At 48.7% G+C, this 144,179-nt stretch overlaps 1 protein-coding gene, 1 long non-coding RNA gene and 2 pseudogenes across 2 annotated transcripts; 3 read left to right on the top strand and 1 right to left on the bottom strand.

Annotated features, from left to right (window-relative positions):
* The first annotated feature begins 24,159 nt into the window (after positions 1–24,159).
* On the top strand, positions 24,160–28,722 carry LOC135908022 (uncharacterized). The gene is made up of 5 exons (XM_070527467.1): positions 24,160–24,358; positions 26,541–26,749; positions 27,234–27,597; positions 27,671–27,738; positions 28,194–28,722. The coding sequence occupies exons 1-5, from the start codon at positions 24,276–24,278 to the stop codon at positions 28,286–28,288; spliced, it is 819 nt and encodes a 272-aa protein (XP_070383568.1). The 5' UTR covers positions 24,160–24,275; the 3' UTR covers positions 28,289–28,722.
* A 1,765-nt stretch (positions 28,723–30,487) lies between these two features.
* Positions 30,488–65,185, bottom strand: LOC135908015 (putative nuclease HARBI1; annotated as a pseudogene).
* Positions 44,257–56,841, top strand: LOC135908040 (putative nuclease HARBI1; annotated as a pseudogene).
* Positions 65,186–80,157: 14,972 nt separating the features above from the next.
* On the top strand, positions 80,158–92,414 carry LOC135908021 (uncharacterized). The gene is made up of 3 exons (XR_010566169.1): positions 80,158–80,292; positions 87,324–88,912; positions 89,519–92,414. It is a non-coding gene; the product is annotated as an uncharacterized lncRNA (long non-coding RNA).
* The last annotated feature ends 51,765 nt before the right edge of the window (positions 92,415–144,179 follow it).

Raw genomic sequence — 144,179 nt, 5'->3', positions numbered from 1 at the left:
TGTTTCAATGTAATAGTTGACATGTTACCCAGGCAGAGCTGCTAAAAAGCAATTTAGGCTCGTTTGCATAAAGCACAGTGAAGTTACAGGCAACGGAAGTTGAAAGCATTCATCAACATCTCGTACTCCATGAAAGACCAACTGCAACAAAATTTAACTTCGCTACAGTAATCGTGTATTAGCGGTAATCGGTACATAGCGTTAAAGCAATCTTGGCAAACCTGCGGTCCTAGTAATGGTCCAGCTTACTCATAAGCAGCTTTGAAATAGTACCCGTGCAGACAATGTGTACACCTCGTGGTTAGCAGACATGACCGAAATATAAGCATATTGGATTCAAGACTTTTCGCCCTGCAGCAGGCAAACCTATTCTAGGCAGATATGCAAACGACCTGTGCAGTTTTTCAACATTCTGAGGTATGCTCAACTGCCTGCGCTATCATAGTCACATCTGTTTATGCAAGACCTCCATCTTCTTCCATCTTGCTTCAAATTTGTAATTTTCCAAGAAGGTTGCTCTGCATATGCACTATCTCAAAGTAGGTGTTTCAGCAATAAAAAAATTTCACTGCAGTTGGCGTTTTAGGAAGCTTTAGTTCAGGGGCACCTATCAAAATACATAGGAACACAGAAATTTTTCTCAACAACCACTGCATATTTTTGTTGCCAATAAAAAAGCATAAATATCGACTGACAGTAAGACGCTGGTTTTTATGTAGGACATGAACTTGATGCAATATGGTAGGAAACTGAAAAAGCTCGAGTATCAAGTTTACAACTCTCACTCGGCAATACAACCTGATATCGCATTTGTCTTTAAAAATCCATCTGATAAGACATCTAGTGATGAGAAAATTGGCTTATTATACACTGCTGTCAGATAAACCTGTAACTAGTGAGTAGGAATTTCACGAAAACCTCATAAACATTGTAACACTTCCACTTAAGCAGCAGGAGCAGCATTTTCAAATTTGTGCTAGGAGCTCTGACAGATGTGATCAGACATCACAGAACTGTGATGTCTGTTATTTGTACAGAAATACATGCTTGTTAACCTTGTGTTTCAATTGTTTTCAAGCTAACCAGTTTTTGGAAATTCCTGCAAAAATTTGAGCGGAATAAACATTTTGCCTGCTCGAGCCACTACAATTTACCTACATTTTAAGAACCCAACAAACAAGCTCTTTCATTACAATTTACGCATGTTTCTCACATGCAAGAAATGTCATTCAAATTCATCCAATGGTTATCTCAACAAAGCATTTCTGTGTTTTACATGTATTTGAATAGTGAAACTGGAGGTTGCTCCTAGCTAAAGGTTCCTCTCAAGCTTTGCACTCCTAAGTAGTTTAGAACTTGTTGTTGGGCGAGTTGGTACATAATAGCGAACATTGTTTAACTGCGCGAACACACGCACCACAGAGACAGCATGGCACAAGGACGGGCGCAGACTCGCAACTAAGTTGCAAGTCTGAGTCCGACCTTGTCCCATGCTGTCTTTGTGGTCCATTTGTTCGCACAGTTAAGCAATGTTCGCTTTGCACTTTAAGGCTGTGCATTTTGCAAGAAAGTTTCACACTGAGGGCTGACATGGCCTTTGGCCTGGCAGGCTGTGCAGTACAGAATTTTCCAATTCTGAGTGGCAGTCTTCCTGCCACATGGCTGCCATTCTGCTCTTAAAGCAGCCCTGACGGCAAGGCTCAGTGCCCTGGCCAGGGCCTTTATGCCAGCTCCCCGGGACACGTGGTATCCGTCAGCGCCGTAGAAAGCTGGCTTCATGGCCCTGGCTTTTCCAGGGAACCTGTCCTGTAATTGTAAACAGTTTTTATTAGCACTTCTGTTAGCACATGAACATTTTCAAGTTAATCCTACTCAACAAAATGAATCAAGCATGCTGACTTGAGCTGGTCAACACCAAACAAGGAATGTTTGTCAGTGGTGGCAGCTTTACACTAATGGTAACAGGCTTCTTCAAGACAGCATTAAGTTCCTTCGTGAAAACCTTGGCACCATGCTGAGGCTTTCCTTGTTAGCCCACTTTAAGGTTACCTAGAATTCTCGACGCAAGGAATGTGAATAGATTAGCATTTGGAGACGTTGTTCGTAAGGATAGTTTCATAGTCAATATGCATGGAACTGTGCGCCTATCATTTTGAAAAACTTAGTTTGCGCAATTCACAGAAATGATAAACTTCCCAAAATGTAATTCTGTGTCATGTGTAGTAACATTGTTGTTATGCGCCTTCTATTTCCTTTTAAACATCTGAGTATGCAAAAACCGTGCTAGTATAATACAAAAGCAACATTTCACTTTGGTAAAGAGTATGCCGTAGAAGAAAAAGAACAATTAGTACATTAAAGCATCAAGAAGAAAATATATGCAGGGGTTTCTTGGTGTTCACAAATGGGTCATTAACACTGGTTCATGATTATAAACAAAAAAGCTTTAAAGAATGTCTACAAGGCTTCAGCACCACTGCACATTTGGGTAATTATGCACCTCACTGAGATAAATGCATTAAGTAAAAGTGGTGGCAGCAACCACTGAAATTGTGTTTCCACTGTAAGCAGTACAATGATTATGTTCACTGAAGTAAAGGCACTGTCATACATCTATAGAGTTTGTCACATAATTATTACTATTACAATTGATTTTGTTAAAACCACACTGTTTAACGGAGGTAGACGAAGTGATGTTTTCCAAATGCACTAGCAAATTAGTTCACTCTTCCGTGAGTGGGACCACGCTAATGTGAGAGATCTCACCAATACCTCTGTTAGATGTGCAAATTTTGAGTGAGTGCACTTCGGCATTAGTGTCACTCGCAGGCTGCCAGATGGAAAGATGTATTGATGCTGTGGAATGCACTTGCCAGCAAGTGTGTTTTAGGAACTCGCTTCGCTTGGGTTCTAGTTGTAGCCTGAATAGCAATTTGTGAAGAAGAAATAAATAAATACTCACAGAAGTATTGGCACTAATAGTAAGATCAATGTTTCCTGATTCTTAATGTTATGAGCGTCTTTCAGACATCACCGAAGCCAAAAATGCTTCGAATGTTTGTTTTCAGCACATTTTGACTCAGAATTTTGAACATGTTCATGTTCCTTGATTGCATTTGTTCAAAACAAATCAACTGTGTTAATGGGATTAGAGCATTTCTTTCTCTCATGGCAGAATTTCTTGTACGTGAGCATCTTTTTGTGATAAAACAGTAACCATTCTTAAAACTCAAAATGCTGAGAATTATATCAACCCTTATGGCTTCATAGACCACCACTGTGATAAATCCCAAATGACACTTTGTTTTGTCGTCTAGCACTACACCGCCGAAGTGACTCAGTGAAGAGAAGTGTCACTAAATTTGCTCATCTGACTGGGGTATACGAATGCATGACACGTGATCAAAGCGATAATAAGTCATCCACACCAGTTCATATTCAAGGCTGTCTCGATGCCAGAAGCTGATATGCAAATGACACAAATGTGTCATTATCTCTATAATTTGACTATATATAACACAAATTACTAGCCAGGTTTGCTCAATCTGAATTTGCAATTTCGAATTTTTGCACACCCATAGTAATGCCATCATATATATAACAGACATATACATGACTTACTTCCAAATTTATGCAGATGACGTTTGTCATTGCTGCCACATGCTGCCTTGTGATTGCGTTCACACGCACCCTCTTCTTCCCGTTTTCGCCTTCATTGAGGCGAGGGGGTAAGGCGAACCAGAAAACCTTCCTGGCTATGGCGGCCGCACATTCCAGGACATGCTGCATAATAATAAAAAAAAATGTCGCAGAACATGATGGCAACAGCATTGCACATTGTTCTTGGCATGCTTGTGATCAAAGGGTACGTGCGGTAAAAAGTACTGCACTGAAAACACCGTGGTTTAAAACGGTGCTGTATGTGGAATATGGCACATGCCTCCCACTGCACAATGAAATATGAACGCAGGCAACACGTGCATTGGCTCGAACAATGCTTTCAATTTGCATTTCCCTCATACATTTGCATTTCCCCCATAAAAAAATACGCGAGTGCACGCACACGTTCGTGGAGCCATGATGCGTACCGAACAATGCGCGCACGCAGAAAGCGGCATGGCCGATGTCGCACGTCGCAATGAAGTCTAGCTGCAGCTAATCTAAATTACAACGCGGATTTACTTCACACGCTGATGGAAGTATTTCAATAGTCAATGCATCGTTAACCAGACAGTTAATAAAGGCGCGCACATGTTCGTGGAGCCATGATGCGTACCGAACAATGCGCGCACGCAGAAAGCGGCATGGCCGATGTCGCACGTCGCAATGAAGTCTAGCTGCAGCTAATCTAAATTACAACGCGGATTTACATCACACGCTGATGGAAGTATTTCAATAGTCAATGCATCATTAACCAGACAGTTAATAAAGGCGCGCACACGTGCACTCTACACACCATAACATACACGCCATTGAAACAAGAGATTTCATTGGCGCGACATACGACGTACAGTTAGTGCAACAAATGATATGCAACGAATTAACTTACCTTGATGTTGTCAGCTATATCGTCTGCCGCTTGATGTGTCGCTACATCATTGCCGCCGACGTAGACGGCGATGAAATCTTGGCCGGGTTTCAGCCGCTCCAGCGCCGGCATTAAACGTGGCGCGCGAGCACCCCCAAAACTAAATGTGCACGTGGCACAATTTACTCCGAGGTATAACCTCGAGTCATTTAGGAATTTAAGTTGGCTATCGCCAATGAGGCAGCCGCGGAGCAAGTGTCCATTCAAGTCCGAAGAACAGGCGACGGCCATCATGCGCTTGCTGCAGTGTGCAGTGGACTGCCACAGCACTCTCCGGATACCTTTTCGGATCTCTCTCTCTCTCTCCCCGTCGCAAGATGGCGGATGATACCTTTTCGGATCTCTCTCTCTCTCTCTGTCGCAAACTGGCGGAGGCCACGTGAAACATTACTCATGTCGATGGCAATGATTTAAGTTCGCAAAAATCAGCAACTTGGCTTTTTTGCAAACCTTTTCCCAACGAAAACTCGCGTTCACAGACTGCTTTTCTCATTGTAGATACTTTCAAACGTGCACATTTCAGCGACGGTCACCACAAAGGCTTTTCAAAAACGTTCTGTGGGAACGTCCCACCCCATTGTAAGGTCCACATTGCGCAAAGAGAAAGGGAGAAACGAAATAAACGGAAGGCAGGAAAGAGAGCTGAATGGAAATAATAGTTAATTTTGCGAACATATGGTAGAGGTTATTTGGTTGGAAAAATACTTGCTCGCGAATGTGCATTAACATTTCTGCACAGTGTTCATTACCCAGCTATTGTGCTAATGCAGCTTTTGCAGCAGTGGTGCCCCTTGCACCACACAGTTTGTTTGAAAAGGCGCTGGAAAGGTGCAAAATGTCCGACCATCTCGTGCACCACCGTGAACTGGTTCGGAGTGGTGCAGACGATTCAAACAGTCCTACACGCTAAGGTAAAAACAAAAGAACTAGGCACACTGCCACTGCATGATATAAACCACAAATTATTGGAAACCCAGGGGATATATCCCTCCCACAGTGAAACAGCTTTCGAACCGCTCCGATGCCACTCCCGTCAACCCTACATTATTCACAAGCATTCATGTTAGGTACACGCTGCAAAAACTTTCAGAAGCAAAGTGCTAAGCAAGAATGTGGTAGTTGCTCCTGGACATGGCAGAGCACAGCCAAGTATATTTTCCAAACTAAATGTTTGACTGTCAGTGGCAGAGCTGAAATATAAAGGACATTCTTCACTTACATTGTATTAGCAAGTTGCAGAAAATTGCCCCGAGCGCAATAAAATGTACTTTTGGCATAGCAGTGGCTCGTACCAGTATGTCCGTTTCAGAGCAACTGCGATGTGTTCTTAGACGTGTCTCATGTGGTTAGCAGTTTCAGATACCCCTAGTAAACATTCGGGCCATGCAGCTATTTATCACAGTAAAAAAAAAACAGAAAAAAAAGAACACAGGTGGGCTCATACAGCACATGTGTCGTCACAATTATTATGCAGATAAGTACTGTCGTGAAATAAAGATATGTATTGGAGAGATCAAAGGAGTGCAGGCAAGACGTCATTAGCGGAAGTGCACAGACAATTTTATTGGTTTTCGCAAGGTGTGCTGTAGCCGCATGGCAATGTCGCAAGAAACAGAACACAAGTTCAGGGAACACGACTGCAGCAGGTTCATTCAGCTCCTCAATTTACGCTGGTTCTGCAACCCAAAGTTCAGCTGGGCTACCTAAAGGAATCTGGGAAGAAAAGAAAGGCCTGTTGGTCCGCGAGGTGCAAGCACCACTGCCATTGCTGTAATGCGCAATAGCAGGTCCCCCATCCGCCACCTGGGGACCGTGCTCTCTAAAAGGCAGGTGCTGCCGAGAGTGCCGCTGCAATGGTCTGGTTTTCCAGTCGTTTCACCGAAGGAAGTACATGCGAGTAAGACAGCACCAACACAACAGTTGTAAAGCCGACAAAAACCAAAGGATATGCAAAAGATTCGGTCAATTGAGCAGCAACTCCAGGATTCCGTCTACTTCAGCCTGCAACATAAGGAAAGCAAAACACAAACAAGAAAGCAAGCAAAGAACAAACACACAACAAAGAATAACCAATACACATGAAACATTCATGCAAGGGTCAGACAATGGAGGAAATTCTCTTTTGCAGCATGGAATGATTCTGCAGCCTGATCCTAAAACAAAATATTTGCGACTGGGCTGTACCAGCACCTGTGCAACCGCATGAAATGAGCCTGTGGATACACGGATGCTGGCGCAGGCAGTGGCCCGGTGAGAGGCTGCAGAACACAGATACTGTTGGGAATTCGAGAAGCGAGGAACCCAAGTTACGGGTGCCAGCAGCTATCGCTTCCTAGTGCCGTGCTGCCACTATAACGAGGGAGGCCTCTCGGGTTCCCAACCAGAACACACACCCGAGAGAGACACATTGTTCACACAGCAGTGGTGTGGCTCAGCAGCATTGCCAGGGAATGAAATGTTTGGGACTGAGGTGTACCAACACCTATGCATCCACATGCTATGAGCCTGTGGATACATGGATGTTGGCACAGGCAGTGACCCGGTGAGACGCTGCAGAACACAGACAACAATGAGAATTGGAGGAGTAATCAGCCCGTGCGATGGCTGGTGGCAGTTATTGAATCCTAACGCTTAGCTGCTACCATAACGAGGGACGACACTGAAGTTTTTAACATACAGCATTTCTGAGGTAACATTTTAGCTGCGGGCTGCTGCAAGTCATTCTGTTTCTGCTGCCTCAGCCAAAAAATTAGTTATTTTAGCTACTGTGGAATTGCGCCTCTATCTTGGTACGTTATCAAGCAGGTGACCTAAATTTAGAAGTAGAGACTGGCTCTGGGAAAGCTCATCAACATGTCTGCGAGGGCATGGTGATGTCCCGCTCTGGCTCGTCAGTTGTGTTGCACACACTGCCAGCAGGGCGTCAGCCTTGTCGGCAGGCAGTTCTCAGTGCCGCCGTCTTCTGCTGGACCCTTCTGGGGCACCATAGCCCCCACTGAGCTGCCTTTTTCTGCCACTTGGGACATACGAGCGTTGTGGGCTGACCTGTAGACGAATTGTTTACAGATAATTATTTGAATAAGTACATATTCATATGGGATGAAACCATAAGTAAATTACGTATATTTGTAAAGACGGGCTTACCATTTGAGAAGAGGGAGATGAATCCTCCCGCCCCTCACTAGTAAGCTCTAACAATGAATCACGGTCATTGCAGAGACTGTACACTACATCGCCTGGACTGTAGGGCCGCTCTACAGAACGCTGGTCACCTTCCACGTAACTTTGCTGCTCAGTGCAGCCCTCAGTGATGTTGTTGAGGATGCCTGCACAGCAAGATTGAGCGGCAGAGAATTTGTTTTCCCAAGTCGCAAATATTCAGACGGGTAACAGGAAATGCATCATGCAACAGCTACTTACCTGCTGCAGTCTCTCTGGCATACGCGGTTGCCTCTGCAACAGCTTCGACATTGGAAGCAGCAGTCCTGCTGTCATATTGAGCCCTTCTGCAGGAGATGCCAAATTATGTACCAAGTGAGCAAAATATTTAAGACAATGTGAATGGGCCATGAGAACTGGCAATTTTGTTTCTACATGCATAGTGGCTCACAATTAACATTACATGAACCCCAAAGTACACTCTTGAAGCAACGCTATAAAGAGAAACACCAGATCAGCTACGAGTGACAAAGTATTTTGAAAAAAAAAGAAAATGTGTTGTCGTTAACCTCGCAATAATAGATTTACTCAATACCACGTTTCCAATGAGCCCAACAAGCCACTCCTAAAATATGTTGGTTATTCTAAAAGAAAATGGAGGTCGCCTAATCTTTTTTACATTTCGCGCCGAAAACCTAATGCCGTTGCTGTGACGTCACGCCTTCCAAAGTGTTAGGGTGGCGCTGGCTCAGTAAAATTTCACGAAACTTGCCATATTTATTGTTTGGCCCCTTAGAAACACAGTGTGGTCTATCTTTAACGATAAAGCACTAACGATGGGTCCTAGCACACGTCCTCAACACCAGTGACGTCATGGCAACTGGAAGGTCGCTTTGACACCCGTATTTCATGTGCAAACAAATAATTGTACACGAAGTTGCGATGACTGCTATGTCCTGTGTTTTCTCTGTAATCGTTTCATTTGGCGTAATGAATTTCGTGCTCTTATGTTCTTATTTTCAGAAGGCGCAGGAAAGAAAATGCATATATGCACATGGCGATTAACTTACCTGCGACCCGACCCATAGGCTCGCAGAAATGACAATACATCATAAAAAACCCACAGCCTTGTCTTCGTAGCTTCGGAGCCACTCTTCGTCTTTTCCACTTTGTTCAGTTCCTTGTGGAATTTATCTCTTAAATACTGCCATTTCTTTTTGCATTCCGCACCTTCAAGGAGAGAAATAAGATGGTAAATTATCAGGGGATAAGAGCATATCACAGCCTATGCAACAAGTGTTTCAGATCATGTAGAAGTGACGTGTCGTGCAATGTCTGCCGAAGAAAAAATTACCCAAAAATAAACGTGCCACTGCACGGTCACATGCAAAGGGCACAGTTTCCTCGATCACTGTATCACATGGCAATAATCACGCGTGTACACGAGCGCATGAACGTTCTGCGTGTCAACGACGGTTCGAGTTGGCTACATGGCAACAGCATACAATGCTGCGATATTTCACTCGGGCTGCCCATTAATACAGAAGCCCCAGTGGTAATAAAACCATGTATGGAAGTGTGCCACTGCATGGCCGCATTGACAGGACGCACTTTTAGACGGGATTTCACCCTTCTAAACAGTTTCGCTCATGATCCCCGGTTATTCTGTTCTTATATGTGCAAATGTTATTTTGTGGTGTAGCCTTGGCCGCGGTGCTGCGGCACGGATGTGATGCTACGATCGTACACAGCAGCGAGTGACTAGCGTAAAACGGAACCGCATGGCGCGATTTCAGGCGCATTTTGACGCTTGCCCAGCATGACTTATCACGAAATCGCGCCGCAGCGTGGTGCTGCTCGAAAAAAAAAAAAAAAAACGCGTCGCACGGCGCGTTCGCCAATAATTGTTCAGGTAAGTCACGTGGCATTTCGGTTTTCCCACCAAATGACCCTGCCCTCTGCGAATTTTTTTTTTTTCGGCAGAACTGGCGGGCACGTCGCAAGAAACACGTGCGACCGCGATGCGGTAGGTACATACTCGCAGTTTCGCACACACTTGTAAATCTTGCTGTTTGAAATGAAGCTTGATAAATACACTCTGGAAAAAATGTCCCTGTCTAATTACCAGAGGACTGTTTTTATTGTAATGTTCTATAAGTTTAAGGGCACATAACATATGCAGTAAAAAACAAAAATTCATGTCGTTGGGAGTTAGGTCGTCTGGCTACCCGGAAAATGCGGCGCGGAAGCTCCGCTCCTTCGTTTCGAACGCCGCAGTTTGGCGCGCGTCGCGTTTTTCGCTCGCGGAAAACGGGCCATGCGGTTTAGGAAAGAGCGCGAACTTCAAAGTATCAGATTTGTGTCGGGCGCGGACATGCGAGTAACGTTTAAAAGCTGCCTCTTTGTTACTATCGCCTGCTGTCAGAGAAACTTATTACGACAACCGAATCCACGCCGAATCCACGCCGCACCGAATCCACCAGCAGCAGCCGAATCCACGCCGCACACAATTACGTCGCCCGCTGCGAAAACAAATTCTGCGCGACATACCACTTTTCAAGCAAACGCATTCGAAGTGCCAGTACATTAATATTCGTTCATGTAAATATTCCTATGTTATATATTTATCTGAATTTCGTTTTTCGTAATGTCAGACCTAAACATCAGGCCTTCGCACACGTGTACCATGCCTGCACGTACATCACAATTACACGTGCACATGGCCTCGCTCCGCGCAATGCTCTCAAGAATGCGCGCTTAAGATAATTAAATCGCAGTAATAAATGAGCTCGATAAAAGGCATGCACATGTCTTCGTTATCACACTGAACTTAATAAGTGGTCAGATTTTGATGCTTACCTTTGAAGCCAAGGCGTTTCCCACTCGCGTCCCACGTGACTGTGCGCTTAAGCTGGTCTTTATAATCGACATGCATCATGTCGTACAAGTGAGGCTGCGACCGAACAAGCGAAATTAATTCCTCTATGACATCGTTAGTCCAAAGTTGCGAGGTTTGAGAAGCCGAGATTTGTGAAGCCGACATGTCGCTCTCTGATAAGTTGCTAAAAGCATCCATGTTCAGGGAAAGACAGGAAGATGTCCTTGTGCGACACCTCCATATATACCATCAGTGAAAGGAGGAACCGTGACGTCGAGCAGTCAACCTTCGCCGTACAACCCCCTCTCATGGCAGACACGCACGTCGCATATAGAATATTTGTTTTATTAATAGTCTAAATTTATTATGCATATATGTGCCAATTTTTACGCATCTTTCTGAAATTTTGCAGGTTTGGCAGCGTGGCTAAGCCACAGTGTCGTTCCTTTGTTTCCCTATTAGCGGCGGGAACTTGGAGTGCCGCCCTGTCGTGAGGGACGGCTCCGCTCGCTGTTGCTCCGGCTCGCGCGGCTGCCGCGCGCGCTCGTTCCCTTCGTGTACGCTTGTGGTACCGGTGGCTTGAGCCGTACTTATTAATGCATATCTCGGCTTCTTTCTGCTGCCATGCTTGAAACGCAGTTCCATCTTCACAAGTGCCTGAGTCGAGAAAATTAGCGACTTGGATATCGTCTGGTTGGAATGTTTTGTCATCGATTGCTCGAAGCAGACGAAACGAGTTCTTGAAGAATTGTTTTTATAATGCTCTAGACCGTTTTAATCGCAAGGTGCTACTTAAATGCGTAGCCTTTCTTTTTTTAACTGTCATTGTATAATTACACTCTCTATCCGTCCGTTTATGTATTTAGAGAACGAAATGAGAAGAGCCGTGGCCGAGACATCAATGCGTGTCGTCTGCTACGAACCCGAACATACACTGCCTAGCTGCACCGTGCATTTGCGCTACAATCCAATGGGACGTGCAACTATGAGGCATAACAGAATCCTGAATTAATCGTGCATAATTAACATCGACCACAAAGCTTTTCCAAGCATGTGTATCTAGGAACGAAATAGCTTTTTTCGAAACAGTAACAAAACTTCTCCGCAGTCAGGGAACGCCACAGCCTCAAATGCAAAGGTGCTGTGACTATTTCTCCAATACGGCTGCTGCATTAATTGCTTGCATAGTGCTGCTTGGTTCTTCGCATATTGCGGGCTCCGAAAAATTTATCGGTCTGCTGTCGGCAGGCTTTGTGCCTGCCCAGCAAATTACGAATTATGCGCACTTGTGCAAGTATAGCGAAGTTTCTGAAACGCACCGATTACGAATAGCAAATATTTTTCTCATTTTGAAACACATGTATAAATACAAAGTTAAAATCAAGTCTTCTGGTGTTAAGAAGCCAGTAATTATTTGCAGATATTAAATACTCGCGCTTGCAGTGTCAATCACAACTGAGCAGCATTAGAAGAAAGCAAAGCGTTTTTGCATTTAGTCATTTCTATTTATTTATTTATTTATTTCTTCAAAGGTCCCTTGTTGACGCATTACATGGGGTAGTGGGTGTTTACTGGCAAACAAAGATAACATAAGTTACGATGGGATATTTTCGAGGAGCCGCTCGAACTCATCTTATGCGCCGTGTCAATGACAGTGCAATGAAACAAGGTACAGGACGTCACCACATACAGTTAGGAGGAGCCAATAAGTCTAGTGCTGCACCACTAAAACATTCCTTTCATTGTGATGCAGACATAGTGATCACTCATAAAAATAAGTTCCTTTACTAATTGTGACAACACACTTGCAGAACAACACAACCAAACCCAGGATATTGAGAACCACCACAGCTCTGTGCATGACTTGCGTTTACGTGGCCCCTATAGTAAATTAAAACTTTAGGGTGTGCAAGAATTCATGCCAAGCCTCCTAACCACCAGGGGCATGCATCATCCGTGTGTATGCATGCTATTCAAAGGCTGTTCAGAAAATTAGACAATAACTAGCACTGATGATTGATTCAGTAGCTCGTAATATCATAACTAATTTCACCAAAGTGAAATTTTGTTACAGTTGCCTTCAACATTTTCAACTGTGTGATTCATAAACATAACTGTTAAACAACATTGTACATTGCATAACATGAAAAGAAACACAACTGTATGGATCACATTTAGTTGTACACCACTTCAGAAGAAGAGGTGGCCGAAGAAGTCAGATGCACTTCACGTCGGCTCCGTCTTCGTTCAATGATTTCGCAGGGAAGTCACCGAAAATCACCGAGTTTTTGCTACCATCTCACGCAGCAAGTTACCAAGATTCTGCCGATACCAACTTCAAGGTGGATATATATTCTCTTTAACTTTCAGTGTAATAATATTCTTTTCTTTTTTCCACGTCGGACATGATCGGGAATATGTGGCGTGATCACCGTCGCAGTTCACACAGTGGAGGGCGCCAGTGCAGTTGTCGGAAGCGTGCTCTTGACCACATTTTGCACAAGTGAGACGGCCTCGGCAGCTTTGTGAGCCATGGCCAAATCTTTGACATTTGAAACATCTACTTGGATTTGGAATGTATGGTCTTACTCGTGTTTTTGTGTATCCTGTATCGAGAGATTCTGGCAGAACACTTGTAGCAAACGTGAGAACGAGATGTTTTGTAGGAATTTCTTTGTTGTCGCGCTTGATCGTTATTCTTTGTACTTTGACAACTTCTTGTTCCTTCCATCCTTCGAGTGGTTCTTCTTCACTAAGGTTCAAAAGATCGCTGTCTGATACCACACCTCTGGATGTGTTCATAGATCGATGTGGCGTCACTGTGACTTCGACATCACCAAAAGCCAGAATATTTGAAATCTTTTCACGTTGGAGCTGGTCACGTACTTCAAGCAGTATGTCGCCGCTAGCCATTTTAGTAATCTTGTATCCAGGACCAAGAACATCGGTGAGAACTTTCGCAACGGTGAATGGTGAAAGGGTTCTTACTGTCTTATCAGGGCACTGACTATGTATGACGTGGTAGCGTGGGAAGGATTCCTTGCGTTGGACAGAGAATTGAAAAGCTTCTTCGGTGCGCCCTCTTTTCGAAAGAGGGCGATCAGGAAGTCGGGGAAAGGTGCTTAAAGCCATTAATAACTTATTACATTTCGGCAGCTATGCCAGCCACCCACCACCGAGCCCAACAAGGGGACGCTGCGAGACCCGAAGGAAACGCAGATGCCAGCTGTACATAGCTACTATAACCCAATTTAATAGATACAAGGTTGGATGAACTACACCAGGTTAACCCTCTCTGCCTGGCGAATCGGAAGTAAACGAAGTGAGAAGAAGACAGGAAAGGTGGAAAGTGAGAGAGAAAGACGAAGGTTTAAGAGAGAAAGATAGGAAAAGGCAACTACCGATTTCCCCCGGGTGGGTCAGTCCGGGGGTGCCGTGTATGTGAAGCAGAGGCCAAAGGGGTGTCTTGCCTCCGCCGAGGGGCCTTAAAGTTCCAAACACCCAGCATCAGCTCAACCCCCAGGATCCCCCTTTCCCCAGACACGGCTAAGCTGCGCACGGCTACACGCGGGAGGGTCCAACCCTCGTGTGCTCGGGTACGTGGTGTCGCAACACACCAAACGCCTGCTGACGCAGACGCCCCTGCGGGGCGAACGTTTGGGTGAATATTTAAGTGTGTTAATTTGATTAGAAACCTGTGATGAGGAACGCGATCAAAAGCTTTCGAGCAGTCAAGAAACACTGCGTAAACTTGGAATGCTTCGTTAAATGCGGAAAATATACCGTTAGTTAATCCGGCGAGCTGAGTGTCGCATGAATAACCCCTGCGAAAACCGTGCTGGTACTTGAAGATAATATCATGGTCTTCTAGGTAGTTGATGACTTGTGTATGTATGAGGTGCTGGAGAAGTTTACATATGTTGCTAGTTAATGAGATAGGACCATAGTTAAGTGGGACAGAGCGATCACCCAATTTAAATATTGGTATTACTTTAGCTATTCACCAGTCATGAGGAATAATGCCAGCTGATAATGATTGTGAAAACAGGGCTGATAACACTTGAAAAATGTTTAAAGAAGCATTTTAAATACCTTATTATTGAAACCAAGGTGATCAGAGCTAGTAGTAGTTCTGAGGTTATTCAACAGGGCAAGAATACCAGATTAACTGATGACAATTTCTGGCATAGAAATGTTAGGCAATGACTCTAATATAGGCGAAGAAGATATATCTGCTTTGGTGAACACTGATGAAAATGCATAGTTCAGAACCTGCGAACACTCAGTTTCAGTGACTGGTTGTCCGGCTGCATTAATTAGTCCTATATCAGTATAGGAACTCGAATTGATAATGCGCCAGAATCTATGAGAACTATTGGTTAACATAGTAGACAGGTCGTGACTGAAGAAATTACGATGAGTTGTTCTAAGCAGGGACTGATACTCTTTATCGCAATTTTTGTACTTGTTCCATGATGACAGGAGACGTGTGGTCATTGCTTGGCGGTACAAACGTTTTTTTTCTTATTATTAAGACGATGAAGAAGATGTGTGAATCAAGATGAATTTTTATGATGTCGGATGGTGATGATTGGCACATACTTATCAACAAGGTGAGACAAGGTGGTTTTGAATGACAGCCAGTTTAGTTCAACTGAGCGTGATGAATACTGAGCCAGGAAGTACTCAGAGAAGGTGTGCAGTTCCGAGTTAATCAATTAAGCAATTGTAGATTCTTGTGGGCATGTGTCATTATGTTGTGAGGTATGTCAAAAAAGAAGCAGTGCCTTGTTTTCCTTTCATACAGCACCAATGCTGTACATAAGCGGCGAATGACCAGGCAAGCCTGCTCGCTCGATGTAACCGCTTTCACTGTAGTGTACAGCATGCCGCGGGGCACTGTGACATTCCATGAGAAAAATCTATTCACGTCCCCCCTGTCGGTTGTGCCATCTAGGTGGGGTCCAGCAAAATGCTGATGTAGCATGCATGTTACTATTAGTAAACATAGCTCTGAGTATATTGTGGTCGCCCGATAAAGATAAGTACACGTGTCAATATACATGAGCTGTGGTACAGTAACATGGCAACATATGCTGCCACTCGGTTACAAAGGGTTGAACTTGAAATCATGTAATGACGTAAGAGCCTTCCCTAATCACCAGAAAAGAACTGTGGTGCCATATTTGCATAACATTTAGAATGTCAAGCTACTCTTTTCCGCACCATGCAATTTGTCTATGTTTCTTAAGATTAGTAATCCGTGTGCTCATGATAGGCAGGACTACATGTCTTGCAATATGCATAACAGCTGATGCCTATGAAGTTCTTCTTTCATGTGGCAAAGTATTACACAGGGACTATGAGCACTGACAAAATAACATTCGGGGAGCATTATAAATATGTGAAAACAGGATATTTTGGTTGGCTGGCTTTGCATTGATGCATGTTTCAGACATGCCCTGTTGTGTCCAGGCACAATTACATGGATGATCATTGTGGCAGAAAGAAACAGCAAGCTTGGGGCCACATTATGCAAGAAAGTGTGCCACCTGTATAAGAAAACTGGTTACCATTCATCTAGTCAAGCTTGCACATGGTGTCCTTGGACTGAGCATCAACATATTGTGTTCATGTATCATAGGTTACTGGGGGCTAGGATTCACCTCAGTTTGAACAGAGAAAGAGTAAAATTGGTCTCGAAGGAACAGGTCAACCTAGAGGCAAACAAATTCTGGCCGGTACTTGCAAACAAATATGCAGCCTTAGAACAGAGAGGTGATGATGACACAGAGGTAATGAATGAAATCGGCTGGCTTTAGAGGCAGCAATTGAAGTGGGAGGCAAGGCACCAAGGCAACCAGTAGGCAAGCTGTCCCAAGTAACAAAGGACCTAATAAAGAAACAACAAAGAATGAAAATGCCTAACTCAAGAGATAAGATAGACTTCACGGAACTGTCAAAACTGATCACAAGGTGAAAATCGGGGATATTCGAAATTATAACGTGAGAAAGACTGAAGCTGTAATAAATGGACGCAGCCTGAAATCAGTGACAAGGAAACTTGGCACAGGACAAACCAAGATCTATGCGCTGAAGGATAAGCAGGGTAATATCATCTGCAATCTTGAAGGTATAGTAAAAGCAGCGGAATAATTCTATACTGACCTGTACAGTGCCCAGAGGAGTCGGGATACCTCCATTAGAAACAGTAATGAACAGGATAGAGAAACTCCTCCTGTAACTAGTGATGAGGTCAGAAAGGCCTTGCAAGACATGAAACGAGGAAGAGCGGCAGAAGATGGAATAACAGTCGATTTAATCAAAGATGGAGGAGACATAGTGCTTGGAAAACTGGCGGCTCTTTATACGAAGTGTCTATCGACTGCAAGAGTGCAAACATTTTGCTAATCCACAAAATGCGAAACGTTAAAGAATTGAAAACTTATAGGCCCATTAGCTTACTCCCGGTATTATAAGAAATATTTGCCAAATAATCTCCAAGGGAGTAAGGGCGACACTTTAGTCAACTAAGGGAACAGGCTGGCTTCAGGAAGGGATACTCTACAATGGATCCCATCCATGTCATTAATCAGGTTATTGAGAAATCTGCAAAGTACAATGAGCCTGTCTATATGACTTTCATAGGCATTTTAATCAGTAGAGATACCAGTAGTCATAGAGGCATTACGTAAGCAAGGAGTACAGACGTACCCACTATAAGACGTTCGTGTATAATTTGACATATGCAAATGACATGTTCGACATCGTGATGACCGAACCTCTTGCAGTATACTGCAGCGAGCACAAGGCTACTCTGCTCGCTTGCCAAAAATTTACTCGTGAAGTTTCCGTTGTTAAATATGTGCTTCACTGCCAGCAAAGCGAGGACAGTGGCTGACTACATTCACATTTGAATGCTTCTCACTGCGGTGTTGCACACAGGTGAACGTACCTGCTATGGATGGATGTGTATAAATTGACAAATGCAAATGACATGTATTACATCAAGATGACCGAACCTCTGGCAGTATACCGCAGCGATCACAAGGTTACTCGGCTCACTTGCCAAAAATTGACTGGTGAAGTTTCCGATGTTCAATAAACATGTGCGTCACTGTCAACAAAGCAAAGACAGTGGCTGATTACATTCACGTTTGAGTGCTTTTCGCTGCGGTGTTGCACTCACGTGAACGTAGCCACTACTATAAGATGGATGTGTGTAATTTTACATATGCAAATGACATGTGTGACCGAACCTCTTGCAGTATACCACAGCGATCACGAGGCTACTCTGCTCACTTGTAAAATATTGAGCACTGAAGTTTCTGATGATCAATAAACGTGTTTCACTGACAACTTGACTTCATTGATGTCACCAGTATCCACACAATGCACATCTTGTTAATCACAGAGGCACATTCAAGAAAACATAAAAAAACATAAAGTTAATAGCAAAGGAGACGGTTAGTTATACAAATGGACAAGCTTCACTTATCATCCATCTTAACGGAGTGTAAGGGCCAACGATATTTTAGCAAGGATGATCGTACATTTAGCTGGGGACTTTAAGTATTTCTTCTGAGACCCATACCGACATGAAAATAATATGGCCAAGCTTTACTGGTCAGTGTCGTTCGTTTTTACATGTATATGACCTTCTATCAGTAAAGGCACACTGGTAAGACCCAAAATCAAGCATGCGGTTTTCATCCACAATAAGGCCTGCTGCCATGTCACTGGTGTCTGCACAAACAGATTGTATGCTCGGGCACCAGCAAAAACCAGACAGTTTAGGTTATAGCTTATGCAATACGCTTGCATCCCCCAAATGTGAGGCTATTTGTTTGACGTAATCTTAAAATCCATATCACAGCTGTTGCTCTTCACACTAATGTCCACATTATGAAGATCAAGGCTGCCAGAAATTTACATTCATGACATTAGTGCTCTCAGGCGCGTCCACATTTCACGACAGCGCTGAACGTCTTGACGTATGCTATTATTATGATGTTCCCTAGTTCCCCCCCCCCCACACCGATAGAAGCTTCTTGAACCGTGCAGTAACAACTTTTGACACAAACGATAGATGTACGAAGCAGAAAAGGCCGGTGTGATAGGGCTTCTCTATAGGGGTACTACATAAGAAAACGCAATCGGCAACACTTATGCTCAGTTTACTTCTCAGCCCACGAACATCGCGTAGTACGTCCACTTCTACACCCAGTAACACTGCGACACATCGCACATATATATCACGATTTGTAGCTTGCAAACGCACTTCATAACAGCAAGAGCACAGCTCGAACGTCGCGGTCACCACGACGCATCGCAGCCGGAAAAACGACTCACACGTTGAATGGCAGCGATAACGAGGCAATAAGAACTTATCGCTAATGATCGTATTATTACGTCTGAAAGCTGCGAGGGCTGGCGTTCACCACTTCGCGGCAACGATCCGTATACGCAGAACAGAAAACAATCGTGTTCGCTGGGTGCGCTAATCGGACGCTACTTATTTCGCTACGCTTTGAACATGTGTGCTGCTCAGAATACATGTGTATGTGATGGAGTTCTCGTCTGCGACGCACACGCGAAGCATGGCACAAGAAATCACGAAGTCGACGGCTTGAAATATTTCTTCCGACGCTCTCGTAAACACAACACACACTTCCTGCGCTCCGTCTGTTTCTGTTGGCGATCGCACGCACTGATGAGGTCTGGAAGGGTACACCGGCTTGCTTCTTCCGATGGCTATCTCCGTGGGTGCCACATATCTCGAGTAAAAATCACAAAAAGGAGAAAAAAATAGACTGTTTCTGACGCGGCTGTAGCCTACGCCTTGCGTCCCCGCTTCGCTTCGCTTCGAGCACGCGCCATGTTTGCTGTGACGACAGCCGAACTATCCGCCTCGGACTAGCCAATGAGAGACGAGCAGGCGGCCGGACGGGAAACTTGCGTCCGCTCCTCGCTCACCAGTAGAGAGCTATCCTCACGCGGCCGGACGGGGGCGGAACGGACGTGCGGAGCGACCATGTACGGGCCACAAAGCCCTTGAAGGAGCTCAAAGCGGACGGAAGGGGAAGCACATCAATTTGCACCATCAGCAGAAATCACAGTGACAATGTGGCTGGACAACTCCCTTGTTCATGTTGTTTCCAGCTATGCAGGACGGCAGCCCCAACGCACTACCAGAAGGTACAATAGAAAAGCGAGCAAAGTAATGGATGTCACCAGGCCGTACTCAGTTGAAGTGTACAAAAAACACATCGGTTGTGTCGACCTCATGTATTCCTTGATTGCAAGGTACAGAAATGACGTCCGGAACAAAAGGGGCTACTTGAGAATGTTCTTCCACCTGCTAAATGCAGCAGTTGTGAACGCCTGGATTGTGTGGCGGTGGGACAAAGGTTCGGAGCATTATATGGACCAACTTGAGTTCCGAAGTCGCGTTGCCAAGGCACTCATATTTCGCGGCGAAGCAGCACAGAGCTCGAAGCGAGACGATGCCGGCCATCCAACGATTCTTGGTCAGCGCCTATAAGAAAGAGAGTGCTCCACCATGTGTCCCTGGAAAGAGGTTGGACGGCGGGCGCCATTTCCCAAAGAAGAGCGACCAAAAAAAAGTACGCCAGCCGCTGTCGAAGTCTCACCTGCCGCAGCAAGACAAGGTACCTCTGCGGTCGCTGCAACGTCCCTCTTTGTCCTGAGTGCTTCGAGTCCTTCCAATGTGCATAAGTGGAATGTGCAAGACCGATCGTGAGCATTTCAATTTGAATTGAAATTGTTTCAGTGTTCTAGTATGAACGCTCAATAAGCTTTAGTTACATATATTTATTGTGTACTTAAACCAGAGTATAATGTCGGCTGACAGCATGTTGCCCTCATTTGCGGACAGATCGGAATTGTGATACAGAAACTCCTGATTATTTGCAATAAAATTTTATTATAATATTTGTGGCCCCTCGTAACACTTTTAAGCAAAAAAATAATTTTTTTATCCTCAGGACTTAATTCATGCATGAGAGGGTTAAGGGAATGTATTTGTTTATGAGATGCATTGCTTTACCTTTAAATGATGCCCACAATTCTTCGACTGATGCGGCAGTGTAAGAAATATAAAAGCTGTCGAGGACGGAAGAAAGATCGGTGTTGATAGCGTCAAAGTTAGCTTTATTATAATCTCTGATAAGTTTAAAGCGCTTGTTCCTTTTAGCAGTTGGTACAGAGATAGTACAATGTATCACGTCGTGATCGCTGAGCCCTGGCAGGTGAGTTATTGTTGATACAATTTCAGGTGATGACGTTAGTATCAAATCTAGTAAGGATGATGTCGTAAAAGTAAGACTTGTAGGAAAGCGGACTAGTTGCGATAAGCTGAAATCCAAGCATGTGGCTAGGAATTTACTACTTTCGGCGGAAGCAGGTTCTGCAAGCGGACATAAATGAGGCAATTGGATTGATGGAAAATTAAAATCACCTAGAAGAAAAACTGGTATACCGGAAAATCTGGCTGAAATCTGGCTTAGACAATCATGAATTGCCTTGCAAAAAAGAGCTGTTGCAGTTAAGCGGGCGGTAACAAATTCCAAAAACCATTTTTCTAAAAGCAATGGTTATACAACATCACACTATTTCTAAATTACATGGAATGTTCAAAAGAGTGCATTCAAAGCATTCATTCACGGCAATGAGGACACCGCCACCCGCTCTCTCAGCGCGGTCACGACGATATACGGTGAATCTTTTCTCGCACTGAAAACGTTCACGGGTTGAAATTTTGTCACATAGCCAAGTTTCAGTCAGCAATATTATATCAGCATCTGTATCAATAATTAAGGCGCTTAGATTGCCTCTTTTCGGGATAAGATTGCGAATATCTGTAGAAAGCACGGAAAGCACTGACGGGGTGCCACAACACTAAAGAACTTCCCTCATTATACGGAGAGCTGCAGGTAAAAATACGGAAAATATGTCATATTTCAAAAATACAGAAAAATCTGCCGTTAATATACGGAAAGTGCTTTCCGTTTCAAGCTTTACGGACATTTTCACTGTAATCATATAACGGCTATACACTGTTTTGGACGAAACAGACCGAGTTCCGTATTTTTGTTGATCGAACATCCGTATTAGTGTGAGAAAATCTAAGCTGTCTGAATGAGCGGTGGTACTCGCAAAGTTTCAGCTAACAATATTTTATTGAACACGCAAACTGTACGGATTATGAAGATGCGTACAAAATGTCAGAGCTAGCCTTCTACCAAAAGCCGCAATAACAGATTGTATAAATATATATACGCATCTTCTATTCCGGTCGCAGTTTGCCGCGCATATGGGCCTTGTAACGCTGATCATATGCGCAAATATATGCGCGTTCTCGCAATGTTCTCAAATTGAGCGCTTTGCAGTTAATACTACAGCATATACGTTTAAGTGAACGAAGAGCCGTGGGCATACGTGCATACGTAAACAAGCTTGCGGCACTCAGGTGCTGGTGCACTGGGAATGACATTGGTGCTCTACGCCAAAAATTGTACGCACTATAAATCAGTACCGAAACGCAGGGAGTGGTATAATGATCGTAACTGCGTTTACATTTAGCAAGAAATAGTCTCGAAGGAGACTGGCGACCTATAGATCGAAGTACAACGGTCGGATGAAATTTTCGTATGCGGCAAGCAATTAACCCAAGTGTGAAAGGGCATTGCTGAACTGCAATGTAGTTGGTTTAACTCATTCCCATAATATTTGCAAAATATCTCGTCTCTGACAATAACCGCCCATTCATTGAGACAAATCGACTACGCACAATCTTCACTGTTCATGTGTTAATTCTTGCGGTACGATGTAATCGTAAACATTTGACGCATCATCTTGAAACAAGACCGGTAAGCGTGCTCATTGTTGTACGGCAGAATAAAGAACACGAACATGCACCGACATGTGTGCAAACTACTGGAAGGTGAGTGAATATGAAGGAACTATTATTGTGCTAGTACTGTGTGTACTGTCCAAAAGAAGAATAAAAAAAGACGGAAAAGAATGCCCAGTGCAGAGATGTAACGATTCAAGCTTTATTACTTTTCGACCTAGAATGCAACACCATTAGTTCTATGTGCTTTGTACATGGGTAAACGTTATGACACAACTCGTTACATGCACCAACCAGCCCAAATTATCACTATACTAGAGCTTATGGACGCATCGCAGTGCACTGCTTTGCACTTCATTGCCGCACAGGAGTTTGCTATACCCAGTATTGAACGGTTTGGTTGACCTCCCTGCCTTTCCGCTTCTTGCATTCTATCTCCGTTTGTATAAAACGCACTAACTTGCGGGAGAGAAAGCGTTTTCCTGTTTTAGAATTCAATTAATTGTCAAGCAATTATTTCGCAGTTCCAGTAACTAAAGCACAAATGCAAAAACGAAACCGATTCTGATCCGTTCTCCATGCTCACAGAGTACGGCACCAAGGGGCAGCGGGCGCTGCGCGTCCGTTAGGAGTGGCAGACGGAGCTGCATATGTGTAGTCAGCCAGCATTTTTTGTGTCGTGTAGTAAAGGTTGTTCATTCGCCGTAAATATCTCTTGTTGATTTGTACTCAAGAGTGGAGCAAGACCGCAAGGAAGAGAGATTGACGCATCGGGAGCGAAGAACAGAAACGATGGATGGTTACGCTGCTTGTGTCTCGGCACGTTCGAATTGGCAAAGTTCCGTATTTGTCGCTGTGTGGTGTACGCTTGTGCGCTCGTCTTTTGCCGTCATCGCGCGGAGATATTTGCGCTGGATGTCTTTCACTTCGTGTACAAGACTCTGCACGCTTCGGCATCGAAGAAGTTGTCCTGTGTTTGGGTGCACGTATTCGCTTGGACACGGATAGCCTGCTTGCTCTCAACGGGTGTTCAACAGTCTACGCGCGCTCGTAACTTGCTCATGAGGTAAGCCCATTTTAATCTTATTTGCTTTGCGTAACGTTGGTGTTAAAATGCTGTGTGGTAAGTCGGTGTCGCGAACAGAAATAGTGTTTCAAAAGACCACTATGCAACGTCTTAGGGCAAAAATGACGCATGAATGGGGAAAGGGATCACCCTATCTTTTCAGATCGATTCCAGTGGTAGCGCGATCGGCTCGATCGCAATTTCCGTGAGGTACTTCTAACCTTTTGCTCACTCGCGTTAAAAGTGTAGAATAAAACTGCGTTGAGTTGCGCACTTCTATTGACGCTTGTATTGGCTTGAGAGCATACTGTACCCGATACAAGAACTTCTGTTAAGGCGCGCTCACACTTGCGGGAGACTTCCCGCAGCGGCACAGCGTCAACATCGCCGCTTCGTCGCAGCTGCTCGGAATGACGATCACACTGCGCGCGTTTTCTCGCTGCGGTTCTTGGAATGTAGAGAGAGGAGGCGTTGAGGGAGGACCCTAACGAGCAGAGAGGGAAGGGGATAGTCATGTGACACCAGATTTCCCACGTGGTCGTCTTGACCGTCTGCTAGCTCTCCTCGCGTCGCCCTTTTCGTCACGAGGATGGCTGGTTCGAACCATGAGCTGTTGGCTACGGTAAACGTACTCATACTTGCTTGTTCGCTGCTTCTGCACCGTCGCCGTGCACGGAATGCACGGAAGCGCCGATTTTGCGTGCGACCCATGTTTCGCCGTCGAGAGCAAGAAGGGCAGGCGCGCCTATTGCTGCCACGGCTGCGGGCGGAAGACGAGGCCTACTTCCGCGAGTAAGTGCTGTTTCTTATGATGCATTCGTAAAGTCTGTGCTCGTCGTACGCGATATAACTGACATATTACCGGTCGCCTTTTAGCTACCTTCGGATGCCTCCCAGCACCTTCGACACTTTGCTGGGCTTCGTCGAACACAGCCTCAGCCGTCAGATGACTCCATTCAGAGATCCGATTTCGGCCCACGATCGTCTGGCAATAACAGTACGGGGAGTGTCCATGGCTAATCATGTTCAATTAATTAAAATGGTTAACAGCTTACCGCAAATTTATTTCCTGAAGCTGCTCCATGTAGTCTGGTGCGCTGTTACGGATAGTTTTCATTAGCATGTGAAGATTAATTACACTGCGCACAGCATAAGGAAATTAATATTTTTGGCTACGTCTCGCGTGACTGGAATTTCAACCCATGATCCGAAGTTGATGGAGCAGAACGCTTCCGGTATTGAGGCGCCGCCGTGAGCGAGTATTTTTTTAATCATTATTTACAACCCATCGTGTGGTCCACGTTTTTATCGGATGCAACCATTTTGTTGGAGCCAGTTTCAGAAATGTGAAGTAAAACAAGTATAAGGTGCTAAAACTGCAAGTTGCTGCTTATTAGGTGCATGTTGTGTTGTGACTAGAAGAATGCATAAAGCACGATAATAGTGGTTTTAATGTTCAGCACAAAAAAGATAATAGTGGTTTTAATGTTCAGCACAAAAAATCTGCTCTTCCGCCGTTGGCAGAGCATGCAACAACAAGACGAAGCAGTCTTTTCTTTCGTCAAAGGGGAAGAGGAAATGTTGTACTTGGCCCACCGCAGTTTTCATATTTGTAGAGCAAAATACAAAATTTTTGATCTTTCGATGCAGTACCACTAGACACCTTGTTGTTTGAATTTGTATTTAGTTTTGCTTTCTTAAAAAATGTGCCGGTCAGATATATTGCTGCTCAATCTCTATTACATATGTGATTGTTTTCCGGGTTTCATGCAAATGGGGACACATTCCGCAGCTTGTCATACAACTTTTTAATTGGCCGATCGACAGCTTCAGTTCTCATAAGAGAAACCACAGCTGCAATATGGAAGAATCTGTGGCATACATACGTTCCTTTTCCTCAGACTGAGATAGAATGGAAAAAGGTGAGAGAAATTAGTTTTCTGAAAGAACAGCACCTGCATAGAGTGCGAGAACATGAAATGGAGGCCACAGATCATGTGTTGCGACATCCATATGAACCTTGCCACCCCATTCCTAGGAATGTAAAGCTGTTCAGTGCTAGCTCACTGCATGGGCGACTATAATTTTCACGTTACTCTTTATTCCACAATGTGGTGACAGCTCAACATAACCCTTATTCTGGAATTAAGAGGGAACACATTTTGAGAAGCAAATATCTCTTTTCTCCAACGAACCGCACAACTTATTAAAACATTATACATGTTGCCGTGACATGTAGGGCAAGTTTAATGGAATGGTTAGTGCTACACTGAGTGCCTCCTCTGCGTCAGGCTTACTGTGCGTTTTGTACTGTGATTACGCAGTGAAATCCCGCTTCTTCAGAGCTCGTTCAACTAGTTTTTCTTATAATTTCTTTGCTTTGCAAGACCTATATGTAAATGTTTGATACTCGTTAAATTATAATGCTTCTGAAAGAAACTTATTTCAGCTGAACAAAGAGGAAGAAGAAATCAGGATTTTTATGTCAGCATAATTTTCGTTGCTCATTACATGCACTGTTCCCGCTCCTACTTTCATGAAATTGTTTACTAAGCCAGTTATTGGCTGCCAAATTTGTGTCTATTTGAGATTGCATTTGACATGAAACACTATTAGAATTTTCCAAACTGCATTGGGACCCTTGACGGCAAACATGTAAACATTGAATGCCCAAATAACTCTGGGTCAAGGAATCTTAACTACAAAAAAACTTTCAGTGTCGTTCTTTTGGCCTGCTGTGATGCACATTACAGGTAACTATATTCTGTGCACTTGGTTTCAACTTAGTTCTAGCCATGTACACCTCAGTGCTTTGCTCTTTTGGTTGCACCAATGCTAAACATTATTGGCAAATCAGACTGAATGCTGTAAGAAATGCAGCAATAGACCATGAGCATCTGTAGAGAAAGAGTAATAATGAGAAGCACTCATTATTAGCCTACTAATTTCCTTCTCTTGTGCCACTTTGTTTCAGATTCACATATGTTGATCTTTGCCACTATGGTGCTGAAGGGGATTCTGGTATATTTTTGCGGTCAGATTTGCTCAAAGCCCTCAGCGAAGACTTTTGTGGTGTTCCATCCCCCACCACTCTCGGGTCGGCAGGTGTCATTCCCTATGTGATAGTAGGGGATGAAGCCTTCCCTTTGAAAACATTCCTCATGCGTCCCTATGCCCGTCGTGGTGAGCCTGTTTATGAATAGCATTATGCATTTTACCGCCAGTAATTGCACGATGCTCATTGAAGTTGCTGCCCAGGAAGTTTTTCTGTTGTTTTCCATTTTAGAGCACATATCTGGGTGAAGTACCCGAGTCAAATAGGACTAAACAGCATTATGCACATTTAAAGAGGCGGTTTTGCTTGTGATCCTTGAAATTGACATTAAAATCTCTTTTCTGTTACAGCAACCGGCAACATATTTTTACTCAAAAGCAGTAGTACTTATTGTAACCAAGCTCACTTTACTGTGAAATCAAGTATACAATAGGAGCCATTCTGGGTGACACAATTCATTTTGTAAAGCGCCATTCTGAACAGAAAGCTGTTGTCAAACACAGCCATGATTTACTTTATTTTTCATTGTTCCTTTACCTTTTTGTTAAAATTTAAAATAATTTGGAGTGGCACAAATCTTTCAAATAATATGGCTCATGTTGTCCTTTCCAGAACTGCAGAAGCACAGGTTAAGCCCATCTGGACCTGAGGACTACCAGCAGAGAGCAACTTTCAACAACCGTTTAAGCCGGGCTCGCCGGGTCATTGAAAATTTGTTTCGCATAATGGCTGCAAGATGGCGAATATTAAGGAGGCCCTTTAGGGCATCAGAGGAAACAACAGAAAATATTTGCAAGGCATGTGTTGTGCTACATAACTTCATGATGTCGGAGAGCGCATTAGCACGATCTGCCTACAGCCCACCTGGCTATGCCGACAGTGAGGACTGGCAAGAAAACGAAACTCCAGGCTTATGGAGGACAGACGGCAATGACCTTCCAGCAATGAGAGGGATAAGTAGACAAGGTTCTGCTAGGTAAATATGGAAAGCCTGCGTCAACCAACATTTTTATGCAGTGTATGTTGAGCTGCTACGATGTTGTTTGCAGGTCTGCTATGGATGTGCGCGACAGACTGGCACAATATTTTGTCACGGAAGGCAAAGTTCCATGGCAAGGTAGGATTGTCAACCGTGCAGGACGGAAGGTAAAACAAGCAGGATAATGCTGCATCGGCTCTAAAATATGTTCTTTAAAATGAATTCAGGCATCATACTCTTGAGTTCAAACAATCGTAGGCTTTATTTCACCTCAAATGAAGGCCAATTACTTTACTGTAGACTATCTTGCTCAGCTTCATACAAAATTTTGGATATATTAAATATAGCTTGCGATCGCTGCCTTGGTGGCAGAGCACGCAGCTTCACAGTGACTAAGCGGCCCGTGGCCTCACTGTCGTCTTCGCATTCAACTTCATTTCTTTGTTTTCTTGTGATGCTTGCAAGACTGCCAGCACATTTGTCAAGGGTCGCCTTGACGCAATCTTCAAAATTATCGTCGTCCTCTTCCTCCTTCTGCAAAATGATGAAAACTGCATTGTTTCGCACCATTTTTTGAATCTCTCTTTTGTTAGGAAGAATGAAACTTGCAAGTACGTACCGTGAAGGTGGCCCTCCGGCAGGTGCTTCTTTGGACAGCCTTGAGAAGAAAAAGCACAAAAACAAGTAAAGAAATGACTACACGGCAAAGTTTGCTTGCTTTTGTACCTGGCCGGCGGCGTGTTATTGCCCACCAGTCTCAGCTGGAGGATGTGGCCCCCGGTTTTGAGCTGGTGAAGGGCTACAGGACCTTGAAAACCCAGCTTGAGCAGGTGCTGGGCTGCGTGACAAACAATGCACTTCTGAGTTTTCTGACGTATATCACTTACCGCAAAATACCTGCAAATGTCAGTAAAAAGGATGGTAGATGCTTACCTGCTGTCGTCGTCCTCCGAGTCAACTGTGTCGTCGTACCTTGATTGTACAAAATGCGAGTTCACTGAACTTGCAGCATGATATAGACTTACGCATGGATGTGTCTACTTACAATCTGAGAAGCTGCGCTTCTGCAGGGCTCTGGCTGTTTATATCAGCACTGCATCAAATAAATGTATTGAAACATGACATTCTTTGTACTCTCCTTGTACCAACACTGAGAAGCACAAATGTATGGTTCATCATTTCAAAGGTACAAAAATTTCCGAATCTGTAGTGTGTACTGTATAACAGTTCATACGTGCTTATTGAGTGTGTACTTACAGTTCCAGAAGCTCCATGTCTGGAGAGTTCTGGCTTGTGTCAGTACTGCATGAAACAATGAAATATCCTCTCACCTTGCCTCAACGCTGCTCAAAATACAATCAGAAGCTTGACATAAGTGCATACGTTTGCCAGCCAAACAGACAATAATGCTTACCTTTCTGGGGTAGCAAGACTGCTGCAATTTGGCTGACTCGGCCCTGGTGATTGTCTGCATAACAAGACGCCAGGCTAGAACATTTTGGTGCTCAAGCATGCGTGCAAATCTCAGCTGCAGTTCATAACCATACATACCCGGTTTTATTTGCAATGTTTGTCGTGGTCCTGAGGTGAAAAAAAAGATAAGTGTTTACAGCACTGTTAGTGAGGCAACATGGCTTCTAACTATCCCAGACAAACTTTCAGATTACGCGAACTGAGAACATGGAATTTGCAATATTCCGCGGCAGATATCAAAGAAGCTTAAAAAATCGCAGCTGGCATTATGTTGTGAAACATCGTATATGCATATAAACCGCCGTACGCGGACGCGTATCGAAGCAAAGTGCCGCAAGCACAAAGGGACCCGGAGGCGGTGCTCAATGGCGCCCAATTCTAGCTAGCTTTCAATGATATATTGGGGTTAAGCACGCTTTGCGAAAGTTCAGACGAAAATGTGCGCATGGAAATAAGCGGTACGGGACGTTGAGAAAGAACTATGGCACTGAAAAAGTTCGCGTATGGCAAGCAAAGAAGGAAACATGCACCACTGCTTCTGCTTCCCACTGCGAAAAGGGTAGCGGAGGCACTTTTGGAGCACTGTGGCTAGGCACCAAGTCAGGAAAAGAGTCACACTGAAACGGTAAAACATGCCGGCAAATGTGTGAGTATACTAACCTGCGGGCGTAATGCGGCGTGCTTCGCAGCATGCCGTCGATTAGGGGGAAGAGCGCCCATTTTTTCGCGGCGTTGCCGCCGTTGCCGGGTGCCCCACTCCGACACGTGGCGTCAGTGCCGCTGACGATCTTAAGCCAGTGGTCCCTAGCATTTCTAAATTTTGATGATGCTTCGGAAGCTGCAGAAAAAATTTTCCTCATGCTGACCGACACCGGGGTCAACACCGTATACTATACACTCCACAACGCAATAAACTTACCAGCCAGGCCGAACTCCAGTCCTATTAACTCCCATCGGTTCATCTTGGCATCGGTGTCTTTATAGTCGCAATGCATCTTGTCACAAAGAAAAGGATATGACCGAATACACTCCAGGAACCGCTCAAAATCCTCAAGTCACATGTTCATACTGGCAAAGCAACCGCCGAGTGTCCCGCAGCACGCGCGCAGCCTCCTGCCTCCGCCGACGGGGTCACTGAACTGGGACCGACGTCAGGGTTCACGGTCGGCCCCTATTGGCTGTTCTCGTCAGCGGCACGGCAAAAATAGGTACCTGACCCATCGCTCTGCGGGACGGCAGAGCAGCCGGTCTGCGGGAGAAAAACCGGTTTGTGCGGGAAGCGGCGCGCGGGAAACGTTCTGCGTTGCGCGCTTTCCCGCCACTGTGAACGCGCCTTTAGAATACGGAAATAAACGTTCGAGGCAATGGCAGTGGCTCACTACCAGTGATCGTTACTTTCTTGCTTGGGTGCGCGTTTTAATTGTGACCAGAAAAAAAAACGTTCTTTGCTCTGGCTGCTCTGCTGTGTTCCCTTGGTGCAACTTTTTGCAGTGCAGCAAGACGTGTTGCTTCGAATGATGTCTGGGCAGTCAAGGCATTCGTGTCTGTAAGCAAGCAGTAAACGGGGTATCAGTGCGAAACAATTTGGACATCAAGAGAAGCGAATCGTATCATCATAGACTCTTCTATTTTACGAATTATTCAGTTCTATTATTAAAGCGGAGAGTAGATATGCATGAAAGTCAGATTGTATTGATACTCAGCAAACACAAGGTAACTTATCGTTACTAAACAATCCTTTTCTTTTACTGAAAGGCAAGTTGCTGTTGTTCTGCTCGAGCTGAGAAGAGGTCTGCTGCCTGCAATGGGTCCATCTCTCTCAAGTTATCGCACTATGGTAGCTCTCAAAGTGAGTGGATTTTTTTTCCTCTTGGCCATTTGCTACCTGAATCATGAACATCTACTTAGACGTGTAGGTGATCACTGTTAGTGACATTGGAGTGCTGGTGGACAAGCACTCCTTTATGATTGCAACGCATATGACAGAGTGCAGCTGTGGCAGTATGTGAAGGTGTTAATCTATAAGCCAAACTAGGTTCTTGGAGGTAATATATTTGAGGCACAGACCATGTTCATAAAGAAACACCTATATTTGCCAGGACTAACGCTTATCAAAATTCGCCTCTAGTTTTATCTATTGCCGAATGGAACTCGCTACCTGCAAACATTGTCTCGCTTACGGAATCATCATTTCATGCAGCACTGCTAACCTTTTTATAGTGTGTCAACCTGTCCGAACCCACATTTCCTTCAATATTTACTTAAACAGTGTGTTCAAGTGCTCGGCATTGTATAAAATCAATTCCGTTTCATTTGATATGTATCTGTATAGGCTGTTTACCTTAATCATTATTCGATTGTATCCTTAAACTCGTGTTCTGATGGGTACTGATTGTTTGCATCACATTTTAGCTTCTTATGCGTGCTTCACGCTACTAAACATTGTATAAACTTCATTACCCTTTCCTTTCTTTCTTTTGTTTGCTTCTGCTTGATGTTTTTTGTGGTTCCTAATGCCTTCATACATTTACATTGTACAGATTTCACTCATGCTTGAACTTTACCGTCCCCCCCCCCCATGTAATGCCCTAACGGGCCCTTAGGGTACTCAAATAAATAAATGAATAAATAAATAAATAAATACCTATATTGATGACATTGGATTGTGGTCTAGCAGGCAAAATGCTAAACAAGGCGAAGTAATCTTAATTTGCAATTGGTAAGATGTGCAAGCAACTCAGGCTGTTATACATGAAATGGGACATTTGTAGATGTCTTCTACAAGGCTGCAGTCCTGAATAGCTTCAGAGTTAAGTGATACCACTATAACTTCTCTATAAAACATGCAGCGCAGTTTAGCATTGGGGGAGGCTGGCATGAACAGGCGTCTACTTACTGTGAAGTTCAAATGAGGTATTACTGTTAGGGTGACAATATATAATTTATGGTTTAATTCTAATCTTGTATGAGGCAGACATAGTTTACCCACTTGGTTAAACAGTAGTGATGTAATATCTATGTATACAAGTATTACCCATTCATTTATGCCATTCGGACAATGGCAGAAATGCATGGGTAATACTTGTATACATAGACATCACATAACTACTGTTTAACCAAGTGGTGCCCCTGCATGCTAAATTTTACAGGGCTATTATTAAGTAATGTGAACTTTTGTTGCAACATTAAGGCACCTTTTATATTATTACAGATTACCACTATTGTGTACCATCATAGTGTGATATTTACACTAAATGTATTAGACTTTGCTATAAGACCCTGCGCAGTGGTGAATCATGAAATTTTTTTTTATAGTTTCTGGCCTCGGAATGCACTTCACGGTATATTCTTGTTTGCAACAAGACTATAATGCAGTTTTCTCTCCTTACATTTTGTGGCACTTGAAACTGCGGCGAGCTAAACCACTGGGAAGCAATACTGGAATCGCTACTGTGTGTGGAGCTGTCTTCAAACACACACAAGGAATACATAATTGCTTTTTTTAGCGCGAAAAAACGGACACAAGAAAGATGACCAGAACAAGGCGCTACTCTCAACTGACATCACTTTATTGCGTCCCTCCTTTGTAGACAGCAGAATCTAGAAGAACATGCGCTGTGAGCACCGTATGCAGGAACCACCACATCTGATCACAAGAGCACACTCATGCGACAGAATAAAAAAAAAACATATTGAGCACTGTACAAGGTTAAAGAAAGCACACTAATGCACTGTGACCGCAATGACTGCATGAAGAAAGCTTCCGATAACTCTCTGGCGGTGGTATCACGGCTCTTTTTCAAAATCGTAGTATCACGAAACATTGCGAACATAAGCGATCCATACCAACAGGCACAGGTTCCCATTTGGCTCAACATTGTAAAATATGGAAGTGCAAAGCCAAGTTTCGTGATACTACGATTTTGAAAAAATGCTGTGATACCACCGCCCGAGAGTTATCGGAAGCTTTCTTCATACAGTCATTCCGGTCACAGTGCATTAGTGTGCCTTCCTTAACCTTGTGCATGGCTCAATATGGATATTTGGATGCCATCACATGAGAGCGCTCTTCTGATCGGTTGTTGGTGGTTCCTGCACATGGTGCTCACTGCGCATGTTCTTCTAGATTGTGGTTTCTATAAAGGAGTGACGCAATAAAGTCATGTCAGTTGAGAATAGCGCCTTGTGCTGGGGGGGGGGTCGTTTTTCTTGCGTCCATTGTTTTGCACTTAACAAAATATTTATAGATTCGCACCAACTAGCCTGCCAACACATTGCGTTGAACGCAAGGAAATGCGGCTTTGCCTTTTTTTACTCTGTTGCGGGCACTTCTGAAGTACTGTCTGTCCAATAAACTTGGTGGCATGGAAGTGCCGTACACTTCTGTGCGTTGCTTTCTTTTTCATTGTGGCATCACATCACATTATAATCATCATGTGTATGTACTTTTTCTCAGAGACCCATATTCCTATCCTTGTGTTATATTTGCTGTCACATTCTTTATGTGCAAATGACCAGTGCTCCAAGTTCCTATTTATTGCAAAGTAAACTACTGGTGCCGAAACAGTTCTGTATATCAGAAAACCAAAGCCGAACTGCTGAACAGTACCAAGCAGCAGCCTTAGTGGAGTGTCAAGTAGTCAGATTTTATTGGTCATGCAGAGGCGCACAGCGTACCTCTTTATTACTTGCTGAACAATTAAGCTGTGTGAAAACTGAGTATTTATGTTGCTTCAACCACATGGTATTGGCCATTGCTCCTGCCCTCAGCAAATGTGGAAGATTATCATAGCCTTTCTTTTTCTAACTCTTTTTCCTTACTACAGTGGGATTACTGCATGCGTAAGTAGGAAACGGATCACATAGGCAATCAAAAGCCAACAATGTGTAAACTTGTAACATTGGTTGTACATTTTGATGACCCAGAATAAGTAGATATACACCATAAATGATTGACAATGAACTTTTACTTGACAGAGGGCTAGAGCACACAGTAAGCATACTGTATGCTCATACGGTGTCGCATCAATTTAAATTTTAGTGTAGCTTTACAGTGTACGCTTCTATTGCATTCTCTCAGAGGAATCGTAATGTTTCGCGTGTATAGCAACTAGACTGTCTATATGCAGTAGTACAAATGCGCGAACCTAATTTTTAATGATTTGATAGAATGTGTACACCAGTAAAGCCATACAATCAACGCACAGTGATGTGACTTTCTCTGCACCTGTTGCAGGTTCAAAAAAGTATGGCGGAAGCTGTTGCCAAGGTTCCAACTGGAAAAGAAAGCCAGTATGAAAGGGTCCACACCACTGATCTCTACTACAGGGGATTGACATCACATCGAGCGCCCTCGCCTGAAGCCAACCTTGTCCCGGAAGTTGGTGCTTCACAACTTTGCAGCAGCACTTTGTTTGCACGGGTGGGTGGCATTTCTTCCCCTAACATGCCTGCCTGATGTGCCATAAGCTACCCAAGCAGTGTTTCAAGGTGTCCAGAATTTTTTCATTGCAGTGTCTACAGTGTCGCTAACATAAGTGGCGTCCAATGGAAACACTGGTAAATGAGAAAAAACTTGATGTAATAGAACACCATTGTATACGGGTTCAGATTCTCATAAAAACGCATACCAAACATGTAGAGTTCTTCTGAAATGTGAAAAACCACAAGGAATAGTTTTTCGGCAGCAATATTATCTGATCGCATGCACTAGTTAGTCCACCATATGCCCTGCTCCCAGGACAAGCGACTGCATGACACCGCATTTGCACTGGCTTCACCTGCATCAGGTGCAGTTTGCTGCATCCAGCAAAATATATTAGAAATCAGTGGTGCACAACTGATACGGGTCCCCTTTCTCGACGCCTACTGAACACATGGTAAACTGTTTCCAAAGCAGAAAAAGGGAGAGGGCTCTGAACACATTGTATTTTAAAGTAGCTTCTACTGGATAACGCAAGTACTGTGGCATAGTAGATTTTCACCAGGCAACCTGGGAGCCCAAAAAGGCTGCTGTTTACTAGCAAATGACCAACATGTTATGAGCATGTTGAAGTTCTTTTTTTATTCTCATCGCTTATTTAGCTAGTGGAGACAGCTTTCACAATTGGAGAAGAATCCTTGAAAGCATGAAACACTTCACAAAACCAGCTTCAATATATCATGTCTCTGCATCACAATTCCATGGCTGCATGAGTGAACCCTCTGGTTAACGTGTAAGAGTGTTCATGCATTATCCACTTTATTTGCAGGTCAACCCTATCTTGAGACTTAATCTGAAGTTAAGTTTAGAGAAATTATGGCCGAGAGCCAGCTTTTTAGAATGCAGATTGAGCTCGACAGATTAAACGCCAGCACAAGTCGTGGAGGATTTCAGATCAAGAATCTTCAAAGGCCAGTTCATTTAGTGGTGTTAATATTCTGCTCAAAGTTGTCGATTGTTACGTTCATATGGTGCCCAAGCATTGCGGTAACAACTTCATTTGAAGTACTTAGGAAGGGTGTATTCGACGTAAGCTGGTGACTTTTTTCTGCGTTTTCAAAAACTGGTTTCTTGTTCAGTTTAAATTTTCAAATTTGGCATTATTTATTAGGTGTTGTGTCCTGTTTCCTTTTCCTGCAGCTTTTTAGTTAAACATCTGAATAGTGAACACAACTTGACCTTTTGCTTGATTTTCTAGATTACACGCCCTCTATACAAAACAATTTCCCTTCAAAACTGCGTGTACCGTACTGAAAGAATAACTTGAAGCAGCCATAGCCACTAATAACACAGAGATGATTATGAAAATTGTAATATTGTTTAATGATCGACAGGGTGTCTTAACTATCGTGCACCAAGATTTAGAAATATGTAAATGCAATGTAACTAGACAGAATGAAGGTAATGTTGTTTGCCATCGCTTGGAGATGCTCAGATTATTTTTTTGCATTCTGCCTAATTACATAATTCTTAATTAGTTAATAAATATCTCAAATAATTAGATGAAAAGTGTCAATGAAATGTTGTAGAGTAATATGAAAGCCTCCCGATACACTTTTCTGTTACTGTTACTCATTGTGCGCTACATAAAAGTGTGTTTCCAAGGAATAAGCCTGCGAATACATGTAAAGTGTCTTGAGTGGCCAGTCATGTGTCAATTCTGTGGTGGAAAGCCGCGAATACAACGTAAATGGATTCTTTTAAGGAAATGAGTTAGTTCAAAAAATTATCCTTCTTTTTGCGGCCGGTGGAGACAAGGTTTCTTAGACATGGCCATGGCCCTCACGGAAGATGCCGAGGCCACAGGCCTCCAGTGACCGTGAAAAGGTCCCCTGGGGCACAAGTCTAATTTCGCACCCCTACCTTTCTCCTGCAGCTTTTCTGCCTACTTAGCTAACCAGGTGGGTCAACGATGGCAAAGGGAAAAAAGAATCAACAGCTTCAAACGTAGAACTTGCTCACGCTCAATGCATTTTTGGTGTGAAGTTTTTCCCTTATCATTTATCAAAAAACGGGTAATAAGTATATGATATGGTCTTCATACGGACACCTCTTTCCCACAGTGAATTATCAGTAAAAAACAGCTTATGAAGGCTTGTATATTAGTTAGGATGATGTGGCATAGATAGGATGATAATTATGAATGTTTCTGGTGAAGGTAGTGGTATTAGAGGGAATAATCAGAGTTTATATATAGATAAAAGACATCTCGTTCTCATGCCAGAATTTTAAATCATCCCAAATATTTCTTGCGTTCGATAGTCTATGCACATTGAGCGGCAGTGCTTCTTGAAGCTTGCTTCTTGCTGACATCATTCTTATGCTGCATAATTCACCTGTTTAAATTCCCTATTTCTCCCGTTCAAGCAACTTTACATTCATCATAACAAACATTGTAGATGGGTTCCAGAAACTTGCTGATGAAATTAGAGGGTGGCGTGCACCCAGGCTTAGATATGCATTCAAGAGCCTCATACCTTGCAAATGTTAGAAATACTCTTGCTAAGCAAGTTCTTGGTGTCATACAAGGTTATTTGCGAATACGAATTTGCCTAAATTGGGAAAACAGTCAACCTAAAACATGTCAAGCGATATCGCGGACAATACACACACATTCCAACTGAAGTAAATACAAATAAATATAGCACCAAATGCAGAATCATTGGCATGATGCCATTCTTTCAGTGGAATAAAATTGTCCTGCGTTGTAAATCTGGAATCCTTTATAATCCAAGCTATTAAATACCTCATGAGGGTTGTGACGTGAAATACGCATGTATTTATTCCTCGTTTTTTTTTACTTTAAGACCGGATACTGCATAAACAGCAGTAAAAAAACTGAGATCGCAGTACTTAATACTCTATATTGCTCCAAAAATCCGTTTCTCTGCCGATTGCAGCATTTGACACTAACAATATTGTGACAGAAAATGTGAGACAGAAGGCACATAACACTTAGGGTGGTGCTATTCACTTTGATTGTTTGGGAACGGAACCCATACTGTACATGTTATGGTCCTACGTGTCGTTACCTTTGAACAACAAAAAGGTAGGGGTTTTGCGCTTTGCAAAAATGCATGCAGGGTTTTGCTGTGTGCAACTAAAATGAGAAACCTTCACAGCTGATACTAAATGCATTCTCCACAGCTTTAGGTTGTACAGGTGCACTACTTTACACAGAACACACACTTCTACCTCGTCACTGCCCACACTCTTAGGCAAAGTTACACCCTTTGGATTGCCCCTTCTGCCACACAGCGATAATCGTCATCTGCCTTGATGCGTTTCCTTTCTTTAACGCTGCGAGCCCTGTACTTTCCAGTAACGAACGGCATGCGAGTTATCAGCATGATAGCATTCCCGACAGGAATGTAGCGGGCGTGGCGTTTTCAAGAAAGGAAACGCATCAAGGCAGATAACGATTATAGTTGTGTGGCAGAAGGGGCACTCCAAAGGGTGTAACTTTGCCTAAGAGCGCAGGTGGTGATTCAGATTCTTCAAAGGTGTTTCATTGTATGGGATGGCACATCGCGCTTCACCTATTTGCAGAATATTGCATTCCAATTGTGTCATAAGAGATAAATCTATTAGAGAGCTTTAAGTTGCCCTAAATTGATTACAACTGTGTACTGGTAAACTGGCAGTAGCTTCCAGTGCTTGTGGAAAAAATATTCTAACTGCCATATTATACGTAACTGCTAGTGCACAGGTATCGGCAGCAGCAATGGTTAGGGTACTCTTGTTTCTTCTATGCTGGGGTATGCATCCTCCACCAGAAAATAGTTTTTTTCATCTTACTCTTCTACCACATTGGAATGTGAAATGGGGTGTAATTTGTAGAGAATACTCTTGCATAAACTTCATGAGCATTTCTTCTTGTCTGTGCCACAGATCATTGTTGCTACGGCTGTAAAAGCAGGGTGCCTGTTTACAGCACCCGTAGGGGACAATTTGTGAATCTTGAGTAATCGAATAAATTTTAGTAATCTTCAACAAATTTAGCACTCTGCTTTCCACTGTGGTGTTTTTCAAACTCTAATGTTTGCACAAGTTTTGACTGCAGGATCTCATTTTGTGTGAGAGTGCACTTGTGCGCATGACACCTCATCGGCCACATTCTGCTGCACAGAATGTCATTAGCTTTCGTATGCATTGGTCACTATCTCATAAACCGGCTGCTTCTTTGTTAGTTAGAATGTAGCATTATTGTAATGCACATTTGATGTCTTAACAAAAAAGAATTCTGCCCTCTTATCCCCTAATTCTCCTCACTTGTTGCCTAGTGTTAATATAGCATGGTTGACACTATGAGAGTCAGTGTGGTGTATAATTATGTCTATGGTGGGTTGGGGCGTGTACAATAACTTAAGCAACTTTTCTAGACGACTTGAATCAGTATTGTGGAATGCTGTTTTTTTCACTCACTGTTGCCAAGTTTCACCTTTGTTGTGGCAACAACTATAATGTAGATCGCTAGCGCTCCTGCCAACACACATAATGTGCAGGCATCTGTGTTGAAAAAAAGACCAGCTAATGGTTTGCCAGGAGCTAAGGTCCATTTAGATCATTAAATTTTGAGCTTACACCAGTGGAAATAACTGGTGATGAAAGCACACCCAGGGAAACTGCCCAAATTTTCTTTCATTGTAATAATGCTGAAGCTTTCAGCCGCATTTGAACTGACTTGTTTAAAATATGACCCATTTCCTTGTTCAAGTAATACAGAGGTTCCACGGGAAGACGGAAACTTGAAGCCGTCAACAGCAGCATGATAATAAACAGCGCTCGCCATTTTGCAATCTTGCACCTGGTTATCATATTGTCCATCCCATTTTTTTCTACAGGCTGTTCTTTACTGTTTTATGGTCATGCCAAGTTTAATTTTTATGTCCCTATTTTTTATTATTTGGTTAATATATCTTTTCTTTATCGGCTTTCAACAAAATATATATTCATGATGTGCCTTCATTTACCATTTACAGTGATCGTAACCAGATGCATCTTGATACAAAATTTATTTTCCTTAATTCTTCGTTTTCCTTTTCCAAAAGTGCAAGCTATTTATCTTGATACCTATTTTCTCTTCTGGGAAGATTAGGTCTACTGGATTAATGACTGCTTACATGCGTACATCGTTTTCCGTTTTGGTCACCCCTACTCGTAGCAAGTACTGACAGCAGTGCTCATACCCACTTCATCACAATCGCCACTGCTAAGCACACCCTTCCTTCCTTTATTTTAACACTTTGGCTCCTCTTGACCTATTATATACACCAATTTCTTCTCCCCCAACGAGGCTAGGGGCCAGTTAGCTATGCGCAATCCAAACAACACAAGCAAGGAAAACATTTGCTACCCTAATGACAAGCACCTATGTCGAAATGCTGGCTACAGCAGCATCTCTTGTTCCAACAATGTTGGTCTACTTACATGTTTTTCTAACGCAGAAGTTACTGCTTTGTCGTGTTCTGTGATTACACTTTTTTGCCGCTTTCTTTAGGATGGATATTCACGAATACTATGTGTTTCTTCTAACAGCAGCACGTTTATCCTTGCAAGCATCTGGGGTCAAGAACAACTTTCACCAGGAAGAAATGCAAAACGAGTGATTGAAGAAAATAAAGTTGCTTCTGTGATCTAAGAACTTGAGGACTGAAATGTTGCACATTTTTGTATGTATGCTATGCAGTGCATTCATATCACAAAGTACAAAGTATCTTATCTCTGCAGCCATGTCAGTGTGTTGACAAGACAATTTTCTCAATGGTGACCTGCTGCTTTGGCTATGAGCTGCCTTCATTACATTGGCGTTTAAGGAGATGTACTATCGTGCACAAAAGTACCCTGGAAGTCCGAGCGTTGATCAAATTGCATTTCTCTTCAAGACCACTGAAAACAGTGGCTCACGTATACACATTCTGAACGCAGATGGTAGCACGGCTGATCCCAGCAAATAGTGCACCATAAAATTCGGTCGACTCACGCACGTCCTAGGCAATTTTGTCCTCGATGGCACATTCTCCGAACAATAGGTATGCTCTGCAAGAGGAAATACGGGAAGCACCTGTACTTTAACGAATATAGTTCAGATTTAGTATACGGAGTCTTTCGTTTTCTGAATACGGCAAGCACCTGTATTTTAACGGTTATAATACAAATTCAGCATACAGTGTGTTCCGTTTTCTGAATACTAGAAGCACCGTACTTTAATGGTTATAGTACATATTCAGAATACAGTCTTCCGTTTTCTACATACAGAAGCACTCGTATCTTGCATTGCGGTCTCTCTTTTACAGTTGTCCGTTCTACGGAAATGACCGTTCTTAATTTACGTAAGAGTGTTCGGTCACAAATTGCCAGGAAATTTTCTGTAAAGTAAGGCAAATTTTTTACAGTGCACCCCTCGCACTGTCCTAGCTTCCTGCGGAGTAGGGACGGCCTGGGATGGTCGTCATCGGGGAAAGGGCATCGGTACTTGGCGAAGTGGTGTCGGAGTGAAAGGAAGGCGTCTCGTAGACGGAATTCTCGGAAGCAGCATACATGTAACACTATTTGTTCGCATGTAGCCATTTTCGCATATAGACATTTTGCGCGCGAGTTGCAAGAATGGCATTTGGAAGTTCCTAAATCCTTGAAGAGTAAAGTTGATCTTTTTTTGCTGGCCGATATCCCCTTGGATAATGCTGGCCGATATCCCCCCCGATTTATTAGTTTTTGCTACACTTTTGTTCACAATTTCACCTCATGCACACAGATTCCTAGGAAGTTGGATGAAGCTTAAGATGCCGCATCCTGATACGATCAGAAGACTGTGCTCATCGTACGATGTACGCCCTGAAACGGAGCAGCAAGAATGTAGCTTTCTTTCCTATGCAAAGCGTATTGTAAGCACATATAAAGAGCATGAAAAGACTGTAACGGTAATGATTGATGAGGTTCACCTTCAATCATTTTTTATTACAAGGCTGGCTTTGTTGCTGGCGCTGCGGTAAATTCATCGACTGCAGCAAAAACTGCCCACGTATATATGATACAGAGCCTGTTCTTTTCCAACAAGGATGTTGTACACATTCTTCCTGTGGCACAAATCGATGCTAAGGCGCTGCACGACTTCCTTCGGAAGATTTTTCTTGATCTAGAGGCATCTGGTTTTACAATAATCGCAGTGATCTCAGACAACAATTCTATAAACAGAAAAGCCATGTCTTGCTTAGCTAAGACGGCAAGTGTCAGCATTGTTTACGAGCATCCTGCTGACCCATCACGACCCCTGTTTTTCGTGGTGGACCCAGTTCACATACTAAAGTGTATAAGAAATAACTGGCTGAATCAAAGAAACATTGGCAAATACATGTACTTTACTGAACCGAAGAGTGATGAGGCTGAACCAAATATACTTACAGCATCTTTCAAGGTATTAGGCCAGTTGCACGAACCCGAAAAGCATGAGGTCTTGAAGCTAGTGCCAACGCTCACTTTAAAGGCACTGAACCCCTCGAACATGGAACGGCAGAACGTTAAACTGGCCTTAAAGATTTTTAACTCATCTAGTGTTGCTGGTCTCAGTGTCGCAACGTTGCAGCATGCAAAGGAAACATCTCAATGTGTCGACACCATTTTGACTTGGTGGTCAAAAAGGACAGCCAAAAAAGGACAGCGGTTGCGAGATCAGTTGCAAGGTCCAATAGTTTCATCGTCATGTCCTCAACTAGAATTCTTAGAGAGAATAGTTCAATGGCTTGATCACTAGGGAAGTTTCAAACATGACAATGGCCGCCTGACACGTGAAGCACACACAGCTTTCAGCCGCACTACCCACGCCTTGCGCGAACTTGCTATATGCTGTCTCGGAGAGCTTCATTTCGAGTATGTTCTTTTGGGCAAATTTCAAACTGATAGCTTGGAGGATCGCTTTGGAAAGTATCAGCAATTGTCTGGTGCCAATTACCACGTGTCTATAAGGCAGATATATGAATCTGAAAACAAATTGCCTTTGCAGAAGGTCCTGTACCTGCCAGATTTGGACATGCTACTACACCGAGCGCGAGCACGTTGAAGGCCTGAGCGCGAGCACCTTGAAGGCCTGAGATATGTTTTTCATTATTTATTTTTTACTCATGAAGCTCTGTTTTGTTGAACACCTACGTATGTTTGTGTTGACATCTACGTTGTTTGGTTAAAAAGAAACCTGTGGCGTTGCTAGGATTTATTTGCCTACATTATCAAAATATAAACCCTGCATTTTGGCGAATTCAAATGTTAGCGTTTGAGTGTATTGTGCTACCTGTTTATGATTGGAGCTCCCCATGCTACCGCAATCCATTCATTGCATGTTTTCCTTCAGGACTGAGATCAGGCCTCTCGTTTTTGACTTACTTTTCACCATTATCTCAGCATTTTATGAAGACCAAAAAGGCCTCCAAACAAGGCGGGTGGAAATAAAAGAACCACAAGAAATGATACAACAAAGACGGAAGCTTGTTCTATTTGACATTTAGTTGTGCGTGACCCTATAATAATAAAATTTTCACAATAAATTGAACCTCGATATTCGTGTGTCCAGCGAGGACTGTTTTACGCAATGCAAGAGTGAGAATGATAATTGTATATGGAAGATTTAAAATGTTTGTTTCTGCATGCAGTTCTTATCATTTGTGAATAAAGTATATTCTGTGTCTTCAATATGCAGTTTTCCTCTTTCTTTCTTTCCGTCTAAGGTTAAAGTGACTAAGCAGCATGCATTTCGCTTGTCTTAGTCCCGACTAAATATAACAAGCACAATAAGGCAGGTCTTGTTCCGATACACGCAAAAAAAAATGTTGCCAGTCACGTAATCTAAGGAAGGTATGAAATAATGTTGCCTTCTATGGTGGTGTTGACTGCGGTGGACCAGCGGCTCCCCCTTATTTTTTGCGTCAGCTATACGAGTCTTGCTTTGGAACCGAAGCATATGCATTTGTAGGTTGCTGTCACTTTCAGGACAGCAATAATTTTCCCATGCCACAGTGGCCGCGACGCGCAATGAGACACCCTGCAAGCACACCGAATCTAAGTGCGGAGACGCCGACGGCGTCGACTGTCCGGCCCATCCGACCAGCGTGACGTCATACCGGCGTGCGGAGGCCTTATATTTTTTTCTAGGCGGCTTTGGCTTGACTCGGTGAAGTCGACGAAAATATCGTTTGGTTGAAAGCAGTCTTGAATCTGTCTTCGAAGACGTAAGCATGGCAGCGTTCCGCTGAGACGCAGCGTACATCCGGAGACGCGGCCTTATGGAGAGACTATCAGCCTTTCAGTTTGCGTGCAGAACTTGTGATGCTGTATTCGGGGCTGCGTACGTTTCGCCGTGTGTACCAAGGCCATCGTTGCGCGACAGAGGAAACCCAATGGGATTCTATGAAGACATGTTTTTCGCACGATATCATTTCACGAAGGTAACCGTCGGAGAACTACTGGCGTTTCTACCGATTGGAGCGAACGACTGCTACGACTATAGGGGACTACCGCTATCCTCAATGCTACAATTGTTGGTCACCCTGCGGTTTTACGGTGCTGGTACTTTGCAAATCGTCGCTGGAGACTTGGTAAACGTGTCGCAGCCTACAGTTTGTCGCATTGTGACAAAAATGACTCGGCTTATCGCCTGACATCTGTTCAGAGCGGTTGTTCGTTTTCCAGGAGCCTCCCAAATGTCCAGCGTGATGCGGGACCTTTACGAGATAGCTCACTTCCCCGGGGTGAGCGGGTGTATTTATTTCACACATGTGAGAATCAAAAGCCGCGGTGGTGACGATGCTGAAGTGTACCGCAACTGCAAGGGTGTGTTTTCTGTGAATGTTCAGGTAAGTGTGCTTTTTGGCCCAAGTGATTCATTGCAAGGATATTATAGTTTTCTGTCAACTAAACGTGCTTCACAACAACGATTGTATTATCGAAGCTTCGCGAGCATGACGAATGTGCACTACGCAGAAATATAAATGTGGAGCAAGAAGTACAGGAACCGCGTTATATAAGATTTTTTTTTCCGCGATACATTCCGTCAGCGTTTTCTCGTTTCCTCCGGCCCTATGGGCAACCAGCGCTGAAGCTTCGCGTGCCGACAGCAGCGCCGTAACACACAGCCTAGCGAGCGGTAGACACCGTTTCCAGTAGCACACGCAGTGATTTCGTGTCAGCAAATTCACCGACTGTCTTGAGTCACACTTTTCAAGGCTCCTCAAATGGCAGGGAACCGACGTGCTAGGACGTAGCAGCGCATGCGCTCTACGGAGCGCGCATGGCCATGGACAGAACTTGGCTGGCCTCATCGGACTAGGCAAACATTGATACAGGCGCACGTTTCTTATCGCTAAATATGTCGTGCCATCTTCGTAGCCTCCCTATTGGACGGTTTCAGCATATTTTAGTAACGCATGAAAAATGTCGTAGCGCCTCCTGGCCAGCATGGTTCCCCATACTCGGACGCCGTACGTCGAGTGGCCGATAACAGCGATCTCCGCGTTCCAGACGCGTCTTAGCCTGAGCGTGATACATATGGTCTTTCGGCGGGTACAATTCTCAGCTTGCTTTCGAGGCGCGATCGAGCAGATAAATTAGCAACGGTGCACGTCCCTCGATCCGGTGACGGCAGCACGACGCAATTTCGAGACAGAAAGGGTTTTTATCTCCCCTTCGTACATCAGCCGACGCACCGCGGAAAATACGAAATAATTGACTGACATGTACGTCACGGTGGTGAGGGTAGAGCGTGGGGAAGAGGCTATCGGCTTCGGCGGAGCAGATATGGCGACGCGACGCCGCGTGCAGATGCTGTTCTGTGGTTGCTTGTGTTTACCGCGCGTTCGTTGTATGCGCAAGCTCTCGCCTGTATTTTGAAGTTGCGTCGTCCCGCCGATAGATATCCACTACCGTCACCGGACAGATGGATGCGCACCGTTGCTAATTTATCTGGTCGGCCGCAGCTGGCGGGTATCTTTACCCAAATAGTACAGATATCTTACGGTAGCCATGAGTAAACGTGAAAGGTAGCGATTACGTGAATAAAGATTGTTTGCCTAATACGGCCTCTGCTTTCGAAGAGAACATTTTACGTCAAAACTTATTGTGACTACAAGCTTTTTAAAAACATTTGATGCCTTTGTCACGATGCTGTAAAAAAACAAAGTCATTCGCAAAGCTTACCTTTAGACGAAATGTAGGACATCGTAGGGGTGATGCGCGGAAAACATTGTAAGCGTGTGAGTTTAGTAGGGGCCGGACACTAATTGCTAAACACTCGTTAGGTGCCTGTTTGGAGACATGGAGCACTTGCTCATTTTTCCAGCTTCGCTACAACAACCAAAGTGGTAAAGGCATTTATATGCGAAGGTTACAGAGGTCCAATGGCGTAGCCAGAAATATTGTTCGGGGGGGGGGGCTACGCCACTGGCCCAATATATATATATATATATATATATATATATATATATATATATATAGCTGCACGTCGCAGCTCAGCCTCCTCCTTAAGAGGAAGCTTTAGCTCGGGTGCTCCTATTTATGTAGAAGGGGAATTCGTTTTTCCCGGCAACCACTTCACCAAATTTGAGGAGGTTTGTTACATTTAAAAGAAAACGTTTAATTCTAGTGACTGCTAGCTTCGAATTTTTTATCTAGGTGGTCAGTGATTTATTAAAAATTGGCCAAAATTGAACATTTTCAGAAAACGAAACTATCAAGTTTAAAACTCCGTGACTCAACAATGAAAAATGATATCACAATTCTGTGAATTGCACCTAATAGTAAATCTACAGCGGACAAAATAGGTATGTTACACATGAATCTCAAAAAAAATTTGGTATTGGGGAAATACGGCTTTTGCAGAACCCTTGAACACAACGTAACCAATTCACGTAAGATACAAATTGACACAGCAAACTTGTCCGCTTTGACTGTTATAATAAATGCCATTTACAGAAACACAATATCTGTTCTTCATGCATATAGGTATTAGTTTGTAAACGTCGTGCTTCTATTTTTTCAAACTTACGAATTTTCCAAAATATTTTAAACAAAATTCAGACCCTAAATCGAAGTTATGTTTCCAACAGACACTAGGATTTAACTTCCTCTCTCAAACGCAACCAATTTCAATAAAAGCGATTAGCAGGATTATCTCACAAAAGATTTTCTGCGTTTTACAAGTATTTGAATAGGCCGCGTCGGATTGAGCCCGAGCCAAAGCTTCCTCTTGAACAATTTATCGAAGGATCAAATACATGAATAATAACTGCATTGTCATTGCCAAAGATGCTGCAAACGAATTCTTGAAAGCTTCGCACTGTAAATACAAGTAAAATATGTATTTTTTCATAAAATATTGTACTCGTATGTGCCAAAAATTGTGCCCAACATAACTGACTTCAATGCTTCCATGTTTTTTGTCTATTTATTAAGTAAATAAAATATCACACGAACTTTAGAATTATATCAGTTCGAAACCAGGAAAGCAGTGCATGCCGCTGATATGAAAAATTAAAAGGCAATGAACTGAACAAGTTAAGGACAAATATGTTAATGAAATTTTGTCATTCAGGAACCGTGCTTACATTCTTGTATATATGCAATGGCCAGTGAAAAATCTGAATGACGCTGTCGTTTGTTCCAATGTATTACGCAGGAGTAGCTGTCCCTTGTCGTGTATCGTGAGTAATTGCACCGAAATTATAGTCGCGACAGAGAGCACGTATAAAAAGCAGGAGTTCTGCAAGATATATGAGGGCAAGTCAAATGAATGAGCCAACAACGGGGTACTTTATTTAAAAGTAGTCTTCATGAGAATTTAGACATTTGTCCTATTGACTAACGAGTTGCGTGATTCCCGTCTTATAAAACTCCTTGGGTTGCTGCTTCAAAAAGTCTGTATCTGGTTCCCTTGAGCTGTTTTTTCGGTTGCCCCAAAATGTAGAAGTCACAAGGTGACAGGCCTGAGCTGTATGGCGGATGTTTCAGCGTTTCGCACTTGAACTTTGCCAGTTTTGTATTAACCACATAAGCGACATGGGGACAGGCATTGTCGTGGAACAACATGACCCCATTCGTCAATTTTCCACGTTGTTCGTTCTTGATTGCGACACGCTGCCCTTCTGGCGTTTCACAATATCGGAAACAATTGATAGCATCTCAAGATTTAGCAAATTCTCTCAGTAATGGACCCTGTCGATCGAAAAAAAAATCAACAACACCTTTCCAGGGGAAATGATGGCCTTTACGTTCTTTGGGCGTGGGAAATTCGAATGTTTCCACTGTAAGCTTTGCCGTCGTGTTTCAGGCTCGTAGTAGTAGCACCAAGGTTCGTCCCCGATCACAGTTGCAAGCAAGAAGTCGTCATGCTTATTGTGATACCCGATCAGATGAGTCAAGGGAGCGCGAAACTTCTCCGTCTTCTCGTGATGGATAAAAATCTTGGGGATTCATTGCACACCAAAGAGCCGATAACCAAGAAGCTCATGAATTATGGCGTGAACCGAACCGTGACTGATGTTCAGACGGTCTGCCGGTTCATCGATGCTTATCCTCCGTTCTTGTTTCAGCAGCTCATGAGAGAGAGAGAGAGAGAGAGCAAATGATAAATGAAAGGTATGGAGGTTAACCAGGACTGAGCCCGGTTGGCTACCCTACACTGGGGAAAGGGAAAACGGGGACGGAAATATTAAAGAAGAGAAAGTCCACCGGGGATATCGTTCAGTCACTCAGTCCGGATTACAGACGCCGACTCAATCCTGTATCTTTCAAATATCGCAGCAGCGCTTTTGTGGTCTTATGTAGCTGCGATATGCGAGGCCATGGTCCCAAGATCTTGTTCAAGGTGAATGGTTTGCTATCTAACTGGTTGAGAGCTGTGCAGAGATCTTGTCTTTCATTTTCAAATGATGGGCAGTAGCACAGTAGATGGTCTATAGTTTCTTCGACACCGCAGGCATTGCACTCGGCGCTGTCAGCCATTCCAATCAAAAATGTATATGCATTCGTGAATGCGACGCCCAAGCGTAAGCGGCACAGCATTGTTTCCTCATTACGCGGAAGCCCTGGTAACAGCCGCAGTTGCATAGATGGATCGAGGGAATGCAATCGATGTTCACTGAAATCAGGTGTGTGCCACTTCTCCAATGTCATACGGTGCGCTAGCTTGCCTAAGTGTTGGGCTGCGTCAGTACGCGATAAAGGTATAGAAACAAGGGCTGCTCCTTCGTGTGCTTTCTTAGCAGCGTCGTCAGCGAGGTCGTTGCCGGAGGTACCGCAATGGCCAGGCAGCCACTGAAACACGACGTCGTGCCCTTTCGCAATCATGTGATGGTGAATTTCTCGTATCTCCGATACGAGTTGTTCACAGGACCCGCGACGAAGAGATGACAGAAGACATTGTAAGGCCGCCTTTGAATCACAGAATATTGCCCACCGATTAGCCGGTTGGTTGTTAATATAATCAACGGCACCTCGGAGGGCAACAAGCTCCGAACCGGTCGATGTTGTCAAGTGAGAAATCTTGTATCGGATGCTTAGTGATCGTGATGGTATAACCACTGCCCCGGTGGAGCTGGTCTGGGTGGAAGAGCCATCCGTATATATGTGGACTCGGTCAAAGTAGAAAGTGCGCAAACAATCCAGAGCTGCTTGCTTCAAGGCCAAGGTAGGCAGGTCGGTCTTCTTTCTTATTCCTGGAACCGTAAGACGCACTTGAGGTTGTTTTAAGCACCACAAAGCTGAGGTTGAACGTGCTGATAGTGTGAACCCCGATGGTAGGGAGGTACGATACTTGCTGACCTCGTTGGAGAAGGATGCCTGTGGTCGTCGTTCTGGCAGACAGGCAAGAAAGCTTGATTGAATCCGTGAAATATGACGAACGTGGGCCCTAAGCGAGTCGGTGCTGATGTAAGTCGTGATCGGATGGTCTTGAGCCATTATAATGGTTCCTGCTGTTGAGGCGCTCCGCGGAAGGCCTAGGCAAACACGTAGTGCCTGTGCTTGCACGCTCTGAAGTTCTCGAAGATTTGACTTGCATGTTTTAGCAAGTACGGGAGAACTATAGCGTATAAATCCGATGAAAAGTGCTCGATATAACTGTATCATGGAGCCTATTGACGATCCCCATGTTTTGCCGGCGATGAACTTGAAGATGTGAACAATAGATGTGAGCCTCTTCTTCAAGTGGGCAACCTGAGGGCTCCAAGAGAGGTCCCGGTCAACAATGACACCCAAAATCCGATGATTTTTCTTGTAGCAGATAGGCTGGCCATTGATGTGTACTGGATAACCAGACATCGCTTTTCGCGTAAAAGCGACTAGCACACATTTCTCTGTTGAGATGGTAAGGCCTTGTGTCTGAAGATATTCAGATGCCTGTGTTGCTGCTTGCTGGAGCCTTGCGTGAACCTGCAGGCGAGTGACCGCTGATGTCCAGATGCAGATGTCGTCGGCGTATATTGAAACACTCACTGTTTCCGTAGGGATTCAGCCAGCCCAAGAAGCGCGAGGTTGAAAAGAACAGGGCTGAGAACACCGCCTTGGGGAACGCCTCGGCATGTGTAGTGGTCGGTAGTCGGACCATCTTCCGTACGCACGAACAAGGACCTTTGTGTCAAGTAGTTTTTTATCCATCGATATACTCGCCCTCCTAGTTCAACTGTCAGAAGTGCGTCTACAATGGTTTGATGGGAAACATTGTCGTAAGCACCTTTCACGTCAAGAAAGAGTGTGACTGATAATCGCTTCCGAGATTTTTGTTGTTCTACAGAAGATGCCAGATCGATGACACTATCAATCGATGAACGGCCTCGTCGAAATCCCGCCATTGAGTCAGGGTAAATTTTGTAGTGTTCAAGGTACCATTCGAGACGCATGAGGATCATACGTTCCATGAGTTTCCCGACGCAGCTGGCAAGTGCCATCGGCCGATACGATGCCAGTTCGAGCGGTGACTTTCCTGTTTTTAGTAGTGGTACCAGGCGGCTTCGTTTCCATTCCTGTGGGACGACACCATCTCGCCATGAGCTGTTATAAAGGCTGAGGAGTTGTCTTCTTGCTTCTTGACCTAGGTAGCGCAAAGCACTATATGTTATCCCATCGGACCCTGGTGAAGATGAACTCCTACAGAGCGCCATAGCAGCTTCTAACTCTTCCATAGAGAATGGAGCGTCCATACTTGTATCTCGTGGACCGGGGATGTCACCTGAAGTCATGTCAAAGGCGGAAACTGTGCCGCCGGCGACTTTCGCAAAAAATTCCTCCGCAATTTCTACCTCACGGCGGTTTTCATAGAGAGCAAGGGCGTTGAAAGGGCGTCGTTGCTGCGGGCTTGAGCTAAGGCCCCGTAGGGTACGCCACACACGGGATAATGGCTTGCGGGGGTCCAGTGACTCGCAAAAGCATTTCCATCTTTGATCCGCTAGCTTGTCCATACGCCGCTTTATCTTCTTTTGCATGCGCCGAGCTTCTCTCAGGTCAAGAATCGACTTCGTGCGCCTGTACCTGCTTTCAGCTCGGCGACGCAGTGCACGAAGCCTTTCCAACTCAATGTCATTCTCTGTACGCTTTGATGAATGTGTGAAGCAACGCGTGCAGTCTTGCATTGCGTCAGCAATTATTTCTTCTAATTTGCGTGCGATACGTTTCTTGCATGTGTCTTCTACACGAGCCTGAAAGACTGACCAGTCGATTTGGCGAGATACAACCGGTAATGCGGCGTTTAGTCCATCGATTCTCACATAGGTCGGAATGTGATCACTTCCATGGGTTTCAATATCGGTGAACCACTGCACGCTCGAAGTGAGGCAACGTGACACAAAAGTCAAGTCAAGGCAGCTGCTGTATGTTGTTCCTCGTAGAAATGTCGGGCTTACGTCGTTTAGAAGACATAGGTTGTGGCCTGATGCAAATGATATTAGTGACCTCCCCCTCGAGTTTATCCTGGAGCTTCCCCATATATGGTGGTGAGCGTAGAAATCCCCTGTCATTATCCAAGGACCGGGAGTAGCAGTCATAATATCTTCTAGTCTTTTGCTATTAAACTGACTGGTTGGGGATAGGTAGACGCCAATAAGAGTAAAAGACAGCCTCTTATTTTTCACAGCAACACAGACGTATTGGTTACCGTCGTGTGGCGCTACGGGTTGGGAAAAATACGTAAGGTCTTTGCGGATGTAAGCCAAAACCTTTCTACCACGGACACACGTGGTTGAAACAAAAGGTTCATATCCTGATAGTCTTAAGGAGGCTGATAAGTTCGGTTCGAAGATAACCAGTATAGGAAAGTGGTTGTCAAACACGAACTGCCGCAACTCCGAAATACGTGACCTCAGGCCTCTCGCATTCCATTGGAATATGGAGGTACTTCTGACGTCATCCCGGAACGATCGCTGTTGTTGTCGATGAGCCATGGTTCTGCTGTAGAAGCTCTCAAGCAGTGGACTTCGGAAGGCTCTCAAGAACCGGGTTGATGGCATCCAGCACTTGCAACGCACTTCGAGCTGTTGGTGTCTATAGCTTGTCCAGAAGAACACGAATAGCACTCATCAGAGAGCTTATCATGACAACAACTTGTTGATCCTGGTCTGACAATTTATCAGGAACACATGAGGTATCACTTGCTGTGGAGCTCTGATTTAGCTCAGTAGGGGCATGTAGCTGCGGGAGTGCAGGCCAAGCGTCAGCAGCCGTGTTGTTCGATGCACCTGTGTCCTTTGAGCTGACTGCGTTTGGCCGGGGCGGAAGAGCGGGTGGTAATGTACGCGGCTGGCGTTCTGCAGAGGCTTTGGAGGTTCTTGATCGACGTCGGCGACGTGATCGTCGTCGCTTAATAGATGCTGCTGCTTCTCGGTGAGACGAGTGGTCTCTAACCATTTTTCTCAATATTGCCATTTCCTTTCGTATCAAAGGGCATTCCTTCGAGGATGCATCATGAGGGCCGCTACAGTTTGTGCACTTCAGCACATTGGCCTCGCACGTGTTAGTGGTGTGGGGCCCAGTGCAGCGAGAACAGACGGTAGTGTTCTTGCACACACTACTCACATGTCCAAACTTCATGCATTTCCAACACTGCAGCGGTTTTGGTATAAACGGGCGAACTGCGTGTCGAAAGTGGCCCACTTTTGCATGCGATGGGAGGGATTGGCCCTTAAATACGATCTTAACACACCGTGACGTGCCGAGGCGAAACGCGTTTGTGTAGATGGTGTTTTCGGTAGCCGGCTTGATTAAGATCGACAGATCGGAGTCGACAATGGTCTCGTCAACATCGTAAATTACGCCAGTACTGACTTGTTTGCCCAGTGGAATCTGAGGGCGGACTTTCATCCCGTCAAGTTCCGTGACATTGCGCAAAGAATCCAACGCCACTGCGTGTTCTTCGTCAATCGCTAGGACGTTCTTACGGGTGTTCACTCTGGTGTCCTTGATTTCATTCGGAACTAGCGCCTCTAGATGTGAAGACACGGCTTGCCTGTTGAGGCGTCTCAGGTTGTCAGTGGCAAGAACTGGCGCGAACAGGATGGTGAGCTCCTCGGTATTGCGCGAAGATCTCACGGTGGACTCACTCGAATTTGGTGATGCGCTGAGAAATCTTCGCTTCGCTTTACGACTCCGCACCAGCTCGAAGGTGTCACAAGAATCTTCACTGCTGACATAGTACTGCATCGTGTCGTCGCTGTCAGTGTCGCTCTCGGTGCCGTTGCGCTTCCTGGAGGCAGCCATCGCGGGCACTGCCGACTCCGGCGGACGCGCGTGAGACTCCATCTCCGTTAAGGTTAAGGTTAAGTCGCAGTTCAAGGCAGAGTCCAAGAAATGCACAAAATGAGTAGAGCTGGAAGACTCGGCGTTCTGCCTGAAAGGCACTTCGTCTTCTTCCCTCAACAGCTCATGAACCTTTGAAATTGTGTGGGGGGTGATTGCACGATGGTTTTGGCCCGGTCTTGCAATGTCTTTGCAACGTCCTTTGAACCGTTTGCTCCAACGCTTCACAGTGGTCAATGAAATGCAGTGTTCAACGTACACGGCGGTCATATGGTGATTAATTTCTGTTTTGGAAACACCTTCAGCTGTCAAAAAATTCGCGACACCGAGCTGTTCAACTTTTGAAGTGTCCATTATGTGACGCAACCATATTCAACCCAGTCTATGAGAGCATTAAAGAACATTTATCTTCACACCTGCGTGTCACTTTTGTAAATGAGACATGCCGTTCTCCTGCGCGCATGCCTCGCAGATAATGAACCGAACCATTATTGCGCGGTTAGGGTAGGTTCACTTTCATTTGACTCGCCCTCGTACATTAGAAATGCAAAGATACAATGGAATATGCAAATGCGAAAATACGGCTTGATAAACGACAAAAAAGTGTCACTGGAAACAAAGTTCACTGCATGTATACACAAAACCTCGCAACAAGATATTTAAGTATACGTATAAGTCTCCAATGAGTCTATGCATGTAAGAAGAAGTAACTGTATATAATGCGTCAAACAAGGCAAATAAACATATTGCACAATCACAGATTAACAGAATCCTAGATTCCGCCCCCATTCCATCCACTCCCCCCGATGTATTGCGCGCGACAGAAGGCGGCGCACTTGCTCCCCGCTTTTCTCCTTTGCGCACACAAGACAGAGCCACCATCGTCGGCTCACCCATTCCACCTTCCCTCCTACGCTTCACTCGCACATACAGCATGCAGCGCGTGGTCACGATGTTATCACCCTTGGACTTTATACGAAACATGAGGGCGATGGCAGGAATGCGCGTGGAGTGTCCATATAATTGCTTTCGCAATAATATAATAAACGTATCCGGCAACTGAAGCGTCTCGTCGCCCATTCCTTTCCGCAAAAGGAGTATCCAAATCAAACTTTCACCATGCGACTGTTCGCTGCGCCGCAACATTGTTTTTTTTTTCTGTGAGGCGGAGGCACCGAAATGAAAAAAAAAACGCATAGGAAAGTATGTTGGCCCGAATCTAATGCCTACTTCGGGCACCTAATGGGGCTACGGAAGGAATACCGAAGAAAACATGAGACGCTTGGTCCACTGAGAACCATACGCATACTGCTCAGTATCCTATAGCGGCGAAACAACACTTTCCGGAAAGGTTCCGCTCAAGGAATGCGGTGCAATCCTTCGAGTCCCCACAGTGATGGCGGCGACCGACCATTGTTTTTTTCTCGTCTGCTAGCCAGAAAGCGTCCAAAAACCTGTCCGGTGAAAATACACTCGGCCAGAGCAAACCGAACGCGCACCGAAGTGCACCGCACGGTGGTCGAGGCCATACGAGAAAAACGTATGCGCTCTGGCTGGCTCTGGCAGCCTGTGGGTAGGGTATCGAGAACACAAAAAAAAATAAAATTGAAGAGGCTCAATGTGTCCTCGCGAATAGAAGTCATAGTAGAAAAAATAAATAAGAACGTATTTACTTTGGCTGGCTTTAGTGTCTTGGCATGGATGTTCTGGCGTAGGTTAAAAAAAAATTTGATATTTTTTTATGCGACATGACGGCACAAATAAACCACCCCAACGCTTCGTCTCATTGGACCTCGCTGCCTGCTTTGTCAACTCGTCTGCTAGTGTGTTGATTTGACTTGTCTCGTTGTATGTTCCGATGTAAGACTTTAGAAAAGTCAATAGCCCTTTGGCGCCAAATGTTTAAAACTACATTAAACCCACAAAGTTCCGCAATTGAAAATCTAAAGCACAACTTAGGAAATGTGAATGCACCTTTCACATCAAGAGCTTATGAGATTTATACCCATAAAGTTTCGCAATTGATATCCATGCGCTCCATAGATTCCGTGGCCTCAGTGAGATGCCACGGCGAGCCCGCTCACCATCGAAGCGCCCTTGAAACTTTGTGCTCCGATGGGACTGCTTGGCGTTATGTGACTCCCGGTGTATGGGCGTTGCCACGAAATCCAGCCCGAGTTTGCAATCTTCGCGGTTAAATGTCTTTTCGAGCGTCAAAAAGACATCCTAGACAAAATCCAGAGTGATTTCCGGCGCCGGGGGTCACTTTGGTAGGCGGTTCATGGAGAGCACGAAAAAATTTCGGGGGGGGGGGGGGGCTGAAGCCCCATAAGCCCCCTCTCCCCTGGCTACGCCCCTGCAGAGGTCATATACAGGCAAACGGAACTCACAAAAAGCTCTAAAGGAACAGCTTCACTATAAATAGGGCTGTGATTATTCAATGTCACGCAAAGCTATTGCCTTTATTTATGAAGCTCCGTATATGCAAGCTACCACACAGCGCCTGAGTGTTACCTTTGCCTTCTGTCCTCATTTGTTTTGTTAGTGCTACAGTATTATATTAAATTGCTACCAATTTCATATGTGAGTTACCGATTATTATTGCTCGCTGTAGTAAGTGTGGGAACTGTGAACGAATTTGTAGAGATAGGCTAACTTCAGATATGTTACAATTTGCAACTGTCTAAGGTTTTATACGTGATCTTGTGTTCATTGGTGCATCTTATGTGATGCCGGTACTTCCAACCGTTGGTGTGTCTCATAGTAGCGCAATATTCCTGCAGGTTGTGGGGGGCCCAGAGCTACAGTTCTTCAACGTTGTGGCAAGCTGGCCAATGTCTGTACATGACAGCCGGATATTTGACAACTCCAGGGTGCGAGTTCTTTATGAACATCGGGTGCCAGGAATTCTTGGAGATATGGGCTATTCGTGTTTTCCATTCCTAATGACCCCCCTTGCAAACCCAGGAATACTCCAGAAGGAAGGCAACTAAATCCAAATTAGCCCTAATGCAGAAGCTGTTTTTAAAATTAGAGCACGTTTGTTAACTGAATGAGAAAATTAATCTACACTTCTATTCTGTCAACATTGACGCAGCAAATACAAACAGAGGTATACGAATTAGATTGCTGATCGTGTTAAGCATGCACACTGTGCAAATAGGCAATTGCATTATTTTTGTTATTATAGGTACAACAAGGCCCACATCAAGACGCGCAACTCCGTGAAGAGGGCTTTTGGTGTTTGGAAAAGACGCTTCCCCTGCTTGGACATGAAAGTGCAACACAGGCCCTGCAGTGCTACAAGCATCACTACCGCTTGTGCTGCTCTACATAATTTGGCACTGTCTCGAAGAGAAACCGAGCCAGTCGAACCGCCGGAGCATCATCCGTCAACCAGTCGATGCAGACGCAAGGGACGAAACAGCTGTGAAGAACATTGCCCAACTATTGATCGCATGGCAGTCGATCAGTCCGGCATGTGGTCGCGGCAACTTCTTATAGACAGTTGTTTTTCTTGAAGTATGGTGCACGCTGTGGCGATTTACAGAAACATGTGTTTAGGGCTAGTATTTTTTGAAAAATTTAGTAAACCTCATATAGTGCTGGCTAGGTGTACCGCACATATTCACGGCATCAAGTAGTCCAGCTCTCCACTCTCGTGCAGCAGGAAGATTCTAAGTGCACCTTGGGGATGCAGGGAAGGGCATACGCTTCACTGCACCTATTTCCGAACCTCCAGAAGCAAGCCAAGTAACATTGCGTGGGACTAAATGAGAGAGGAAGGAAAAACAAAGCACTTCGTTGGTCCTTCTTTCATTCCGCCCCACGCAACATGTAACAACTGGCACAAGTCAGTGTACTTTTGCTCAATAAATCGTCGTATATCACATTTTATCTTTATTGTAGTAAAAGTAAATCGCGAGTATAGGTAGTACACCGTATCATCCGCTAAGGTACCTCTGGTACAGAAATGTAAGAACACAATGATCTCCAATAAAGAAATAGCATAAACACCTTCATTGGCTTCAACGGCCCAAGCAACTCGGCAACAGCATAACAACAGGAACCACTGTTCCGACAAGTGGACTTATATTTTTTCAAGGCTACATATGCTCTCTTGGCACAGTGCATATAGGTATGGCTCTTCTAAAATGGACAGTGGGTAAGGTGTGTGCGCGACGCAACGATCGAGGGTCTGTTAGCGGCCAGTTTCCAGAACTGAAAAAAAAAAATAGGTGTGTTACTCAACGTCGGCGAAGGAATGTAAGGTAGCGCCGTGTGTTAGCAGGTTGACATGTCGCTGTAGGTTTCCCTTTTCGTGACAGACGTGGGAACAACGCGGGGAGCGCGGGATTCTCTGCAGTAGAACCCCCCCCCCCTCTCCTTTGTTTAGCTTATTTTCGTTTTGCTCATCGTCTTAAGTTTCCACCTACCACGTTCCCCGTGTTTTCGCTGGATTCACTGAAATTCGGCACACGGCGTCGAATGGAAGAACTGCGGCGCAGGAGCGTAGCTAGGTCAGAGTAATTTCTGTGCGCTTCGCAATTTGCATGAAAGCGCACGCTAGCACCCGCCTGCTCCCCTCCCCTCCCGAGGTAGCGTGAGTGCACCGCACCCCCCCCCCCGCATTCCTGGCACGCCACTCGCTACACTCCACATCTATTGCTCGCGTAATACCATCACTTTACGCAATTTGCTTCTTTTTGCGCTTGCAACATGTCTATTTTTACTTTATGCTTTCCATTTCTTTTTTTTTTAATATGTCATCGTGGCCCTCCTGCAAAAGCCTCATTCGGAGTTCATGCTCCTCGCGCATTAAACTGACGCGAATGTCGTTTTCCTCCGAAAGTGTCTTTTCCAATAGCGCCATTGTGCTACTAGATGGTCTTGTAGTAGCAATCGGAACCTGCGCAGCGTCGAGTGGCGCACTGTCTTTTCTGGTGGAGTCTGCACCAGCACTAAAAGGAGCCTGGGGTGGCTGGCTCGACGCATCGTTGGCTGTGCACGCACCAAGCAATTTATTTGCATCAGGAGGCTGCGGGGTGGTTGTGCCGTCACTTTCTGTTTCCATTACTGCATCTTGCAGCCGACTGTCAGGATTGCTCAGCTCTTCTGTAAAGAAGTGGTAGCTAGGCGTAAGGATAAGGCAATAAAAATGAAATGTTCACCAAGCTGCACGTGTTTGAAAGCTCGTAATTCTCTCTCTGGAAAGTACCGCACATAATGATATGACATGTACTTGCATTCCATATCACTAATCAAGAGATTTGCAGTTGATGTAATACTTCTGAAACATTCGGATGTGTACGTAAATACGGTACGAGTACTGGCTCTTTGGTACACATTTCTTTTTAATTGCACAGCAATTAGAACTCCCATACACTGGTCAGATAACAGAAGCAGCGCATTCGAAGTATGCCAGGCAAAATTGAGTGAATTTCTTTACCCGTTTTGCTCACCGCAACCACTTCATATTGGGCTCAGGAATGTTATGACTCAATATACGTACTGGCGCAACGTAGGTATTACTGTACCGTAGTAATGCAAAACAGGCACGCCGTAGCCTGTATTCATCGGCTGTAGCAGCCGGATGACTGGTTCGCTTTGAACATGCGGCAGGTACACTGCTCCGTCCGAGTCGTCGTCATTTCGTATTCTGGTGGCCATATGACTTGCAACAGTTCCCACCAAAACCGACGTTGTCTTGCTGGGAGGGGCTGGTCCTCCTCCTAAATAAAAACGTGTTCTTTTGTACAAAACACGTGCAATATGGGATATATCTTTACATGTTTGTGCGACTCATACACCAACGACATTGAGGTGCTACGAGGGGATTCTCACACCCTTCCGAAGTCCCAGAGGCCTGCTATGCACCGTTTTGAATAGACGCAAGACTTCTCAAAAGCTTCAATATATCTTCTACGAGGTTTTCATAACACCTAGGCCCGGTTGCACAAACGCGAGCCTCTAAGTCCAGACTTAAATCCGAATCTTGTCTCAGTGTAACCTAAAATAAGACTGGACTTTCCGGCCCTCATGAAACGCTTGCGCGAACCAACGAGACTAAATTATAGTACAGACTTATTGAAGACGTTAGGTGTGTGTGTGAAAACATTTATTGTAATGAGGTCCGGAGGCTCAACTTTACAATCCAGGGCGGGAAACTCCCACGTTGGCACTGTCAGACCAAGCCTTTGAGCGACATCATGAACCCTCTGGATGGCCCTTAGATGGTCCTGACACAATGGGTTTTGAATCCTTTTCTCCCACTGTGTCCATTCTTCAACGAGGCTGGGGAGAGTCGCGGGACACGCCGCCAGCATATGTCCGATTCCAATGATGCCATTACAGACGTTAGGTACTCTTAGTACCTCGGTGGGAAATTCCGCCGTCGACAGGGAATGAGATGGAGAATGGGCCGGAAGTTGGTTGGGGCGGCGACAGGCGTTCGCGCTGTCCAAGGGTTGAACGCGATTCGATGTCAACATCCGGCCACATTCCCGCCCTTGTCACCGCTGCAGAAGCAGCCGAGCCAGCTACAAACGTTGATGGCACGCACGTGTTTTCAAGCATGCCCTCGCAACCGCCCGCCAAGCGACTCAAGAGCCATCACTGGAGCGAAGACGAAAAAATAGATTTAGTGCATATCATAGGCGAGAAAACCACGGCCTTATTTCGTAAGTTCAATTCGGCTGTGACAAGGAAAAAGCGTGAGCAAGCTTGGGCAGACGTTAACCAAAAACTAAATTCGCATCACTCAACGAAGTAGCAAGTAAAATAGCTGAAAAATCAGGGGCAGAACCTAAAGCAGCAGCTGAATGTGGCAGTTCAGCGCGTACGTCAGCACGAGAGACAAACCGGTAAGTGATCCCTTTTATTTGCAGTAAAACTTGTGTTGCGGTACAGACCGTTACGGTCCATTATGTGCAGGTGCGGACATAAGTAAACGTAGCACGATATTCCGTTCTAAGTGCAATCACGCCTTCCCTATCAAAAGTGAAGAAACATCATTTGTATATGCAAAAGCGCACTGTCGGGCATTAATAGTTGCCCGAAGGGCAACTCCCTTCGGGCATACACCATATCCGGCAGTTTCAATTAGGCAACGCGTCATAACTGTTTGAATTGAGCGACGTGCCTAATTTTGTCCACGCCTAAACAACTCGAAAGCCTTACGCGTCTGCGGCGGTAGATCAATTAGGCGACACGTCATAACTGTTTGAAGTCAGCGACGTGCTTACTTTGCCCGCGCCTGAACAACTCGAACGCCTTACGCGTCTGCGGCGGTAGTTGTACCTACATTCCGAACAAGGCTAGCGCTCGGGTACGCGGCTTTCAAACTATCTAGTCAGCAGAATATGGTTTTGCGCTATGCTGTAATTTTCGCAATGCTTGTAACGCCTGGCTTCGTCATCGCTCATGGAGTGAACTTGAGCAGGTATGCTCAATACGACCGCAACCAAGTGAAATATGGCCCGCTTCCATCAGCCTAGCGTGATGCATACCAAAACCGCCTGGCACAGGAACGCGAGAAAGCGACGCTGTCTAAGTACACATTTCTCTCATGCAGCTGTTTATGTACAACAGCGCGACGAGGGCGGCGAAAGCCACATTCTTCCCGCTTAAATTTAGAGTCGTGGATTTCGATACCTCCAACACATTGGCCTGTAGGCAGCATTCTGTAGGATAATATTCTTCATGACTTGTTGACCAGAATTATACTGTGGTCCACATTGAGATCTGAGAATTTATAAGCCGCTTCAATTTACAATTTATTGAAACTAGTTCCGAGTATGCGAAGCGTTCATCCTTACCACTCCTTCGGAAAAGAAAGAAAAACACACTTAAGCATGCCTTATTACAGATTACGTTTACTGGAAGGGCTGTACTGTGATGAAAACCTAACCTTGAAGATAGAACCGATGCAAGAAAGGAATGATGGACAACAAATAGCACTGCACGGGATGAAGAGCTTTAACAAATATAAAAGCAAAAATGGTTGTATACATTTATAGTATACCAAAGAAAATATGTTTGCTTTTCGGCGAATGTTTTTTTCTCTGTGCTGTTCTTTTACTTTCAAGCCTGCTCACTAAGGCTTAATGATGTCTGTCTTGTTGACCTTCATATTCGTGATACAATTGAAGTTCATCAGCAACTGGCATTCCTGGCACACACTATAATTGGCAAGAACACATGTAGCAGAATACAAGCCAGCATCACTGGTTGCAACATATAAAAAAGTTTGTTTTATACTGAGGCAAGAAAAACAAAAGGTTAATATTCATACACAAAGGGTTGAAACAAAGAAGGAAAGTGGCACGCACAAAAACTCTTGACTGAATAGTGTTTGCCAGCCACAACAAAGTCGAAGAACAGAAAAGTCATTACCATGATCTCTTGGATTAAAGGAATAAAACAATCAACATAATGTCACGTCCAACATAGAAATGCAGTGTATGTTACACAATCTCTGCTGGTGGGCATGGCTACTGAGTGTGGCATGGTAATGTTGCGTTTTCCTTGTGATAAACATTCTAAGGCAATGCAATGCTTATATTAGTTCCTAATGCAACATTTCTTAATGTGCGCAGGTGAATGTGCGCACCTTTTGAATTTTTGGTTTTCCGTTGTTTAACAAACAAAATAAAATCTGTTCCTGTTCACTGTCGAACTTTGTCAGCAGTTATGACAAAAGCACCTCACATTCAGCAAGCGCTTTCGTGAAGTCCAGGGCACAATATGTTTGAACAGTAACACAGGGAATAACATATTTCCCCTTTTCTTATTTCGGAATTGCATAAAAACCTTGATACTTACACAGAGAAAAGTGTTGCTGCACCAGACATTTCGCACTGTGTTGCCATAATCAGCCATGTCACTGGGAGGAGTTCGCACCTCTGGTGGAAGCAGGCATTCATGATCACTAGTGCAAGCGTACACCTTGGTAATGTTGTGCAGCACACAGCAGGCGATGGTGGCAGCTGAGCACCGGTGAGGTGCCATTCGCAGTTCCCCATGCAAATGGTGGAAGTGCCGCTTCAGCTGCTCGGTCGACCTACAAAGGCAAGGGGACACTCTTAATTGGCACAGTCACACCCAAACATATTAGTAGCATGCACATATTGATCCATGTGTCTACATAACGCTACGTGTCTCTCCGGCTGTTATCTGTGAACTGCCTACCGTACATTCACATTCTGAAAGTTACGTTTTCTATTGAGCAGTGCATACTTTCACTTCGCAGAATATCACAACAAAATGTGAAGAGTACAGGGCACTTAAGCGCAATAAGAGATGAGCACCTGCCTTCGTGAAATAATTGCTACACAATATAAGTATGCTGCTGATAACCATAGTGCCTGGATTAATTAAGAAATATGTTCACTCAGGCTGTTTTAATGCCTCAATGTCTGAACCGCGCAATCAGAATGCAACCGATACAAATGGACTAATAATGCACACCTGTGGTATGTTGTTACGTGGTGGCATAAGAACTCCATCGCGTACTGCATAGAGCTGTGTTAACTTTTCATGTGTTGCTCACTTCCCGATACGGTGTACACGAAACTAACTATAGGCAACTGTCTTTGTTTTCGACCGAAACGTCAAGATTTACCTCTACACAATTGCCCTCGTTGTGCCGTATGTAGCGTTGTAGCGCCTTTTCCGGGGCGTGTTTGTAGTGCGAAACGGCGTCATCAGCCAAGGCTTGCACGGGTAACCACTGTCTCCGAGTTGCACGCCGGTGAACACACCGCTGTCAAAGCGTTCGGCCACACTGCTGTTCGTCAGCATCCGCGCGTCGTGAGTGCCGCCCGGTCAGCGTGCGACGACATCGATGATGCGGCAGTGGTTGTCAACCACCAGCTGCACTTTCATGGAGAGATAAAAGTGGTAGTTGACGTAGGCTTCTTCATGCTCTCCAGGAGCCTGTATCCGCACATGCGTGCCGTCAATTTCACCCACGACACGCGGAAAGCCAGCGACAGCATAGAAGCATCCTTGGGCTTCCCGCAGATGCCTAGGGGATGGCCAACTGGGAAGAAGACTAGGGTGGTCACCTTTAGGTTCACGCCGATGTCATCCGCGGGCTTGCACACAATCACACGCGCACATATTCAGTGAGGCACACGTATATAGTGTTAATCTCGCGCTGACCATCACACCGCTGCGCACGACGTCGACTTGAAAGAACAAAATAACGAACTGCTCGCTTGAGCCTTGAAACGTTATTCACGGAGAGCGACACCTTCGCGGTACGTGCAATCAGTTAGCTTCGTTGCTGTCTAGTAGGTGCAAACATTTGAGGCGTTGTACACTCGCCCAGAAAACATTGCGGGGTGCCCGAGCGCGTGGCTAAGCGACCCTCCTCCCCTTCTTGCGGTGAACTCCTGGTGCCGAGACCGACGCCTGCGCGCATGCGCTTCCCTCCGTGACTGCAAGGCTGCCTGTTTCCGCGCTTCCTCCTTGCGCGCCGGCGATATCCGAGTGCATTCGCAAGGTGCCCCTCTTGCGATATGCGTCGTGGCGGCTTCGACGGGCAAAACTTCGTTTATACAGCGAAAATCAATTGTTCATGATTCCGAGCAATAAAAACAGCGCTAAACGACAGGACGAGTGAAAGGACACAGACAACTCGTCACTCGTCCTGTCGTTTAGCGCTGTTTTTATTGCTCGGAATCATGAACCAACCAGCCCAAATGCGTACTCTTCTGCAATTGTTCATGTTCGTCTTCCCTGTCTCCTTCTATAGAGCGCGTTTTCTGCCACGCTCTTCTGCGGGAGAACGCCCGGGTGGTAAAAAGAAAGAAACAACGAAGATTGGCCACTAAAAGGTGCAGCGCAGAAAAAAAAATGACTTGCGCTCGCCACCGGGCCGGCCCTATGCGTCAGAGCTCGTGACTTGACAAAAAGCGGCCGCAGTGGCGTGCGCATTCTAAACACGCTTCACATAGTTTCGCCCGTCGTAGCCACCACAGCGCTTATCACAAGAGGGGCACCTCGCGGCTACATTTGGATATCACCGGCGCGCAAGGAGGAAGCGCGGAAACAGGCACCCTTGCAGTCTCGGAGGGACGCGCATGCGTGCAGGCGTCGGTCTGGACACCAGGGGTTCCCCGCTAGTATGGGAGGAGGGTGGTTTCGCCACGCGCTCGCGCGCCCCGCAATATTTTGTGAGCGTGTACGTACGGCAGCTGATGTTCTGGCAGCGCAGCTTGTTAAAATTTAATGTTAGACGAAGCGGGAACGCGCCCACACGTTGCATCACGTTAGCGAGATCAACAGAGCCTAGTTCGACCGACGGTTCGACGTACTGGCGAACTGCACTCCGACGCGCCCGGCGTCTAACGCTCGCCCTTTACGCACGTAGGCACTTCGCAGCACTAAAAGTACTAACGCGACACGCGCTCCCACGTTCCGCAAAGCACTTGCGTGCTGCGTACTTATCGTCATGCCGCAGTGCTAAAACTGTCTACTAAAACCGTGGTAGTGTAAAATAGATGGTTGGAGATACGCTTACCAGATCCAATCTCTGCTGCGACGGACGAGGGCGAGAGCAATTCGGCGTACCGTGCGGCTTGCTGTCGATTCGTGGGCGCCGATCATATATGTGGCAGTAATCAAGAAGCAACCGGAGGCAAACTATTTCAGCGCCAGCATCACCTGCAGCTCGTTGCTCAAAGCACCGCTCCTCCACGTCGGGTGCTCGATCTCGGAGCGACGGAACTCGACAAGAAATGCTATGTCGCCCCGCCCGAAGCCTACGCGCCGCTGCAGCTCTTCCTCGCTGAAGGCGTCACGCAGAGTTGTCCTGTAGCGAAACACACGTTCGCGGCGCAGCAGGTGCTCGGAGAGCATCTCGAGGCGGGCCAACCGCAGGGCAGCCTTGTTGGAAAAAACTGAATAACATTTTTTTGATAAGCCAGCTCGAAGCAGCCTAGATTCCGGGCTCATTTCAATCTTCATTTTGTGTCTTGTTCCCGTCTAGTCTCTTTCGTGCATGCGACTTATCTGCTAGGGAAGATTAAGCCTGCAATGATATTCAATTGTGCCCTAATATCAGAATAAGACCAGACTAAAGACTTTTGTGCAAGCGGGCCCTGGAGTTTATACGAAAGTTACAGTAATATACAAAGCATGTTCCTACACTGAGTTGGCTCTACGATGCCCTGCGTCCAACTGCGCGTTGCATACGAACGCCATCATGCTGCCGCTTCGGGGCGCCGACGCTGAACGCGTTGCTTGCCAGCGTTTGATAAGCACAACGAAGTCGCCGTACAAAAGCTGTTGTGAATCTCCACTTAAAAAAAAAAATACGCAAGAACTGTGTAGTATATTGCTTTGATAACGCTTACCGGTCTTCGAAATCTTCCGCTTCTCTTGTGACTTTTCTTCCGTCCACTTCTGTTTTAGGTTTCCCCAGCACTTCTTGAATTGTTTGAAGTCGCGAGCAGTTACGCCGTGCTGGGCGTTATACTCCGTGCACAGCGGTTTCCATGCTTACGTCTATCTGTTTCCTTGTATTCTATGACTTTCTTATACTTATAAACATCGATTTTTCTACTGCCGTGAATCGCGGCACCGGTTTTCGAGAGGCATGCAACGCAACGTTGAGTTTCTGACTCCATGCTTGCTTTTCTGCTTGCGGGAGCTGCTCTGGATTCCTAGGATGCTAGTGTCTATTTGCGCACGTTGGTTTATACTTTCTCTGCGGTTATTTCTTTCTTTTCGATGTTCTGGGTGGTCAAAACGCGCACTTCAAACGCTTTTTGTTTAGCGTAATTTTCTGTGACTACAGAAAAGATAATTATTCAAAAGACTAGCGCGAAATAGCAGGGACAAAGACAGACAAGACGACAGGACGTGCGCTAAACATCAACTGGTTTTTAGTGCGAGCGAAGGTACATATATATATTTCGTTGGTGCATGCGCACACAGTGGTAAAACAGTACAATCACATTCTAATCAAAATGTGGCAGACTGTACTGTAAGTGCATTTTTTTTTTTTGGACAAGGCAAGTGAAGCCGTGCTGACACAGTTATCACCTTCCCTGTCAATGTGATATGCCTCACAAATCTCGCGCCCCCATCTTGTACCTCCGCTACCAAGCACACACGTTCTGTCAAACGCAGGCACGCACCCGCATCGCTTCCAGTGCATGGCCAAATGGCCGCCCCCCCGCTAATGAATCTACCAGCGTTCGGTGCTCTCGTAGCCGTTCATTTACTCAGCGGCCAGTCTGCCCCGCGTAGCATCTACCGCATGAGAGAGGTATGCGGTATACGACCCCAACAATGCAGGGTACAAACTAGCATGCATGTTTTATGACGCAGACCGGTTTTTTCTTCTCATTTACAGCTTTGCACATGCGCACCAGCTTTCCGGGGGCAGTGAACATCACGTCCACGCCGCACTTCGATCCTACTTTTCTCAGCCGGTGCGATAGCTGGTGCACGTACGGTATAGCTGTACGTTTCAGATTCTTGCAGCTTTTTTCGGCTGCTACGCCAGGGCGTCCACCTGCTCTGATTTCTTTTAGGAGGCATTCCGCCACAGCCGTCACGATATCTTTCGGATAACCGGCGTTCTTCAACCGGAGCACTTGTATCTGCAAGCTCACCTCAATTTTATGGTGGCCGGACTTTTCGAGAGCACTACGCAGGCAATTTTTTGCAATGCCCCTCTTAACCAATTTTGAGCGAGCCGAATTATATGCTAGAATTTCCTTTTTTGTGCGAGGCTGGTACGACCAGCAGATGTGCCGTGTACCAAAGTACAAACACAGCTCGAGGAATTGGAGACATCAGTTCATCGGCACTTCATGCGTGAACCTTATTTGCCTGAAGAATCACCGAAAATTTCTAAAACACTTTTTACAACCTGTGGTTTGTCGCTCTCGTTTTCAACATTCACAAACACAATAAAATCATCGACATATCTAAAGCACCTCACAACACGCTTTTCCTGTTTTATGCACGCTGCCACGCGCTTGTAAAATCGGCCTAAAAACATTTCACTAAATATAGGAGCTATGCAGGAGCCTATTCAAATACCATCTTTTTGCACGAACAACTTGTCGTTAAAACAAATGTAGGTGGAAGAGAGGTAGCACTCAACTAATGGTACAAAGTCGTTTACGGAAACCTCGCTATTATTTCGGAACTGGACAGCTCCCCAGTTTTCTATCCGCTCTTTTACTGCGTCTAACAACTCTGTTTGGGGAATGGAATAAAAGAGCACCTCAATATCAACTGAAAAGGCGAAATTGGCTCGTGAAGCACCATCTTTCTCACCCAAAAATTAAATCACATCCTTTGAGTTGCCCACACCAAAAGGATCTTCTACGTCTATTTGGCTAAGATGCTTTTGTAGGTACTTAATACCAGACCTTGCCAGGCTTCTTTCTCGGATACAATTGCTCTGAGAGGCATGCCTTCTTTGTGGGTTTTTGCAGAAAACAATACGTTCAGCCCCGGCATATTAGCAGCTTTTACAGACTTGTGTAGTCCTGTCGAATTGATCTGTTCACAAAGTTTTAGTGCCTCTGCCTTTACTTTCCTGCCAGATCTTTCCAAGAGAACAAAATTCTTTTCAATAGCCTGCTTAGCCTTTTCATGATACATCGTTTTAAGCAACACGACGAAACCACCCTCCTTATCAGCAGTCAGCAAAGAGAGATTATTCCTCCTGAGGTAATGAATAGTTTTGCTCACCGCTAGCGTTTCGCATCAGAAAAACCAGAAAAAGGGGATGAAGAATGTTCGAAAGCACCTTGCACAGAAGCCGGTTGACGTGTGACGGAAGTGACTGTTTGTGCAGCAAAATTTTTTGCCAACTGTGATACATTCTGTAAATAAAGATAATTCCAAGTATCCAGAGAAATACTTATTTTCTACCAAATAACACAACGCTGTGTATGCTCAGGCATAATGGGCTTAGGCCAGGAGCTCAAACAGCTCGATAAGCACACAAACCGATATACCAACTGGCCAATACGCCAATAGGCCGATAATCCAACAGGCCAAAAGGCCGATAAGCCAACAGACCACCAAACCGAGAAGCCGATATGCCATATTTCCGCATAGGCTGGTACAGACTGGAACAGACTGTACAGGCTATACATACTGTACAGACTGGAACAAACTGGTAGCTTGTTGGAATTTTTGACTGGGTACCGCCTGAGTAGCTTTTCTGAAATCCCTCGCCGACGCATGGGACTCCAAACCCACACTTTATCGCTTCGCTGATATGTAATGTAGCGGCACCGTACATTGTAGCGTTGAGCGTCGTAGTCCTGTTGCCGAGCGATTCTGACGCGGGCGAGTTGTCTCGCTTCTTCAGCACGTTGAGCGAAAGCTTCAGCGTCCGTGCCGATATCACCGCAGTCATGTGGCAACATCGCATCGAGCAGCGTCGTCACTTTACGGCCATTAAGAAGGCTAGATGGTGCCTTTCACATTGTTTCCTATTGAGCAGTGTTATAAGCGAGTGTGATATAAGGTAGAATGTCATCCCGATGTTTATGTTCCATGTCTACGCACATACTCAGCATGTCGGCGACAGTCTTGTTCAAGCGTTCTGTTAGGCCGTTCGTTTGCGGGTGATGGGCTGTGGTCTTTCGGTGAGCCGTGCCGCTGAGGTTAAGCACTGTCTTTAGAAGTGAAGCCGTAAAGGCAGTCCCTCTGTCCGTTATTATAATCGCTGGTGCACCGTGTCTCAGAACCACGTTTCCAATAAAGAATCGCGCTGCGTCGACTGCGGTGCCACTTGGAAGGGCCTTGGTTTCTGCATAGCGCGTCAGGTAATCGGTGGCAACTATTGCCCACCCATTGCCAGTATTGGAAGTCTGGAATGGTCCGAGAAGGTCCATCCTGATTTGGGAAAATGGGATCGTGGGCACTTGGACTGGTTGCAGTACGCAGCTGGTTTCATATCTGGTGGTTTGCGAGACTGATAATCGAGGCACGTGCACGCGTAATGTTTCACAAAGGTGGCTATCCTTGGACAGTAATATTTTTTTTGACACGCGCCACTGTGCGCGTGTAGCCGAGGTGGCCAGATGTTGGTTCACCGTGGCAGGCTTGCAAGACCTCATGACGGAAGCACGTTGGGATGACAAGTAGGCGGCTGCTTCCGTTTGCAGCGAAGTTCTTTTTGTAAAGAACATCATTACGCAAGCAGAATGATGGCAAGCTCCTTGCAGATGTTTTGGGCGCGCTTGTAATCCGGTCTTCTAAAAATTCAATAAGTGGAATCAGTTTGCAGTCTTCCACCTGCTGACGAATCAATCCTGGCCGTGTCCAGAACACATATAAAAGCCATGTGTTCGTTATCTTCTGTGACTTCCTGCTCAATCGGTGATATTGAAAGGCAGTTGACGTAAGAGTGCTTTCGTCTGGACTTGTACACCACTGTCATGTCGAATTCTTGAAGCCTTTGGCTCCAACGCGCTAGTCGACCGAACAGATACTTCAAGTTCGTCAGCCAGCAAAGTGGGTGACGATCACTGACAACAGTGAAGGAACGGCCATACATACGGGCGAAACTTCATTACTGTCCGCACCACCGCAAGGCATTCCTTTTCTGTGGTTGAGTAATCAGACTCAGCACGTGAGAGCGTCCTCCTTGCGTATATGACTCTCTCGGCTGCGCCCTTCCACTACACGAGCACTGCGCTACGACTTACGTTGCTAGCGTCTTTATGAATCATAGTAGGATCGTCCTCGTCAAAGTGAGCCAGTACAGGAGGTGTTTGCAGGCGCTGTCCGAGGTCATTAAGCGCTGCTTGTTCTTCTTCGCCCTATACTAAGGCAATGTCTTCTCTAGTAAGGTGCGTTAACGGTGAAGCTATATGTGAAAAATTGGCTATAAATCAGTAATGCGAGCAGAGACCTAGGAAACGCCTCACTGCCTTCTTATCCGTTGGCGTTGGAAATTTTGCGACGGCCGTGATCTTGTGGGGGTCAGGGCGGACGCCTTGATGACTTGCAGCATGATCTAAGAAAGGGAGTTCCTCGAAACCAAAGTGACACCTTTCTGCTTTCAGTGTTGAGCCGGCGGACCGCATCGTTTGTAGAACCTCCAGCAGCCGTCTCAGGTGTTCCTCAAACCTTTCCGAAAAAAACTATGACGTCGTCGAGGTATACTAAGCATGCCTGCCATTTCAGGCCTGGCAGAACCATATCCATAAGTCGCTGAAATGTTGCTGGAGCTGAGCATAAACCGAAAGGCAGGACCTTGAATTCGTAAAGCCCGTCAGGCGTTACGAAAGCAGTCTTCTCTCTCTCTCTCTCTCTCTCTCTCTCTCGTCAACCTCGATTTTCCGATAGCCATTTTTGAGGTCCATTAACGAGCAGCAGCGGGCAGGCCTCGGCCTGTCGAGAATTTTCGATATGCGGTAAGGGTATACGTCTTCCTTTGTCACCCGGTTCAGGTTACGGTAGCCGACGCATAAACGTAGACTGCCGTCTTTCTTTTTGACCATCACTACCGGCGATGCTCCCGGGCTTTTTGATGGTTGGATAACGTCATCGTCGAGCATTTGCTTCGCTTGCTCTCGGATCACTTCGCGTTCTTTTGGTGCTACACGGTACGGATTTTGTCGGATTGGTCTCGCTTTGTCCCCCGTGATAATCCGGTGCTTCGTCAGTGGCGTCTGACCAACTCTGGTTGTCGACGAGAAGCAATCGCGAAACTAGTGAAGGAGGTCCACAAGGCGCTGAATTTCCGCTGGTGATAAGCTCGCGCTCACGTCAAGAACACTCAACGGACGGTGCCAAACCGTCCTGCTCTCCTTTGTAATGCAAAGCATTCACTGAATTCCGCAGTCTCGTCGAGGTAAGCGACTGCTGCGCCTTTTGCAGTGTGTCGTCGTATCTTGCTGAAGTATGTGAGCAATAGGTTCGTTTTCCCATGCATTACTTTGACGATACTTCTGGGCGTGGCAATACCTTGAGTGAGCAAAAGCGTAATTATCTGCTCTGCAATACCTACCCCATCGTGCTCTGTGTCGCACCTGACGGAGAAAAGACGGCAAGATAACGGTGGTACAGTCACGTGGTCTATGATGCGCAAAGACTTGCGTGGTAGTTCTGCGCTTTCATCCGCAGGAAAGGTTAGTACACCTTCTGGTATATTGATGAAGGCGCCGTGCTCGCGTAAGAAGTCCATACCTAAGATTGCATTTTGCAGCAGTCGGGGAGAATAAAAAAATTTGCGATAAATGACAAATTCCCTATGTTGACCCTTGCAGTACACTTGCCAGTTGGTGTCAGTAGCTGGCCTCCAGCACCTCTAATGTGCGGCCCTCACCATTCCACTGTCACGTTGTGAAGTCTGTCTGCCAGCTTTTCAGTTACGATTGAAAAATCCGCGCCAGTATCTACTAGTGCCTTCACGTCGTGGCGGTCAATTGATACAGTAACATCGACGCTATCAATCTCGTCTGTCGACAAATCATCCGGCTATATCGGCTTCTCGTTCGACGGCGATGGAGGGTTTCTGACCCGTCGACGTGTGGAAACCTACCCCCCTGAGGTCGCGGCCTTCGCATTTCCCGGCGTGGGCTGGGAGATGACCCTCGGGCCATGTAGGTAGAACTGGGTCTTGCAGCTGGAAAACGACGTCCCGAAGAAGGGGAGCGCTACCGATAACCGGGAGCATCGGCTTGCCAGCTCTTCGAATTCGCGTCGATGTTCGCTCGGCTGCCGTCAAAAGCATGACGAGAAGCAGTGGATGGGAACGCTTGGTACCCTTCGACGCGATAAGGGCAATCACGGCAGATGTGGTCCGCTTGCCCACACTGGAACTAGGGCCTGTAGTCAGCTGTGCGCCAAATGTCGGTCCTGCGAAGCGGTGGTCGAGTCGGTTGTTCCCTATGGTACCAAGGTGATGCCGGTGCTGATTGCTGGTGATACTGCGGCGTCGGCATCGGAGGCGGCAGTCGACTGACAACATCTGCGTAGCTGGGCTGCCACGTGTGGGAATGTGACAGCGGTGTCGGCATTGGAGGTGGCGGTCGACGAACAACATTTGCGTGGCTGGGCTGCCACGTCTGGGAATTTGGCTCGGGAGGCGCAAACGCATGCTTCATTTCTTGGCGCACAACTTCCGCCACCGACGCAGCTGTGCATTCACCACGCGGGGCAGTGAGCTTCTTAATTTCTTCCCGAACAATTTCGCGTATCAGCCGGCGCAAAGAACCCTCGTCTGTGACCATCGCCACTGCGGCGCTTGCCGGCCCAGTGCTCGTCAGGTGATCATACTGGCGGCTGCGTAGGTGTAACGCGCTCTCTATAGGCGTCGACTCTTTAACAAATTTATCGACCCTCGTCGGCGGGTTCCGCACAAGACCGGCAAACAGCTGCTTCTTTACGCCGCGCATGTGGTGGCTTAGTTTTTTTGCCTCCGGCCTATCGGGGTCAGCACGACGACAAAGGCGAGCCATGTCCTCAGCAAACGTGGCAAGAGTTTCATTAGGATTTTTAATCCATTATTCGAGAAGACGCTGAGCTTGGTCAAGCCTTTCGGTGCCCCCGAACGTATGGAGGAACTGGCGGCGGAACTCATCCCAGCTCGCCCAGATTCCCTCGCGATTTACAAACCACGTGCGGGCTCCTTCTTCGAGAGAGAAATACACATGGGATAGCTTCTGTCCAGCATGCCACTCATTATACTTGGCTACACGCTCGTATTCCTCGAACCAGTCTTCTGCATCCTCGTTCTCATTGCCGTGGAAGCTCACGGGAGATCGAGGAGTTGAGAGTCACCTGTGCAGGGCCTGGGTCTGCCATGGCTTCGGCATTTGTGGTAACAGGCAGATTTCCTGGTATGGGACCAAATTCGGGGCTTAGGCCTATTAGGCGACGGCTGGCGCGGTGAACGGGTGTTTCGACCCGCGGAAAACGTCCTGGGCTTGATGTGGGGCTTTCGAGAGTCGTCCCAAACATTTACCCAGCACCTCCACCAGTGTCACGATTCACAAGCAGCAGGAACTGATAAGAGAGGGTAGGAAACTTTAACTGCAGGCCAACTGAAAAACAATCGCGCAGGAACCCCTTCTCTTCCGCCATGCGCGACGTCTTCCTCTTCCTCTATATGCCGCGTACTGGATGTGACATTGTAATTAGATTAAAAGTGTCAATGAGAAAATTGTGTAGAAACATGAAAACCTCCCTGCACAGTTTTCTGTTGCTGAATACGTGCTAAATAACTGTTTCGCGAGCCTGAAACATCCTGCGAATACACGAAAATTTGCCACGCGACTGGCCCCATATATATACGTATGCCACATGCAGCCAGAGAAGTGTTCGAATGAGTTTAATGGCGGAACTGGAATAGCACAAAGCAGCTTTGAGAGATAAGCCTCAGGTTGCCTTAGTGGTTGAACGCATTGCTGTCCTTCCTAAAGACGTAGAGACTGAGATGATTTACTGCTGTATTTCGTTTTATTTTGCTTGCCCCTCCACATAGAATTTTCATTTTTTTTGCTCATTTATACCAAGAAAAGAAATCAGTGCTATAATTGCATTCCACCAGAGCTATAATACGAGGCCGAAACTTGAAAGCTTAAGAGAGAATAAAAGACAGACTTACTATACAAGTGCAGAGAAGTCAGCTTCAGCTACAGCTTGCCCTAGCCTGCTACTCAACACTACGGAAGAAAGACAAGCTGAAAATGAATAATGTAGGTCCGAATAATCTGGTTGGAATTACGAAGACTGTCACTGAAAGGAACCCTTTATTACGTATTTTTGAATCTGGCCCGCGTACGCGCGAAAACAACAAAAGCTTGTTTCTTCCATCGCACACATTTATAATAAACGGCTATATGACGAGAATGCTTTAGGTCCTCGACTGACGCCCACAATGGAGCTGCAGTTGCGAGCGAAGATAGCCTTTATACAAGCCACAGGGCTAGAGGCACAGCTTTAATGTTACCACAACGTGATGCAATTGTGATACGCACGTACTTCTCGTATTAACAAAGCAGCTTGAGAAGTTGAAGCCCGCGCGACGACCCATAAGAGAAAAAAAATGTTAGGCGAAACTCTAACAGACAGTAAGACACAGGTGTGCATTGAGAAACAAGCGGGGTTCACTCGATATTCTAGTTGACATCAACAACAAAGGATCGGCGGATGCCTAAGCGCTTATGATTTCTGAATGCGAAAGCATTCATGTCCAATAGAACGCCGCTGAGCGGTCCTTCCATTCTTGTGCTGAGAGTATTGTACCATAGCGGTAGGCACTGCCCAAGTCAGCAAGCAGTAGCAGCAATAGCAGCAGTAGCCATCCCCGCATACCACCGTCGTCTTGCTTGACGAAAGACCGAGCAAACAGCAGCGGCCACCGAGGCCGGCTGGCGAGCGCGGCAGCTAAGCCCAGTGGGCGTGAAACAGATACGGACTGCGCGCCGGCATCCGAGAGCGACACGATGGCACCCGCACACGCGCGTCGAAGTACGTTCGCACTAGCGACGAAAACGCGCTCGATACGCCGAGCACGGCAAGCGTTTGCTAAGCAGACCCGCACGGGCAAGCTCAGAATCGCGTCCTGCAGGACGCAGCAACGACGCTTGGCGTCCCGAGTTGTCTGGTACCATTCGGCACTTCTCGTGAAAACGTGCGTTCTGTTCAGCCGATCGGAGGTGTTCGCGTTAATTTGCGTCAGTGCCAGTCACGCTCAGGCATGTCGCATTAGGACGAGGAGCTAGCGAGTGCTGACTGTGAACATGAAGACACTAATGTGTTCTTGTGCGACGCCTACGTGCCGGAAAACAGACGATGAGATTTTGGGTGCGCCGATCGGAGATACATTGATACTGAGGGCGAAACACACACTCTGCTTCCCCGCCTGCGCGCTAGAGATGAGAGATACTTCACATAGTAAGTGATGGTAATGACTTCTTCAAGTTGGTGCGTGCCACCTGACGGTTATCGAAGCTCACGAAACATTGTGCCGTTTCTCGTAGCTACCTGCGAATGCCGCCGAGTGTCTTCGACACTTTGCTCGGTCACTTACCCGCCGTGGTTCCTCTGTGGCTATGGTGTTGGGCTGCTGAGCACGAGGGCGCGGGATCGAATCCCGTTCATCGCGGCCACATTTCGATGGGGGCGGAATGCGAAATCACCCGTCTACTGAGATTTAAGTGCACGTTAAAGCTCCTCAGGTGGTCAGAACTTCCGGACTCCTCCACTACGGCGTGCCTCATAATCAGAAAGTGGTTTTGTCACGTAAAACACAATAATTTTAATTTGCTCGGTGTCGTGCGGCCGCTGATTGACCGGCAGATGGCAGCGTTCCGGGACACCATTTCCGGTCATGTTGCACAAGCACTGATGACAGGGTAAAAGCTATTTCAATCATGTCTTTTTCTGTAGCCAAGCAATGCTCAATCTATATGCTGCGCTTGTACTCATATTCATGATAAACCTTATTTACGCGCGGAATGCTTACCGCACAGCCCATGGTTGCATTGGGACCTCAACGCACTAAAAGGTCTGTGTACGGTTCTTAGGTACATGCTCAATAATCCTGTGCGATCGAAAATTAACCCTCGCCTCTTTCTCAACACACACATCTAACACCTACCAATGGTGTGCTTTCGTACGTGAAGCCCGAGTTTATTTTAATTTAGTATTCTGGGCTGTGCAAAAATGGACATGTCAGTCAGCGATTATTTACTTGACTGAATATGCTATTACTCAAATTGTATTTCTGTTATTGTGGAATACTAAGCGAATATTACGTGCGGTACAATATTGGCTGCTAATGTGTGAATAAAGAAATATAGGAGTTTTTACAGGTTCTTTGAAAACGGAGACACCTCAAGGCGTTTATCCTACAATTTCCTAACAAGGAGGTCAACATCATGTGAAATTGTAAGGCAACCAGCTGCCGCCCTTTGGGACGCTCTTCAGTCAATGCATTTAAGATTTCCCGCAACTTCCTAGGAGTGGCTACGGGTAAGCAGAGAAGCTCTGTAACTTATGTTGTCTGAAATCTGAGTAAGGCATTTTAGTGGTTCTTGAGCATACCGTGCTGTAGTTCAAAATAAATCCGTTCTGTTACACAGCCTTGTGCTGGTCAAGTACGTATGTTGAGTGATAGGTTTGGAAGGAGTATTGAGTGCAAAGACACTGCGAACATCACTTTTTGCAATAAATAGTGATGCACATCGAAACGCAACTTTCCTGCTATGGTTCACACATTGGACGAGCAACGCTCATTCACTTACATGCTTTCTAGTTCGTGGAACATTGCTGCCTGGAAACAAACCTTGCTATGTTAGTATTTCTTGGCGTGTATGATTGTTGTTACTTGGTTGAAAATTTAGTGCTTGAGTTGTCATGATTTTTCATGCTTACATTCACATATGTTTTGATGCCTTCTGCATTTCACTGTTTTTCTCTCAGCAGTCGTGTTAGTCCGAGTAGTGACCCTGAAATAGGAATCAGTCAGTCTATTGAAGTGAATGATGCCTCTTGATGTCTTCTGTTAACATTGATTATTACTTCCACAGTTGACCTGCACATTGACATGAGTATGTATTGACTATAAGATTAAAACGATTAAAACCAATTCATGACCTGTACTTTAACTACGCTATCTTCAGGTTGCAGAAAACACGGGAGAATTTCAGAACTGTCATAACTGCGTAGGAAGCACCGACGGCAAACACGTGCACGTCCAATGTTCAGATCACTGAGGGTCAATGAAATGTAAATTATATTAAAACATTCAGTGTTTTACTCCTAGCTGTGTACGATGCACATAAGAAATAAGTCAATTCTTTGACTACGTGGAGTTTTACTCTGTTGATCTCCTTAGCCGGCACTTAAGTGCTTTCATGACGCCGCAGCGAGCATAGCTGTCGGTGGGCTATAATTTACCATGCGCGCGTTCACAAACTGTGCCTTTGTGTGAACCCAGGATACAAATTCGGCAGCCAAGGTTACCACTGCATAATAAATTAAGTGTTTACGGGGGTGTGTTCTTCATTTATTGTCCTAATTTGTGTCGACTTCTAGGTGCACTTATGTAGACATTGGCCATTAGGGCCACGACGACAGTGGGATCTTGCAGCGATCACCACTGCTGGGAGTGCTGGAAAACGGTATGTTCCGGATTCCTTAGCCAAAGAGCGTTGGCTCAATAGGTCCTATTCCACACTACATGACAGGCGATGAAGCTTTTCCACTGAAGCCATTCGTGAGGAGGCCTTATCCACGACGAGGTCAATTGGAAGTTATTTCTACTTATAAAACGCTCCTGCATGGATGAGTGCCGTGACAGGATAGCCGTCAACGCCGTCATGGTCAACGTCTGCGCCCGAAGCTATCAGCCGTCGACACTCTTTTTCGGCGTCGCACATCACTCTCAAGGTGCCGCTCGCGAGGCGGTGCCATACAAAACCGGCGTCTCAGTACGTTCAATCATGCTTCATAATAGTTCGACGCGGATGGATAAGGCTTATAATGATCGAAACGTCATCATCCCTGCTGGCGCCGCCACCTGCCATACTTTGCCTGCAATACACTTTGCGCCGCCCCCCACAACAGTTCGTGTCGCCACAGCGCTGTCGTTTGTCTGGCCTGATCAATTTTATAATATTGATGATGTCACCGGTCTGCGTGGAGATTAGAAAGCGGTATAATGCTTAAGCATACTTAGACAACTGACGCAGATGAGCTGCTGCGGGAATTTTTTCCAATCCTTTCGATGCCACACAGCTACAATATATGCGCAAAAGGACTGCTAATTTGCCCCATCGCGAAAAAAAACATTTACATTAAAATTTTAAGAACGCATTCGTCACGACGCTAAATTAACGTGTGTTTTTTTTGTTTGACGAGTTATAGAGTCAAGTCAACGTCAAGATAGCAGAGACCAACGGCCTTGGAAATGCATTAAATAAATTGTGCCTAATAATAATCGTTGTTTTTGGAACGAAAATGCCAGATTTTTTTCACCTTAGTCTTCTTGTCCCCTGCACATTTTTTACTTCTATTTAGGGCCAACTCCACGGCATGCGCACAAAGCGGAACAGTAGTTCGTTACTGATTGGGCGGAGTGCTATTTTCAAATTAATTGTGTGGATTTGAAGTAGTCTGCAAGGTCAATTTCAATTTATAAGATATACATTGCGTCCACTTTTACACAAACACCAGTCGCAGGCGCAGGGTTGCGTCATTGTCCTTATTCATCGGCGTCCGGTCTAGCTTGCGTTGGCTCTAATTAAGCGCAGACCAACCGTAGCCCAACCGTCGATCAATGAAACAAGCGTGTACAGGTCAAATACTTTCGCATTTAGGCAGCAAAGCGATTTCAGTTGATACGACAACGTGAGAGCACGTCCTCAGTCTCAGCCCGAAGCCATTCCCTAACGCTGGGGCGTGCACGGCGCAACCACCTCGCCTATGATACGCCATCCCCGTCCACCCAGAGGAGCAGCATTTCGGGCACTCTCCAGTGATGAAGTTGCAGTCGCCCTCCACCGCACAGTGGCACGGTTGGAGGCAGTCAGCAATGTAGTCGCCCGCCATGCACTCTGCACTTGGAACGATAACTGCGATTGAAAAAAAGAAAGAATAAGAAAGGAAAAGGGCAGCGTAAGACTGTTAGGCACCGGAGTAACTAGTCCGCTTGATGGCTGCAAGAAGTTTTAATATCAATGAGCCGTGAGATATGCCTTAAAAGTTAAATCAGCATTTATTCCTTTATGCAACACTTGTGTGAATATTCTAACTGATGCCTAGCGCTTCCTGACTCGCCTTTCTGAACCGGGCATAAGTGTTTCTTTCGCATCATTCTAATTCCATGTTAAAATAATTTTTGTTGCAGAACTGATCTATGCTCCTATTGGATGTTCGCCGCAATGTTCTCCTTCGCTGTTGTCTCCTATTTCTGCTCCGTGATTTTCATCGTCACCATCACTGCACAAGGTATGAGCGTTTAGTACGTGACACACGCATTTGTGTGCCACTATCATAAAGTTCGATAAATGTCATCTGTTCGCACCTCTCTTTAGCGAAACTGGAGAAAGTGTGCCACTAGTGTTTCCAGGGGAATAGCTTTCTTTAATAAGAAAATTTCACAAATGAATCAAACTTCCCGATTACTTCGGAACTAAAATATGGCATTTCGATCAATACCGATTAAAAAGGAGGTACCAGTGCTACACCGAAACGGAACATGCAATTTATATAGGAGGCTTGTGAACGTGGGAAGCTCAAAGAGTCTCCTATAGTGCTTGGTTTTAACGCATCGAGGAGAAATTATGATAGGTGCCCTACCGGAGGAAGTGTGCCTCGTCGACAGCAGTGCGCGTCTTAACAGTAGTCATCATTTGTTGAGCGCAGCTATGAGCGCCCGTTCCTGCGTCGAGCGTTGGCGTTCCCGGTGTAACCGGGCCAACGAGCACAGCGAAAGGTGAGAGCGACCAACGCGGTGCGCAAGGAAGGGGGATGAAATAAGCGGCGAGAGAGAAGAGCAATGAGGAGGAACGCGGAGAGGATGGCGCAGCGCAACCATAGAGCGGGAAATTCAACAAGAGGGGACACTCGGCGACAACTGGCAACAGGAAAAACGTCATGCCTATAGTGTTAATCCATTCGTTAGTTGACACGAGCATCGGAAAAGAATAATGTGATATGAACTTACAGACTACGATAACTTTTTTTTATTCTTTCGCACTAAAGCTAAAGGTTTTGCGCAGAAAAGAAATTTCGCGATATATTTTTCTTGCGTTACCTAGCAACAAGCTAGCGGCACGACAGACACGCCATATGACGCGTAATGCGCCAGACGTGTCATCGAAACGAGCGAGGCCGGCTGCGCATGAGTTCATCTGTTCGGCGACCCGTCTGTTTTGGCTGTAGCCCGTTTGTTGGCCTCCCCGCGTTTTCTTGCGTTCCTTCTGCATTTCGACACGGCACCACATGCACTATTGGACTACGGCAAGGTGAGAAATTTTGCTTGACAGTCTTCCACGCATTTCAAGCAAATTTAGGCTTACGGCAGAAAACCGAGACTGGTGACGCAGTTAGCGAGAAACTGCTCGGCCGTACCGGCGCAGTTAAATTGAGTTAAAAGACAGTTTTAGTTTTGCGTTTGTAACAGAACGTAAAACCATTAAGTACGCAAACAGATAGCGTCATCCTCACTGAGCATGCTCGAAACGTTATTGGGATTCTGCAGTTAACGCGCTATGACAACGTGCGTTATTTGGCGAGTTTAACGTCCGTAATGTTTACGGACGCTAAGAAATAGCGTTGTTGAACATGGCGGCACTGATGGCTCCCGCTTCAGCGTGAATACTCGTTATGGCTACGCTCTCACTCGCGTTGATCGCCAGTAACTATTGTAATGAGCTTTCGCTTTCTGTAAACTCACCTGAAAGGTTAGTTATGAGCGCATAGCACGTCCATTTTCTGAGATCTTTCGGCGATTCTGGCGCCCGTACGCCTAACGAGACGTGTCCATATAGCAACAGCAGGATGGTTGCTAATGGACCATCTTGGCTTGATACGTTTGGCACGAGGCACCAGACGGCGCCCTGTTTTATAACGAGTTTTCTTTTTTTTGAAGTTTCGGTTTCCGTAAAGTAAACTAAGACTTCAAAGGACACACCGTAATGTCCCGCAAAGCTGCTTATACGATTAACGTACGTAAGGGGACAAACGCTATTCTAAAACTGTTTAATGACCCGTACTTGGAAATCTGCGGTGTTTTATGTGAGCCCAAACATTATTGTGACATATTTCGGTAGTTTTTGGGCAGGCTTGCCGCACCGGGCTATGTGACCCGGTTAGCAAAATACAGCTTGACCGTGGTGACGGTTTCGCGTGTACTGAATCTTACTGGGACAAGTTCGTGACGCCTTCTCAGACCCCCAAAATTGGGGGTCTGAGAAGGCGCGCCAAGCATGCCCAAGGCATGCTTGGCGCGCCTGGGGCTGTGAAGCAGTTAGAAAAGAAGCAAGCCGGCCGTGGTGACAGTTAGTTTGGCCTGTGCTGAATTTTAGTGGGACAAGTTTGTGACGCCTTTTATGCCCTCCAAGAACACATGTATACCTTTTTCCGATACCCACGCTTGTCGAAAACGTGACGAGCGATCGTCAAGAGTGATAACATGGGAGTGCGTTGCTGCGCTGGCAGGACGCGTAAAACATAACGCCAACGAGCTCAAAAACCAGGAATTCGACAGTCTGTCTTCTGAGCGACTGAAAATAGGCTTTCCGCACACGAATTTGTCTTAAGTGCCACTAGAAGGCATACTGCGAGCATGTAACATGGTCTGGCTGAGAACCAGTCTTGTGGTCCCCTCTGTCTGTTTGGCGTACCATCACGTCGACTAAGGGCAAGTTGTTCTAGAAACGCGCAGTCACCCGTATATTTGCGCTCTTAATACGCACGAAATAATGCCCGGGAAGGGAGGGATGCTTGATAATCAGATGTTTTCTTCGTATTTTATGGCGTTGTTTGGGAGGAGTCTATTTGGTACGAGATGTATTTAAAAGTGAATTTATGTGTAATGCCGCCCATCCACCACTTACGCACGTTTCGCCTCTATACGCAATATTCCTTTTGGGTCAATATACCAAAATGATACATGCTTGTAATTTACCTTTATTCAGCTGGTAGCATCCGATGGAGCTTCGTACGGCGACGACTTCTGCTTACCTGGCGCCACAACTTTGGATGAATGCACAAAAAGCCCGGAACGAGCAATATATTGAGCAAAATAAACGTTTCATCATTTCAGAAGGTGCCTTGCGTTTACCTTATGAAATTGCACGGGGCACAGATTCGGTGGAGGCCTGTCAAGATCGTTTGCAATCATATTTACTAAATAACAAAATGATTCCGAGCCAAGGCCGTGCGTGGTTCAGTAGCAGAAGCGAAAAAAAAAAAATGCCGCGTCGATCAGTGCAGCTGACGCGGCGTTTACCAGCTGGCTTTCAAAACGCGCGCGCTCAAAACCGAAACCAGAATGTGCTAAATCCCATCCGCTTGGTGCGCTACAGTCCATTCGGCCGCTGCGCTCTATGGTAGTGTCCGTTCTTGTTAAATCTCTTTTCTATATGACCAAACGCTGTAAGTAGACCTGATGCGTTTTCTCTCCTTGGGATAAAGTCATTTCTTGGTCTGGTCCCCGACACAAGCAGTCCGGGTTGCGACGCCTCGCTCCGGGCCGTTTGGCCTCATGCCGTGGGTCCCGCGCCCGGCCGCCCGTCGAAGCGACTGCAGTGAAGTTGCGCATGCCGACGGGCACCTTGATAGCGGCGTTGGAACAGTACTGATAGATATCACCCTCGATCTCGCACAGTCGCGCCTGGACTCGCAAACGGGGGTCTCACGCAAGCGCGGGAGCGGCCACCTGGACCGAGGACATCGCGTCGACCTCTCACCATCTGCCACACGCCGACTTGTCCGCTGCCTCCGACTCCACCTGCAACGCCGCCGCGACGCGGATGTCGTCGCCGTCATCGGAAAATGCAATTTCGGCGACACACCCGTGCTCGCGTTCTCCGTCGAGGACGGCGAGATGTTACTCACCTTGCTTGTGTTGGGCATGGCCAGCTCAAAGGGTATGAGCCATGGCGGCGTGAGGCGCCGTCACCGCCCGCAACAAGGGCTCGCAAAAAAGAAAATACCCCTTTTTGGCCCTGCCCCGCGCGTCGAATTAGGTCCCAGTATTATCTTTTGCCGGCTTCCGATTTGGGTTTCGCATCGTTTACGTCAGGGCGCCACTCAGCGCCAAACGTTGTAACCATACCTGCTGCGTTTGGGCTCGCTGGAGTAAACGCGTTCTTTGCCTGATCGCCGACTCGAGAAGTCCGGCTCTTTGGCCGCGTCTCGCGACCAGGCCGTGCGGCCTCACGCCGTAGGTCCCGCGTCCAGCTGCCTCGTCGAAGCTACTACAAACTGGCGACGAGGATCAACGCTGCCATGCCGTTTTGCTGCCGCAGACGCCGGTTCCAGCCCGCACGCGGCTAGCGTTTTACTTGTGCAACGTCCAGCTGCGCAGCGCGTTCCGTCTCTATTCGCGCACTACAAACTGTCGACGAGGTGAGCTGTTCTTGTGCTTATTGCCTCTGCCGTTCTATTCCTGCTTCAGACATGCAAGACGCGGCAACTACGTGTGCTTCTCTGTCCGCAGCAACTTCCCCGCCTTTGTGCTCTGTGGCGGCATGACGTTTGAACGCCCCCATACCACCTTTGCTTGCGCTACCCGGTACTCTTTCGGTACCGTGGCTCACGTGGAAAAGTTCTTTTCGCAAGTTTCTCCAGGCGACCGGATGTGAGGTACTACAAGACGAGAGGAAGAAAGCCATTTTACTCAGTAACTTAGGCTTCGAGGGCCAGCTTCTCTACTACGACCTGTCGTCGCAAACGGACCTGACAACTGCAACTTTCGAAGAAATTCTTCGCCTCTTCTACCGGCATTATGAGGAAAGCACCAATCCCCTGGTGCAACGTACTACATTCAGGGATAGAAAGCAACAACCCGGGGGAACCCTTCAGGACTTCGTCACCGCGTTACAAAGGCAAGCGCCTGCTTGTGCGTTCATAGCTTGGCACGACGAGTCCCTTCGCCACCATATCTTGCATGGCGTTGCATCAGCAAGAATACGAGAAACTATGCTGCACGAAGGATCGTTCCGCACGCTGAAGAAAGACGAGGAAATTGGACTAAGCGTGGAGTAAGTCCTCAAGGAATTTCAACTGTTCAACAACTCATCTGTCCAACGCGTCTTGACGCAACGCCAAGATGGCGACGACAGCCATCACCTTCCTCACCCGGGCGCGCAAGATGGCGGTCCCCGCCATCCTTCTCCCTCGACCCGGCAGCTTCAAGACGGCGCTCGAGGGCATGGCGGAACGACGCAACCTGGGGAGGCCGGCGAACATGGCTCCCGGCCCGAACTCCGCGAAGCCAGTCGAGACATCGCAGTCCATTGTTACGGATGTGGTTCACCTCACTACATCGCATCCGATCCAGGCTGTCCGGCCAAGTACGTTACCTGCCGTGCGTGCGGAAAAGTGGGACATTACGCTCCAGTTTGCTGTTCGAGGAACCGAACACACCGACAGTCTCCTGCTCGAACGCAGCTTGTTTCCGCTCTCGCCGATACATAAACGCCCACTACAGTCATGTCTGTGCTTGCAATTCAAGCACCGAATTTCCGTCCGGCAACAGTTTGCGCCGAAGTCCTCATTGTGAGTACTACACTCAAATTGCTCGTGGATACAGGAGTTACGGTGTCGCTGAAGAACAGCTCTCTGTACGAAGAACATTTAAAGGTTCTTTTTTATGCGAAGCATATTACGAGGGCTCAACCCAGCTCCTCAGGCGCGGCGGTGACCATGAAATCACGTGACACCGTGACGTCACGACAGAGGAGAACCGGCGCTCCAACTCCCGCCGTCGCTCGCGGCGTCGCGCCCCGCATCGGACGCGGTGCGCGTCGAGCAACGCAGCGTTCGGCGCGACAACGAAATGTGCGCCTGAGCAAGCGCCGCACGCCTGAGCCGACGCCGACGACACCGGCTTTTCTGCGACACGAGCTCCTTAACGCTGTCGCGTTAAAATAAAGGCTAGTATGCTTCGCATCCTGGGCTTAACCTTAGCTAAGCCACAGCCATTTTTTTTTTCCTTATCTCCTTCGAGTCTTAGACTGAAGAATTATTTGCAACAAGAAATTTTGCATTCAGCATATTTCTCTGTGCTCGTCAATTACCGCAACAAGGCTGCAGTACTGACATTTCACGTCACTAACCAAGGCTCCTCTCTTCTGGGCTTAGACGCCATTCAAGCTTTGGGCATTGACATTCAAGGATCTTGGCTCACACGTCAACAAATATCAGGAGTTACAGCTGACCCAAGCGTTCAGCTTTCGTCTCCTCCGCACAACGCTTCAACAGAGTTCGCCCATCTGTTCTCAGGACAATTGGGACTTGTAATGGGCTTTATTCACGACGTTCATCTTCGAGCTTCAGTGCAACCAGTCTCAATGAAACTGGGTCCTCTACCCTTGGTTCTCCGTGAGGAAGTCTCCGCTCAACTGCAACGGCTGGAATCAGCTGACATCATCGAACGAGTATGGGTGTCTGAGTGGATTTCTCCGCTCGTCATGGTTCGGAAGGACAATACCATTTGAACTTGCGCCGATCTTAGAGAACCCAACAACGCTATCGTCACTGGCGCCTTCTCCATTACCGAGGGCTGACGAACGGTTGCATCGACCTGCTGACGCTACTGTCTTCAGTAAGTTGAACTTACAGTCCGCTTATCAATTTTATTTTACGAGAAAAGCCGTTAGCTTACTACATTCATCACTCATGACGGTCTCTTTCGCTTTAAGCGTGTGGTTTTCGGATTGGCATCTGTGCCTTCCGCTGTTCAGCAGATAATGGCATCTGTTTTAAAAGACTGTCCAGGTACCTTGTGCTGTCTAAGTGATGTTTTGATTCGGCGCCGCACACAAGCTGATCATGATGAAAATCTGCGAACTGCGCATTTCTGAATCTCAGCTGCTGGCATAGCTAAAAGCAAAGTGTGTATACAGTGTCCCAGAGCTCACTTTTCTTGGACATAGCTTCAGTGCAAACTGAATTTCGCCGCTGGAAAACGAAGTTAAGTCAATTGTTGGTGCACCGCCGCCAACTGACAAGAAGTCACTGCATTCATTTCTTGGTCTCACGCGGTACTATGCTAAACTGATCTCGCAGTAGGCTGAAATGGTATAACCGCTTAGAAAACTGCTAAAGCAAAGACAACCTTTTGTCTATGATCAGGACACTGAATACACCTTCCAGACTATTAAGAAAGTGGTTGCATGCGAATTCGGCTCATACGCCAAAAATGTTCAGACGTACGTGGACCGTCGTCGCGCAACAAAATGCCCTCAATTTTGTCCAGAAGATGTCCGAGTACGTAACTCGAGAACGTCTGGTCCTAAGTACTCAGGTTCATTTAAGATTTACTGTAAGGTAGGTCGCAATACATTCAATCTTGAAAATAGCAAACGTTGAAATTCGTCGAAACTTGTGAAATGCCCTGAGCGATAGGATTGCCTTGAAACCTTAACTGAGAGGAGTCAATCCAGTGACTACCCATTTCCTGGTGATGCTTCCCACCTTTTCTTCCAGTTCCTACTGGTATAGCGGATACATTTCTTCTAGCGTAAACGTGCAGCACGTGCATCATCACCACGGTACTGACTGTTATACGAATTTGTCTTCTTATGCCAAAAAGCATCTTGCATATTGCTTAGCTCCTGCAGTGTCTTGGAGTGTAAAGTGCTTTATACGAACAATCTTCAATCCATGACAGCCACAAGGCTGTCTCGAGTCAGGCTCAGAGCGAATGAGCCACCCATCAGTGCTGTCCCAGGAAATACACGCACGTTCGCATTTTCTACTTGCCCTCGGTGAACACTATCATGTGTGATCTGTGTAGGCAAGTGTGCATCTCGTCGTTGTCTTCCCAAGACGGGTATCTAGAACTGTAGTGCTATCGTTCATTTTCAGTGATGTTGTGTGTTGCTCGTAAAATGGGGATGCCAAATATGTCCGCCTAGAAAAACAAGACTATGTGATAGTTACATGTACCTGAATTTTCTATTCTATAAAGATGTCATCACCAAACTTGCGTGTTAAAGTGCTAACATGTGCTCTTTAGTCAACTCAGTTTAATTAATAACATGGCATGTAGTGAGCAGCATTTCCACTGCGATTATTTTACATTTGGCAATTGCCAACTAAAATGTGCAGATGATACATGTCCATAACTGATACTAGTAGAAAATCCTATTCATTGCATAATGATAAATGATGACGTTTCCATAACATACACTGGGAAATCTTCATTGTGTAATGCTTAGACTTCTCTGTTCTGTAACTTATGACTTGCTTTTGTTGCGGGGAGAGCGAGTGGCGCATTTTCATTCAATGGAGAGGTGATGTAATATCCTGTGTCTGCTTCCAGTTTCTGTTCCGAATCGTTTACGTCAGGGTGCCACTCTGCGCCAAACGCTGTAAGTATGCCTGCTGCGTTTCCCCTCGCTGGCGTTAAGGGATTGCAGGCCCCGCACACAACAAATAGCCACAGAAGGCGAAAAAATCGACCGCACGCCGCTGCTAACAAAGCGAGCACAGTAGAATCACTTCGGGATGCTTATGTTAGTTCCAACATTTCCCGCTAGAGGCACCGTAATAAGCGCGATTTCATTTTACAAACTTTCTCTTACATTTACCGAAGCATTTTTATTACATAATAAATAGGGCAAAATTATCATTGCTAATTAGACATTGTACTGTTTGTTAGTAAGAATATTGTTTATCTGACATTATAGACGCAAATAGCGTTCAGCATCATCGATCTTTCACGTGACCTCTGGCCTGAATTAAATATTTTTACCGGTTTTGAGTACACGGCGGAACGGATTCATTCGTTCGTACACTCACTGGTTGCTTCTTTGTTGCTAAAACTAGATTATTGCGCTTCGATGTCTCGCCTTATTTACCTTGGGGTGAAGTGACGTGTTTGCAAGTGGACATGTAAGACCGAAAGTTCGGTTTCGGTCGTCAGCCATTCGGAACAAGTTTGCATCGAAACGGGAGCTGGAATCTGCTGCGGCTGGCAACGGCAATAACGGTGAGTCGTTTAACACCGCTGCTTTAATCATTATATAATACCCGTCTCATTAGCTAGCAGGCGAGGACAAGTTAACGAACTAGATCCTGCATTACGTATGGGCAGTCAGGATCCTCAGTTGCTGTTTTCTATCTAAACCTTTGCTTGCGAGGCTGTCGTTATACAGACAAAATCAGGAAAGAAAGAGCGACATCGGAACGCGCGTCTCATTTTTCATCTAGTAGCCTTATCAATATCTATATAAAGCTATCTTTCGAATCCGACGGCAACTTCTTTCGTCCACAAAACGGAATAATGCTTTGGTAAAATGAACTGAAAGTACAAAATTTAAAGTACTGAACAGTTGCAAGCATGATAATTCACCCATATTTTGTATTTGTTGGTTCCAAACGTTCTTGCTGTTCAGTTCGGTTTACCGTAGGACCTTTATTTTTGCAGTAGTGAAGTGCTGCATCACGTTCGTACAGGAAAGTAATGCATTAGTTTGAATAGCTTCATGACTCATGCATATGCTTGTAGAAGCAGCAGTCTGATCTCTTCTAGTGTATAAATGAACGCACAATTGTTCACATTTGTGATCCTTATAATAAGTACTTAAGGTGTTACCACGCATCGTAATTAGTCAGACATCATTTTTATGGACAACAGCAATATTTAACATGCCTCTTTAGCACCCTAGAATAGACAGTGTACATTCGCATGTGTTCTGTTGTCGCAAACCACTACAACATATGTCACACTTTCTTGCATTTCATATGGCAAAATTGTGCTTTTTCAATTTCTGATTCAGTCAATATTTCTGTTCCAGGCATGCAGTAATGAGGACGGCACCAGTATAAAGCAACACACCCCACGCACTAAACAGAAGCTGCTGCCTGCTCCAACAAGGCCATTGTGTAGACGTTGGCTGCTCCTACAAGGTACACAACACGTGGTTCAGAAATCAATATGCTTGATTTATGTTGTATTGGCTTGCTAGTCTTGAGATACATTTCATTTGTTTGCAGCAGATATGAATGTTTGTTCAGATTCATGGTTCAGTATAATTGGTTCGAACATAAAATAAACACATCATCATCATCATCATCAGGCTGGTTAGGCCCACTGCAGGGCAAAGGCCTCTCCCATACTTCGCCAACTACCCCAGTCATGTACTAATTGTGACCATGTTGTCCCTGCTAACTTAATCTCATCCGCCCAGCTAACTTTCTGGCACCCTCTGCTACGCTTCCCTTCCCTTGGAATCCATTCGGTAACTCTTAATGACCATCGGTTATCTTCCCTCCTCATTACGTGTCCTGCCCACGCCCATTTCTTTTTCTTGATTTCAACTAAGATATCATTAACTCGCGTTTGTTCCCTCACCCAATCTGCCCTTTTCTTATCCCTTAACGTTACACCTATCATTCTTCTTTCCAAGCTCGAGGTTTCGACTGAATCAAACGCTTTCTCGTAATCAATGAAAGCTATACATGAGTTTGGCTAATTTGTGCTGTATCTCATGTGCCACTGCTCTTCCCTAACAGAGTCTATGCCAAGCACATGTTGGTCATCACAGGATCCTATCTACACCAACAGGAAGGGGCTGTAGCCGAATTTTCAAGGCTTTCACACCACAAACAAAGAAGCGCATGCAGAAGAATTCGTATGAGATATCAAGTCTGCAGAGGACTGTGTCAAGAATGAAAAGAGCTTCAGCCATCATTCCACCAGCACGGACATTTGGCTGAGTCATCCAGGTAACTCAGAAGGGACTTTCTAGAAATTCATCGTCTTCAGATGCACCTGCAACTTCTGCCCAAGCACGGACGACTCTGGCCAAAAGAGCCGTCAGTTTGCCTTTAATCAGCTCCCTGGCCATGACAATTCGATTTCTGCGAAGTGTAATTTTCCTTCTATAAATTCAAGGTTTTTCATTGCCCATTGTCGTTAGAGATCATTGATCCTCATCCAAATGTAAAGGTCAACCGATTCTTCGCTGACACTTGATACCAGTCACTATCTAGTAGCCTAACGTATCTGTAGTAGTATCTTGTAGTGTATGTTGTCATGCACAATTCCTCTCCTGAAATAGCTGATGCAGCATCGGCATGTGTCTCGCATTAACCTACGCATCGTGTGCTATGAATTATTTTACTTGATGTTATTAGCCTTCAATGCTTCCAGAGCACAGTGGCTTCTCTCTTGAATGCAAGCTTTCTCATTTTCCATATTCCTAGTCTCGTTGATGATTCCTCTTCTTCCTCAATAGCCTGGATCTTAGCTCAAGCTACACTGAAGTGATCGACTGCAGAATCTGGTTTTGCTGCCCCACTTGGTTGTGGTAGCCGGGTTACGTTTCTCGGATGCGGGGGCCTGGTCAGTTGCATTGGTAAGCAGTCTCTCGAGGTAAACGTTTGCTCCTGCAGTCCGCGCAGCGACACAGACTCCCAGTATACACACACCGTGACTGGTGCTCCCCGTTCGTTCTTTCCTACTGCAGCCATGGGTAAATTGTGCTTGTTGCCTACCTCGACCATGATTTGCTCAAAATGGAGACCAGCATATGTGCTTATATGGTTCGAATTGTGTTGATAGTCGTATGGGTGGAAAGGCCCGCAAAAATGGCTGCCGAAGTTGACGCCCACGAAAGCGACTTGTCCATATTGAGACAAAGTGGGACCAGTAACCAGGCTGATGATGATGATGAAAGCAGTGTGCAGGTTAGAAAGGAGTCCGCTAAAATGCCGGGTAGTCCAAGTCGCTGTGTAGGCTGCGGCAGCAAATGCCTGCGTCACCCTATTGCTTCTTAATTCAAGTTGCTCATTTAACGGCGACTGTCGCTGCAAAGAGGTGGGACACTCTGTGCAATCTGTTTGTACTGCTGGTTGCTGCTCGTTACCAGGCAACCGCATGCGACGAAGGCAAGCATTATGCCTGTAATTAGGCGGCTGAATGTATTTTAAGAGACCCGTGTACGTGAATGCTCACTGTTGCCATATGGTTCGTAGCGAATGTATAATGTATTTTCTGAACCCTATGCGGCGATTGATTGCTGTTTAATTTTGCTGTTATCTGACTTGGTTACGGTCGCTGTGTTATGCTTTTCGGATGTAGCAGCCTGCCATCGGGCTGGATGGAGCTGGACAGGTTCAATGCGGAGTTCGCGCTGTTCCAGATGAGAAGATTGGTGACGTGCTAAGCACACACATTCACACCCGACGAGACGCTTTATCCAGACGACGCATGGAAGGCTCACCCTTCGGAGGCACGCGGTTTTATGTTGAGGAGAGTCGACGTGCCCGAAGGAAACGGGGTTGTCGGAAGCGAGAACGCACGTCTTCACAGACGTATCGTTTACGTCGACGTCCGCGCGTTGTGCATTTATCGTAATGAAGCCGGTAGGAACAATTGATGCGGTGTGGAAGTTAAGGTTGACGATGGCCTCGAGCGCACATTGCTACGAGGTCGTGGCCATCAATGGAGCCCTCAACTACCTGAGCACGCATGAGTGCGCGCTGCTAGTGTTTATTTATCCAGACAGCTTATCGCTGCTCACCGCAGTTTCGCACGGGGATACCGGTGACACACGAATCGCGAAGGTAAAGGAAACGCTGGCTCGGCTGCAAAAGTCGAACACCGTACATCTGTATCACGCGTCTGCTCACAGAGGCATCTTCGGCAATCAGCTGGCGGATATGGCAGCAAACACCGCGTGGACGTCAGATATTGACGGACGGTCGCACCGGTCGTTCAGGGTAGTGGTCACCGCGTCTACAGTGGTTTTGCGCGTGCGCTGGGCTATTGCGTGGCGCGAAGATCATATGGACACCGAGCTGTACATGTGGGTGCTTGACGTCGCGAACATACCGCGCGACATCCCGCCGCCGCGGCAATTGACGTCTCTCATTACACCACACAGCCGTTTTCCGTACTATTTTCACCGATTCTGCATTGCGCCGGACCAGAGATGCCCCTGCGGAGAAATGTGTAAGGACGTGCAGCACTATTACGACCATTGCGCTGTAGCGAAGTGACGCAGCTATTAGTCTTCAGACGCATCAGCTCACTAGGGAGACGGCAATGGGAGGATGAGCTGCGGCAGGGGCAAGTCCAGGTCCGCAGCTACGAAGACGACGAGAAGTGCCATTCGAATAACCGGGTTTATTAACTTGGCATTTAGATTTATACTCTACACATCAAATACTAAACGACGGCGTACCGATCCTTGACGGCCCGCCTGACGGGCCTTAAATCCAGAGGTGAAGTGGCCCCGTGTGCTGCTTTCTCCATGCTCTCCTCAACTACTCAGACCATTCCTTAACTAAGTTTCTGCAGCATTCAAGGGACCCGCAGACAGGCGGGAGGAGCTGGCATCTCCACCAATGGCCACCACTGGACGCGACAGCCTGCTTGACACATTCGTACGGTCACGCGCTCTAATAAAACGCCTTACAAAAAATCCTTTTTGGAACCCGTCGTCGCGTTTACCTCTGCCCCTTCAAGCAAGAAAAATATCCAGGACTGAAGTTTCCACCTTGTTTGTTGGGCTGAGCTTGCGCTGGCGCTATAGAATTACCATGTGGCGGGTGTACCGCCCCAGTAAACTTTATTTCTTTTGGCCTCCAGTGAGCCATATACGGTGAACTGGATGTGGCAGCGCTTTTGACGCCTTAGTCCGGTCACGCACTCTAATAAAATGCCATAAAAAAATGTTTTTTTGGAACCCGTCCTCGCCTTCACTTCAGCCCCTTCATACAATAAAAATATCCAGCACTGAAGTTTCCGCCCTGTTTGTTGGGCTGAGCTTGCGCTGGGGCTATTGAATTACCATGTGGCGGGTGTACCGCCCCTTTTCGAAGTCTGCTCCCTCAAATGAAATAAAAGAAAATAAATGAAAGGAGGGAAAAGCCCGTTCCTACTAACGCAATAACAGGCTTAAACCAACCAAAAATAAATGAAGAGGCGCAATAGCCCAAAGCGGAAATTTGGATAGAAAAGCCAATTGGAAAAAGAAAGGGAGGGCACGGTAACAGCTAGTATCCCAAGGCGAGGTCAGCGAGGGCACAAGGGCCTCGCGTAGAGTGTTTATTGATGTCTCCAGAGAAAGATAATGATGATGATCGGCATGCTGAGTGCCCCTGAAAGTAAAAGTGAAGATGACAGGGATGATGAAGACCCCGGTCAAGTTCCTTGGTCAGCCGGGGAGCACCAGAGCCGGTACGTGAAAAGCTGAAAGAGACTTAAGAACATTGATTAGAAGTGGTGACAGTGACTGCCCGGGCAGCACAAGTCCCCGGGCAGCCATCGTCACCAAACCCCAATGAGCAAGCGCTTAGGGCTACTTAAGCCTCCATCCGAGACATTGACGTACCTGTACCAGGAGATGTACATATAAGGTACATTAGAAAGAAGGAAAAGGATAAGTAGCAGGGAACAAACACGAAGGCGGCGTGCAGAGGCCTGCGCCAGCGCCTAAGTACAGCCGCTGCTAAATTGAGGAATAGGGGGAGCAGGACAAAAGAAAGAAAAGGAAAAGAAATAAAGGAGTGGAGTTTGAAAAGGACGTGCACGGAAGGGGTAACAGGTTTGGATTCCCTGCGCGCACCCATGTCCGCACCGCGCTGGCAGGAGGACCACCGCCAGAACCGCGGCAGCGGGACGCCAGGAAACAGAACCCAGAGCACTGCGGAAGAACCAATGGACACCGCCAAGTCACCGAGACCATCCGGGTTCAGGCCACAACATGGAGAGCAGGACACAAGTTAGTAGTAGAGCCTGGAAAGTGCATGGCGCCCGGACAACCGCGCGGAGGCAGAGCCTCCGATGCGTCGAATCCTAGAGGGGGAAGTATCTACCGCATGCAGCCGGTGCCCGCGGAAGCGCCGCCAACGGCCGCACAAACCAGGGCAGGCAAGAAGGGCTGTGAATGCAGTGGATCAAAAGTGCGAGCAGTAGCCTGCTGAGCACTACCCGGCAGCCACAGTATGGACGAGAAGCGTCAATCGCAAACCAAACCGAGAACGCCGGGGTCCTAGTAGCTGGACATGGTGAGCCAGCCACGGCTCCAATGCCGGTCGTTCTCGTACGTTGAGCGAAGTGACCATTCGGTGAAGCTCCGTAGAGGAGCTGAGTGCATGGGCGTGGGGTCAGCCACGAACCCCCAACCGACGCTGCATAGGTAATACCATCAGAAAGGGTCCGGAGAATAAAGAGTGCCGGGGTCCAAGTCGCTGGATATAAGGGGCCAGCCCCAGCGCCCACACCGGCCACTCCGCAGCAAGCGGCTGTCCCAGTCGCTGGAACGCCCAGCGGTACAACAAGGTTTGCCGTAACAGAGAGTGCATGGCCACGCCACTGTGCCCGATGCGTTCACCATGCATCGACAGGAGGCACGTCCCGCGGGCTGTCCGGCACCGCCGAGCTCACCAAGCGTTCGATTCGGGTAAGAATGGCGCGATTTCGGGCGCTTTGAAGCAGCAGCGGGTAATCCGCAACCCGAATGGTCTCGCGGGAGGCAACGTCCAGGTGGCCCGCCAGCTCCCTCGTCAACGTACAATCAGTGAGGTAATGCTGAAATGTTTCGGCCAGCATGCCACACGGACAGAGCGCGGTGCGCGCAAGGCCAAACCGGTGCAAATAATAGGGGAAGCGGCCGTGGTCCGTTAGAATGTGAACTAAAGAGCGGGAAGGCGGGAAGAACGCAGGGATCTGTACGACGCTGGGCACCCAGTGCATGAGAGCTGTATCGCCATGGGCAGACCGCCACCTGAGGCCCCACTCACGGTGCATCTGAGCGTAGAATTGGGTCTTAATGGCTCGGATGGAGGCGCGCAGTACGCGCGGGAGGCCGTAACGTGCAGCACTAGCGGCAGCATCATCTGCCAGCTCGTTTCCCAAAACGTTACGGTGCCCTGGCACATGATACAGAGCAATGGAGAAGCGAGCTGAAAGACTCCGGAGGGCACGCTTAAGCTGCACCACCCGCATGTCAGTAGAAGTGAAGGCAGAAATGGCCGACAAAAGGGAGAGACAATCAGAATATACATTGACTGCGGTAAACGATGTCGGCACGAACAGTAAGTAGTGAAATGCCTCTTGCAAGGCAACCGCCTCTGCGCAGTAAGCACTGCTCGCTCCCCGTATGCTCAATTTCCCTATGTGAAGAACGCGGTTGTGAGGGCTCATCACTACATACGCGGCTCCCGCAGAGGTCTGTGTAAAGGAGCCATCCGTGTAGACGTGCAATGCAGGGCTAAGGGACTTACTGAAGGCTTGGTGGGGAGAGAGCCGGTAAACGGAAACCTGAAATGATCGGCTGGGTGATCGGTCCACCGATCATAGGCGTATGCGATGTTATCCGGGTGAAAATACAAAGGTCCGAAACACATCGGCTGTCGTAATGTAAATAATCGAAACTCGGCCAGGGTTCTGTCCAATTCTAGTGTTAAAGGCGGCGCCCGGGCAAGGATCTGCAGTGCCGCCGTTCGCGTAGTACGATACGCTCCCGTGAGAGCAAGCAGCGGAACCCGGTGTAATGATTCCACCTTGTCCCGAAGCTGGCTATCGGGGCAGTCCGACCACCAGACCGGAGCAGCATACGTGATGATGGGTAAAATGACCTGACGGTACAGCTTCTGGAGAGTCCCCGGCCGAAGGGAATAGTGGAGGCGAAGATAAGCTAAAATTTTGTGAGTGGTTCGCTCCAATTTTTACCTGACGTAGTCCGCGTGCGGTTGGAAACCTAATCTGGAATCAAAGACTACCCCAAGAATTTTCAAGCTGTCCTTCTTTCGGAGGCGGCCCCCACCCATACACACTTTGAGCCCCTGCCCCGCAACCGAAGCTGTGCCGTGAGGGAACGCCACAAAAAAGGATTTGTCCACATTAATAGCGACCCGGACCTCTTGAGACCAAGCGTGCACGCGGTCCAAAATCCGGGCCGCCTTTCGTTCAATGTCTGCTCGGTTCACGCCAGGTACGACGATGACGGTATCGTCAGCGTACGCCTGAGCGAACGCATCCCCGGGGAGATCCAACTCCAAGAGCCCGCGGACCACGACATTCCACAAAAGCGGGCTGATGGGGGACCCCTGTGGACTCCCCAACGTAGGAGTAGCCGACACCTCTCCCGAATGGGAACGGTACACAATCGTGCGATCAGTTAAGAAGGATCGGAGTAGGTTAAATAAGTTACGAGGGCAACCGTTGCGCTGCATGTATGCGAGAACCTGCGGGTGCCAGACGGAGTCAAAGGCACATTTAAAATCGATGGCGATCAGGATAGCCGGCGTTTTGGACTGTTTCAAGACCTGGAGTCGGCGGCGTAGTTCGTACAAGGCCATGACGGCACTCCTTCCATGAGTAAAACCGAATTGATTGGCGTGGATAAGATGAGAGGAGTGAAGAAAGTAATAAAAGCGGGAATTTAATAATCTTTCGAGAATTTTGCCAAATAAGGAATTCATGACAATAAGCCTGTAGGAGCCCGGAGAATCCTGAGGGCGCCCGGGTTTAGGGATGAAAACCACCCTGCCCTTCTTCCACTGTTCTGGAAAATGCCCCAATTTTAATGCCGAATTGAAAAGAAAGAGAAAGAAACCCGGGTGGTAGTGAAAAAGTAATTTGAGAATGGGAAGGGTAATGCCGTCAAGGCCCGGGGCCGATCCGGTCCGGCCAATGTGTAGGGCATGTTCTACCTCAGACAGGGTGAACAATTTGTCGTCCCTTCTTGCGACAGCCGGGGCACCTGCAAGCGCGCGTAAGTCCCTGTGCAGAGCAGCATCTTGCGCCGAATCATCACGGGCAACCTGCGTGCGGAGCAGTAACGCCGCGGAATCCTGGCCGTCTTTGGTCATGGTACCCGTCGGCGAGCGCAAGGGCGGCAACACGATGGGGTGGCGGAGTTTTTCTAATGCCGACTTGAACGCTACGCCGAACATGCTTTTCCGCGAACTTTCTGTACAGAAGTTTTTGAGTGCCTGAGATTTGGCTACCTCAATTAACTTCCTGTATGAAACGCGCGCACGCACGAACACCAGACGGAAGGCATTGCGGAGGGACGGGTCGCGAGTCTTTTGGTAACGTCTGCGCAATGCGCGAACACGGTTGCGTTCGACAGTTAATTCCGGCGACCACCAAACATTCGCTTTGTGGGGCCCCCGTTTCGGCTCCTGCAAGTTTCGCTCGTAATGGCGGTTGTACAGTAGGTAGAACTTCTGGACGATACGGTCTAGGGCCTGGCCAGTATGCACCGGTAGCTGTTGTACTGTCGCGAACCAGGGCTCGTTGACTAGCCAGCGGGTGAGGCGTAAGCGGCCCGCGAACGTGAGCTTTTTTCTGAGCAGGAGCGGCGTTCCCTCAAACGAGAAGATTATGTGGCGGTGCTCGGAAAGTGTCTCCTCCTCCGATACCATCCACATGTACCCTCTGTTGGCCAGAACAGCACTGGCCAAGGTGATATCTATCCAGCTCTCGGTATAGTGATTTTCATACGTAGCTGCCGACTCGGGATCGTTTAAGATATGCAGGTCATGAGCGTAGATCAGCTGCATCACCGCAGCACCCCGGGCATCACTGCCGCCACGACCCCAATTAACATGTTTGGCATTAAAGTCACCTGCTATTATAACATTGTCTTCCTGGGCGCGTGTTAGACAATCCGACACGGTATCCAGGAATGGGGCTATGTCCACATGCGGCGGCGCGTAGAGTCCGAGCAGGAGAAATGTGATATGGGGCGTGGACAATTTGACCGCAACGACGTTGGTGCTGGTCAAGACTGGAAAACAATCGAAACCCGATCCGTCCCCGAAAATAACTACACGGGGACTGTCGGGCGAAGCAAAACGATGGTAATTCGCCGGGATACCCGGAATCGCACCCGCCCTGATGTAGGGATCGCAGACGACAGCAAATGTGATGCCTTGCGTCTGCATGGCGCGGACCAGCACCAACGTCGCCGCCTTTGCGTGGTCCAAATTAGCCTGAATGAATTTTAGATTATGGCTCGTGGGCATGGAAAAGTCGTACGGAAGTGGGACGGCTAACAGTATGGGTAGTAAAGTCAAACGCCCCTACCAATGGCGTGCGCCCACACACCCCCGTGCCCACGAAACGACGCCCCGCCGCATGCGACCGCGCCGTCTGCGCGCACCCCACCACTGGACCCGACTCCTGTGCAGAGGGCCCGCAGCGCCCCAACCCCAAGAGGGGAACGCTGCGGGCCCCACTCCACCTAATTGCCATAGTCCGTACAGGCTTTCAACCGTGCGACCCGCTTAGCCCGCGTCGGGCAACGAATATCACCCGCCGGGTGGCCTGCCGAGTCCCTTCCCGTCGCCCTACACGCCGCACAGGCCACCGCCGCATCTCCCATGCGCACAGTACAAGTGTCAGCCAGGTGATTACAGGCACACCTTGTACATGTCGCCTTAGACGTGTCGTCTTTGACGGGGCAGAAGCGGCGCGTGTGCCCATACGACGCGCAGAACGTGCACAACGAGAAATAAAGATCTTCAACTGCACGCGCTGCGGTCCACCCGACACAAATTCTGTCTTTTTGCATGACTTTACGAAAGTCTGCCGGGTTGACCTCAACGATGTGTGTCATATTGCCGCCACGTTCCTGAAACGAGACTAAAACTTTGCTTGCGGCAGTGTCCAAATCAAACCCGGGATTCCGGGCGTTAATTGCCTCAATGAGGTTCGTGGAGGAAACCTCAGGGTCAACGCCAGTGAGCTTTACATGTGGTTTCCTTTTCTCCGGGATACGCATGGTCATTGCTGTACGCGTGATCGGACTTCCATTAACTGCCGTTTGTAAACGAGCAAGAGTAGTAGGCTCTTGAGCGATAACCGTAACTCCAAGACGAGTCTCGCGCAGAGTTAATTCCCCGAGTCCCGCACTACGAGGGTCTATATTAGCCTTGAGCAGGCGCAGAACATCCTTAGCAGGAGAGTTGGTGGGACTTACCGGAGTCAAAAATGCCACGTGGCCCTGCACCCATTGCCGAGAGGTCGTTACACTTGACGTAGTCCCGGTACAATCAGACGTCCCCGAGGCATGCCCAGGCCCCGGCGCCCCCGCCGACGAGGCCGGGCAATCGGCTCGGCCGGCCACCGCTGCGGCGTACGAGCGGCCGGGCCCCGGCATACCCGCAACGGCCGCCTGGATCCGGGATTCCATGGCCTCCTGCCTGGCTTGGGCGAGCTGCCGGCGAAGTTCTTGAATCTCGCCATCTCTCTGTGCCGCCACCGCCTGAAAATCTGCACAGTTCTTGACAATGGCATTCAACTCCGTAATAATCTCAGCCCGAACCAAATTAGTAATTTTGGTCTTGTCGTCAAAAAGTATTTCTTCCACACGCCTCTGATGCGAGGCAATCGCATCCCACTTCTCTGTGAACCTGAAATCGGCAGTCGGGTTGATCGGGTTTGCTGTTAAATTAGCTGGAATCGGAGCCCCGGTAGTGTGTTCGTTTCCTAAGTCGACGCCTGCCGGCGCGCCCCTCGGTACTGCGACACCCTGCTCGACCATATTTATCAGCTCATCACCGTCTTGCGAGAAGATACTCGTACCCGAGCCCGGCGAGCTACCGACACTCTGTGGCCTGTTACCCTGGGGCGATCCCCCGCGCGTCTGCTTCAGCCGCGACAAGGGCTCATACCCGCCTGGGGGCAGCCATATTGGCTTCCCCGCCTACGGCCGGGGAATGCGGGCGAAAAATAAAGGCAAAGGGACGGTTTAATCCCGCTCCCGCGCGTCGACTGGGGTCCCTGGGCGTTCCGACACAACCCACGATAAGCGAATAAGCCGTAGGACGAAAAGTACTCACGGTATTGCCGAAAACTCGGAGCCCGAAGCGGCCAGCCAGGCAGGCACTTGCACGAGCGCTCGTGTAAAGAAATAAACTTTACTGGTGTACCGCCCCAGTAAAGTTTATTTCTTTTGGCCTCTAGTGAGCTATATACGGTGAACTGGACGTGGCAGCGCTTTTGACGCCTTAGTCCGGTCACGCACTCTAATAAAACGCCATAAAAAAATCCTTTTTGGAACCCGTCGTCGCGTCTACCTCAGCCCCTTCATACAATAAAAATATCCAGCACTGAAGTTTCCGCCTTGTTTCTTGGGCTGAGCTTGCACTGGGGCTATTGAATTACCATGTGGCGGCTGTACCGCCCAAACAAACTTTATTTCTGTTGACCTCTAGTGAGCCATATACGGTGAACTGGACGTGGCAGCGCTTTTAACGCCTTAGTCCGGTCACGCACTCTAATAAAACGCCATACAAAAATCCTTTTTGGAACCCGTCGTCGCGTTTACCTCAGCCCCTTCATACAACAAAAATATCCAGCACTGAAGTTTCCGCCTTGTTTGTTGGGCTGACCTTGCGCTGGGGCTATTGAATTACCATGTGGCGGGTGTACCGCCCCGGATTTCATCTGTTCCCCGAAGAGAAAAACAAACTAAAGAAAAGTGGGGAGACCCGTACCTACTAGGAGCAATAACGGGTTTAAAGCCAATTAAAAATAAAAAATGAGGGGTGGCAACCCAAGATATGGATTTGGAGGTGAAAGCCAATTGGAAAAATAAATGGTGGGCACGGCAACTGCAGACGGCCTAAGACTCCTTCAGCGAGGACAGAAAACCCCGCATAAAGCGTTTATTCAAGAAAAGTGTAGATGGTGACTAGGATGAGGAGAAACAGAGACCAAGTGCCCGATGTGGTGGAAGCTTGGTTCGGCTGGGGACTTCCGAATGCAGCAAAGGCGAGATGCCCGGGCTGAGGAAAACACTGCAAACTTGAAAAAGGATGAGTCAAAGGTAATTCTACTGGTCCAAGTATGGACCAGGAGAACAGGCGATAGACAAGCAAAGTAAGAAGCAATGATGATACAAGGCATAGTAATGTGAAATTGAATATGATTGCAAGAGATTATACCCAATATGAAAGAAGAACAATGGTGCCTGCGGAATGGGCCACTGGGTTATAGGTGTCCCTTTCGGTGCGGATGGCTGCCCCTCCCATCCACACAAATACGGTCTAGAAAGCAGGGTGCGAGTTACTGTACAGAGTTTGTGCCGTTTCTGGTTTATTTGCCGAGGGAATGTGAGGTGCGGATTAGTCTAGCCTATAGACAGTGAGCTAGGTACCTGCTGTAAGCCCCAGCCATGTATTTGCCGGGAGAACAGCAGCTGCCCCTCCCATCCATAGCCTACTAAAGGGAGGCAGAAAGCCGCGCCATCCAACCGTTGTTTTACAATAGAATTAAAATAAAGAACAAAAACAAAAGAGGAATGGAAAGAAGCACGGAACCTCTAGGGTGACACACGGTTAAGTGATCGGAAAAGCACGCGTGAAGTACGTGCCTACTGTGGGCTGAGAAGCTAGCCAATACGGATCAAACATTGTACAGAACAATGAAACCGTCACGTTGTTGACCGCGAGGGAGGACCGCGAGGCCGCTGCACAGCCCTACGGCACCGCGAATAGTCCGAAGGGCCGCCCCCGCGGGATGCGCACCAAAAAAGCAGGCAGATTAGTACCGGCTGGTGAAGGGAGGAACTGAGGCTAGGCTACGCAAAACGTAGAAGAACGTATATGTTGCGGATTGAAGCGGTTGGCTGTCGCCGTTGTGAGTATGTTTTTCCGGATGCCTTCTGACGACCGCCGTCAAGCGCACAACGAGGACGCGACGGCGCGCCCGCTGCCCGCGCACAAAAATTGATTGGGCTCGACACGCGGTCGAGATGGAAGCAGCTAAGGCCAGTAGGCCCTGCAAATTAAATTTAAGGCGCCTGTCCTGGCGCAGTAGGGGCATGCAGCGCCAGAATGCTTGTATGACGGAGAGCAGGCAGGACCCTTACCTGCGACGCTGCCACCGTAAAGAAACAAAAAGCAGTCGGATCGTTGTTCATCACACGTGTGGGTGATCCCGGCGAGACAACTGGCCGGGTGCAAGAAGAGTACGGTGTACGCGGAGATGGCCTTTGACGTGGGCAGCCGAGTAGTACCGCCCGCATGCCCCTCCAAGGCGCTAGAGTAAGGGTCCGCCACGACCCCCAGCCGTCCGGGTATACAAGAATGACTGGAAGAGGCTGACCACAGAATGTGCTGACCCATCCTTTGCCGGAGCAAAGTCGGCGGCCGTCCCAGCCGCTGGATTCAGTGTCAGCCACGACACCGGGCACGCACGTCTGGCCTTGCGTTAACACCCGAGGTTTTACCGGCATACACCGAAGGGAGGCATAGTGGGCCATCCAGAACAGGAGGCCATTACGTGTAGAACGAAGCACTGCAGCCCAACTGCACGGATAACTGAAACGCCTTCGGCGGTATAGGGGAGGGAAAGTAGAAGGATGACAGGATGAGTGTGAGAAGCGTGGGGCAGAGAGCGCGACTTACGACGCATCCACCCGCGGGCTGCCCCGCGGATAATCCGGCAACGAAGCGCAAATAAGGTGGGCCATTCGGGTAAGGATTGCCTGGTTGTGCTTGGGCCCCAAGAGAAGGTGGTACGCGGTCTCGCCAAGACGGCCCACCGGGACGCCTGACAGCTGCCTCGCGAGTGCGGCCGTAATATGGCATTCAGTCAGATAATGTTCAAAAGAATCGCAGACCAGCCCACAGCTGCACAAATTATGAGGAGCGAGATTGAATCGTTTAAGGTAATATGGGAATCGACCATGGCCAGTAATAATTTGGGCTATGGATTTGTGAGGGGGGAGAAAGGCTGGGATAGATTCGATTGTAGGTATCCACAAAAATGTTGCCATACTGGCATGCTCAGTGGCCCATTCGCGTTGCCAATCACTTTCCATCTGCCTATAGAATTTGGTCCTGATAGAACGGATAGAGAGAGGAGCACGGCGCGATACGCCGTATCATGCGGCACTCGCTGCCGCCTCATCAGCCAATTCATTGCCTAGGACGCCTGAATGACCCCGTACGTGGTATAATTTGATATCTGTAAAAGCTGTCAATTGACCGAGCACTCTCCTAATGTTAACTACACGGGTATCAACGGACCGCAGTGCCGCGATTGCTGACAACAACGAGAGGCAATCAGCATACATCTGAACAGGCCGCTTAGGTCTCAAAACTGTCACATGATTAAGTGCCTCGAGGAACGCAATGTCCTCCGCGCAGTACGCGCCACCAGCTTGTTCCAGTTTATATTTACCGATTTTCAGAAGTCTCTTTCGAGGTTCCATTGCGACGTGCGCAGCCCCTGCAGAAGTCTCAGAATACGAGCCGTCGGTATACGAGCCCCAGTAAACTTTATTTCTTTTGGTCTCTAGTGAGCCATATACGGTGAACTGGACGTGGCAGCGCATTTGACGCCTTAGTCCGGTCACGCACTCTAATAAAACGCCATACAAAAATCCTTTTTGGAACCCGTCCTCGCGTTTACCTCAGCCCATCATTCAATAAATATATCCAGCACTAAAGTTTCCGCCTTGTTTGATGGGCTGAGCTTGCGCTGGGGCTACTGAATTACCATGTGGCGGGTGTACCGCCCAAATAAACGTTATTTCTGTTGGCCTCTAGTGAGCCATACACAGTGAACTGGACGCAACAGCGCTCCTGACACTTTCGTACGGTCACGCACTGTAATAAAACGCCATACAACAATCCTTTTTCGAACCCGTCCTCGCGTTTACCTCAGCCCCTTCAAACACGAAAAATATCCACGACTGAAGTTTCCGCCTTGTTTGCTAGGCTTAGCTTGCCCTGGCGCTATCGAGTTATCATGTGGCGGGTGTACCGCCCCGGCCGACTACTTCCCCGTCATTCCTGAAATCAAATGCAAAAATAAAGGGTGGGGAGAACCTGTCCCTGCAAAAATGTATACCAGGTTTAAAGCCAATTAAAAATAAATAAAAAGGGTTTTTGAATTAATACCCAAAGCGCATGTTTTTGAAGAGAAAAGCCAATTGGAAAAATAAAATTGTGGGCTAACGGTAACGCGTATGTGTCCTGAGGTGTCTCAGCGAGGGCAGAAGCCCCCGCGCCGGGCATTTAATGAACGTGAATGATGACGCTGAGTCGTGGTGGCAAGGGCATGCCATAAATGAAGTAACGATAAAAGAAAGTAAAAGAAAATTAAATGAAAAAGGTGAAGGTGACGACAGTCCAGGTACAAATGTTCGTCGAGGCCGGCGATCGCCTCCGGCCGCTGTCAGGCACGCCATCGCGCCCCCGAGAGGGCGCGCAACACGCGGCGGCTCGGCACTTGCGATGCCGAGTGCCAGGAACACCCCCGGCGTCGGTCTCTCTCGTCCATGCGGCGGTACACCACACCTACAGGTGAAGCAGGTCCGCCGGTCGACGGGGGCCGCCGGGGACTTCGGGGGTGTTTCCCGGCGGCACAGCCGACGCGAGGTGACGACTCCAGCCGCCAGGTACGTCCACGCGCAGACCTGGGCCTTCCGGACGACGCCTTCGCCACCCGGACGCGACGAGTCGGGTCCGCTGCGCGGCAGAGGCGCCACAAATCCCAGGGGACGCGTCCTGGCGTCGCACACGTACAAGACCTGGCGTCGGGCGTCAGGGACGCCCCCGGCTTCGATGGTCACGAGTCTGGAACTGCCGAAGCGCACTTACTAGCTTCGGCCCGTCCGGCCGCGTCACAGCTCTCTTCGGGGGCGCCTCCCGGCGCGAACATTAAAGAAAAAAGAAAAATAAAAGGACAGGAAGGAAAGAGGACAGCTGACAGGAAAGAGGGGCAGGGTCTCAGAACGACGTGAACAGCGACAGTTTCGGACGCCGCCGGGCACGCCGTCGAGGCGCCCGAGAGGGCGCGCGTCTCCCGGCGGCTCGGTGCTTCCGATGCCGAGTGCCAGGAACACCCCCGGCGTCGTTGTCTGTCGTCTGTGCGTCGGGACGGCGCACCTATAAGTAGACCAGTTCCGGTGGTCGGCGGGGGCCGCCGCGGGCTTCGGGGGCGTTTCCCGGCGGCTCACACTTGCACGAGCGCGCTCGTGCAAGTGCTCGTGCAAGTGTCTGGCTGGCCGGCTGCATCGGGCTCTTGCTTTTTCCTCCCAAAACAAGGTATTTCGTATTTGGCACTTCCAAATTTCAGCTGGGGTTGTTTTAAAACGTGTAGGGACCTCATTCGTTGTGAAAATCGGGCGGGGAAGGGCTTTATTTCGATTTTTGGGTGATTTCTTGTTCGGCCGGCCATCGGGCACAAGATGGCCATGGCTCATACCCTTTGAGCCTGAGCCCGGCCATGCCCAATACCGCCAGAGACCATAAGGTCTCGCCGTCTCCGCCTGCAACGGCCAGCGCGGGTGCGTCGCCGAAATCGGATTTTTCCGATGCCGGCGACGACATCCTCGCGGCAATCGCGTTACAGGAAGAGACCACGGACCGGACCGCGCCGCCTGCGGCGGAAGACGAAGACGACCGACCGGACGAAGACGACCGGCGGGCGGCGGGGGCGCGCGGACGGCGCCGACGTTCGAGCACGTGGCCTTCCTCACGCCCACAGTTCCGACGACGACACCGGCGCGGGATGCCTTGCGCCTACTGAAGACCAACATCGACCCGGCCGCCAAGAACATCAAGGAGCTCACGCTGCGGCACACACGGTACGGCCTGACAGTTTTTTCGCACGCGCGCGAATCTATAGACAACCTGAAGGCGGCCATCGCGGATAACTCGGTCACGCGCTCCTCGTTGTTAGTCCGCGTCGGCGAGAAGCGGAACCCGCACGTTAAATTTAGCGGGGTCGACCCGGACGTCGCGCCGGACGAATTCATACGGGTCCTTAATGCGAGGAACCCGGGCCTCGACCTTGACGTCGACGCGTGCAAGCTGCGCGTGACGTACAGGGAGAGGTCGGGTACGTGCGCGTACGTCGCGGAGGTTGATCCGCCCGCGTTCGCGCGCATTATGAAGCGGCCCCGATTGTCGGTAGGGTGGACGGCGGTGCGGGCGGTGGGGGACTTGCACGTGCCCACGTGCACGTTTTGCGCCTCCTACGGTCACAGTAAACCTTATTTTTGTTGGCCTCCAGTGAGCCATATGCAGTGAACTGGACGCAACAGCGCTCCTGACACTTTCGTACGGTCAGGCACTATAATAAAACACCATACAACAATCATTTTTCGAACCCGTCCTCGCGTTTACCTCTGCCCCTTCAAACAAGAAAAATATGCAGGACTGGAGTTTCCGCCTAATTTGTTGCACTGATATTGCCTAGGCGCTATCGAGTTATCATGTGGCGTGTGTACCGCCCTGGCCCACTACTTCCCCGTTTATTCCCGAAAGCAAAGTCAAAATAAAGGTTGGGGAAAACCTGTACCTGCAAAATGCATACCAGCTTTAAAGCCAATTAAAAATATATGAATAGGGGTTTTCAATTAATAACCAAAGTGCATAATTTTATTGGGAAAAGGCCAATTGGAAAATTAATATGTATGGGCAAGGTAACGCGTCGGTGTCCCAGGGTGTCTCATCGGGTTCAGAAGCCCTCGCGCCGGGCTGTTAATAATGAAAGAATGAGGCAGAGGCAAGGTGGCATGCCATAAAAAAGGTGAAAAATACCACCCATTCCCAATGCGAACGAGAGACGAACAGAATAGAAATTAAAGTAGAACAAAGGAAAGAACAGAAAAGAATGCACGAAGTGAAAGTCAGAAGGAAATCATACTTGCGGGTGTACAAAAACAGTCTATAAAAAGAAAGAGAGGGAAAACAATAAAGAAAAGAAACGAAGAACTTGAAAACAGGAACAACAGCGGCTAGCACGCAAATCGACACACTCGGTGTTATCACTGCTGCTAGTTCGGTAGTGTTCCGCCTTGGGATGTCCACACGTGACGCGTTCGGGGTGCAGCCGTCTGAGTTGCCGCGAAAAGGTTCAACGGCGGCCGGCGCACTCATCGTCGCATTCGTCGCTGACGTTTCTTCGGGACTCGTGATGTTGTTCATGTAATCAGAAAGCAGCTTGTTCTTGTGCAGCCCTCAGAGCCTCCTTCCTCTGTTAAAAGGAACAAGGAAATAAAATTAATTGAAAACAAAAACAACGTCGGCCATCACACTAGTCACGCTCGATGTCGTCACTATTGTTAGCTCCGTGAAGTTCCTTCGTGAGACGTCCGCACGTGACGCGTTCGGGGTGCAGCCGTCTGAGTTGGCGCGAAAAGGTTCAACGGCGGCCGGCGCACTCATCGTCGCATTCGTCGGAAGAGAAAGAAGTGCCCAATGCTCACTGGTGTTCTGAACCTCTCGCTGTTATGCATTTTTTACGTTCTTGTCATTTTCGTGAGAGATATTTCATCAAGGATGAGCAAGAAGATGTTCCCACGACCACCTGAACAAGGTCTGTCGTCTACTTCATCGCTCATTTTTGGACGACGTGCCTTTGGAAGCTCGGACCAGCTCGATTCCTGGGAGAGCTCAACGCCAGAAGCCATGGACTCTGACAGCGAGTACACCGTAGTCATGGGCCGCCGCATGAAGAAGATGCGCCGTATGTCGACTGAGGCGACTTCATCGCATCAGAGTGAGCAAGAATCCTTCATGGTTTCTTACGTGCCGCTCTCGACGTCACACAGCATGAACTCCCTCAGCAGGCAGGTCCTCACCGAATATATTGAAAGTGTGGCCACTGGGCAAATTAACGAAATCAGGATCAACGCTCGCAAGAACATCCTGACAATAGATGTGAAAAATTCCGCAATACTTGAGAAGTTAAAGAACATTCCACAGTTAAGCGCAATCCCCGTCCGCTCCTTTATTACTTACGGGAAGGAGACAACAACTGGAGTGATTTCCGACGTAGAGCTTGAAATCAAGCCTGCGGGCCTCAAGAGTCTTTTGAGGTCATCGGTGCGCATTCTTGACATTCACCGCTTGGGGGACTCCCGATGTATCAAGTTAACGTTTGCTTCTTCGACATTACCAGCGTCTGTCAAAGTGGGCTACGTTATACACCGAGTACGACCATTCGTTCCGAGGCCTATTCAGTGCCGGAAATGTCACAAGATAGGACACGTGAGCGCTGTTTGTAGAAGCAAAGTCACGTGCTCGCGTTGCGGCGGAGAGCATGATACCACCGACTGTGAGGCGTCCTCATTTAAATGTCCCAACTGCACTGGCTCTCACGAAGCGACTTCGAAGGAGTGCCCGAAGATGAAACAGGAAGTTTGTATCCTTCGAAAAATGGCAAGAGACCAATCTTCGCGTACAGATGCTGCTCAATCTGTTCGCCAAAGTGGCCAACGCTCGCGACAGAAGCATCATAAAACCATTCCAGGAGAACTACGTAGCGTGGCAGAGGTACCATGGTCACCTCTGCCTGTGCGTACACCGAGGACGGTAACGGCGTCTACTGATAATTCAAGGTCGACGAGAGCACGAAGCAAACATTCACCTCCACCGGCTGATACAGACACGGAATGGCCTTTGCTGCCCTCTAGGCCCACGGCCTTGCCAGCGGGCACTAGCGGTCCTCTGCGCCATGAAGCCAAGAATCATAGGGCCAATGAAACCGGCGACACTACGAGCAAGCAAAGAGATGAACACAATGACGAGAGTGTACAAAAAATGCTGAAGGACCTAGTAGAATCAATGCGCGTGATTCTCGGTGGTCTCGAGACACCGGCCGCTAAAAGTGCCCTACAAGTGCTCGCCGTGCTAGAGCCGCTTATCGCAGCTCTTTATATGCTATGAATATTTTGCTTGGCGCTTGTGCTGTTCACGCAGGGGAGGCCCCCACCAGCTTCGTCCTAACGCCTCTATTTTTATGTTCACTCAAATTAGTGACTACAAACTTGATGCGAAGCCTGATTGTGGCTTCATGGATGACATTTGTGAATGTTTATCATCAGAGTGTTGAACTTGCTTTCGCCTTTGCGCATCTCTCTTGCTATGTCATCATCATCCCTCATCACATCTTTATGTCCCCGTTCCCCCTCCCCCTGTGCAGAGTAGCAGGCTAGAGCACCTTAGCTCAGGCCGACCTCTCTGCCTTCTTTCAATTAAATTATCTCTCTCTCTCTCGTCGCTGACGTTTCTTCGGGACTCGTGATGTTGTTCATGTAATCAGCAAGCAGCTGGTTCTTGTGCAGCCCTCAGACCCTCCTTCCTCTGTTAAAAGGAACAAGGAAATAAAATTAATTGAAAACAAAAACAACGTCGGCCATCACACAAGTCACGCTCGATGTCGTCACCATTGATACTTCCGTGAAGTTCCTTCTTGAGACGTCCACACGTGACGCGTTCGGGGTGCAGCCGTCATGAGTTGCCGCGAAAAGGTTCAACGGCGGCCGGCGCACTCATCGTCGCACTCGTCGCTGACGTTTCTTCTCATTAAGAAACTGACGTTTCTTCTCTCGTCGCTGACATCTCATTAAGATGGACAGTTGCCCGTCGTCGTCGTGCGACGTCTGGCGAGCCGGTACGCGTCGCCGATCGAGCGGGCACCCCCACGACGCACGCCGGAGCCCTGCGCGCCCGCATCCCCAAAACCCCCGCTTCGCGGCGCTCCCACTACCGCGGTTCGCCGTAGTTGGTGCGCGCTCTGAGGCGCGCCACCTTTTCCACTAACACAGGACATTCGGGAAATCCGGTCGGGTGGGGCGCGCCGCTGCGGCCCGCCCTATCACACTCCGAGCGGCGCACCTCGGCGTCTCTCATCTTCACCTTGCAAGTGACGGCTAGATGGCTACAGCCGCACTTCATGCAGCGCGCCTTAGACGGGTCGGCCTTGTGAGGGCACGTCGTGTGCCCGTGCCCATACGTCGCGCAAAACGTACATGTGGGCACGTGCAGGTCCTCGCGTGCGCGCACTGACGTCCACCCCACCGTCAGCCGCGGTCGCGACATGACTTTCCTGAACCCATCCGGGTCGACTTCCGCCACGTAAAACCGCGTGCCCGTCCTCTCCCCAAACGTGACGCGAACCTTGCACTTGTCGAGGTCGAGATCGAGACCCTCGTTGCGTTCGTTTAGCGTGCGTAAGAAATCGTCCGGGCCGAGGTCGGGATCAACTCCCGTGAACTTGACACATGGGTTACGTTGTTGCCCGACGCGCATTATGATGGACGCGCGCGTGACCGAATTGGCGGCTATCGCTTGTTCGAGGTTAGCTATAGATTGATGGTTGCCCGTAAATACGGTCAGCCCGTACCTGGTGTGGTGAAGCGTCACGTCCCTGATGTTCTTGGCGTGCGGGTCCACGTTGGTTTTTAAAAGGCGGAGCACATCCCTCGCTGGCGTCGCGGTCGTCGACACCGGTGTCAGAAAGGTGACGTGCTTGTGCAGCGCACCGGGCCTCCCCGCTGCGGCGTCCGCCGCCGCAGCACCACCGGTTCCGCCGCGTCCCGCGCCGGCAGAGGGCGCAAGGCCCCCCTTCAAAGTAGAGTTACTGTATATGCTACCGCAGGTAGCAGAGTTGCGCGTCTGTTTTATCACGCCGCTAGCGCCCCTATTGGCAGAGCGTCATGACGTGGTAGTCAAGCAACCGTGCATTGCGGAGAAGCAGATGCCCGGGCCAATTTTTGTATTTCCCGACGCCGCCGCTGCAGCGAACTGGATTGACACAAGTTAACGCCAGTCAAATTCAAAGCGAATCCGGCCGATCTTGGCGTTCGCTGTTCGCGTGCGCGCTAGCTGCGGATAAACAACACAACGTGCGCAGCGCATCTCACAGTTGGTTCATCGCAATGTCCGCGCAGTCCCATCGGAATGACATAATGACCAGGTGCTCTGCTCCCGTCTGCACGAATCGCTCTGAAAGCGGAAAAGCTTTTTATTCGATCCCATTCAAACCCATGCACCACACTGCTTTCACAGAACTGTCATAAAAAAGCCAGCTCACATTTTCAGGATAATTCACTGCTCTGGTTGCTGTTTCTGAACATAAAAGAGGTTACACAACTAAGTAAAGATATTTCATCTACTGCTGCTTATGTGAAGCAGGATGCAAGAGGAATTAATGTCGTTATTTACCATACGGTAAGGGCCTTTACTGTGTTTTGCATTATTACCCATATTGTAGCTATGTCAATCCTGAGAGAAAAACTTTCACTACACTCCCACAGAAGGTTACTTTTCGAATCCCTGCAGTGAAAAGGCACATAATGAAGTGGCACTTGAAGGTGTGGCTGATATCCAGTGCCTGCTAGTAGGTGGGTACGTTTCTACAGCAAATTTATTGGGGTACGTACCAGAGTCGAAATACTAATGGTTGGTCGTTTATTCACCAGTAATATTTAGACTGCCTACACGTTGAGAGCTTTGGCACATAAGCAGATATGCCTATTGCAAAACCCAGTATCCGGTGTCCAGTGCAGCGCCGGATTATGGGCCCAGTGCCGCGCGCTGGATGCTGGGGTGCTAGGCAGGCGCGGCGTACTGGGAGGCACTGGGTACTGGTGCGAAAAACAGCTCTAGCGCGTTAAATACGCGGTGCCTGGACACCGTATATATATTTTTTGAGAACAGAAAGAAACAGAGAGCATTTTGGCGCATTAAAAAAAAACAAAAAAAGCTCCGACCAGGATTCGAACGTCAGACCTGCAAATCCCAAGCCCAGTACTTTACCACTACGCCACGCCAGAAGCCGAACATCGGCGCATGATTTTCTATGTCAAGGACCAAGAAGCAGTTTTAGTTTCACAGAGAGAAGTCTCGCTCAGTCATGGTAGATGCGCTATCGCCCAGCAACTAAAGCTCACGCCTGTACCACAAAGAAAATTTTGCTGTCCATATTCAGTAGCTTGCTCGGAAGCGCCACAACACCGATTTTCACTTGCGATTGGCATTTTAACTTCGAAAAAAGTCCTAAATGAACCACCGACCCGGGATGCTGTATTGGCTGTTACTACCGATTTGGATAGCCGTTTGTTGTTCTTCACGCGAAGGATATGCAACGTTTTCTTAGTTCAGCGATGCCTTTCAGTCGACACGTCTGTCTATTCATATATCTTCGTCAGAGAAGCGCAGGCTAGGACTGTGATCCTTCGGCGACAGCACATACCTGTGTTCATGACGCGTCACATGGGCGCTCATCGCTACTTGTGCTGTTTGTGCGCTCATGCTGCTTGTGTTAATTTAAGGACACTGATGCGAAAGCTGAAATATGGTGATTTATCCTTGTTAAGACTTCTTGATTCCTGAGCCTAAACGCGCCGAGAGCGTGCAGATGGACTCGGCGGATACGCTTGGCATAAGCTTCGGTGGGGACCGATCTCGGCGCCTTTTCTTGACGATCTTATTGTCAGCTGTTTCGATGCACTTTGTTTAAGATTAGGCGGAAAAGCAGTCCACAAGCGATGCAAAAGCGCCCACGGTCGATCGACAATACGGTAGGCAAGTCGCCTGCAAAAACTAAGTGCGGCTTCGCCGCATAGATTTGGTTGCTTGCCAGGCAAGATGGCGGACCTACGCGCAACTCTGCTACCTGTGGTAGCATATACAGTAACTCTACTTCAAAGCGGACGCGTAATCCATGCGGCCGCCGGGCGCACCCACCGAGCCGCCAGCGCCCGAGGGCGCGGGAACGCCACCCGCAGGCGCGGCAGGTCCGCGACCGGCAAGCCCCGGGCCAGCCAACAAGACCGCGGGTCCATCCAGCCGGGCCTCGGCGACCGCCAGGCGCCTCCGCAACTCGGCCGCCTCCCGCCGCGCCTCGACGAGTTGGCCCTTCAATGCGAGGGCCACACCGCCCTCCTTGGCCGCCTCCGCCCTCAGGCCCGAGCATATGGCGACCGCCTGGAAGATCTTGGACATAAAGTTCCGTGCCTCCACGGAGACTCGGTTGGCCGGCAGGCTGCAGTACGCGAGGACCGCGTCCTCGATCGCCCACAACCGCTTCTCCGCCCGGGACCCGACTTCCTCAGGAGGCGCCGCCGCCACAGCCGTCACAGCAGATTTCTCCGAGACCGAGGATAACACCTCATCTTTGTCTCCACCGGCAGCCGGGGGCTGATCTTCTTCCGCAGCCGGCAACTGATCTACGAGATCGCAGAAGCGCGCGACGACCGCGTCGCCGTCCTCCGGAAAGTCGGATCCCCGCGAGCGGGGCGACTTCCCGGCGGGCGGAGGCCGCCGGGAGGGGGGGGGGGGGGTATGGCGCCGCGTTCTTTCCCTTGCGGGTATTGGGCATGGCCGGGGCTCAGAGGGTATGAGCCCAGGCCATATTGGGCCCAACGGCCGGCAGCAGAGAAATCGCGTAAAAATACAAATTAAACCCCTATTAGCCCCGGTTTTTGCGTCGAATGCGTTCCCTACGCGTTTAAACGCAACCCAGCTGAAATTTATGGAAGCCAAATCAGAAATACCCGATTTTTCCAGCAAAATCGGGGACATCCACGCGCAGGCCCGGCCGACAACTTGCACGAGCGCTCGTGCAAGCCAGCCTCGAGGAGGCGCCGTCCTTCTTTCCCCTTCCGCGGCCTTTGGTCACCATGCTCACGGGGCACGGCCGCTTCCCTTTCTACTTCCACCGCTTCGGCCTTGCTCGGGACTCTCTGTGCCCTTGTGGTAGAGAGTGCACGTCGTTCGAACACTACTTGGGCGACTGCAGCCTTACGCGATCGTTGGCCGCCTCTCTCGAGCCACACGGCGCGTTGGAGAGACGAGATCTGCCCGCGCTTTTGCGCCCCAATCGCAATAGGGCTCTATTTATTCAAATTGTACGGGTCATCAGTGACAACCTGCCCGATTACGTTCGGTGACGTTTTCGCATCGACATGTTCGCTTATGACCCGTGTTAAGCGCTTACCGTTTGCGCGCCGGCCGTAGCAGCGTGGGTGTGAGCGAGGCCTCCCGGGATGTGTCCGGTGTTCGCTGGCGGCCCCGGCGTGGGCGCGCTCGGAGCCCGTTGGGCGCGAATGGTCCGCGGGCCATTCGCGCCAAATGGGCCATCGGGACTCGCGACGGGACGACTGCCCTGCAGCCGCGACGCCATGCGCCCTTTCTGGCCGGGTGCTGGCGGCCCTGACACCGGCTCATACCCGCGCCCACGCTACGGTTGGGGGTTCGATCCCCACTGACGGCACTGTCCTCGCACTGTCCTCGCACTGAACACATCTTTTTTATATATATATGTACAAGTACACAAACACACGTCGGATTGTGGAGGCCGTTGTTGTCCTGTCGACCGGAGACGGCGGGGCTCAGCGCCCCTGGCAACACGGCCTCACGCAACCGACTGGCTGTCCGACCTTTGGTCCGGTGTCTGAGAAAGCCGTGACGCTGTGCCGCTTTCGTCATTGAACACTGGCCGACGCCGCAATCTTTGAGGACGGGCGTGCCCCGCAGGTGACGGTTTCATCGCGGAACACCCGCTGGAAGGCCGCCGATGCTCAACGGAGAGCACATCATCATGGCACTGGACGTCAAAGGCGCCTTTGACAACGTAAGCCACGAAGCCATCCTGACAGGACTAGACAACCTAAATTGCGGCATGAAAATACACAGCTACGTCAAGGCATTTTTGTCCAACAGAACAGCAACAATCGGCCTGGGCGAGCTGAGATCCGAAAAGTTCAACACCCCAAACAAAGGCACACCGCAGGGATCGGTCATCTCACCCATCCTGTTCAATGTTGCTATGATTGGACTGGCCCAACAACTAGACCAAATCGACGGCGTACGCCACGCCATATGCGCCGACGATATCACTGTATGGGTCACCAAAGGCTCACTCAGGGAAAAGGAAGAAAGATTACAAGAAGCTGCGACATGCGTAGAGAAATATGTCAAGGCAAGAGGCCTAGCCTGCTCAACGGAGAAGTCCGAGCTCCTAAGAGTATGGCGAGGCAAGAAGAATCGCACCGTCCCAGAGGAAGTAAACATGAAGTTGAACATCCACCTCGAGGGACAGCCAATCCCGGAGAAGACGCTCATCAGGATATTAGGAATGTGGATACAATCGAACCAACGATGTACCCACACCCTAACACTACTTAAAACTGCAGCCAACCAAGTGGCCCGCATGATAACGCGGGTCTCACGGAAAAGACACGGCATGAAGGAAAGCAGACACACTCAAACTGGTCAGAAGCGTGGCGGTCAGTAGAGTGACGTATAGCCTCCCGTACTACCACTGTACGAAGCACGAAATGCAACAAGCGGACGCAATGCTGAGGAAAGCCCTCAAGACGGCGCTCCACCTACCGCAGTCAACATCGACCGACAAACTCCTGGCCCTGGGGCTACACAACAGTCTCGAGGAGCTCCAAGAAGCGCAGATAATCGCGCAAATGCAAAGACTAAGGCTATCGGCAGCGGGCAGAAGACTCCTGAGTAGATACGGCGGTGAAGCTACCATAAAGGAGACACAAAGCACGGAGACGATACCGGACGAAAACAGAAACACCATCAAAGTAGCACCGATACCCAGCAATATGGACCCGAACCTACACATGGCACGAAGACAAGCAAGAGCAGAGTATGTACAAAGAACACTGGCAACTAGACATGACACAGTGTACGTAGACGCCGCTACCTACACTCAGGACAAAAACCACAAGAAAAGCAAAGTCGCAACGGTGATCAACTCGGACTTAAAAGAAATCCCCAGCGCATCAATTCGGAACTGTACGGTAGTTGAGGCCGAAGAGGCAGCCGTGGCTCTAGCGGCAGCGGAGGGCTACCGATCCAACAGGTCCTTAACCATACTCACAGATTCACAAGCAGCATGCCGCAACTACCTAAACGGCAGAATCAGCCACAGCGCGCTCCGCATCCTCCGCTCAAGTGGCAAAACCGTCAACAACCAGGCCAAACACACGATAGTTTGGGTGCCGGGACATACCGACATTACAGGAAATCAGGAGGCCGATAGGATAGCTCGAGGGCACGCAACAAACCGAGCATCCAACATTCCCGACCCCACTGAGGAACCCGAGCCGGTAGCCCAAAGCTATTCAGAGATACTCAATTACTACAGAGGCATCAGACGAAAATACCCACCCCCTCACAAACAACTAAACAGAGAAGACGCCGTAGCATGGCGACAGCTACAAACGGGAACATTCCCGTGCCTAAACATGCTAAGCAAGATCTACCCCACGCAGTACGAGAGCAAGTGCCCATGGTGTGGAGACAAACCAACCCTATATCATACCACATGGGCTTGCCAGAAAACAGAAGGGCTAGCCATAATAAAAAACCCGAGTGCGGAACAGTGGGAGAGGATGCTATCCAGCGACACCCTGAAAGTCCAACAAGGACTAGTAAGGCGTGCACGCAGGGCAGCTACCCTCAGCGGAGCCCTGGACTAGGGGAACCGACCCTGGAGAGAAGATGGAAGACTCCATCTGATGCCGCAAAAATCACTGCAAAATAGAGCAAATAAACGTTTTTCATCATCATCATCATCACAGCGGCCACGCCTTATTAAGCGCCGAGCGTCGCCCTTCGTCCTCACCACGACCGAGGCGGGTGTGCCCTTACTGTCCCCACCATCTTTCCGGAGGACGCCGCTGCGAATGCTGTCACCAACCAGTCGTCGTGCCACGCATGCGTGAGGGGCGCCTGCCTCGTTGCGTACACCGCGCGGCACCGCCCTGCTCTCGCCACCGCATCACCTGTGTAGTGCTCGGCCCGGTTCTGCACTACCTCCGGGATCGGCCCAGCCATTCCATTCCGCAGGTTGCGTGCTAAGACCGCTGTCGACGGCCGTCATTTCGTGTGACGCGTGTGTGCCTGCCGGCCCTCGCCAACCACGCCCTGTGTACTGCGGCGCAAACACCGTGGACACGACACGACAACACCGTGCAGCTGTGTGTGTACTTACGTGTACTTTTTTTCGTTCTTGTTTTCCAGTCTTCTTTTTATTCCTCTATTGTCCCTCTCGTCCTCACGACTTTGTTCTTTCATGTTCCCGATGGATCGTTGATCCATATCTTCCTCTTTCTTTTACCTTCATTGCTCTCCTTTTAATTTTCCTTTCGATTTCCTTTTGTTTGCTTATTTATTTATTTATTCAATTCTTTCTTTGTTCTCTTTTTTTATCATCTTCATGGCCATGCCCATGCCCTCACGTCTCCGCCTCATTTACTCATTAAAACAAAGCCCTGTGCGAGGGTTTCTGCGCTCGATGAGACGCCTTGGGACACACGCACGTTACCTATGCCCATACTTTTTTTCCAATTGGCTTTTCTTAAAAACATGCGCTTCGGGTATTCATTGAAAACCCCTATTCATTTATTTTAAACTGGCTTTAAACCTGGTATGTTTTTCTGCAGGTAGAGGTTTTCCCCTCCATTTATTTTTTGCTTTGCTTTCGGGTGCGACGGGGAAGTGGTCGGCCGGGGCCGGGACTCGTGATGTTGTTTATGTAATCAGCAAGCAGCTGGTTCTTGTGCAGCCGTCAGAGCCTCCGTCCTCCGTTAAAACGAACAAGGAAATAAAATAAATTGAAAACAAGAACAACGTCGGCCATCACACAAGTCACGCTCGATGTCGTCACTATTGTTAGCTCCGTGAAGTTCCTTCGTGAGACGTCCACACGTGACGCGTTCGGAATGCAGCCGTTTGAGTTGCCGCGAAGAGGTTCAACGGCGGCCCGCACACACACCATCGCACTCGTCACTGACGTTTCTTCAGGGCCCGTGGTGGTGTTCTTGCGGTCTGCAGGCGGCGTGCTCTTGCGCAGCCGTCGGAGTCGCCATCTTCCTCGCACACGCACATACGGGTACGGTTTGACGATCTAATGTGTACTTTTACAGACTTACACCACTTGCCCGCAGCGTACAAGCGAGGCAAAGCCTCTCCATATTTGGTCGAAAGGCTAGCATGCAGTAGGAACAAGGGCGTGACGTTTCAATGATATGTATTTGTCGTGTAGTAGAAACGAAAAAACCTGTCACAGTGGGAATCGCACCACTGACTTTTCGTTTGCTCCTGCATACTGCCGGCGGTCCTCTTTCCCCCTCGCCCTGCGGTGAGACGGCGATGCGACTGGCCAAGATGGCAGACGTCAACCCGGCGGACAGCTCGACAACCGTCTACGACGTCCCATTGCCGCCCCTTCGAGAGGGCGCATCCCTGACCCGCCGCCGCACACTGACCATCTCCCCCGCTCTACCGCCAGACGGCGCGCGAACGGTGCCTGTGTTTGTACCAGGTCCTTCGTGCAGCGCTACAATGTCTGGAATGTGGTAGCTCACGATAGCCACTATGCGCGTCAAAAGCGTCCGAGAGCGCGCGCAGCGCAAGAGATTGGGGTATATTGTTCAATTGTTAAGACTCTGGTGTTCGCAGTTTTGCCGCAACCTCCGCCGTTAACGGACACGCGTTAAGGAAGTGGCTGCTGTCTTCGCATTGTCTGCCACATGGACACTGCGACTCGCGCTGCAGGTGGAATCAGGCGAAATAATAGGGAAAACGCCCATGCGCAATGAGCAGCGAGACGAGCGGCCTGGGCGGCGGAAAGACCCGCGGAATGCGCGAGGCCGCCGGAACTCATTTGAAGAGTTCTGCACCATTATTTTCACGCGACCATCTGGTGTTCCATTGGGCGGTGACAGTCGCATGAAAAGCACTGCGAACCGCTTTGAAAGTTGTCTTTAGGACTCGATGCGTCCCCCGCGTCACCGCCGCCCCCGCCGCCAGATCGGCCAACTCATTACCATACACGCCGCTATGTGCGGGCACGTGATGGAGGCGAATTTGAATATACGAATTGGGAGGATGAGGAGGAGGAATAAACTTTTATTGTAGAACCAGCACTTTATGATGGCCGGGCCTACGCCTCCCACGAAGGGACGTCGAGGGCTTGCCTCGCCGCCGCCTCGCGGGCGTGCTGGGTCGCCCAGGTTTGGTCGTCGAGGGCGGAGCTCCGCAGAGCCTCATGCAGCCTCGACGAGAGAGTCGTGGTGTTAGTCTGTGCGTACTGTGCTGGGCACTCCCATAGCATATGCGAAAGCGTAGCTGGGTGAATTCCACAGCACCGGCAGTTGGGGGTAGTGTAGACGTCCGGAAATATAAGGTGGAGGCGGGCGGGTGAAGGGTACGTGTTTGTTTGTAGTAGACGCAGGGTGGTAGCCTGCGCCCAGCTGAACTTTGGGTGAGGCGAGGGGAACTCCCTAACATGGATCCCGGCCCATGCGGGCCCTGTCCACCCACACCTCCCCAATCTCAACGAGGTCACCCACTCCATTGCGCGAGGCCTAGTCAACCGCGCCGGAGTCACTGGAGATGAGTTGGACACCAGGGACAGTCTGACAACTTATAACGATCTTGTTAAGGCCTTTTACCTGAGTATACGAATTGGGTGTGTTTTTTTTGTTAACGACTAATGGTAAGAGTGGTAAGTTCTGACTATAGCCTAGCCATGGTAGACATCGAGCTAGCCACCTGCTGTAAGCACCACCTATGTTGTCCGTCTTGGGAACAGCAGCTGCCCCTCCCATCCACACGCTGATAAGCGGGAAGGCAGAACTCCGCGGCATCGGACAGTTGTTTTGCGATAGAATAAGGAAAAGAAAACAAAAGAGTCATGTAAAGAAGCAAGGTAACACCTTGGTTGACACACCTATGAGTGATCCGAAGCATTTGCCTGAAGTTCGTGCTTACTGTGGGCTGAGTAGTGATCCAATACGGATCAGAAGTTGTGTATTACATTTTGTACCGTTACCGGAGTAACAGAGGACCGCGAAGCCACTGCAGAGCCTTGTGGCACAGCGACACGTCCGAAACGCAGTCTCCCCGGGACGCGCGCAGAGTAATCAGGCTGGCAACTTCCGGCTGCTGAAGTTAAGGACTTAGGCCAGCTCGCGCAACGCGGACGAGATGGCAGGCGCGCCGCCCGCCCACACGAGTGAACTGAGCTCGACACCCGGTCGAGGTGATAGCAGCAAAGGCCAACAGCAGTAGGGCCAGCAGGGCCCTACTATATGAGACCGAGAAAAAAAAACAAATCGTAATACGCCTGTGCTTAAGCAGTCTGGGCGGGCATTTCCGAAATGCTTATGTGATGGATATCAGGCAGGACCTGAAGCGCAGTCTGCTAAGACGTGCGACGCATCCACCGTGAAGGTATTGAAGAGCATTCGGGTCGTCTTCTGTCACACGTGTGTGTGAGCCTGGAGGAGACTACTGGTGCCGCGTGCAATAACGAGTATGGTGTACGCGTAAATGGCCAACGACGTCTGAGCCGATTAGAATCGCTCGCGTACCCCTCCATGTCGCTGGAGTAAGGGTCCGCCACGACCCCCAACTGTCCGGGGGATGTGCATTAATGACGTGGAGAGGTTGGCAGCAGTTCGTGCTGACCCATCCCTTTGCCGGAGCAAAGTTGACGGCCGTCCCAACCGCTGGATTGCAGTGTCAGCCACGACACCGTGCATGCACGTCTGGCCTTGCGTTACCACCCGAAGTGTTGACCGGCATACCCATAAGGATTGCAGAGTTGGTCATCCAAAACAGGAGCGTACTGCCTGTAGAACAAAGCGCTCCAGCCCAGCTGCGCTTGTAACAGAGATGCATTCGATGTTGAAGGTGAGGAAAATGAAATTGATGTTAGAAGCAATGATAGGAACGTGGAGCAGACAGTGCGCCCTACGACGCATCCACCCGCGGGCCGCCCCGCGGATAATCCGGCAACGAGTCGCAAATAAGATGGGCCATTCGGATAAGGATCGCCCGGTTTCGCTTGGGCCCCAAAATATGGGGGTACGCGGTCCCGTCAAGACGGCCCCCCGGCGCGCCCGCAAGCTGCCTCGCGAGTGCCGCCGTAATGTGGCATTCAGTCAAGTAATGTTCGAAAGATTGGCAGACCAGCCCACAGATGCACAGATTATGAGGAGCGAGATTCAAGCGCTTTAGGTAATATGGAAATCGACCGTGTCCAGTAATAATTTGAACTATGGATTTGTGAGGTGGGAAAAAGGCTGGGATGGATTTAATTGTAGGTATCCACAAGTAAGTTGCCGTACTGGCGTGCTCAGTGGCCCATTCGCTTTGCGATTCTCTTTCCCTCTGTTTATAGAATTTGGTCCTGATGGAACGGATAGATAGAGGAGCACGGCGCGATACGCCGTATCGCGCAGCACTCGCTGCCGCCTCGTCAGCCAATTCGTTTCCGAGGACGCCTGAGTGACCCCGTACGTAGTATAATTTGATATCTGTGAATGTTGACAAATTACTGAGCACTCTCTCAATGATAACTACACGGGAATCGACCGATCGCAGTGCCGCGATCGCTGACAACAGAGAGAGGCAATCAGAATAAATCTTAACAGGCCTGTTAGGTCGTGAAACTGTGACATATTTGAGTGCCTCGAGAAACGCTATGGCCTCCGCACAGTACGCACCGCCAGCTCGTTCTACTTTGAATTTACCGATCTTCAAGATTCTGTCTCGAGGGCCCAGTGCTACGTATGCCGCACCTGCGGAAGTTTCAGAATACGAGCCGTCTGTATATATATGTAAAGCCTTTTCGGTTTATTGCCAGGCCACTTCCGCGCTGCTGAGTCGTGCAGAGGAACAGCGGTATCTGTCAGCTGGGTGATCGAGCCATGGATCGTATGGAAAGTCGACTGTTTGGGGAATTTAATATTCAGGACCGTAGCAGGTGAGCCTTCGAAGCAGAAATGAGTGGAACTCGGCACGAAGCCGCTCCAACTCAAGGGGGAGAGGTGCCGCTCGCAATAAGATCTGTAAGGCCGACGTACGCGTCGTACGGTAGGCACCTGTCAAACTAATTAGGGGAACTCGGTGTAACGATATTATTTTGGCCTTTAATAGGCTATCAGGGAATTCAGGCCACCAGACCGGGGCCGCGTAGGTGATGACCGGAAGCACTACTTGTTTGTACAGGGCTCGAATCGCCAGAGGAGTTATCGAATGATGCATGTTTATGTATGTCGTAATTTCGGGAGCCATTAGTTCCAATTTCTCACGAATATAATCGGCATGTTCTTTGAAGCCTAATCTTGAATCGAATACGACCCCAAGAATTTTAAGCTTGTCTTTCCGTTGCAACCGGTCATCACCCACAGCCACGCGGAGAGCACTGGTCTTCATGGCGTTGCATCCGTGGGGAATCAAATCAAATCAAATCAAAGTTTTATTTCATCTCTCAACAAAGAGAAAGGGGGTGGCGGGAAAAAGCTGCATTACTGCAGCTTGACTAAGCCCGGCCCCTGTGGTAAAATTCGACAGTGTGCAGCAGTAGTATAGGTACATAAGTCAAGGCACTTAACAGGCAATGTGAAAAAAAAAGGTAAAATGGACGTACATGCAGTATGTTTTTTTCTTCTGCAGAACAACAACAAAAGAAATTGAAGAAAATAGAATTACATACGAAATAATTTCAGAAAAATAAGCTGTGAATACAGCTAAAAAATGAACAAAGATTGGATACATCAGATGTATCAAACTCGATATAAATAGACAACATAAGCATATGTGCATACATACACATATACATACACTGATACTAATGTATACCAATACAAATGTACGTACTAATATGTATACAATAATCCAATACAAGTACAGAAATCACACAGCGGGATTTTGCGAGAAGAAGTGAAAAAAGAACGAGGAGATATAGTATCCGGGTTTAATCCACTTGTAGTTAGGGTATTTAGTAGATCAGCTATGCGGTAGGACATAGATTGATGTCCATAGTTAGTACGACAAAAGCTTGTTAACCAAATGTCGGTATGTCTCGTGTTATAGGGAATTTCGCGACGATTCAGGTTAAACAACTTTACATAATCAACATTTCCCCTTCTCAACGTTGTTCTGTACAGGCATGCTAGACGAAATGAATAAATAAATTCAACCGGCATTATTTTGTATTCGTTAAAATATTTAGACGTGTGTTCTTTGGAGGAAAGATTAGCTACAGTACGAATTGCTCGTTTTTGACATAATTTTACTTTAGCGATGTTTTGTTTTGATGTCGTTGCCCAGACCAGGTGACAGTAATTTAGTGTAGAAAGGAAAAGTGAGTTATATACAGTTCGTTTCACAGTGGTAGGCAAGACATGTCGGTGTCTATGCAACAGTCCCGCTATTCTGTTTAGCTTTCCGCAAAGAGATTCCACATGTTTGTTCCAAATCGGATTTTCTGAAAATATAACTCCTAGTGTTTTAACCTCGTTTAAAATTTTAATTTCCTCACTTTTTAAATACAGCCTGTCTTCAAGATTTAGGGCCTTATGCTTTGGGCGAAACATGATCGCTTGCGTTTTTTTTTAGCATTAATTCTTAAATAGTGTCTATCACACCAATTTGCGATATCCCGGAGCACAATGTTTGCATAATTGACGAGAGTGTCCTGATTTGTGCCCCTGAAAAAAATGGTGGTATCGTCTGCATAGCCTATCCATTTGATGCTTTCAGCAGTCGAAAAAAGATCATTCATGTAAACAATGAAAAGAAGTGGTCCGAGAATGCTCCCTTGTGGCACACCATGTGGGATGGCCTTTATTTTTGAGTTTGAATGATTATGGCAAACGCATTTTTAACTTCATTTTCACTTGTGGGAAAAAACACCATACTACCAGAAAATTGTGCTGTTTTATGAATCGAGGGTATGCCTGTTCTGTTGCAACTTGTAGGCTTTCCAACAGCTATGAAATGATCGTTCAATACATTTGAAAGATCTGCTCCGCGGACAACGCGGTCGTTCACAAGCATGCTGTTAACATTAGAATCATTGGTCTGTTTTATAAGACTGTTTAGTCGCTTCCAGAGCAGAGCCGAGTTGCTCACCACATCGTTAAAATAGGCTTGGTAATACTCTTTTTTCCGCGGCGCTTAGTTTAGCGTTTAGCTTATTTCTAAACACTTCGAAGGCCTTAAACTTGTCAACGTCTTTGGTTTTCACAAATTCCCAGTACATGCGGTTTTTCAAATTTATCTGCTTGTAAAGGGAAGTGTTTATCCAAGGTTTTCGATAGTTCTTACATTTTCTGATTACGATATCTGGAAAATGTTTCTTACATATGGTGTTAAAATCCACAATGAACGCTTCGTACATGCTATCTGCGTCGGTACACGATAGAACATGACTCCAATCATGAATTTTAACTTCCCATCGAAAAGCATGAAGGGAACGATCGGTAATATGCTGCGTATGCACAAGCATGCTACGTTCACGCTTTTCTTCATTTCCATCAGAAATAAAAGCAAAGACAGGAAAATGATCGCTAATATCGCACATAAGTGTTCCACTTGACACAATTTCACAATCTGCATTTGTGATAAACAGATCAAGTAGACTAGATGTTCTATCAGTGATGCGGTTTGGTTCATTTATAACATTTTTAAATCCACTAGATGTGAGAATTGACTGAAAATCACTACTAATGCTGGAAACAGATAGCAAATCTATGTTCAGGTCACCGCTGAGAAATAGTACATATTTGTTTTGGGACACGAATTCTAACATTTCCTCAAAAAAATCAAGAAAAACTTGACACCGAGCGTTAGGAGGCCGGTAGACCACTGATATAATCCTAGAGCTGTTTTGCACAGTTAATATTTCAAAATTATCATTTGAGACAGAAAATTCCTGCAGAACTTGCACGTCGTGAGCGCAACTAACCAACAGCAACACGCCACCACCCCGGCGTTGCGGGCGGTTTAGTACAAAGGTTTCATAACCAGTACGCGTAAACGGAACGTTCTGTCGTGAATACCAAGTTTCAGAGACCATTATGGCGTCAAAGTGAACATCAGGAGAATCAATGAGCAAATCTATATCATCATGCTTATTTTCTAACGATCGTGCATTAAGATGAAGGAAGGCTGGGGAGTTCTTGTTTCGCAGTGTTTTTAGGTTTTTCGGCGCAACAGCCATCTTGGCGCAACAAGAAAATAAGATGTAAGCTTGGGATTGAAAGAGATTGCTCTGATAGGCTTATCACGGCTCTTCAGCATTGTTTGTCATGAGGTGTACGGCATCGAGGCTGATGAGCCGAAGCACAGGGGAGCCATCTTCTCGACGTGCGAAGACTTTCCCGTCTTTGGTCCATACGTGCTTCCACCCCACCTGCCTCTTTTTTGCTGTTGCAGCGCCAAGTATCTGCTTACTTTTTCGGGTGAGATGCTCGTTTACGTACACGGCACTCGCTTTCCCTTGCCCTAGTGCAGCAGTCGTGATCCGCAGTTTCTTTGCTTTCGCAAGGACTGCATTACGCTTTTCTCGCCTCACGAACCGCACGACAATGTTTTTTTCATTTCCCTTTGCGGTTGGTACCTGATGACAAACATCAATGTCACTTTCGGTCACAGCGTCACCGATAAACGCAGCCAACTTCGCGACGGCTTCAAATGGCTCATAGTCTGCAGGGACGCCTTTAATTTCAATGTTGTTTGTTCGAGAATAGCGTTCGAGGTCTTCGATTCGGTCAGTTAACCTGCGGTTTTCCTCCTGAAGAGCTTGGTTGCTAGTCTTCAGTGACTTAATTTCTTTCATCAGTTCTTTGACTTCTCTGTGACATTCAGCCACTGTATCACAGGTATCGCTACAATACTGAACACTTTTCTTGAGCGCTTTGAATTCAGCAAGAACTTCCTTTCTGAAATTAGACAACTCTTTTCGTGAACTGTCGGGGTCGTCTGTATCCTCGCGCTTTCCCTTCGAGGGCGGCATTTCTTAAAAATGGAAGCTGGTAACACACCTAAAAACTGGTAACACAAACAAAAATAAGCAACGACCAGTACAATAGCTGTGTTCGGCAGCGGTGCGGAAGGAAATAGGCGTGAAAAACACGTACAGAAAACTTTGCTTACCTGCAAAAAGCAGGAAAGTCAATGCGCGTGACACTGTCGCACCACTGCCGAACTGAGCGTCTACGGCCGCAGCAGGGTTCTTTTATAGTTTATCCAGGTGGGGGTGATGTCGGCGCATGCTCGATAGCAGGTCCAGGCTGATAGCAGTCGGCGATGACAATTTCTTTCTTGGCAGATTAGGATCCACCCCTTGGCAGTGCAGTCTTGTCGAGCGCTGACAACAAGCTTTCGATGCAGCCTCCAGCCACCACGTAGTCAAGCTGCAAAAAGCAGGAAAGTCAATGCGCGTGACACTGTCGCACCACTGCCGAACTGAGCGTCTACGGCCGCAGCAGGGTTCTTTTATAGTTTATCCAGGTGGGGGTGATGTCGGCGCATGCTCGATAGCAGGTCCAGGCTGATAGCAGTCGGCGATGACAATTTCTTTCTTGGCAGATTAGGATCCACCCCTTGGCAGTGCAGTCTTGTCGAGCGCTGACAACAAGCTTTCGATGCAGCCTCCAGCCACCGCGTAGTCAAGCTGCAAAAAGCAGGAAAGTCAATGCGCGTGACACTGTCGCACCACTGCCGAACTATGAAACGCTATGAAGAACTATTTCGCCGTATTAATGTGAACGCGTGTCTCCCGCGCCCAGTCACTTACGGAAGTCAACACCGCCTCTGCCAATCTCTCGATGACTACCCGGTTCTTACCCGGAATAGTGATTACGATGTCATCCGCATATGCCTGTATTACGACCCCCTGTGGAACGGGAAGTTCCAACAGGCCACGCACCACGATGTTCCATAAAAGTTGGCTCAACGGAGAACCCTGAGGACTACCGAGCGAATGCGGCGCAGACACCTCACCCGAACGTGAGCGATAAACTACTAATCTATCACGGAGAAAACTCTTTAACAAATTAAATAGATTACGAGGACAGCCATGTTTTTGTAAAAAGCAAAACACCAGCGGATGCCACACAGAGTCAAAGCCGCCCCTGAAATCAAGTGCCACGATCAGTGCCGGTATCTTCTGCTGTTTAAGTTGCAGGAGCCGCTCTCTCAGGGCATACAGGGCCAAGACGGCACTCCTCCCATGTGTGAAACCAAATTGATGAGGATGTATGAGGTCGTGGGAATATAGGAAAAAAACAAATGCGAGAGTTAAGGAGCCGTTCTAGAATTTTGCCAAAGAGAGAATTCATTACAATGGGTCTGTAGGATGATGTCTGGTCGGGAGGACGACCGGGTTTTGGAAGAAATATAATGCGGCCCCTTTTCCAAGTGTAAGGGAAATGACCCAATTGTAAAGCCGAATTAAAAAGAAACTGAAAGAAAGTTGGATGAAATTGAAAAATATTTTTGATCATGGGAAGAGTGACGCCATCGAGACCAGGAGCGGAACCGTCCCTGCCCTGCGCGATCGCGTGTTCTATTTCAGTAAGGGTGAAGGCCCTGTCCTCCGTGCGACTCACCGCGGGGCTGTTGGTGACTGGTCGGATAGCCGCGTGTATAACATTATCCTGTATCGTGTCGTCCGCTGGGAACTGAGCTTGGAGGAGCAGAGCCGCTGACTGTAGTGTGTCCGTAGTCTTCGCACCACTCGGGAGGGTGAGTGCCGGTAGATGTATTGGCGGCCGAATTTTATTAAACGCTTTCTGAAAAGGTATGCCAAAGATATTCCTTTTCGAGTACTCTTGACAATATTGCTTAACAGCATTCTCCTGTGCCTGGGCTATGTGTTGTCTGTATGTGCCTCGCGCCCGAGCAAACAGGGCCCGCAATTGTGCACGTATGGCCGGGTCACGTGCCAGCTGTAGCGACAGCGCATGTTTCTTTCCACCCCTGTACCCTGTTTCTTTCCACCCCTAGTTCTGGGGTCCACCAGGAGTTCGGGGTACGTGGGCCATGTTTTGTGAAGCGAGAGTTACGGCGAATCAGATGGTTATAGACGGTATAGAATTTATTGATAATGAGCTCGAAGGCGTCGCCGGAGCGGATGTCAGCGCCCTGAACCGGCGAGAACCAAGTCATTTCCCGAAGAACTCGACACGGGCGCGGCCTGCAAGTGTCAAACGCGTCACGGAGGTTGCTGTTGTAAACTGAATCCGAATTCAATATGTTTGTGTTCTGCAAGGCTTTCTTCGTTACTAACTTGCCACTCAGATTCTAAACGTGCCATCGAGGAAGTCACCATGGTAAGGTCAATCCAACTGGCATTGTGATGATTTTCAAATGTAGCTGCGGAATCGGGGTCGTTTAATAGCTGTAACCCATGTTGACACATCAGCTGGACCACTGCTGTGCCCCTACTGTCACACCCTCCGCGGCCCCAGAGGGTATGTTTGGCGTTAAAATCACCAGCTATTATTGCCATGCCCGGCCCTATCCGGTCAAGGCATTCAGTGATTATTCTATCTAAGGAGGTGTCGATGTCGGTGTGCGGTGGTGCGTAAACCCCGATAACTGTAAACGCGACGGAATTAGATGAAAAAGTTACCGCCACTACACGCGTGGAAATTGTTACTGGAAAGCAATCATAGCCATGTGCAGCACATAATATAGTCATTTTAGGATTTTTTATTGCTTTGAATTGAAGAGTACTTGGAGGGACACCAATGATTTCGTTCGCTCTTACATATGGATCACTGATTATTGCAAATGAGATGTTCTTGGTTTCCATTGTCCTAATTAGAACCGCCATGGCGTGTTTGGTATGGTCCAGATTCGCTTGTATGAATTTGAGTTTTGGAATGAGGGCCATCATGAAAGGTGGGACACGAAACCATGAACCTGAACAGGCAACAGTAGGCACCCGTTAGAATTCATTCGCGGTGCGCCTCCCTCATGTTGGCCGCTATCCTTTCTAGGATGCCACCTCGTTGACCGCGATACGCATCCACCGCACACATCCCGTGGCACTCGACGTAGCCCCACGCACCGCCCCGCGGTGCAGTGCGCTTGGGGATTGCAATACCTGGCATCGCACAGGAGGGACGCGCAGCGGGGTTCACCGAGAAAGCTGAAACATTCGTTAAGTTGGGCGAGAGGGACGAGCGCATTGCGTGCACCCCGCTCTAGCTTAGTGTTGTTTGATTGAACTTTTTCCAGACCGCGTCCACGTAGCGCTGCCTTGGACGTGTGAAGCGTATATATGCTGTGAACCCCGCCGCGCCGCGAGCCATGCCCTCCCCGCGCCGCCGATCCGGCTACGAGCCATAGTCTGTACGCGCGCGAATGCACGCCACCCTCTCGGCCAGCGAGAGGCAACTGCGATCGCCAGCCGGATGCCCCGCCGACTCCCGTCCCGCGTTCCGACAGACCGCGCAGCGTACTGCGGCGTGCCCCATGCGCACAGTGCACGTCTGGGCCAGGTGTGGTTCAGCACACTTCGTACAAAGAGCTTTCGAAGCGTCCAGTTTGCCAGGGCGAAACCGCCGTGAATGCCCATATGTCGCGCAATGTGTGCAGAGGGACACGTGTAGATCTACCACTCGCGCTGACGTCCAACCAATATTAACGCGGCCGCGACGCATGAATGTGTGGAAAACCGTGGGGGAACATTCAATGACGTGCGACTTGTTACCACTGCGTTCCGTGAAAGTGGTTTTAAGAATGCATGTGGCTGTATCAATAGTTAGGTCCCGATTGCGGTCCTTGATTTCCTGAATGAGCCTGTTTGGCGCGACCTCAGGGTCCGAGGCAATTAGTTTTATGTGAGGTTTTCTTTTTTCAGGAATACGCATTAGTAAGCTCGTTCTGGTAAGCGTGCCCTGATCAATCGCCTTCCGAAGATTCTCAATGGAAGTTCTGTCTTTACCTATCACCGTGACACCGAAGCGTGTACTGCGTAAGGTAACTTCCCCGATACCCGCTGCTCCCGGCTCTATGTTTGCTTTAAGGGTCCTAAGTACATCCTTTGCAGGCGTGCGAGACTCACCAACAGGCGTGAGGAAGGCGATGTGGCCATGCAGGTATGGGTCTTCCGAGACCATCTCACCGCCAGTCACGTCCAGCACGGGGGACGGGACGGCGACCGCGTGGACACCACCGCCTCCCGCCAACGGCCCCCGACCGCCGGGAACCTCCGCCCGCACCACCGCAGCAAAGGATCGCGGCATGTCCACCGGCGCCGCCGAGGTCGCCACCCGCACCCAGAGATCAGCAGCCTCTCGCCGTGCCTGGTCCAACTGCCGGCGGAGCTCCTCAACGACACCATCGTTCTTCGCCACCGCTGCGTGTAGCTCTGCACAAGTCTGTGTCATACTGTTAACCTCTGCGATTATTTGCTCCCAAATGGGATTGGAAACTTTGGATTTGTCTTGGAAAATGATTTCCTCAATGCGCCGCTGGTGCGTGGCCATTGCATCTAGACACGAAAAGCGTCTATTTACATGTCTCGAAGAATTCGGGCTCATACCCGATTCTCTTGTTGCGCCCAACAGCAGTTGAGTGACTGTTTCACCAGCCTTCTGGTCTTTCTTTCTCTCGAGCTTCTCCAAATCAATGACAACTTCCTCGAGAACTCTGTCACCTAGAGGGGAAAAGCCTTCGCCCGCCTAATGACGCCAGCCCCCCGGACCCGAGGGCCCGCTCTCGACGGGCATTCCTTCACCCAGCGCTTGCGGCCGTGCCATTACCCGCTAGCAAAAGCGGGTATGCGCGCCATGGCCATTTTGTGGCCCCGCGGCTGCCTGCCTAAATGCTCGAAAATTGTACCAAATAGCCCCCTTTCCGCCCTGTCCGCGGCGCGAATGGAACCGGTATACTGTTAGAACGCACCTGAACCTAAGAGTAGCAATGTATAAGCAGTAAAAACTTACCTTTGTGCCGAAAAGCAGGAGCCCGAAGCGCTGGCTGCCCCTTTATGACTTTATTTCTTTTGGTCTCTACTTAGCCGTATGCGGTGAACTGGACGTGGCAGCGCTTTTGACGCCGTAGTCCGGTCACGCACTCTAATAAAAAGCCATACAAAAATCCTTTTTGCAACCCATCCTCGCGTTTACCTCTGCACCTTGAAACAATAAATATATCCAGGACTGAAGTTTCCGCCTTGTTTGTTGGGCTGAGCTTGCCCTGGCGCTGTGGAATTATCATGTGGCGGGTTTACTGGGGTGTACCGCTCCAGTAAACTTTATTTCTTTTGGTCTCTACTTAGCCGTATACGGTGAACTGGACGTGGCAGCGCTTTTGACGCCCTAGTCCGGTCACGCACTAATAAAAAGCCATATAAAAATCCTTTTTCGAACCCGTCCTGGCGTTTACCTCAGCCCTTTCAAACGAGAAACATTTCCAGGACTGAAGTTTCCGCCTTGTTTGTTGGGCTGAGCTTGCCCTGGAGCTGTCGAATCATCATGTGGTGGGTGTACCGCCCCTTTTCAAAGTCTGCTCCCTCATATAAAAGAAAATAAATGAATGGAGGGAAAAGCCCGTTCCTACTGATGCAATAACAGGCTTAAACCAATCAAAGATAAATGAAATGCGGTCAACAGCCCAAAGCGCAAATTTAGATAGAAAAAGCCAATTGGAAAAAGAAAGGTTGGGCACGGTAACAGCTAATATCCCAAGGAGTGGTCAGCGAGGGCACAAGGTCCTCGCGTAGAGCGTTTATTGATTCTTCATGTGAAAAGTGAATGCTGATGATCGGAATGCTGAGTGCCCTGGTAGGGAAGGAGGTAAGATGACAAGGATGGTGAAAAAGCCGGCCCTGTCCCTTGATTGGCCGGTTGAATCCAAGAAGCCGGTATGTTAAAATCTGAAAATATACTGGAGAGCACTGATTAGAAGTGGTGACAATGACTGCCCGGTCAACACTGAGCACCGGGCAGCCATCGTCACCAAGACCCAGAGAACAAACTAAAAAGGCCCACTTAAGAGCCTCCATCCGAGATATGTACAGGTATGGGAGAGGAGAAGAAGCAAATGAGTATAAGTAACACGGGGAACAAGTTTTATTGCGGCGTGCAGATGCCTGCTCCTGTGCCAAAGTACATCCGCTGCAAATGTGAGGAATGTGAGGAGCAGGACAAAGAACAGAATTGTTCGTAATGGAGAACGCTAAAATGAAGAAAAACGGAGATGAGGGATGTTTTAAATAAACGGAAGAAGAGAAGAACTGAAGGAACGAATTATAATAAACGGCGTGAACAGGATGATTGGCAAGGTTTGTAATCACACCCGGCGCGCACGTAGGTCCGCACGGTGCTGGCATGAGTGCCGCACACCCAAAACCGCACCGGCGGCACACCAGTAAAAACATAACCCGGTGGCTTGGCGTATTGTAGGAGCCAACGGTCATGGTCAGACCACCGATACCACCCGGATTCAGACCGCTGCATTTAGCACGAGGCTCAGGTGACCAAAGGTATCTCGAAAGTGCTGGGCGCCTGGACGACTGCGCGGAGGCTGAGCCTCCGATGCCCCGGGATCATAGTGGCGCGAGTGTCCACAGCACCGAGCCGGAGCCCGCGAAAGCGCCGTTAAATGTCATCATTAGCCAGGATATGCGGTAGAGTCTGGAAAGACATTTGAGTAAATTGTGCAAGCAGCAACATGCTGAGCACAATCCGGCAGCCACAATTGTGCTGGTAGCACTCAATGCCAGAAAGCCAAATAGAGAACGCCGGGGTCCTAGTAGCTGAACGCTTTGAGCCAGCCACGGCTCCAATGCCGGACGTTCTCGTATGTTTAGCGCTTTGACCATCCGGTTAGGCTCCGTATAGGAGCTGAATGCAGGGGCATGGGGTCAGCCACGAACCCCCAGCCGACGCTGCGTAGTTGGTGCCGTCATAAGGGGAAGGAAAGTAGGCACCGAATCTGGGAGTGCCGGGTTCCAAGTCGCTGGATACGAGGGGGCCAGCCACGGCGCCCACACCGGTCGCTCCGCAGCGTTCGGCTGTCCCAGTCGCTGGAACGCCCAGCGGTTCATCCGTGGCCCCAGTGACAAAATTTGAACAGCCACAAAGCTTTGCCAACAAGCATTTACCAGGCATCCACTGGAGGCACATCCCGCGGGCAGTCCGGCACCGCCGCGCTCACCAAGCGTTCTATGCGGGTAAGGATGGCTCGATTGCGGGCAGTTTTCAGCTGCACCGGGTAATCCGCAGCCCGAATGGTCTCGCGTTAGGTACCGGACAGTTGGCCCGCTAGCTCCTTCGTCAACGGACAGTCAGGTAATGGTGAAATGTTTCGGCAGGCATACCACACGGCAAGGCCAAACCTGTACAGATAGTAGGGGAAGCGGCCGTGTTCCGTGAGAATATGAATTAACGAGCGGGATGGCGGGAAGAACTCGGGGATCTGCACGACGCTGGGCACGCAGTGAATTAAAGCTGTATCCTCATTTGCAGACACCCACTGGAGGCCCCACTCACGTTGCATCTGAGCATAGAGTTGGTTTTTAATAGCTTGGATGGAGGTGCTCAGTACGCGCGGGAGGCCGTAACGTGTAGCACTAGCGGCAGCATCATCCGCCAACTCGTTTCCCGGAATGTTACGGTGCCCGGGCACGTGGCACAGGGAAATGTAAAAAGGAGCTGATAGACTCCGGAGGGCAGGCTTAATCTGCACTACCCGCATGTCGGTAGAAGTAAAGGCAGAAAGGGCCGACAAAAGCGAGAGACAATCGGAGTATACATTAACCACAGCAAACGATGTCGGTGTAATGCCGAATTGATTTGCGTGAATGAGGTGAGAGGAATGTAAAAAGTAATAGAAGCGGGAATTTAATAATCTTTGAAGAGTTTTGCCGAATAACGAATTCATTACAATAAGCCTGTAGGAGCCCGGAGAATCAGGAGGTCGTCCGGGTTTATGGATAAAGACCACCCTGCCCTCCTTCCACTTATCAGGAAAATGCCCCAATTTTAACGCCGTATTAAAAATAAAAAGAAACCCGAGTGATATTGGAAAAGTAATTTTAGTATGGGAAGGGTAATGCCGTCAAGGCCCGGGGCCGAACAGGTCCGCCCAATGTGAAGGGCATATTCTATCTCAGGCAGGGTGAACGGTTTATCGTCCCTTCTTGCGACAGCCGGGGCACCTGCAACTGCCCGTAATTCCCTGTGCAGAGCTGTGTCCTGAGCAGAAACATAACAGGCGACCTGCGTGCGGAGCAGTAATGCTGCGGAATCCAGCCCGGAATCCAGCCCGTCTTGGTCATTGTACCCTCCGGCGTGCGTAGGGGCGGCAACACGATGGGGTGGCGGAGTTTATCAAATGCCGCCTCAAACGCTACGCCGAACATGTTTTTCCGCGAACTTTCCGTACGAAAGTTCTCGCAAATGCTTGAGACTTGGCTACTTCAATTAATCTTCTATAGGTTACTCGCGCACGCACAAATGCTAATCGGAATTCGTTGCGGAGGGACGGGTCTCGGGCCTTTTGATAGCGTCTGCGCAAGGCGCGAACACGGTTGCGTTCAGTGGTTAGTTGCGGCGACCACTATGCGTTCGCCTTGTGCGGCCCCCTTTTCGGCACTTGCAAGTTCCTATTGTAATGGCTGTTGTACAATAAGTAAAACTTCCTGATGATGTGGTCAAGGGCCTGGCCCGGTATGCACCGTCAGCTGTTGCACCGTTGCGAACCAAGGCTCGTTGATGAGCCAACGTGTTAGACGTAAGCGGCCCGCGAATGTTAACTTTTTCCTGAGCATGATTGGCGTTCCCTCGAACGAAAATACGATGTGGCGATGCTCTGAAAGTGTCTCCTCTTCTGACACTTGCCACATGTAACCTCTGGTGGCCATGTTGGCACTGGCCAAGGTGATGTCTCTCCAGCTCTCTGTGTAATGATTTTCATATGTAACTGCCAACTCGGGATCGTTTAGGATTTACAAATTATGTGCACAGATCAGCTGCATCACCGCTGCACCCCGACTATCGCAGCCGCCACGTCCCCAATTGACATGTTTAGCATTAAAATCGCCCGCTATTATTACGTTATCTTCCTGAGTGCGTGTTAAACAATCAGACATGGTATACAAAAATGGGGCTATGTCGACATGCGGCGGCGCGTACAGTCCGATCAAGAGAAATGTGATAGAGGGCGTTGACAGTTTCACCGCAATGACATTGGTGCTGGTCACAACAGGAAAGCAATCGAAACCCGACCCGTCCCCGAAAACGAGCACGCGGGGACTGTCGGGCGATGCAAAGCGATGCTAATGCTCCGGAATACCCGGAATCCCACCCGCCCTGATATTGGGATCACAAGCGACGGCAAATGTGATGCCCTGCGTCTGCATGGCTCGGACCAGCACCAAAGTCGCCGCCTTCGCATGATCCAAATTGGCCTGAATGAATTTCAAGTTATTGCTTGTGATCATTTAATAGCTTTTTCGTGCTGAATCAGTATGGGTAATTAATCTAAGTGCCCCTTTCAATGGCTCTCTCCCATGCGTCTCCTCACCCTTTAATGTGCGCCCCTCCGCATGTGACCACGCCGTCTGCGCGCACCCCACCATTGGATCCACCTCCTGTGCAGAGGGTCCACGGCGCCCCAACCCCAAGGGGGGAACGCTGCGGGCCCTGCCCCATTTAATTGTCGTAGTCAGTACGTGCTTTTAATCTTGCGACCCGCCCTGCCCGCGTCGGGCAGCGAATATCTCCCGTCGGGTGTCCCGCAGATTCTCTTCCCACCCCTCTACACGCCGCACAGGCCACCTCCGCATCCCCCATGCGCACGTTACAATTTGGTGCCAAGTGATTGCTGGCACATTTTGTACATGTCGCTCTAGACGCTACGTCTTTAACGGGGCAAAAGCGGCGCGTGTGCCCATACGACGCGCAGAACGTACACAAAGAGACGTAGAGGTCTTCGACTGCACGCGCTGCGGTCCACCCGACACAGATTCTCTCCTTTTGCATTATTTTCCGAAAATCTGCCGGTTTCACCTCAACGATATGGGTCATATTGCCTCGTCGCTCTTGAAGCGATACTAGCACTTTACTTTCGGCAGTTTCTAAGTCTAACCCTGGATTGCGTGCATTAATCGCTTCAATGAGGTTCGTTGAGGATACCTCAGGGTCGACGCCTGTAAGCTTAACGTGTGGTTTTCTTTTCTCTGGAATTCGCATGGTCATTGCCGTACGTGTAATCTGGCTCGCATTCACCGCTGTTTGTTAACGGTCAAGAGTTGTTTTCTCTTTAGCGATTACCGTGACCCCTAGACGAGTCTCGCGAAGAGTTAATTCACCTAGTCCCGCACTGCGAGGGTCTACATTTGCTTTGAGCCGTCTCATGATGTCTTTTGCTGGAGAATTAGTGCGACTCACCGGTGTCAGGAAGGCCACGTGTCCCTGCATCCATTGTCGTGTCGTCTCCGTGCTTGTCGTAGTCCAGTGGACATCTGGTACCCCTGAAGCTTGCCTGGGCCCCGGCGCCCCCGCCGACGTTACCGGGCAGTCGACTCGACCGGCCACCGCCGCGGCGTACGAGCGGCCGGGCCCCGATATACCCGCAACGGCCGCTTGTATCCGGAAGTCCATGGCCTCCTGTCTGGCCTGGGCGAGCTGCCGGCGGAGTTCCTGCATCTCACCTTCTCGTCGCGCCGCCGCCGCTTGAAAATCTGCGCAGTTCTTTACGATGGCATTTAACTCGGTGATTTGTGCCCGAACCAAATTAGTAATTTTTGTCTTGCTATCAAAAAGGATTTCTTCAACGCGCTTCTGTCGCGTGGCAGTCTCGTCCCACTTCTCGGTGAACCTAAATTCCGCTGCCAAGTTGATCTGGTTTTCAATTAGATTAGCAGCAATTGGAGCCACGGTAGTGTGATGCTCTCTTAATTCGACGCCTGCTGTCGCGCCCCTCTGCACTGTAACACCCTGTCCGACCATATTAATCAACTCATCGCCATCTTGCGAAAAGATACTGTTGCCCGATCCTGGCGAGCTACCGACACTCGGCGGCCTGTTTCCGTGGGGCCGCCCAACAGCACTTGCACGCGCGCTCGTGCAAGTGCTTGGCTGGCCGGCTGCATCGGGCTCTTGCTTTTTTCCTCAAAAACCAGGTATTTATCATTTGGCTTTCACAAATTTTAGCTGGGGTTGTTTATAAACGCGTAGGGAACGCATTCGGCGCAAAAAATCGGGGCAAAAAGGGGCTCTTGTGTCTTTATTCGTGTTTCCTTGCTGCCGCGTATTGGGCCCAATATGGCGTGGGCTCATACCCTCTGAGCCCCGGCCATGCCGAGTTCGCGCAAGGGGAAGACCGCGTCGCCGCCCCGCTCCCCCTCCCCGCGGCCCCCAGCCGCCGGGGGGTCGCCCCGCTCGCGGGGCTCCGATTTTTCGGAGGACGGCGACGCGGTTCTTGCGCGCTTTTGTGAGCTGGTTGATCAGCTCCCGGTTGCAGAGGACGAGCGCCGGCACCGGCGGGCGCTGGCGAGGAGGAGGAGGCCCTCTCCTCCGTCTCGGAGGGCACGGCCGTGACGGCGGCGCTTCCCGGCGACCTCGGTTCCAGGACGCGGGGTCGGCTGCAGGAGATCGACGGCGAGGCGGTCGCGTTCTGCAACCTGGTTCTGCCGTTGTGCGGCCGGTCGGGGCGCGCCATAGGTGTTGACAGCCGCGCATTCGCCTGTTGGTTGGGCGCTCGACGACCTAATAGGCGCGTTCCGCTCGTCGCGATTAGAGGCGTAAACGAAGCGACGTGTGATCGAGCGAGGCGGTGGGCGGCGCGCGTGCTCAGAGGTAGGTAAATACGGTCAGCCCGTCCCGAAGACACCGGTCGTGCGGCGAGTGAGGCGTCCAGGGCTGCCTGTACGTGGAGATGGCTGGCGCAGCGGATCGTCGACGGCATCGCAGACTTCGGCGCGCCGGTGGTGTGCCTCGCCGGACAGTGTGCCGGGACGAGACGACTCCACAAGAACACTTTGCGAGTGCTGTGTGTGTAGTATGATTTTCTTTCTTGCTTTCTTTTCTTTAATTTTCTTCATCTTTCAGTGCTTGGTTTTTTGTTCTTCTTTTTCTTTTACACCTTTTACCTCTTTCACTCAGTTATGCTAAACCGACTGTTCATTTCGCAGAGCCTCCAGGATGCGGGACCATGAACAGTCATAAAGCAGAGGCTGTGACCACTGCCATCAACAGATGTAAACGGCCGTCAGGTAGTTCGAGCATCCGGAGGCTATTGGCTGTAGCGTCACGTTCACACTGTGTTAACCCACAAGGCTGGCGTTGCTGTACGCGGTGCCTTCCGGGTGGGTCGCGTAAACGGCCCAACGTACGGCAGATCCGCTCGACCGAGACACACAGTGGATGCAGCCGGCCCAGTCCCAAGACCCGAGGCGCCGACCACGTACCTTTGTGCCGCGTGGCTTTCAGGCCTCGTGTCGGTGTATGCGGTACCTACCAGATGGACCGCATGAGCGGCCAACCGTACTGGAGATCCTAGTGACCGAGCAGCACGGTAGATGCCGATGGCCCAGGGAGAGGACCCGAGGCACCGACCATGGTCGCTCGTGACTCGAGACTTTCACGCCTTTTGCCGCCTTTGTGGAACGTTTTTATGCGAAGCATATTACGAGAGCCCAACCCAGCTCCTCAGGCGCGGCGGTGTCGCCTTGAAACCACGTGGCACCGTGACGTCACGACAGAGGAGAAGTGGCTTTGGCTCAACTCTTGCAAGATGGGCTGGGTGGGAATCGAACCAGGGTCTCCGGAGTGTGAGACGGAGACGCTACCACTGAGTCACGAGTACGATGCTTCAAAGCGGTACAAAAGCGCCTCTAGTGAATGCGGTGTTGCCTTAGAGACGAGCTGTTTCTAAGGCTCAGGCGTGCGTCGCTTGCTCAGGCGCACATTTCGTTGCCGCGCCGAACGCTGCGTTGCTCGACGCTCACCGCGTCCAAGGCGAAGCAGAGTAACGCATGAGTTCTTTCTTCGTCTAGCCGAACCAAATATAGCCAAGCAACAGCAGTTCACCAAGCTAAACAGTGGTTCAACAACTAAAATAAAGGCTAGTATGCTTCGCATCCTGGGCTTAACCTTACCTAAGCCACAGCCATTTTTTTTTCATCTTTTGTTTTTCTTCTTTTCATCCTGCCTGACGGTTTTCGTGCATTGACTGGTATATTTACCTCTTTCCTTTTCCTTTCATTTTTTCTTTTTCATTTTGCCGGGGAAAGGGGGACTTTTCACTTTTTGCTTACGGCATGTCCATGCCACCCCTCGTCTCTGACTCTTTACTCATATTCATTAAAAAGCCCGACCTGAGGGCTTCTGAGCTCGCTGAGACGCCTCAGGACACAAACGCGTTACCTATCCGCACGCTTTTATTTTTCCAATTGGCTTTTCTTCACAAAAACATGCGCTTTGTGTATTAATTGACAACCCCTTTTCATTTATTTTCAATTGGCTTTAAACCTGGTATGCATCCTTGCAGGTACAGGTTTTTCCCCACCATTTATTTTTGCTTTGATTTCGGGAATAAGCGGGGAAGTAGTCGGCCGGGGCGATCCCCCGCGCGTCTGCTTCAGCCGCGACATGGGCTCATACCCGCCCAGGGACGGCCATATTGGCTTCCCCGCCTACGGCCGGGAAATACTAACGGAAAATGAAGACGAACGTTTTTTATCCCCCTCCCGCGCGTCGAATGGGTTCCCTGGGTGTTCTAAATCAGCCCTCGATAAGCGAGTAAGTCATAAGTCTAAAATTACTCACGTTATTGCCAAAAAAGCGGAGCCCGATGCAGCCGGCCAGCCAAGCACTTGCACGAGCGCTCGTGCAAGTGCTTGGCTGGCCGGCTGCATCGGGCTCCTGCAATTCTCCTCAAAAACCAGGTATTTGTGATTTGGCTTCTATAAATTGTAGCTGGGGTTGCTTTTAAAAGCATAGGGAACACATTCGACGCAAAAACCGGGGCCAAAAGTGGTTTAATTTGAATTTGTACGCGATTTCTTTGCTGCCGGCCGCTGGGCCCAAGATGGCCTGGGCTCATACCCGCTGGGCCCCGGCTATGCCTAGTACGCGCAAGGGAAAGGACGCGTCGCCGTCCCGCTCCCCCCTCCCCCCCCCCCCACCTGCGGCCTCCGGCCACCGGGGAGTCGCCCCGCTCGCGGGGATCCGACTTTTCGGAGGACGGCGACGTGGTGGTCGCGCGTTTTTGCGACCTCCTCGACCAGCTTCCGGTCGCGGAGGAGGAGAGCCGGCCCCCGGCTGGCGGTGGCGAGGAAGAGGAGGTTCTCTCCTCCGTTTCGGAGGGCACGGCCGTGGCGGCGGTGCTTCCCGGAGACCTCGGGAGCTGCGCGGAGCGGCGATTGCGGGAGATCGAGGAAGAGGTCCTCGCCTTCTGCTCGGTGCCGGCGAACAAGGTGTCCGTGGAGGCACGAAAGTTCCTGATGGCCAAGGTCTTCGAGCAGGCCGCCCTTTGTTCCAGCCTGAGGGCGGAGGCGGCCACGGAGCGCGGCGCGGTTCTGGCCCTGCAGGGCCAGATCGTGGAGACGCGCCGGGAGGTGGCCGCGGTGCAGCGACAGGCGGGCGTCCCGGAGTGCGCGCTGGAGGGCCTCGACGGTGCCGCGACTGGTCCTGCGGGTGCCGGCCTGCCTGGCGCCGGGGGTGCTGCGGTGGTTGGCGCCGCGGCGTCAGGTGCCGGGCGCCTGTTGTCCGCTGGCGCTGGGGGCGCGTGCGCTTCGAGCGCTGCGCCGATGGCGCCAGGCGCGGCGAGTTACGCCGCCGCCCCGCGGTCGGGCGGCCTCCTCGATGCCGGCGCGGCGCCGAGTGCGCCCGGGGGCGCCGGGGCGGCGCCCGCGCAGCCCCTGCACGACCACGTCTGCTTTCTGACACCGATGGCCAAGACGACCACGCCTGCGAGAGATGTCGTCCGCCTTCTCAAGACTAACATCGACCCGGCGGCCAAGGGGATCAAGGACGTGTCGCTACGACACACCAGGTACGGCGTCACGGTTTTCTCAAACGTCAAACAGTCCATCGTTTACCTTACACAAGGCTATACAGGACAACGCAATCACTAGGGCCGCCTTAATTGTCAGGGTCGCGGAAAAACGTAATCCGCATGTTCGCTTCTCGGGAGTTGACCCTGACGTCGCGCCGCAGGATTTCATCGCGCGGCTAAATGACCGCAACCCGGGTCCTAACCTCGACCCCGACAAATGTAGGGTGCGGATGACTTTTAAGGAGAGGTCGGGGACCAACGCCTACATTGCGGAGGTCGACCCGCCGGCTTCCCGCGACCTCATAAACAGTCAGCGCCTTCCCGTGGGACGGACCATGGTGCGGGCCCACGAGGACCTCCACGTCCCCACGTGTACCTACTGCGCTACGTATGGACACGGCCGCACCACGTGCCCGGTTCGCGCCGACGCTGCGAAAGCGGTGTGTATGCGTTGCGCGGGGAATCACCTGGGCAGCACATGCACGGTGCGCATGGGAGAGGAGGCGATACGCTGCGCCGAATGCGATCGTGCTGGCTTGCCATCTGCCCACCCAGAGGGATTCCCGCAATGCCCCATCCTGATGGAACGGGTGGCGCGGCTGCGAGCGCGCACGAACTATGGCGTACAGTAGCGCGGCGGGCGCGAGGGGCAAGGGGGGCGGCGCGCGAATGTGTGCGCGGGGTGGTGCGGTGGCGGCGAGCGGGCGACCCGGTGGGGGGACCGTCTGTCAGGACGCGGCGCGTGCGGAGACAGCAGTGGGCATCGCGTTCCTACAACTAAACATCGACCATGCCAGGCTGGCCTCGCAGCACTTGGGCGACCGCATGACGGAGACGGGCGTGCCACTGGCGGCCATATCCGATCCATACCGGCCCGGAGGCAAGCTGCCACGTATGCCGTCGGAGTTTAACCTGTACGCTATCGAACGGGACCCGGCGGTAGTGCTCGTTACGCGAGGGCCACCGTACGACGTCTCACCGTTGTTGATATCTAAACTGGTGGTCGCCGTGTATTGTGAGGCACGCGACTTTCAGTTCACGTTCGTTTCCGCGTACGCGCCGCCCCACCGGTCGATGGACGACACCTTTCGCGGCATTGAGGAGGCTGTCGCAAAGTCCCGCACGCCTAACATCATCGTTGCGGGTGACCTTAACACGAAGCACCCGGCGTGGGGTCCCTGTGCCGGGGATGAGCGCGGCGCTCGCCTTATAGAGTTCGCCGCCACGAACCGCCTCGTCGTTCTAAATGACCCCCAATCGCCACCAACGTATGAGACGCGGTACGCGGCCAGCTCGATCGACGTCACATTGGAATGTTCCACGTCATGGTCGACTGATCGACATCATGGAATGTTCGTGAGGACCTCACGTTCTCTGAACACAAGAACATCGAGGTCCACATCGGCGCGACATCGGCGCGAGGGCAGAAGCCCCCGCGCCGGGCATTTAATGATCGTGAATGATGAGGCTGAGACGAGGTGGCATGGGCATGCCATAAATGAAGTAAACATAAAAGAAAGTAAAAGAAAATAAAGTGAAAAGGTGATAGTGACGACAGTCTGTGTACAAGTGTTCGTCGAGGCCGGCGATCGCCTCCGGCCGCAGTCGGGTACGCCATCGCGCCCCCGAGAGGGCGCGCAACAGCGGCGGCTCGGCACTTGCGATGCCGAGTGCCAGGAACACCCCCGGCGTCAGTCTCTCTCGTCCATGCGGCGGTACACCGCACCCAGAGGTGTAGCCAGTCCGTCGGTCGACGAGGGCCGCGGCGGACATCGGGGGTGTTTCCCGGCGTCACACCCGACTCGAGGTGGCGACTCCAGCCGCCAGGTACGTCCCCACGCAGACCGGGGCCATCCGGACGACGCCCTCGCCACCCGGACGCGACGAGTCGGGTCCGGCGCGCGGCAGAGGCACCACAGATTCCAGGGGACGCATCCTGGGGTGCTATTTTGTAGGAATGCCTTTTAGAGCGCAGCTCTTTGGCGTCCGTTCCTGGGTTTCGCGTCGTCGTCGTCGTCGTCGTCGTCGGCCTCGTAACCAGCTCCGCCCCCCTTTCATCCCCCCAGCGCTAGCAGCGACCGACTGATACCGCTGGATGCCGCTGACGCCGCTAGAGAGTGAAGATAACGTGACTGCATAGAACGCCGTCGCCGCCATGCAGAAAGAGGAGGAAAGGGTCCCCCCCCCCTGGTTCTTAGCGCTGCGGAAGCGAGGGTATCATATTGTTGGTGTCGGCATCGGCGGCATTGTCCCTGAAACCAACTCCGCAGCTGGGGTTGACTCACTATCGGCGTCAGCGGCATCAGTCAGTCGCTGCTATCTCCTCCCTCCTCCCTTTATCGTGTTGTCCGCTTGCTGCACGCGCTTCTGCCCCCATCGTTTGCCGCTGGGTGTACACGCCGCCCCCTTCCCACCTCTTCCTGCGAGTTTCCGGTTGTCAAAGCGCCGGCTCGAACTTTGAAGTTGGCGAACTGTGCGCCGCAAAGTTGCCCAACGGCTTGCTGGTAGTAGCTGCCTACTTCGCCCCTACCGCACTCACGAAAGACGTCGTGCACCTCCTGCAGCTCGCATTAACCGTCCATCGATCCACACCGATGTTAGTAGTGGGGGACTTTAATGTTGACATAAAGACAAACAGCAATTTCCTAACACTTATGCGGGAGAACATCCCGTTCCTCTCGCTCGTAACGCGTCCCACGGCTGTGACAACCTCGCGAGGCACTTGTATAGATCTCGTCTTTGAGAATCAAGCATTGGTGTACCAAGTCGAACATATATCAGTATATTTCTCCGACCACAAAGCTTCCTTCATGACTGTCAAGAACTGTTAGTGGAGTCTTTGTTAAAGGAATATGTGTGAAAAATAAAAAAAAATTCTGTGATAGCGCATACATGTGTTGCTCGATTTCTTTGCCTCAATCTATCGAAAAGGTGAAACAGCTTATTTGCTGCGCTCAAATTTCGCATTAGGAAGTAACGTAATCGTCGGTAATTTTTTTCATGCCAATGCCTCTTCGCGTGACGTCATCGATTTTGGAAATTGTGTACACGTAGGCACGACGTTTCTTGGATCGTCCAATCAGAAGCTCCCTTCATTGGCCGGATGTTTCTTTCGTATTCTCTTCTCTTTTTCCGGGACTGTATAGCAAATTTGTTTTGTGAAACAGCACTTAATGAAAGCGGACTTCCATGCTGCGCAAAGCAAATTCATTTTGTTACATTACAACGCAAAAGCTGCCGCAGTCCAAAGAAATGCAAACGCAAGTGCTCTATTTTTGAAGCCGTAGCCACATAGTAGTCGGATGTGCATCCAATCCATGCCGTTGAGCTCACGCAAAATGGCAGCCTTTGTTTACCTGCAACAGCTGACAGCCGCTAGCGTGTCGGTAACGCAGCGCAACTATTTGCGGCTCACAGCGGTACACTTGCATCTGAGAAGAATCTGCGCTGCTTGCAGGAGCCGTGAGATGCAGCAGAGTGAGGTGAGTAAATATTGCTCGTGTAGTGCTTACGTTGTCGTGTGGTTTTCGGTGTATCATGTCTGACGTGTGATAATTTCTTCTTTACGAAGGGCCAACAAGAATTAACCGTAACCCACGAGGACAAACTTTGCAAC

The sequence above is a fragment of the Dermacentor albipictus genome, chromosome 10 (assembly GCF_038994185.2).
Source record: "Dermacentor albipictus isolate Rhodes 1998 colony chromosome 10, USDA_Dalb.pri_finalv2, whole genome shotgun sequence".
Taxonomy (NCBI): Eukaryota; Metazoa; Arthropoda; class Arachnida; order Ixodida; family Ixodidae; genus Dermacentor; species Dermacentor albipictus.
The sequence above is the reverse complement of the archived record's forward strand: the minus strand, read 5'-3'. Positions and strand labels throughout refer to the sequence as shown.

Bases quoted from the DNA above. Each gene is read 5' to 3' on its own strand.
- LOC135908022 (XM_070527467.1), top strand. From the start codon at position 24,276: ATGTTTCGCCGTCGAGAGCAAGAAGGGCAGGCGCGCCTATTGCTGCCA. The intron at 24,359-26,540 runs GTAAGTGCTGTT...ACTTTGTTTCAG, and splicing joins GACGAGGCCTACTTCCGCGA to ATTCACATATGTTGATCTTT. The intron at 27,739-28,193 runs GTAGGATTGTCA...CTCTTTTGTTAG, and splicing joins AGGCAAAGTTCCATGGCAAG to GAAGAATGAAACTTGCAAGT.